The 133,686-nt window shown below is 46.8% G+C and overlaps 5 protein-coding genes across 7 annotated transcripts; 2 read left to right on the top strand and 3 right to left on the bottom strand.

Annotated features, from left to right (window-relative positions):
- Positions 1–13,826: 13,826 nt before the first annotated feature.
- LOC132584791 (uncharacterized) lies at positions 13,827–24,617 on the top strand. The gene is made up of 6 exons (XM_060256715.1): positions 13,827–13,971; positions 16,100–16,450; positions 17,090–17,222; positions 19,407–19,642; positions 19,752–20,273; positions 21,804–24,617. The coding sequence occupies exons 2-6, from the start codon at positions 16,424–16,426 to the stop codon at positions 22,266–22,268; spliced, it is 1,383 nt and encodes a 460-aa protein (XP_060112698.1). The 5' UTR covers positions 13,827–13,971; positions 16,100–16,423; the 3' UTR covers positions 22,269–24,617.
- Positions 23,350–29,842, bottom strand: RPL18 (ribosomal protein L18). The gene is made up of 7 exons (XM_060256716.1): positions 29,656–29,842; positions 27,439–27,525; positions 26,974–27,081; positions 25,649–25,747; positions 25,275–25,398; positions 25,112–25,181; positions 23,350–23,483 (listed from the first exon to the last, which is right to left on the bottom strand). Exons 1-7 carry the CDS (start codon positions 29,656–29,658, stop codon positions 23,408–23,410), a joined length of 567 nt encoding a protein of 188 aa, XP_060112699.1. The 5' UTR covers positions 29,659–29,842; the 3' UTR covers positions 23,350–23,407.
- A 2,099-nt stretch (positions 29,843–31,941) lies between these two features.
- SPHK2 (sphingosine kinase 2) lies at positions 31,942–56,968 on the top strand. Its single transcript, XM_060256714.1, has 5 exons — positions 31,942–33,814; positions 49,020–49,169; positions 50,736–50,830; positions 53,024–53,139; positions 54,557–56,968. Exons 1-5 carry the CDS (start codon positions 33,391–33,393, stop codon positions 55,572–55,574), a joined length of 1,803 nt encoding a protein of 600 aa, XP_060112697.1. The 5' UTR covers positions 31,942–33,390; the 3' UTR covers positions 55,575–56,968.
- A 10,596-nt stretch (positions 56,969–67,564) lies between these two features.
- On the bottom strand, positions 67,565–87,006 carry DBP (D-box binding PAR bZIP transcription factor). 2 transcript variants are annotated; one of them, XM_060255730.1, is made up of 4 exons: positions 86,737–87,006; positions 77,306–77,641; positions 71,849–72,069; positions 67,565–68,658 (listed from the first exon to the last, which is right to left on the bottom strand). In XM_060255730.1, exons 1-4 carry the CDS (start codon positions 86,897–86,899, stop codon positions 68,443–68,445), a joined length of 936 nt encoding a protein of 311 aa, XP_060111713.1. In that variant the 5' UTR covers positions 86,900–87,006; the 3' UTR covers positions 67,565–68,442. The 2 variants fall into 2 exon arrangements, with proteins under 2 accessions (XP_060111713.1, XP_060111714.1); XM_060255731.1 differs by lacking the exon at positions 86,737–87,006 and adding an exon at positions 84,457–84,712.
- A 4,987-nt stretch (positions 87,007–91,993) lies between these two features.
- ISOC2 (isochorismatase domain containing 2) lies at positions 91,994–131,888 on the bottom strand. 2 transcript variants are annotated; one of them, XM_060255292.1, is made up of 6 exons: positions 131,836–131,888; positions 102,968–103,124; positions 97,821–98,033; positions 96,923–96,993; positions 96,690–96,807; positions 91,994–92,588 (listed from the first exon to the last, which is right to left on the bottom strand). In XM_060255292.1, exons 2-6 carry the CDS (start codon positions 103,097–103,099, stop codon positions 92,511–92,513), a joined length of 612 nt encoding a protein of 203 aa, XP_060111275.1. In that variant the 5' UTR covers positions 103,100–103,124; positions 131,836–131,888; the 3' UTR covers positions 91,994–92,510. The 2 variants fall into 2 exon arrangements, with proteins under 2 accessions (XP_060111275.1, XP_060111277.1); XM_060255294.1 differs by having other exon boundaries at positions 131,841–131,874.
- Between the last annotated feature and the right edge of the window lie 1,798 nt (positions 131,889–133,686).

Below are 133,686 nucleotides of genomic sequence, written 5' to 3'. Positions count from 1 at the left end.
TACTTTCTATTCAGCAACCCCTAATTCCCGCTGTGTAGATCCATCCCCGATTCCTGATCAGTTTCGGGTCCTCCCCCATTCCCTCATTCGTCGCCATCGGAGTCTTCCTTGGAGTCTGCGAGAGGTAGTATCACCCTGTATGTTCATCCTTATATGTACCCCTATCGATCTATCTATATTTCTATAGACCTGTGTGAATGTGTGATTGTTTTGTATTTTTATCTTGTATGAAAGAACTATTATTTCAAATAAATTACAATTGATTTTATTAAATTAGAGTCCAGTTTATTGAGCATCACTCTCTGAATGGTTGAGCCTGGTATACATTGATAAAAAGATTCCTATTAAAGCCGGGTGTCCATCAAACTAATTCCCCAACCTCGTTTTGAGGGCATTTGGCCTAACAGTTCTGCATTGTGCAGGGGGTTGGACTAGATGATTTTCAAGGCCCCTTCCAACTCTATTAGTCTATGATAAGTCTTCTTCACCTGGAGGTTGGCAACCCTGGTTGCAGGTAATTAATAATGCCTTGGCCAAGGTGGGAAAGCTGGCATGACCCAATTCCCCTGCAGCTGTTAAAAGAATATTGCAAGCTTTCTGCTGATCCATGTTTTCACATGAATTATTTCTTTCATTAAAACATCGACATCTTGTTCCTGTTCAGGACTGTCCTTGAGACAGTTACAAAGCAATGAGAAAATTACATAGCAAGGTAGATTAAAACCAACTGCAAAAGGTCTAACTCTTTGGGAGAATAAAAACATCTTTGTGTCACCCCTAAAATAATGTAAACTTGGGGTGAGGCCAGAATCTGTGGGGAGGAAGTTCCTAAGTACCCACAGAGCTTTTTTTGAGCAGCAATACACAGGAACCCAGTTCCAGCTGGCTTGGTGTCAGGGTGTGTGGCCTAATACACAAATAAGATCTTGCTGGGCTTTTTCTGCAAAAAAGCCCCGTGTAAAACAATTGTGATGCCAGGGGGTGTGGCCTAATATGCAAATGAGTTCCTGCTGGGCTTTGTACATGTATAGGGTTGCTCACACCTGGAGATGGGGGTGGGGGAGAAGCCTGGGCAGGGTTTGGGGAGGGGAAGGACTTCTGCAGTGTATAATTCCATAGACTCCACCCTCCAAAACAGCCATTTTCTCCAGCTGAACTCATCTTGTTTGTATGGAGATAAGCAGGGGAACTCCAGGCAGGGTTGTCAGGTCTGTGTTGGAAAATACCTGGAGACTTTGGGGGTGGATACAAGAGAGGGCGGGGTTTAGGGAGGGGAGGAGCCTCAGCAGGGTACAATGCTATAGAGTCCCCCCTTCAAAGCAGCCATTTTCTCCAAGGGAGCTGATCTCTGCCAGCTGGAGGTTAGTTGTAAAAGCAGTAAAATCTCCAGGCTCCACCTAGAGGCTACATAAATGGACACAACTCAAAGGTTACAGTGACAAATTAACTAATATATTGTGACAAGTAACAATATAATAAACAATAAAGAGAAACAAGTCCCTAATAAAGTCCACACAGACTGTGTTAATCTCTTGTTCCCAAAGAGGACTCAATGAAGGTATCTTCCTCCTCATGCAAATTGTTCAATTCACACATGTAGAATAAAGAACTCCTTGGAATTCCCTGGACAGGTCGTCAACTTCTGCTACACCTGTTTCAAAGCCTTTGTCAACAAGGGATATTCCACAATGTTTCTAAAATTTAAAAAGATTTCCAGCTAACCAACAATACATATTGCATAATTGCCAGTCATAAAATACACATGATGCTTTACAAGAATACTTGCACAAATAGTCAATATTACAATTTTCAGACAAAACTCATAGGGATCCAAAGTCTCCAAAAGACAATTTCTCAATTACGGCTCACGCTCCAAAATGGCTCAAAGCAGCAACATGCTCTGAACCAAAGCATATAAAAAACCATAATTAAAAGCGCCTGTATTCTTTGTTAAAGGACCCATAGTGAATATACATAGCAGAAAGCACAAACATTAACATGTTTCAGAAAACACAACAAATCCATACAATTATTCAGACCATTAGGTGAAACAGTATTTAACATAAATCCACCAACATTCTTCCTGAAGTAATCTGATATGTAAATCCTCTGAGCTGCCCTGCATTTCATGTTTGTATAAAACCAAAAATTTAAAGCTGTCAAATGCATGCAATTCCCCCAAAAAATGGCTGATAAGAGGAGCATCAAAACTTTTATTCCTAATGCCACTGCAGTGCTCCAAAATCCTAATTCTGACCTGTCTGGTGGTACTTCCTATGTAACAGAGCCCACAATCACACCAGATCAAATACACGACATAGTGGGTGGCACATGAAGAGACATGATTAAGTTTGATACTAGGGCCATCAGGGTAAGGTCTGACTTCTGAAACTTCCATTGCCTGAGTGCATACTAAACAATGTTGACACACATGATGCCCAGTATGTGTATAATTCGACTGACCTGTTGAATGCATACCTGAATGCACTAAAATATCCTTAATAATCCGGGTTCTCCTGAATCCAACAAAAGGTGGTAGACTGCATCCTGGTGTATCACTCACCAGGTGCCAATGCTGTTTAATAATTCTCTGAATGTTAGTAGCTAACTATGTATTCAAAACCACATGCTAACCACTTATTAGCTGATACTTGTTGCTGCTGAAATAATGATTTTCTATCCACCCTTGCAGCTTTGCGCTTCGCTATTTCCACCACTTGTCCTGGGTAACCCCTCTTTAAAAAATCTCTGGACAATTCCTCACTATCTCTCCTAAAATTAAAATAATCAGTATTATTGCGGTGAAGCCTAAGAAACTGACCATATTGAAGATTCTCGCAAAGGTGGACCGGATGAAAAGATTTAATATAGATTTGTTGAGTATAGCTTGTGGTACTGGGAAAGTAGACTGGGTGAAAAGATTTTAGACTAGATATTTTGTCTAAATACTTCTCCATCACATTGCATGCCTCCTTCTGTGATATGCCTGTTTTAACAAACACTACAGCTGCTTTTAATTATGGTTTCTTATATGCTTTGGTTCAGCACGTGTTGCTGCTTTGAGCCGTTTTGGAGCGTGAGCCATAATTGAGAGATCATCTTTTGAAGACTTTGGGTCCCTATGAGTTTTGTCTGAGAATTGTAATATTGACTATTTGTGTAAGTATTCTTGTAAACCATCGTTTGTATTTTGTGATTGGCAATTATGCAATATGTGTTGTTGGTTAGCTGGAAATCTTTTTAAATTTTAGAAACATTGTGGAATATCCCTCGTTGACAAAGGCTTTGAAATAGGTGTAGCAAAAGTTAACGACTTGTCCAGGGAATTCCAAGGAGTTCTTTATTCTACATGTGTGAATTGAACAATTCTTTCAAAATCCACATGGACTCATGACCATCTCACACCCCAGGTCCTCTCTCACACCCCCAGAGACATCCACAGACAGGGTAGCCCAGGCCCTTTTAAATAGGGTTGCCATCCACCAGATGGGGTCTGGAGATTTCCCGCTTTACAACTGATCTCCAGCTGGCAGAGATCAGCTTCCCTGGAGAAAATGGCTGCTTTGAAGGGTGGACTCTATGGCCTTGTACCATGCTGAGGCCCCTCCCATCCCCAAACCCCACCCTCTCCCAGATCCACCCCCAAATCTCCAGGTATTTTCCAACAGCGACCTGGCAACCCTACTTTATAAGCAACCTCATTCACATAGAGCTATTGGAGTTCAGGCTCAAACACTGTTCCAATCCCTCGCTGCTGCTATTTGAGGTTTTAAGCAAGCTCTATAAGAGTCACTGGTATAATTGCTTTCCAGATTCTGAAGGGTATTGTTAGGGTTCCCAGCCTCTCGCTGAGGGAAGGGGTTCCCCGGTTTTGGGCCCCCCAATTCCGCTGGCATGGAGCTGGATGGCAGGGGGATCCCTGTCACCAAAGAGCTCTGTTGGCACCCGATGTTCCTGGAGCAATGTCATCATTGTGCTGGGCACTGGAAGTGATGTCATCATGCTGGGCATGTCATGCAGGGGACACTCTAGTATTTGGGTTAAAAACTTTATAGTACCATCTATCCCCCACTGGAACCCTAGGTATTGTTGACATCTCCAAGGGCCTTTGGCAGAAACCAGCTAGCATGGCTGCCACCAGTGTTCCCTCTAAGCTGAGTTAGTGTGAGCTTCTGGCTCACACATTTTTATCTTAACTTAGAAAGGATAACCCCAGACCAACTAATTTATGCAGTAGCCAAATTGCTCTCTCACAACTCTAATGCCAGTAGCTCACAAAGTAGAATTCTTGCTCACAAAACTCCACAGCTTAGAGGGAACCAGGGTTCATGACACAGGGGTTTTTTTTTCCAGTTCCAACTGGCTTGGCATCAGGGGTGTGGCCTAATATGCAAATGAGCTATACTGAGCTTTTTAATAGAAAAATAATGATGTGAAAGAATGGTGACACTGGGGTGTGGCCTAATATGCAAACGAGTTCTGCTGGGCTTTTTCTACAAAAATCCCAGGAGGGAACATCGGCTGCCACATTTTTAAAAGTAGAGAATTTACACAGAGGGTGTTTTCGCACTCACGTTTTACTGGCGCCACGACCCTCCTGACGCCGGCGAATCTGCATGGATTTCGCACCAGAAGCGCCGGCGCACCCAGAAGCGCTGGCTACTTCTGTCGCTAAGCCAGCGCAAACGTTTTCCTGCATCTTTGCGATTTCCGTTTGCGCTGGCTTAGCGACGGAAGTAGCCGGCGCTTCTGGGTGCGCCGGCGCTTCTGGTGCGAAATCCATGCAGATTCGCCGGCGTCAGGAGGGTCGTGGCGCCAGTAAAACGTGAGTGCGAAAACGGCCATAGTGTAACAGGAAGGTCATTCCTATTTATTTTGCCAGCCTCTGGCTTCATCCCTCACTGCCGAAGAGATGTAGGCAAAGAAAGCACTGTGCTGGTGCACATTCCTCTCCAGGATAGAAAGGTGCGAAAGACTGACGCATTTAATATAAAAGTCTGTTGCTCTCAACTTGCACATTGCCAACTATAGTGAAATTATGGGATGATACCAGTTGTGCCCCTTTCCTCTCCCTTCCCTTAGAAGCTCACTGATTCACAAATATTGTGTCCTTTATAAAGTTTTTATGTCCCCTACCCGGCATTACATTTTATGACACACATGGCTCAACCTGACAAGGTCTCATTTAGATCAGATCCGGCCCTCATAACAAATTGTGAGACACCCCTGGGGTGTTCTGTTTATCCATATTTGGAGGATTGGCTTGTGATGGCACCTTCTTGCAGGGAACTAGAGTCACAGGTTTCCCTCATTATATAAACTTGCCAAGAATTGGGTGTGGTAATTAACAGTAAAAAAATCACACCTCCAAGCTTCTCAGAAAGTTTCATTTACTGGAGCCCTTCTGGATGCCACAGTAGCCGCAGCTTTCCTATCTGTAGATAGAGCCTTACATATAAAGGAGCTAATTAGGTACTTGTCTAACAATAGGTTTGAGTCAGTCTTATTTTTTCAGAAGTTGTTAGGGCTGATGGCTTCACAACCTTGTATGCACACTTAAGAATGTGGTCTTTACAAAATTGGGTTTAAAGTAAATTTTGCTGTGCTGTGCATTCCCAGCATACTGGGTTCAAAGTTCCTAGATGCATGATATGACAGTTAAACTGGTGGTTGTGCGATAGTAACCTTCTTGTAACCTTGGAGGAAGGATGCCTCAGCTGTCTATCACCTCTGATGATTCCTTGCAGGGCTGGGGAGCCCATGGTAGGTCATTTTCCATTCAGGATGTGGGGTCACCTGAGGAAAGGGGTCTTCATATTAAGCTCTTAGAGTTACATGCAATATGTTACCCTTACCTTGTTTGCAGAGCTCACCAAGGGAAAAGACATTCAGGTTGTTATAAGTTCTGTAAGGGAAGATCTTGCCTCACTAACCTGTTACAGTTCTTTGATGTGGACAAAGGGGACCCAATAGATGTTGTTTACCTTGACTTCCAGAAAGCTTTTGATAAAGTTCCTCATCAAAGGCTCCTTAGTAAGCTCGAGAGTCATGGAGTAAAAGGACAGGTCCTCTTGTGGATCAAAAATTGGCTAATTAATAGGAAGCAGAGAGTGAGCATAAATGGGCAGTCTTCACAGTGGAGGATGGTAAGCAGTGGGGTGCCACAGGGCTCAGTACTGGGTCCCATGCTCTTTAACTTGTTCATTAATGATCTGGAGTTGGGAGTAAGCAGTGAAGTGGCCAAGTTTGCAGATGACACTAAATTGTTCAAGGTGGTGAGAACCAGAGAGGATTGTGAGGCACTCCAAAGGGATCTGTTGAGGCTGGGTGAGTGGACGTCAATGTGGCAGATGAGGTTCAATGTGGCCAAGTGCAAAGTAATGCACATTGGGGCCAAGAATTCCAGCTACAAATACAAGTTGATGGGTTGTGAACTGGCAGAGACTGACCAAGAGAGAGATCTTGGGGTCGTGGTAGATAACTCACTGAAAATGTCAAGACAGTGTGCGATTGCAATAAAAAAGGCCAATGCCATGCTGGGAATTATTAGGAAGGGAATTGAAAACAAATCAGCCAATATCATAATGCCCCTGTATAAATCGATGGTGCGGTCTCAGTTGGAATACTGTGTACAATTCTGGTCACCGCACCTCATAAAGGATATTATAGCATTGGAAAAAGTCCAGAAAAGGGCAACTAGAATGATTAAAGGTTTGGAACACTTTCTCAGTGAAGAAAGGTTAAAACACTTGGGGCTCTTTAGCTTGGAGAAACGTCGACTGTGGAGTGACATGATAGAAGTTTACAAGATTATGCATGGGATAGAGAAAGTAGAGAAAGAAGTACTTTTCTCCCTTTCTCACAATACAAGAACTCGTGAGCATTCAATGAAATTGCTGAGCAGTCATGTTAAAACGGATAAAAGGAAGTACTTCTTCACCCAAAGGGCGATTAACATGTGTAATTCACTGCCACAGGAGGTGGTGGTGGCTACAACCATAGCCAGCTTAAAGAGGGGATTGGATAAAAATATGGAGCAGAGGTCCATCAGTGGCTATTAGCCATATATATATATGTGTGTGTGTGTGTGCGTATGTTTGTGTGTGTATACACACACACACATATATTGGCCACTGTGTGACACAGTGTTGGACTGGATGGGCCATTGGCCTGACCCAACATGGCTTCTCTTATGTTCTTATGGTCTTACAATGCTACAAACGGTTTTCCAGCAGTGGGTTTTTCTGGGAGTAGACTTTTTTGCTACTTACACCAATGCAAAATCCCTGGCAGTTTGTTCCAAGGTGGGTATAGATCATCTCTCTCTAGAGTCTAGGGGGTGCATTTCAGATCTGCTGGACAGGCACCATTCCCATTCATTCACAAATTATTGACCAGGATCTGAGAGGACTCCTTTCTGGTCCAGACAAGTCTGGTTCCAGGTTCCTCCTAACATTATCTAAGGGAATCTACATACACCTCCCTTCATCTACAGACTTACTTCACAAGTCATATGGTCCACCAGCAGGTGAGCAGGTTCACATTGACAGCTTGGTTGCTGAACAATTCCAGTTTGGGTTCTTGGACTAAGTAGCCAAGGTCTTTCTTAATGCCCTTAGACCCTCTACTAAGAAGTTTTACAGAGGTTAATAGGTCTATTTTTCTAACTGGGCCAGGGCACAAGGAATTCATGGAGAAAACTGCCCCATTGTGTTACTACTCAAATATCTGTTGTCTCTCTTAAGAATTTGGCCTGGCAGTTTCTCCCCTTGAGGTACATTTACCGGCTATATCTGCCTATCCTGCCAAGATCCAGGACAGAATGCTGTTTTCTCACGCAGCATCCAAGAGGGTTTTTTTTTTCTTTTTGTGGTATCCTCTTTAGTATTGGTACATACAAAATATATTTCGGTAGAGACTTTGGTGTTATAGTTTGGTGCTATAGTTTTCCTCATGGCCAACTATAGCACCACAGCGGCCCTTGTCAGTTGTTCTCTCCCAGCTCAACCCCATTAGAACCACTAGGTAGGTTCCTGCAGCTTGTGACTCTTGTCTTTCAAGGACTTTTTTTGGTGGCAATCATGTCAGCCAGAAGAATAGGAGAATTGGCAGCTCAGAGGGCTGACCATCCATTTATCAAGATCCAGGCTAACCATGTAGTTTTGAGATTTATTTTACGCTGCCTCAGAGGCCAAGAAAACACTACACTCCTTAGATGTAAGAAGGTCTTTATTGTTCTACCTAGACAGAAAAAAGAGCTTCAGGTAGTCCCCATGCATTTTTGTCTGCTACTCTGGTAGCTCAAGGGAGAGGCCAGTTTTAACACAGACCATTTCCAGATGGATAGTCTTGGCTATTTGGTTGTGGTATGAATAGGCCAATCTACTGTGTCCTCTTGAACTTTGGCTGCAGGCAGCATCAATAGCATTTTGGAGAGGCACTCCCTTGGAGGACATCTGCTGTGCAGTGACATGGTCATCATCCGCCACCTTTATTAAGCACTATTCAGTAGACATGAATCCGAGAAGAGATTCAGCAGTTGGCAGAGCCTTCTTCCACTGACACCCACCCCAAGGTAAGCTGCTCTGTAGTCTCCCTATGGGGGACTGTACAGAAGAATGATGATGTTGTTCATCAAGTTGTCTTCTGTGCAGGCATCAAGAAAGCCTGGAGCTGTACATCCATTCTCAGCTCAAGCACTCAGTCAGCTTGAGCGGGTATTTGCCTTTGGATGATTATTGTAAGATCTTCTGGCTCTGAGGAGGGCTTCTTAAGGGAGGGCCTCCCTTCCAGGAGGACAGAAATGTCTCCCTTCTGCAACAAAGCATTTGCCCCTACCAAGACTCATCTGGGCAATCTGGCTAGCAGCTTACAAGCCAAGAAGAGCAAGGACCAAGCATAGATGCACTTCTGTAAGCAACTTGTCAATATCCCTGAGTTGCCAGAACTCAAATTAATTCACAGGAATCCGGATGGATGGATGGATGGATGGATGGATGGATGGATGGATGGATAGATGGATAGATGGATAGATGGATAGATGGATAGATGGATAGATGGATAGATGGATAGATGGATAGATGGATGATAGATGATAGATGATAGATGATAGATAGATAGATAGATAGATAGATAGATAGATAGATAGATAGATAGATAGATAGATAGATAGATAGATAGATAGATAATCACTGGGACCAACTTTAAAATCCCCCAAACCACTGGGACCAGCTCCACTGGCACTTTTGCTGGGATACAATGCTGGTAGAGAAGTGTAAATGCTTTGCTGCCACCAACACCACAGGTTTGGTCATATTCACTTTGTGGGATCATCTGTTTGTATTCTAGATATTTGCCTGGACGACCTTGGAGTTCATCTGTAAAGAAGGTGGCTATATAGGCTCAGCAGGAAGACAGAGGATGGCTGAGAGCAAGTGTGGTCAATTGCCCAGGCCAGACCATTTCCTCATTCCATCAATTGATCAGCAGAACAGACCCAGAAGTACCAACTATATTATCTAGACGCTCTCCAAAGGCGGACAGGAAATCACGTGCAGCCATCAGTTTACAAGGGTGAATTATCCTAATTGCTATCTCACTCCAGCAGAGGTAAACCTTATCAGGTAATGGTTGGTTCATGAACAAAAGTTGTTGGTCCATGACTAAGTAATCACTGCAATATCCTCCGTGGCCAAACCATATCTAGCTGGGTCAACAAGGAAAACCACATTTAGCATACAGTTAGCATATAACTATAATGTTCTGGGACATCCCTGTGACTATTATGAGGTTATGAAGTCCAGAAACAACCATGAAACACATGGGGTCAGCATGAATGTTGACATTTCCTAAAGTTAGCTATTTAATCAGCGATCCAAGGTGATTTCTAGAGCAGGGGTGGCCAAACTGTGGCTTGGGAGTTACATGTGGCTCTTTCACACATATTGTGTGGCTCTCAAAGCCCCCACTGCCCCGTCAGCCAGCTTGGAGAAGGCATCTGTCTCTTTGAATCACTTTTTCAAGCCAAGTCAGCCAGCAGCTTGAAGAATGCATTTAAAGTTGCTTTCTTTCCACCTCTCCCTCCCCTCCTTCCTTCCTTCCTTCCTTCCTTCCTTCCTTCCTTCCTTCCTTCCTTCCTTCCTTCCTTCCTTCCTTCCTTCCTTCCTTCCTTCCTTCCTTCCTTCCTTATCTGACGCTCATGACTTGCGGCTCTCAAACATCTTGCGTTCATGTGTTGTGGCTGTCAAACATCTGATGTTTATTCTATGTGACTCTTATGCTAAGCAAGTTTGGCCACCCCTGCTCTAGAAGCTCAAGTACAGAGATCGTTAGGCAGTGGGGTGAATGATACTCCAACAGAGGGTTAGGAAATACAGAAGGAAGGGGTGCTCAAGGTTGAAAGGAGAAGAGAATGAAAATAACTCCATGTTGGGACTCACAGATAGGGTTGCCAGATCCCTCCTGGGCACCAGCAAGGGATGAAGGGTGGAGCTGCCAGATCCATGCTGGGAAACTCCCAAAGATTTGGGGGTGGAGCCTGAGGACAGGGACCTCAGTGGGAAACAATGTCATAAAGTCAACCCTCCAAAGTAGCAGTTCCCAGCCTTTTTGGCACCAGGGATTGGTTTCCTGGAGAACAACTTTTCCAGGAACTGGGGGGCACTGCTGGGATGTCCCCCCATGAGGGTCTGTAAATGGGGAGGGGAAGAGCCTGGGGCTGCTTCTGCCACCACCCCGCTAGGTGGCAAGGGGCAGAAGCAGCCGATCTGCCTCCCCTCCCATTTAAAGACCCCTGCAGATCTTTAAATGAGGGATAGGGAAAGGTCACTGCCACATTGCCCCTTCCATCAGCCTGGAGTCGGGCAGACAAAACAGGCGGTGTGGCCTTGCTCTGAGGCTGGCTCCCCTGCAAGAGGAGGCAGCTTCGGTGTGAGGCCGCACCACCTTTTTCATTCACCTGGGTCCCAGGCAGACAAAAGGGGAGGTGTGGCCCGGTTGCTATCAGGTCACGGACCGGTACCAGTCCACAGCCTGGTGGTTGGGGACCTCTGGTCCAAAGCATAAGTTTTCTCCAGGGAAACTGATCTCTGTAATCTGAAGATGAGCTGTAATTCCAGAGAATCCCCAAGTTCATAATAATACAAAAAAAAATGAAAAATACTCATACGCTAGTAATGCTTGCAGGAAAAAGTCAAAACGTTATAACATGCACACTGTTGCCAATAATTACATTAATCTGAATAACAAAAAACAAACCACCAAGTTCCAATACAATTTCAGGCTTGTTTGAGTATTTTTCAGTATTTTTCATGTGTTTGTGTTATTGAGTACAGTGTTTTCATTATATAACAGATAAATTGTGGAACAGCATTGTGGGCTTGGAGATGAAATGAAAGACAATCAGTTAAGCGGCATTATTCCTGTGGAGTCTTCTAGAGTCCTGTGGTCCACTCATCAATGCCTTTGAGACTAGACCAGAAGCAGATCTAATACTTTTATATGTTAAGGGCAAATTAATGGATAAGTATAATTGCAGGAAAGAACTACAAGCAGATGAAGATGCTGAAAAACCAGAGACAGCTCCCAAGGTTAATGAGGCAATAAAGCAGATGAAAGAAACCAGGGTATGTTACTGCTGCAAAAAGGGCAGACATCTGAAAAAGAATTGTTCTATCTGGAGAGCTAAACAGAGAAAACAAGTCACAGAATCACCCGAAGAAAAGACTAAGAAAGCTGCAAGTGAATCTGTAGATGAAGAACGAGATGGGTGTCTAAATAGTATGCAGAATAACGCATCGATTCAGGCACCACTAGCCACAAGACACGACAAGCAATCAGGAATTCTTCACAGAGCTTGATCTCAGCTCAAAGGAGAAGATCTCCCTTGCAGATGCAAAATGCATCACTGCAGAAGGAATTGGGTGTGGAGAGAAGCCTTCTGTCTGTGAAGCGCCTCACCAGTAATGGTCTTACTATGAAATTTCAAAGAAGCCAATGGGAGATTAAGAAGAGGAAAGAGGTTAGAAGAATCATGAAGGAGCATCTGTATAAACTCACCCTACTGAGGAAGCTAGAATCACTACACAAGTTTTTCATGGCAACTGTGTCAACCTGTGGCACAGACGTTTAGAACACAGACACCCACAATCCATAAAAGAGCTTGAAAACTGAGGTTTAACCCAGGACGTGAAGATGATGTCATATGAAATATATATGAAGTGTATGTGCTGCATAAAAGCACACACGTGCCTCACTTCCTAAAGGCAGTGAAAGCAAACCTACACGCCCCCATAGTAACATCTGCAGACCCATGAAAACTGTTCCAGCAGGAGGAAACAATTACCTGATGACTTTCATCAGTGACTATTCCAGGTACAAAGTTTGAGTCCAGTGGCACCTTTAAGACCAATGAAGTTTTATTCAAGGTATGTTTACTGGACTCAAACTTTGTTCTGCTGCTTCAGACTAACACGGCTACCCACCTAACCTCTATTCCAAGTACAATGTCGTGTATCTTCTGAAACAAAAAAGTGAAATGCTTGGAAAACTCCAAGAGTTTGTGGCATCAGACAGCAATCAGTTCCAAAGGAAGCCACAAACACTCAGCACAGACAATTGGAGGGACGGGGGTGGAATATACATATTAAAAAGTGGAGTAGTACCTAAAAGATGGGGTGGCTGAGTTCCCCGTGGCCTCTGGCAGGGGACTTTTCCATGTGCGCATAGCGCGTGGGGTGCAATGACATCACTCTCAAGCGATGTCATCACGCTGGCGACATCGTGTGCAGGCCACTCTAGGATCTTCCAAGAAAACTCTATGTTTTTCCTAGATGCTCTAGCAATTTAGGAGGGAAACTATAGCCGCCCTAAGCCCACCAGGGGAAGGCGGGATATAAATTTGATTTTAAAAAAATGCTAGAGCAGCCGGGAAAATCATAGTTTTCCTGGAAGCTCCTAGAGCGTCTGACATGCGACATCACGATGATGTCACTTGTGAGTGATGTCATCATGCCAGTGACATCGGGAGGGGATCCCCCTGCCGGCCCAATGTGGGCCAGTGGGTTGGGGACCTCCCAAGCAGAGCTTGGCAGCCCTAGTAAAAGAACAGAGTAAAGAGTACCAGGAAACTGTGCCATACACACCTGAACAAAATGGAACAGCGGAAACGAAGAACCACACCTTAGCTCCAATGGCCAGATGTATGCTTCTGGATGCTGGATTGCCAAATAAGTACTGTGCCAAAGCAATTATGATGGCAACATGTCTATAAAATAGATTACCATCACAAGCAATTGACATCATATGGATTATGGCATGGATCAAAGCCAAGTGTCAATAGGGTTGCCAATCCCCAGGTGGGGGCAGGGGATCCCCCGGTTTGGAGGCCCTCCCCCCGCTTCAGGGTCATCAGAAAGCAAGGAGGGGGAAGGAAATGTCTGCTGGGCACAATGGAGACAGATTTCCATAGGGAATAATGGAGAATTGATCTGTGTGTGTCTAGGGTTCTGAGGAGGCTATTTTTTGAGGTAGAGACACCAAATTTTCAGCATAGCATCTGGTGCCTCGCCTCAAAATACCCGCCAGGTTTCAAAAAGAGCCCCCAAAGGTGCCCCTATCCTTCATTATTTCCAAAGGAGGGGAGGCATTTAAAAGGTATGCTCTCCCTTTAAATGTGATGGCCAGAACTCCCTCTGGAGTTCAGTTATGCTTGTCACAAGGTGTTCTTGGCTCCACCCCCAATGTCTCTTGGCTTCACTCCCAAAGTTTCCTGGCTCCACCCCCAAAGTCCCCTGATATTTCTTGAAGTGGACTTGGCAACCCAAAGTGTTAATCACATTGCAGTGTTTGGATGCAAAACCTGTACCTTCATTTCCAGCACTACATTCTCAAAGCTGGGCAATAGAGCTACAGAAAGAATATTAGTGGGTTACAGTCATCGCTGTAATGGATACAGAATATCCCAAAAGACAGGTAAGGTTGCAATAAGTGGTACAGGTATACTTTGATAAGACCTAAAGACTAACTCTGATGCAGCTCACAGTAGCTAGAGAAAACTCATCAATAAGGGAAGTAAAGGTGGAATTAAGCACAGACATGGCAGGATTTCAAGAGGAGAAGGAGAAGAAGAGGAGGAGGAGGAGGAGGAGGAGGAGATTGGATTTATACTCCGCCCTTCATTTTGTTTCTCTCTCTGCTGTGAGTAAGTATGTGTGAGTGCTTGTGCTCAGAAGGCCTTTCTGTTCTATCAATGGCCTGCAGTCCATTACTGTCTTTTTGCAAAAACCCTGTTGCCTTAAAGTCACTGGAAGTAAACTCCAAAGTCCCCAAAACTCCAAAATGCTGCCAAATACTCCCCAAGGTTCTGCCTTGTAGTAGAACCTGCTTTGGGTGCAAAATAGCTTTCTTGGGTCATTAGTAGAACAGACCCTTCAGAACCAGCTCACGAGCTTTATTTTTCACTCTCGCTGGCAAAGAATTAAGTTAATTCCACCAAAGGGGAGCAAGAGACCAAAACTATTCATTTGTACCGTTATCATACTGGGTTGCCACTTATTTATTTTTTACTGGCTTTGCTCCTGTGCTTTTCATGTCAGCCAGCTGTGCAGAAATGAGGGCAAACTTTTTTTCTGTCAAGGAGATAAGCATCAGTGGAGAAAATTTAACCAGCTAAAGAAACAAGAACAGGGAAGAAAAAAGGGGGAATGGCAGCCTCCCCCACAATCATATATTTAAGGAAAGTCATTTTGCGACTTCTCAGTCTCTCTGTGCTTTATCTTTGTGAGTCTCTGTGCGTGGGGGAAATGAGTGGTCTGAAAAAAACAAGAATCTCTCTCAGACAAAGTACCTTGGTTAACCTCCCCCCCCCCATTTTTTTTGTTTGCTGTCAAGTAACATCCGGCTTATAGCAACCCCATAAGCTTTTCAATGTTAAAATTGCCATTGACTGCCTCTGAGGAGCGCAGGGCTGGCCCTAGACTGTCCGGCACCCTAGGCAAGGCTAACTTCTAGCACACCCCCCCCCCAATTAATGCCACCAAGTCACATGGGGGCAACCAATTTGGTGTCCCCAGAAGGCCAGTGCCCTAGGCAATCACCTAGCTTGCCTAGTAGCAGAGCCGGCCCTGGCAGAGTGACCCTGGTATTTTTTGGCTTCCTATCTAAATACTAGCCAGGGCATAGCTTTTGAAATCTGGCAAGATCCAGGTCAGGGGTTGCTTAAAGGCACAGGAGTGATTAATTTCCTCTGGGCAATTGTGTATGACACCACTTCCCCACACAACACCCTTGCGAGATAAGCCGGGACTGGATGATAACAAATGTGTTAAGGTCACCAAGAGAGAGCAGTTCAACAAGGATTTGAATCCAGGTCGCCTCTGTCTGTATCATGTTAAGCTTTGGGTTAGGGTTGCCAATCCCCAGGCGGGGCAGGGGATCCCCCGGTTTGGAGAACCTCCCCCCGCTTCAGGGTCATCAGAAAGCGGGGGGGGGGGGGGAGGGGAGGGAAATGTCTGCTGGGAACTCTATTATTCCCTAAAGAGATTTATTCTCATAGAAAATAATGGAGAATTGATCCGCAGGTATCTGGGGCTTGGGGGGGCGGTTGTTTTTTGAGGTAGAGTCACCAGTTTTTCAGTACAGCATCTAGCGCCTCTCCCCAAAATATCCCCCAAGTTTCAAACCGATTGGACTAGGGGGTCCAATTCTATGAACCCCAAAAGAAGGTGCCCCTATCCTTCATTATTTCCTATGGAAGGAAGGCATTGAAAAGGTGTGCCGTCCCTTTAAATGTGATGGCCAGAACTCTCTTTGAAGTTCAATTATGCTTGTCATAGCCTTGATCCTGGCTCCACCCCCAAAGTCCCCAGATATTTCTTAAACTGGACTTGGCAACCCTACTTTGGGTACAGAAACTGCTCTGTAAGAAACCCCACCAACCAGCAGGCCCTTAGGTTGTTCATGAGCATCAGAAATGTAAAAAGTTAGAAACAAAACCCTCCCCCCCACACCCCCTGACCAACCAAAGGGACACAACGCTTTGCGTCAAACTGGTTGGCCCTAATACAAAGTATTATATGTTTTTTGTTTTCTTCTCCATCAGAAATTTGCCAGTGATGGGTCATGAACCACTATCTCGGCATCGATGGGGTGAAAACTGAGAAAGATGCTTCTTTCTGCCGCTGCTAAAAAGACCAGTTACTGTTTTGTAGCTCCCCTCCGCTCCGCCTGAATATTACTGTGTGAAGATGTAGCAACCGGGACCCAAGTACTGGCGAAATTTGATATTGTTTCCTTTTAACATCTCTCAAAGATAATACCGCCATCTTTGTTGAGGGAACCAAATCTGCGCCGAACTCCCCTTTCCAGAGATAGGGCAAGTTCATCGCAGCCGCCATTTTGAGACGGGAACGAGGTTGCAGAAGCGATGGAAATGAGCCGTGCTTCCTGCCAGGTAAAGAACAACAGAAGCGCATATCAAACCCCGTCTCTCTGCCTCACCCTTTACCCTCCTATTCAGACGACAATAACACTGCACGTTTGCATCTCCTTATGCTACTGCAGTTTAATCGGCGCCTATAGGGGGTGGGGAGCCGCTTTGGATCAGTATTCTTGGTTTCTAATTCCAGGAGCCCAGCTTTAAAAACACATAAAGCAATTTCATTTTAATGCCAACAATTTATCCCATTCTTCCTCCACGGAGCTGACGACTCATTTTATCCTGGAGTCACAACCACCCTGCGCGGTAGGCTCAAACCTGCTCCTCTAGGCTCCCAGCCCGACACTCTTGAAGCGCCGGGATGGGTCAATGAGTTTCAAAAATGGACTTTTAAAAAAGTTTTGTTGTTGTGTTTGGTTTTGAGACGTCACCACTCAGATACACAAAAGGGCCCTAACTGAATACCAGTTTTGAGCTGAACCTTTTTCGTGGGGGGGGGGGGGGTATGTGTGTGTCTCCCCTCCTACCCCCCGTACGATGCTGCAACATTGTTGGGTTTAAAGGTACCACTCGACTCCTACTTTGTTCTACCGCTTCAGCCCAACGTGGCTGCCCACTCGGATCGTGCTCCCTATTCTGTTATTCTCCCGCCAGGGATCCCATGAAGCGGAGCGGGGTTCTGCTGCCCACTGCGGGCCACAGTTGGAGGTGCCCACCAATCCGGCTCCGAACAGCGGCAGGAAGGAGCAGAGGAGACGGTGCTTGCAGCTGGCCCACGAAGCCCCTGGTAGAAGCTCCCCTCGGACTCACCGGCTTCTCTGGGAAGGAAGGGTCTGGGGGTGCCGCAGCCCTCCCGGAAGGGGGGGGGAGGTTGGAGATCTGGGGAACAGGGACTCCTTCCGATCTCTGGGAGAGGGAGGGGAGGATCTAGAGCTTATTGTTGCAACCCCCAACTTGGGATGCCAATCCCCAGCTGGGGGCAGGGGTCTCCTGGTTGGGAGCCCCCCTCCGCTTCAGGGTTGGCAGAAAGTGGGGGTGGGTTGTTGAATGTCCGCTGGGCACTCCATTATACCCTATGGAGGCTGGTCTCCATACGGTATACTGGAGAATCGATCTGTGGGTATCTAGGGGGCTGTTTTTTGAGGCAGAAGCACCAAAATTTCAGCGTCTGGTGCTTCTCCTCAAATCCCCACCTCCCCAGTTTCAAAAAGACTGGACTTGGGGATCTAGTTCTATGAGCCCCAAAAGAAGGTGCCCCCATTCTCCATTATTTCCAATGAAAGAAAGGCATTTAAAATGAGTGCCGTCCCTTTAAATGTGATGGCCAGAACTCCCTTTGGAGTTGAATTGTGCTTGCCACAGCCTTGTACCTGGCTCCACCCACAAAGTCCCCAGATATTTCCTGAGTCTGACCTGGCAACCCTGCAAACTGCATGCCGTAAGAAATAAATGAAGCAATTAACAGAGCAGCTCTGTAGTGTAGACTATTTCTCCTCTTGTGTCATAAGTTTTCACCAGCCACAGCTTGCTTCATTAGACACATTTGTTATCTTGGATGCCGCAGAAATAATCAGGGCCCAGCCTACATAGCCACTGCAGAGCCTGCCACCTGGTGGTATCTGCATCAAGGGTGATTGGAACATTCGATCTCTCTTGCTTCGAAGGAACAGCAGGATTAGGAGGCAGCCTGTTGCATCTCTGTGTGAGTCACTGCTCTGAGCTAGGCTTCCTTTCACTCAGGAGATATGCCCAGATCAAATACTCTTGTAGAAAAAGAATGAATGTGTTGGTCATTTAAGGAGGAATGACTCCTATTCACACAAGCCCTCTCATTCTCTTGCAGCATAGCTTCAGTTTTAAATTTACACAAATTGGTAGTGTTGGTAAACACCAGCACTAACTGAATGGAATCTGATTAGTTAAGGCACATTCATTAATGGGTTTTCCAGACTCCGTGTCTCCCCGTCCACCCTATACTACAGCTAGAGATGGCACAGCTTTAAGCTTGGCTCCTTCAGTGAAGTTTTGTTTTGTTTTAAAGAAGCTGTGCCAGATAAACTAGCTTGATTTATGCGCATGGAGCTGCTATATACTGACTCAGGTCCTTGGTCTATCAAAGCCGGTATTGTCTACTGAGACTGGACATGGTACTCAGGTGTATACATTTATACCCTGCCTTTCTCCCAGTGCAGATGCAAAAGCAGCTTACAATTGTTCTTCTCCCCCATGCTATCCCTATAACATCCTGTGGGGATGGGCTGAGAATATGTGACTGTCCCAGTCACCCAGCACATTTCATTGAACCTGGGCCTCCTGGATCCAGCACTCTACCACATCACCACACTGGCTTTTCCTGTCACCAGTGACTTGAGATGTTGGAAATTGAAGCAGGGACTTCTGCCTGCAAAGCAGATGTTCTGCTGCTAAGCCACAGTCTCCCCCCCTCCACCATCCCCTATAGGTATACCTTAGAGATGGAGCTGCACTGCAGGCTCATAACATTAGGAAGAACTTCCTGACAGAGCGGTTCTTCAATGGAACAGGCTTCCTCAGGAGGCCGTGGGCTCTCCTTCCTTGGAGGTTTTTAAACAGAGGCTAGATGTCTATCTGACAGCAATGCTGATTCTGTGAACTTAGGCAGATCATGAGAGAGAGGGCAGGAAGGGTTGCATCAGTGTTTAGTTCTTGTAGCCCTTCCTTACACGCTCAGGGAAATGCTGATTGCCACTTCAGGATCAGGCAACTATTTTCTTCAGGCCAGATTGGCCAGGGATCCTGGAGGTTTTTGCCATCTTCTGAGGTCACTGGTGATGTATGTGTGTGTGGGGGGGGCAGTATTTATGATGTTCCTGCATTGTGCAGGGATTGGACTAGATGACCGTGGAGGTCCCTTCCAACTCTATAATTCTATAAATGAAACCCAGACAACGAGCACTGCTGTGAAGTGCTCCTAACCCCATCTCTTCTCAAGCAGACACCCCCTCTGACCTTGTCCTGGCAGCAGGAAATCCCAGCCAGTCACCCGGCGAGGGCAGCTCTCTGTTGGCGGCGTTACATGACCACAATGCCTACTGTGTGCCTGAGGAAGCGGCCTCCTTGAAGAGGATTGTGATCCGATCCAAAGAGACGGTGCATCACCAGAGCGAGCTCCTCCATAGCCTGGAGGGGGAGCTAGAAGCCAGCCGGAAAGAGTGCCAAGCACTACAGGTGGGGAGAGAAAGGGGCTTGAATAGAGGATGCTGAGAGGCATGGAGCGGAATATCTGAGGGGAGAATAATTGCCTTGCATTGTTCCCCCCCACCCACCACCCACACAGAAGAAGGCAGCTGAGGAGAACTGGACCCTTCTTTCCAAGCTTGGAGAGCGCGTCTCCCAACTTGAAGCAGAGAACAGGAACCTGCGCTGTGAGCGGGACCAGTTGGAGTCCACAATGCAACGCTTCCGCAAGGAGTTGGACGCCAGTGGTGCCACAGTCCTCTCCCTGAGCAGGCAGCTGCGAGGGCAGCAGGAAGCTCAGGCCTACCATGGGGCCTTTTCCCTGGAGACGGTGAAGGGGAACAGCAAGTGGCTGAGGTTCTATACAGGCTTCGACAAATACTCACGCTTCGCGGCCTTCCTGGACTTCCTCCTGGATGGCAACGAACAAAGGCAGGAGGAGAGTCCGGAGCACAGGTGTCACAGCGCCCTCAGTCCCGACAACCAGGTCTTTCTGGTACTCGTCCGGCTGCGGCTGGGGCTGCTCCTCCAAGACCTGGCCTTCCGATTCCACATCTCTGAGTCCACAGCCTCCCGCTACTGGCTCAGCTGGACAGAATTCATGGAGCGGAAGCTGAAGCAGGTGAGTGGACTGAGCACGTGGTGTGTGTGTGTGTGTCTTCTCTCCCCTTTACAATCAAAGAGGTCATTGGGTTAATGGGCTCACCCCAAAAAACTTGGTCAAGAAACAGGAAAGGTGGGGGAGGCGCTAGATTTTATTTACTTTATTTAAACCCCCCCTTTCCTCCCAAGTGGTTAGCTCAAAATTGCTCACAATGTTCTTCTTTCTTTCATTTTTATCCTCACAACCTTGTGAAGCAGGTTAGGCTAAGTTGGTGAAATTAGCCCAGCAAGCTTCCATGGCAGAGTGGGGACTTGAACCTGGATCTTCCAGATCCTAGACAAACTACTACACCATGCTAGGTCTTACTCCTCTCTGCTCCTGGGACTGAGCAGCTGGTTAGCAAATGGTAGTTACTGACCAACAATTTGCAACTCATACTATGCACTGCCTCCTGTTAGTTCAGGTGCAGAAGTGCACTAGATTACACACATGGAATTTGTCTGCCGAGGACAGCATTGGAGTCTGTTGCAGTCCTTGCAAGGCTGAACTCGACTCTAGTCCAGGGGTGTCAAACATGTGGCCTGGGGAGGAACTGGCCCATCCAGGGCTTTTTTTATCAGTGGGTGACTGGCGAAAGGGAGGGAAGGCAGGAGGCTACTTGGGGAGGGGGGTGCACACTGTGTGTGTGTGTGTGGTCAGAGCTGTCAAAAAATGAAATGGATAGGTATGGTATCTCCCCTTGGGGGGAAAAACCTAGTCTTGCATATAGTTAAATACATTTATGGAGGCTTTTGAGGATTCCCCAGTAAAACAATTGCTTTCACTCCTAGGAATCAATTACTTTTGTTTGTATTTTGAGTAAAAAATAATACCGTTAACTGCGTTTGCCTGTCATTTACCTGGCATTACATTTTATGGTGGACATGGCCCAGCCTGGCAAAGTAATATGTCAGATCTGGCACCTCTGTAGTCCTTCCCAGTTCCAAATGTGTAGTTAGAAATGACATTTCGTTATGTCCTGTCCCCTTTCCTCCATTTTATCCTCACAACTGCCCCGTTAGGTAGGTTAGTCTAAATGTACCACTGGCCCAAGGTCAGTGAGCTTTCAAGCCAGAGGATTCAAACTAGGGTCTCCCAGATCCATCATCATGACAACTCTTTGTCACGCTGCCTTTCTACATGCAGGCTTATGGTCTTTCCCCAAGTTGAAACAAAACCGAGATGAGCTTTTATATCCCTTTCCCCAGTGCCAAACTCCACAGACCACTCAGCTTTTAGCCACCAGACCAGGGGTGGCCAAACTGTGGCTTGGGAGCCACGTGGCGCTTTCACACATATTGCGTGACTCTCAAAGCCCCCACATTGGCTGGCAACTTGGAGAATGCATTGAAGTTGCTCTCTTTCCACTGTTCCCTCCCCCCAATGTTTTCCTTCCTTCTCTCAAACATTTGATGTTTATTCTGTGTGGCTGTTATGTTAAGCAAGTTTGGCCACCCCTGCACCGGACTGCTGATTTATGACCAATGAATGTTTTCTTCCCACCTGCAGATTCCAGTGGCTTGTAGCCATCGCTACGTAGAGGCCTTCAAGCCCCAGAGGCCGATCTGCCATCGGGATGTGCCCTTGGTGGCCCTGGATTGTACCCAACTTTTGTTTGAGGCCCAGGGAAGGACGAGGAGGAAAGGAGATACCCACTGGGGTCCCAGGAGCCGCTACTCAATCCCTGGCTATGCTGTGGCTGCACCTAACAGCTATCTGACCTTCGGTTCAGGAGCTGAGGAGGAGCTGGCATCGCTGCCCGTGTTCCTGCAGGCAGGCTCCGTGGAGCTGTCAGCCCAGCAGGAGGCAGCCAAAAGGCAGGTGCTGAGCTTCCGCAGCCTGACAGACAAAGCCCTCAGCTTCCGCTTCCTGCGCGTCATTCACCCCCAGAACATGGAGGGCCAAGTGGGCAGGGCCTGGACCATTGCCTGCTACCTCGCCTGCCTGCTGCACGAGCCCATGGGGCTAGCCTAAGGCAAGGAGACCTGCTTCCCATGTGCAACTGCTTTCTGCTGAGTGTTGCTGAGATGGCCTCCTGCCATAATGAACCTCCTCACTGTTGTGACACCTTCTCATGCTGCTGCTTTTCTTGACGCATATGAACAGGAACCTGACAGCTCACCAGCAAACTCATGAAATCCCTTTGAGGATGCCCAGTGGGGCCATGCTTTCTTCTCTGCTCCTTACTGTGTAAGCCACTGGGGTCAGCATAAACAGGCCAGGAATGCTGGCTCCTTTCCTCAGAATAGCTGTATTCACCACCTCCTTTTGCCCTACAGCAGGCTTCTTTTCAGCCAGGCAGTGATACAAGAGTCATCTTTCACACTGTCTGTCCCTTGGCACTCTCTAAAACAGGGGTCCTCAAACTACGGCCCGCGGGCCAGATGCGGCCCGCTGAGGATGTTTATGCGGCCCGCCGGGTTATGGCAAAATCAGACCGGAAGTGACGTTCGACCTAAACTCGCGTTAGCAACGCACACTTCTGGCACTGGGCTGAGGCGGCGGAGACAGAGTGTGAGGTGATACCGAGGTGAGGTGAGTTCCCAGGCCGGGGTGTGTGGTGTGGGGAAGGGAGAGAGATGCAGAAGACGGAGAACTGACGGCCCGCAGCCTTGTACAGTAACGGCAGTCCGGCCCTCCAACAGTCTGAGGGACAGTGAACTGGCCCCCTATTTAAAAAGTTTGAGGACCCCTGCTCTAAAATCTGTGGCTGACAATCACTGCTCTCAAAAGATAGGAAGACTTCTCTGGGGTGAATTTCACCAGCTTTAGCATTTGCTTCCCCACTTAAGTACCAACATCTTTCCTTCCCTGTTTTTGCTCACAGCCCCTCCTCTGAGTTCCTACACTGAAAATTGACTCAGGATTTCTTACCCACCTTATGTTTCCTTTGGCTGTCAGCCCAGAGCTCTTTGGGCAAGATAAAGACAGTGGGTGGATGTGGGAGAGGCCTTCTCAGTAACTACCAAGTTCACACCAAATGCTCACACATGAACACCTGGGAACTGAACTTTGCTGACCCGCAACCTTCCTCTCAAATAACACAACAACAGGGTGTTAACAGTGGGATTTAATGTCACACAATATGCACCAAACTCCTTTGGAAAGTAGGGTTAGTTTTTGTAGCCTCGACTGGCACGGCGACCTCGAGCCCGTTCAAACTTGCGGCCCTTGGACTGAATGTATGGCCTGGAGAGATACAAACAAATGAGAACAGTCAGTGACACAAAGAGGGACCCTCCTGCGGAATGGAGGGGAAGAAGGAGAAGACAAGCAGAGACCTGTGCAGCAGCTCCCCTCCGTCCAAGAGAATCCAGAAGTACTTGGTTCCCTGCTAGTCTGACACTGAGAATTTTAGTACTTCTTAGAGCCAAGTGTTCAGATTTTGCTCCTCCCTCTTTTCCAAATCCCCAGCAATGAAACATCTGCTGTAGTCTGAAAACTTGCCAGGAGCGGTTATCAAAACCTAAACCCAGCTTGCAAATCCAGGCAACAGCAGTGGATGGTGGCCATGGCTACGGTAATTTTAGTCTGCCAAATCAAGACTCTTCATGAGGTGGGATGTGTGAGAAGTTCTAATCCGCAAAATGACACCAAACCACCCACTTTAGCTCTAGTCCTTTCTGTTAATGTTAAGCAGCTCACTCTCTTTATATAATAAAGAGACACAAAAGAAGAAAAGTTGATTTTATACCCGTCCTTTGCTGCCTGAAGGAGTTTCAGAGGGGCTTACAATCACCTTCCCTTCCTGGGGCTGAGAGAATTGACTGACCCAAGGTCACCCAGCTGGCTTCATGTGGGAGAGTGGGGAATCAAACCCGGTTCTCCAGATTAGAGTCCACTACAGCAACCTGGCTCTCAGAACAGATGTACAGGAACAACATACAGTTAGAACTCAAAAGTGTTTGTGTTATATCAAGAATTAGGTATTTCCTCTTCCGAATTGTAGCTGTGCATCCCTCACTCAGAAACAAAAAAAATATTTTTAATAAACTGAAAATACATAAGCATCCTTTCTGGAACAGTGTTAAAAGAAATATATACGCTTCAGGATTCAGAATCACCCACTTTCTACATTCCTTAGCTGCCACACCGTGGTTTTTTCCGTACGTACTGTGTGCCTTCCCTGCCTTAAACCAGATGGGTAATGCTGTTTAAATCCAACTCAAGTTTAAAGAAAATTTTTGTCTTTATTTGTCAATTTGCATTGTTTTAGTTAACTGATGGATTTTTATGATACCCTTTCCATCTTATATTTGCTGCTGGCCACCTTGGGCATTGTGAACCAATTTTTTTTCTAAATAAAATGTGATGAGATCATAATTTTATTTTGCATAGAGTGAATGCTTCTGCTGAAGCTGGGATCCCCTTTTGAGCTCCCTAAAAGGCTAGGCGGGGGTCATGAGACCTACATGTACAAAAACTGCAGGTGGGGAGGAGAGTCGTGATAGAGAATGGGTCAAAAAGTTGGTTGAATCCAAAGCAGGAAGGGCAGTGCTGTGGCTTGAATGCCCAGTGCAGACAAGGGAACCCCTAAGCTCCACTCGAAAGCTCACTGGTGACCCAATCAGACTGCCCAGGATGTTGTGAGACCTGACTCCTGGCGGGGTGGGACGCAATCAGACCCTGGGCTAAGGCAGTAACTGAGGCTACTACAGGAGAATGGGAATTGAGAAGTGCATATGCATACAGTCTAAGACAAGTTTTTAAAAAATATTTTAAACATACTGTCATTTTGAAGTTTGACATGGCTTTAAGTAAATGCAAGCAGATAGGGAAAGAGGAAGTGGGATCCCAAGTGATCAAGGAATACTTACTTGGTATGGCTGTGCGGGGTGCCAGGAGCCTTGCCAAAATGCCGATAAACTTCACGGGCTTTTCTGGGTCCTGCAAGCGGACGAGAGATGCTTCTGTCAATAATGGCAGCAGATTGAAGCCAATGAGATCCCCACAGTGGTTTTCAGCTCCCTCCCAACTCACCAGACAGCAGCACAGTGCCTTGGCCCTTCGGAGCAGCCATAGCTAACTGGTCGAAAGTCATGATTTGTCCGCCAGCTTTCAGGATACGTGTCCGAGCTCCCTTGGTTACTCTGAGAGCACAAATCTTGGAGAGGGAGGGAAAAACTGGTTGTAAAATTAAAGTGTCCACCAATCTCTCTGCAGCAGACCTTTTTTGAAGATGAATTTAAGCATTAACCATCTGCAGTGCCAACTAACTGGGAATACTATGCACAGCCAGCCATTCACCTACAGTCATACACACATCATGTTCTTCAGTATCTATCCCAGAAGTAGTTTATAAAGTCTAAGGTACTGAACCTCCCCCTCAGCTCTTCCACCGCTGGCCAGGTTACCTTCAGTTTGGGAATCTCCTGGATGCGAATGTCATCTGTCACCGTACCGACCACCACAGCGGTTTTGTTGTCCCGGCCTGGGAGCTTCATCTTACGAATCTGGAGAGGGAGGAGCAAGAAGAACATAAGAGAAGCCATGTTGGATCAGGCCAATGGCCCACCCAATCCAACATTCTGTGTCACACAGAGGCCAAAAAAGCCCCCAAGTGCCATCAGGAGGTTCACAAGTGGGACTAGAAGCCCTTCCACTTTGCCCCCTCCCCCATGCACCAAGAATACAGAGCATCACTGCCCCAGACAATTCCAACAATATCCTGTGGCTAATAGTCACTGATGGACCTCTGCTCCACATTTTTATCCAATCCCCTCTTGAAGCTGGCTATGCCTGTAGCCACCACCACCTCCTGTGGCAGTGAATTCCACATGTTAATCACCCTTTGGGTGAAGAAGTACTTCCTTTTATCCGTTCTAATCTGACTACTCAGCAATTTCTTTGAATGCCCACAAGTTCTTGTATTGTGAGAAAGGGAGAATATACATCCCATGCATAATCTTGTAAACCTCTATCATGTCACCCCGCAGTCGACGTTTCTCCAAGCTAAAAAGCCCCAAGCGTTTTAACCTTTCTTCATAGGGAAAGTGTTCCAAATCTTTAATCATTCTAGTTGCCCTTTTCTGGACTTTTTCCAATGCTATAATATCCTTTTTGATGTGCGGTGACCAGAATTGTACACAGTATTCCAAATGAGACCGCACCATCGATTTATACAGGGGCATTTTGATACTGAATGATCTGTTTTCAATTCCCTTCCTAATAATTCCCAGTAGGTCAATTAGTGCACCTGCATTGCTCAGCAGGAACGCTACTGCATTTATCCCTATAAGTTAGTGCCATTACGTTAATTTACACCAACTCAGGTGTTGTACATCAACTTGACAGGCCCAGTAGGAGAAAAAGGGGCTCCCCCCACCCCAAATTCAGACCCCTGCTATATGAGCAGGATGTCTACCTAGTTAATAAAAAAATTATTATTATTATTAGTTGCACAGTTGTGCTCCAGTGAAAATATTGTCAATCAAACAGAAGGTGGGGGCAGGGGAACGCTACTATTTCTTTGTCCTGCTCTCGGGTTGTCTCCTTTTCCATTCTTTCTGCTTCACCATTAAAGCCTTTTTGTGGTCTAAACCACCTCAGCTATACATTGAGAAGGCTCCAATTATTCTTGCATTAGGAAAGGGCCTGTTACCAATTGTTTAGATCAGCTGATTCCTGGAGCTCACAATATCCAAGGAGTGGGGAACAAAGAGTCAGTGTCAGCACTTACCAAGCGGGAGACGGCCAGTGGGGGCCGGTTGGTGCGGCTCATGAAGAGACGCTTGAGTATCACCTTGTTGAACTTCGCATTGGTCCGTCGAGCAAGAAATCTGTAGAGCTGAGGTGGCAGCACAAGATTTTAGTTTCCCTAGGAGCTCCTGCTGGCCAGCCCCTTCCCTAAGTCTACTAGACTGCCTTTGCTTCCCCGATAAGTCCACAGGCCAGCTTCTACGGCTTCCCAAATGCAATCTGCTAGTTCTTCTCTTTTTTTTGTCTGCTTCTCCCACTCTCCCTCCTCCCATTCAATAAAATTCATAGTTCTTTCAAGAGTTCCCACAGATCTCAGCTTGACTTCCTCCAAACATGAGAACAGCTGAAAGCAAGTTGGGGAGAAGGCAAAAGTTTTTCTTGGGAGGTCAACCAGGAATTGTGGCCAATTCTGAATCCTGACAGCTTCGATTGCTCTAGTTCTCACCTTGACCAGGAGACGAAGGTAAATATCTTGACTCTTGGGCTCCTTGCGCCGAACCTTTCGGTCCTTGTTGTGGCGAATGTCAACTCCCTGATGCCAAAAGGGAGAAAGTACCAATCATCTCTGGACATCGAGTATTTTATTATCTGATGCCATGAAAGCTTGTTGGGCTGAACACCTATCTTCACAGGGCTGTTATGAGGACAAAATGAAGGAAAGGAAAACAAAGCAAACCAGGGATCCCCAATATGGTGCCCCACCTTTCCTGCCGCATGCAGGGTGCTTTTAAAAAGTGAATGGGACTTTTGTCTATTGAGGCTTCTGATTGGCTGTGCAGATGTTTAAGGATATCTTAAACATCTATACCATAAGGATCTTCACTGCGTGCCTGAAGGTAAGCCACGGCAGCTGTTGTGTGGCTGGTTCCACATCTGTGATGGCCGTTTTGTGGGCTACATCCACCACACCACGTCAGAATTCCAAAGGGACTGCACGCTCCAAAAAGGTTGGGTACCCTTGGTCTGAACCATCCTGGGTTTCAAAAGGTATCCGTCTTTAAATCAAAGACGCCATTTGCCATACATGCCATATGTAACACATGCTGTTCCTGAAGAATACAGGAAAAGTGTGCTTCTTTACACCAGGGTGATGCCACACTATGCTGGCATGACAATGCCTCACATCAACATTGGAAGGGGTTAAAATGATAGGATTCTAACCAGATCCTCAGCATAATAATAATAATAATAATAACAACTTTTTATTTCTATCCCGCCCTCCCCGCCGGGGCAGGCTCAGGGCGGCTCACAACATAAAATACATTATACATCAATTTGCTTATAAAATCACAGTTAAAACAATTTACAAATTATTAAAATTAACAATAACAATATCAACATGGTGCTAAGCGTTAGATCTTCAGCAGAATTCAGTAGTTAAAAGCATTTTCAATGGCAGGTTTCAGCAACTGGGCACTCCAAAATCAGTGAATAAGCAGACACCAGATACCTAAACAAAATGATCATCAACATAAGTCCCCCAAACAGGCCATATCCCCCACGACATGGGAGAAAACTGAAGGCCACTCAGAGTTATTACCAATTAGAATACAAATGAGGGTTGTTCTGAGGCTAAAACAGCATGTTGTAAGCAAATTCTAACGACACTTATCTCTGGTGGGTTCCCCTTCTAGCTGATCTTGATTAAAAGCATCCCAAAATAACACTATGCATCAAACTTCACACACACCCTCCTCTTTTCTTTCCCTATGTGATGATGTGCTCAGTGTCAGATTGGGATCTGAGATGGTTACATTCAACTTCCCATACTACCATGAAAGCTTGCTGGGCCAAACACTGAGGCTAACCTACCTCACAGGGTTGTGATGAGGATAAAATGAAGGAAAGGAAAACAAAGCAAGCTGCTTTGAGTCCCCATTCAGGAGAATGGTGCCATATAAATGAAATAAATGAGCATGTACATTTCTGCTGCTATCCTGTCCTCATCACCCTATTCAGCACACACAAACCTCACAATCACACTTCTAGCATGCTTTTCTTGTTGATATGACAATCCCAACATTCTCACTATTCAAATTCACACGTATTCGCCTACCCTCCTTTCCCCCTTTATTTTTACTGACATCAGTCTTGCATATTTCCAGCCACAGTGGCATTTTACATCAAGGCAGCCTTTCTTATATGCAGAAGCCCCATTACTCAAACTAACTTTACAGCACAACCCTTGTGTAGAGTTCATTGTTAATCCAGTTCAAACCCGGTGACTTCAATGGGCTTAAACCACATTTAACTTTGCACGGGGTGAGGCTATTAACCTGCTGCATCTATCTCTTTATAATTACACCTACCGCTGCGATATACCAAATGCTTCTCGTTTATTAGCATCTTGCTGAGATTCTCATGTGTCTAACGGGGCAACGGAACCCTTCTTCAGCTTGCTTTACGAGGCTCCCTTTCCAATGATGCGCTCACCCCCAATCCAGTCCTACGAGGAGGCTAGGGCCAAACACCGGCCTTTCCGTAACAACCCCCATTCTCCAGGCCTTTCATGCCTTCCCAGTTTCAGGGCACAACCGCCCATTCCCGCCTCCGCGGGTTCTCCAGACCCTTCTCTGTATCGTCGCAGCCCCACGCCCGGTCTCTGCCACATCCCCGTGGAGGATTACACACGATTCTCACTCCACCACCCTCAAGGACTCACCATGGCGGCGTCGCAGCGCCTGGAAGGGAAAGAAAGAAAAAGGCCGCGGGCGCGCGGAGTTATGGGAAGAAAAAAGAAACGCGACGACCGGAAAAGAAAGGGCGGGACTTTTGCTCTCTATGGTAGCGGAGCGCCAGTAGCTTTGTGTGTTGACGGGCCTTCCGGATTTTTCGGTACTCCCCCCACCCCTTCATTGACGGGATAAAACTGGCAGCTTGTCATAGGAAATAATGGAGGAATTGAGGACTTTTGTTTTAGAAGCAAATGACAGGCGTGCATGCTTTTTCAACGCCGGTTTGTTTGTTGTTTTTTAAAGGCCCTAGGGTTCTAATATATCTGTCTATCAAAATGATATGTGTGACTGTCTGTTTCTGTCTCTAGAAAATAAAGTCACGTGTTTCGAAATTGGCAGTCAGCTTCGCCATTCAATCTTGTACAAAATCACTCCATTCCAGGGCTGCGATCAGACACTCTAAAAATGACTTTCAATCCACTTTCCAACGGGATTTTACTGTGTGAACTGGCAAAATCCAGTTTGAAAGTGCATTATTTAGTGCGTGTGGTCCAAATCTACCGAAATCGAATTATTCTGCTTAGCGAGATACAGTTACGTACATGGAATTCCTCAGCAGGTTGTTCTCAAGATGCAAATAGGTCATGCACAAGTTGATTAATAGTAGATACAAGATCTTTCAGCAAACCGAAATGCGAGAACAACCCCGCCCCCCGCCGCCAAGTGTTAAAATTACCTTCTTGACAACAGAATATGGGAAAAGACCCCCCCCCCCGCCCCCCCAGTAGAAAACATGCTTCAGGTGACGGCAAATATGACGACTCCAGGCGATGTTTGCTTGCTGGAAATCAAATCAGTAAGTGTGCAGAGGATAGGGGCTTGAGGCTAGTTCAGTTGGAACTATCAGCCATGCAGACCTAAAGTTGCTTCAGCTGAATGAAGACTTGTGGAGAGAAGTGCTCCTTCCTTTGTGTCTCTGTCCTGTATTCAGGTTGCAAGCAAGATTGACAGTGCTATCCAGGGCTTTTTTTTTTTTTTTGAGAAAAAGCCCAGTCATTTGCATATTAGGTCACACACCCTGGCATCACCATTGTTTCACACAGGTCTTTTTTTGTAGAAAGGCCCCAGCAGGAACTTATTTGCATATTAGGTCGCACCCCCTGATGTCACAATTGTTTCACATAGGGCTTTTTTTTGTAGAAAAGGCTCAGCAGAAACTCAGTTGCATGGTAGGCCACCCCCCTGACACGAAGCCATCCGGAACTGCGTTCCTGCTCAAAAAGCCCTGCTGCTATCCTAAAAGGAGTGACAGTTTCGAAGAACTTTGAAGCCACTGGGATTAGAATAGTGTCACTCTGTTTAGGATGGGAGAGAGTTAGTAAGCCGAACAGTGCTTTAGACGTTTCAAAACCGTAGAAATTAAAGGACAGCAATTGCACACAAGTACAGGTACCCTCTGTTAGCGCGTGCTGCCAACACTGCAAGTGATATTTTGGGATTACAAACGGCAAAAGCTCCCCGATTTGCCTGTGTCTGCTCACTCGGTTGCTGAGGGGGGAAGCAATTAGCCAACCAATAAGAGCCTGTATTCCCATAGCAAAGATGGCTAGTATATATACGAGGCGCCACGCTTCGACTATATCAAAAATGGCCGCAAAAACATGAGGCCGTTGCCAAGAGTCCCCTTCTAGGTTCCCTCACTTAAGATGGCTACCTCGTTCATTCCACTGAGAGTTCACCCGAGTTAAAAAGGGCTGCCTCACCCTCAATTCCCCTTTGATTTCTAGGGAGAGAGAGCTGACGTTCTTTTCTCTCACTAAAAATGGCCGCCGTTTGCTTATGAGAGGGAATGAAATCTCTGTCTGCTTTGACCTTGCCCACGCAGCCAATGATTCCTGATCCCTGTGGAGAAAACCTTCCTTTTAATTAAAAAAAAATCCCTTAAGCAAAGTACGTCTTATGTAGGTACGGGTCATTTCCTATACTACGACATGGCATGTTTACTGGAGAGCGGCTTCTCCCCCCCCTTAGTTAAGATGGCCGCCAGTTTGCTTCTTTACAACTCTGCCCTTACCAAAGATGACAGTCTCCCACATCAAGGTCTGATGCTGGTTTGGAAGGTGGAGAGGGATGAGATTTCTGATTGGTTCAGCTTAGGCGCTTGCGGCTTTGTGATAGGCTAACAGGAACCCGCGCCCGCCCCTTTGTGTCCTCCCCGTGCCTCCCCCTCCAGGTAGAAAATAGAACACTTCCTGGTTTGATATTAGAAAGAGTGTGGAGCGAACAGAGCTAGAGGGAAGGTGTGTGTGGGGGGGGGGGGGATTAAGCGAAAGGCCGGTAAGAGGGTGGAGTGCAGGAGGAGGAGGGATTGAGGCAGAAGGGAATGAGGCGTGCAGGGAGAAAAGGCGTCAATGCGGGGAGGTGCTGGGGAGAGATATTAAAGGAGAGCAGGTGTGCAGAGGTATTTTAAAACTCTGTTGGAAGTCCTGCTGGCTCCTTCTCCACCACCCCCTTCCCCTTTCCACTTCTCCTCAGTGAAGTCTTGTTTTGGACAAAAGGTGCCTGATGAGGGGGTGAGTTGGGTGTATTTTAAAATATATATATTTCAACCCTTTCCCCCTCTTCCAGCCTAACTGTTGTTTTCACAGCGACGGCCTCTCTCCCTTCCTGCGTTTTAATGTACAAAAAGTGGGGTGTGGACGACCCCTTTAATCCCTTGGGTTAGACGTGCAACCTCATGTGAGCATGAGGTAAAATCGAAACCGGGTGGGGGCTGCAGTTGAAGTGAACCACCCAAGTCAGCTGGCGGGGGTGGGGTCTGTTTCACTCTTTTCTTTAAACAAATCATTGATTTTCCATGTTAGTGGAGGACCTGTGCCTCAGATACCTCCCCTTTCTCATTTTTGCTTCTCTTTCGCTTTCCACTGCAGCATCACCTGAACTGATCACGCTGCTCTCTCAGTCAGCATCCTTCGTTCTATTTTGAGCTCAGATTTCATTTCCCCTTTTTCTGACTCCTGCGATAGGGGAAAGCATTTCTGTGAACTCTTGCATAGCCGATGGGGGGGCTGTGAGAAGTGGGGAGGTTCTGAGAGTTACTCAGTTTGATGGGAGTTCCCTACCCTGGAAAATTCCTTCTGCATATGCTTAAACCCTGTGCTGGAAGCTAAAATTAGTTTGCTCAGAACAAGATCTTCTGGCTGTAGATCCAAAGGGGCACCTGTCTTACTAAGCAGTTTGCAATTTGCCCTATGAAAGTTTTTCTCTCTTTCCTTTCTTCTGTTGCCTGTTGGATTGTACAGCGTACTCTTTTTTTCCTGACCCTCCTTCCGAAGATCCAGCAGGTTGGTTTTCATTCCTGTGGCCTTTAACCTGGCCAAATACCCCCCCTTCCCATAGTGAGAAGTTGGGAGCTTTGTTTCTTCTCTTGAAACTTGTTTGGTTTTCTGATACAAGGGCCCTTCCTGGATGAAGAAAAGGGAGAATGCTGAGGGATGTTTCTGCTGCAGAAAAAGGTTCTTAGTTAAACCACTGTGCCAGTCATTAAGTAGCTTAAGGAAACATACGTGGAAATGAAAAGATTTTAAGTCCTGTTCTTCACATCCAGAGCCCTAGGAGAAAGCTTAAGAGAGAGGATAGGTTGCGCTGGGCAGGAACCTGTTGTTTGAAGGCTGCTTTAGAGAGCAAACTACTAAACCACCAAGCTGGGTCTCCACGGCAAAATGAGTTTGGCTCTGGAGGCGTGCCGGGAGGGCTCTGAAACATTGCTGCATGGGGAATTTGGGACCTATCCCCCCAAAGGGACCCGGTATGCCCTCAGCCTCACATGGACAGAACTGCACATCCAACGCCTGGTGCCCAAGCCAGACTCCGATCACCGGACAGTGATGCGCCTGGTTGATGTGGCGGGGTGTCACACGCTGCGCAGTCATACACTCGCTGATCGGTCAGCTTACTTCTGCGTCTATGCCTACCCGCTGAAGAAACGGAAAGTGGCAGTGGGTGCTGGCCGGGCACGGCAACGAACTGCGAGGACCTTTCAGGTTGATGGTGCCGAGAGTTATGCGGACAACCAAGCGTTAGCGGAGAAGTGGGCGGCTGCCATCAAATGCCTGGTGCTGGGGATCCCCATCTCGAGTGAGACAGGTAAAGATGCCCAATCTAACACTTGGGTTCTTGGGCTCCTTGTGCAGTGAAGTGATGAGTCCTGGCTGCTCACACGCCATAGAGTCCTCCCTAGTCTCTTTTTCTTCAGAACGTGCGTTGTAGCATTTTTGACTGCTTCAATAGCTAAAGCCTTCCTGGCTGTAGTAGTCTACTAAATCAGACAGAAGGCTCTAGACTAGATCCCTCCTGGTGTGTTGGATTTCTAAATGCAGGGATCATTTTAGTGTCTTCCAAAATGTGATTGCCTTCCCTTTGCCCACCTGCTATCTATAGTGGTATGATGCTATCATACAATTTAGCTAGATGTGTAGATCTGCCCTAACCATTTGTAAAAGCCAAGGCACAATGGCTCTCTCTATTGCCTCTGCTGTAAGGAGCAAGCTCCTCGGCTTGATTAAGGCCCCTTAGCTCTCAAAACCTAAGCAGCGCCCTTGCCCAAAGGAGTGAAAAGATTCCGTCTGTCCTCTGGCCCCAGTCACATGACAGGCTGCACCCTGTTCTTCCTTTTATCTAGCTCTGACCTACTTGCCTTCCTGATAAGAATCTGTGGCGGGGGTGGGGGCGGGGGGGGGCAGCCATTACTGCTTCAGTCATCACTCTGTCTAGACTTCTATGATACTTCCTTCCGTTTTGCTTGGGTCTGGGGCGGGGTTGCAGGAGACCTACTTCCCTTTTCTTAACCGATAAGCCCAACAAAGTTTTATTGAGAATGTAAGCTTTTGTGTGCTAAAAGCACACTTCATCAGACAATGAAATGGGGTACAGTGAGCAGTGCTACATATAGCTTGTGGGTAGTGGTTAAAGTTAAGCACAGAAAATAGTATAAAGCTAGAATCCAAGGGCAAGATAATTAAATTAACAAAATTGAAAGAATAACAGTTTTGGCCTGGGTAGTATAAGTGGCGTGGGAAAACCGCAAAAGGTAATAAACTTGAGAACATCTAGTGAAAAAGATGTTCTCAGTTTAACTCATGTTTGAGGAGAAACAGTGTAATTAAAATGTACTGTCATTCACACTATCATTCTCCGATTCTAACAAGTGTATTTCCTTTTGCTGTTTTCCCAGACAACTTTCCCAGACCAAACTGTCCTCCTTGCAATTTGTTTATTTCGCTATCTTCCCATTGGAGTCTAACTTCATACTATTTTACATGCTTGACCACTACCCGCAAGCTATATGTAGCACTGCTCACCGTACCACATTTCATTGTCTGATGAAGTGTGCTTTTAGCACACAAAAACTTACATTCTAAATGAAACTTCATTGGGCTTAAAGGTGCTACTGGACTCCAACTTGATTCCATTGCTTTAGACCAACACAGCTGCCCACCTGGATTTAACCCATACGCCTCCTTCAAAGCTCCCAGAATTCTTGACTGTTCCCGCTTTCTCACCTCACTAAATGAGTTACTCATTTAAAGGAACTTGTCAGCTGTTTGGCAGTGGGGTTTGTAGAATGATACATTTAAAGACTAGCATGGAGAGTTTCCTATAATTTTGGCCCAAGTGCGTCTTTTGGCTTAGGGGAAAAGCTGTTCATGGTGTGAACTTTTATTACTGGAGTGGCCAGGTTCCTTCTGGAAGCATGCTTGGCATAGTCTTTTCAGACAAACCCTTGCATCTCTCAGGTCACGCTCACAGAAAACCAGTTCTACCAAGCTGTGGCAAAAACTGTTCATGCCATTAATTCCGAGCACTGGTAACGTCACAAAGTCTCCTTCCCATTTTAGCCATGCCCAGTGCGTTTACATTTGAAAATCAACTATGCACTTCAAAAAGGAAAAACAATACGACTAACCATCTAAATGAATAAATGTTGTGCTTCTTAAATTAAAAAAGAGAGGTGGAAGCCTTGCTTGAAGCCTGGGAGGAAGGGCATGGCTAATTAGGGAGCCCCTCTTTGATTCTTGGACACGTATTCTGTCATGGTCGCTGGGAGGAAGCCACCCCCTGGCGGAAGAATCCATGGCCACTCCTGTTTTGATGCTGTTTCGGTATGCATCTTAGATAGGCACAGGTTAGTGGTTGGACAGGATTTCCTGGCATGGAATTTGGGAGCCAGGGTGCCTGTATCTTCCATCTTGGAGTCCTAGATCTTGGGTTTTGCTTCTTCCTTAAAGGAACAAGCATCTCTTTCTCTTCCCTCCCCTCCTTTACAAGAATATGGTGCTTATCTTAAGTCTATGAGAGCTTTTCTGCTGAAGGCTGTGAGAGTATCTTGGCCCTTTCAGCTGCCTCTGCTGAGTCTGTGCCTCCTGCTGTCTGTTGTAGTCTCAGGTGACCAAGAAACAGAACCCCGGGGGCAGCACTGAGGGTGGTTCTCAGTGGCTCCCCTTGAGTTTTGTGGGTCAGGCTGCAATTGATGATGTGTTGGCCAGGAGGCAATATACGATGTTTCCCTCTCTGGGTAGCAAGACCAACAGGTATACGTGGTAGGTTTAACCCTCCCTTGACAAGTCGGCCTGTCATGCTGTGAGTTTCTCAAATGACTTTCCTGGCTTCCCCCCCTTCAAGTGAAAGGAAGATGCTTCACTGCATTACACTGGGCAGGGCAGGGAGTAGGAGAGGAGATGTACAGGAGTGGGGGTGAGAGAAGGGCCACCACTTTGCCTCATTCCGCAGCCCAGCCAACATGATGGGTGCTGTGCTTGTACGTAAATGGGTTCCTCCCAACAGCAATTGATTTTCTTTGCTGAGCAGGCAGATTTTAGCAAATTTTGTGTTGTGTTTCATCTCCAGTCTGAGTTGCTGTCTGATTTGTACCAGCTACAGTCTTCCTATGTTACAGGGTTGCAGGGGAGGGGGGCGGGATGGAGGTCAGGGTGGTAGAATGGCACCCTGAACTCTTTTGTGGAAAGGCAGGATAAACATGCAGCAGATAGATCATCCTGTGCTGTAGTTGCCTCTAATTCTAAAAGAAAAATCCATCCACACCCACTGAGAGACGAGTCCTCCATCAGCATCCCAGTCGCAAACAGTGATGGAGTGACGCAAACTTCCCTTGGTGGGAGAGGCATTCCTTGTCCTTGGTGCCCTCACTGAAAAGGCCCTGTTGCCACCCACCACACTTTTGATGGTGGTGGTGGGCCTTTGGGACAAGGTCTTTGAAGCTTGTCGGAATGTGGGGGGGGAGCTCGTATGGGTGTGGCTCCAGATCCCCAGGTTATCTTTCATCTTCATAAGGAACACAGCCCTGTCCAGAACTGGTAGAAACATCTAGTTCCTGGTAAGGAACCCAAGTTTTGCAGTACTTCTCAAATTTGGATTCAGGTGTTTTACTTAGCTACACCCAGGCTATCCCAAGCCCAAGGTGCTGGGCCAGCACCTCCGTCACTCCTCCAGAAACAAACCGGGGTAGGGGGGGAGGAGGGGGAGATCTTAGTAGCATATTGATGAGGATGGTGGTTGACAGTGCTGTCAAGCTTCAGCCAGCTCATTTGCAACCCTTTCACGGAATTTTCAAAGGCAAGAGATGTTCAGAGGTGATTTGCCATTGCCTCCTTCTATGTAGCAAGCCTGCACTTCCTTTGTGGTCTCCCCTCCAAGTACTAGCCAGGGCCGATCTAGTTCAGCTTCTGAGATCTGATGAGATTGCATCTTGTGATGGACTTTCAGAAATGTTGCGCAGCTGCTTCAAGGACATGGGGTCTTGTGGCATCCCATAATCTAAAGGGTGGTGGATCTAACACCACCTTTTGGATTCTCATGTAGTTCTTGGATAGCTAGGGCCAACCCTGCTTAGCTTCCAAGATTTGATGATGATGATATTGGATTTATATCCCGCCCTCCACTCTGAGTCTCAGAGCAGCTTACAATCTCCTTTACTTTCCTCCCCTACAACAGACACCCTGTGAGGTAGGTGGGGCTGAGAGAGCTCTCCCAGAAGCTGCCCTTTCTGCAAGAGCTATGACTGACCCATGAGCTATGCCTGACTTCCAGCAGCTGCAAGTGGAGGAGTGGGGAATCAAACCCGGTTCTCCCAGATAAGAGTCCGCGCACTTAACCACTACACCAAATTGGCTCTGATGAGATCAGGCTAGCCTGGGCTACCTGGGTCGGGGTTCTACTTCCATTTAAGGTCAGCCAGCCAGTATAGTTGTTCTCTGACCTCCTTCTGGCTCTGACTCCATTTGTTTTTCCCAACACACATCCATCTCATGCAAGGGCTGATTTTAGCAGTCTGAGAGCCAGCACTGAACATGATGTTCAGAACATCTTAGATGGAGATGTACTATGGAAACCAGTGCAAGCTGGTAACATTTTTAATGAGCAGATGCATCTTCCAGCTTGTCAGAAAAAGGCTTGGCTAAGGCTTGCTTCCCTGGCTTGTTTCTGAAGAGTCATATGATCATTTTGTCGGGTCAGTTAGGCTGAGAGAGAGAGGGACTAGTCCCAGACTACTTTGTGAGCTTCTCTCCCCCCCCTTCCCCCCCCCCAGAGGTCTTGAGTATAGTTGATCTATCCCAGCTAAGAATGGAAGGAAGAATTCAGGTCAGGGAGGACAAGCTATGCTACATTAGAGAAGGTGTCTTGTCACAAGCTGTCAAAACTCTCATAGCCTGAACAAGGAGTTTAGCTTTAAAAAGTGTATTTGCTAGCTTTGACCTGGATAGCCCAGGCAAGCCTGATCTCGTCAGATCTCTGGAAACTAAGCAGGACCAAGTACTTAGATGGGAGACCTCCCAGGAGTGCCAGAGCCAGAGGCAGGGGCAGGCTTTATTCGGCTACCTCTCTGAATATCCCCCATGCCCGCCGGAGGTTAGACACCAGAGGTCACTATGACTTATGTGCACACATGCACATTAAACATACCCCCCATAAAGTGTATTTGCTGGCCTAGGATCTGTTGCGCTTCCTACATCCAAGCAGAGATGTAAAAATTTTTGAAGCCAGTGGGGCTTTTGGGGGGGTGGGGGGAAAGAGTGTTTTATTCATGATCTATTTTTCTCCCAGGAAGAAAATGAAAATCCTGGCAGGGAGAACTGAACTCATGCAATACTTCCCCATCAAACCTAAAGTTATTTTGCTTCATTGATAATATCAAATGCATCGCATGAAGTAGAAGCCCCTTTTCAGGCTGAAAGACAGGCTGAGCAGGTGGCAGAACTTGGCACAGGGTGGAATGGTCTCACCTGGGACCCCCAGCAGTAGCTTTGGTAGGACCTGGTAGCCACCTTTTCCTTTTGAAGTCTTGCTGCACAGCTATGGCTTCCATTCTGTCTTTTATAGCACAGAAGACAACAAGCTGTACAGGGCCCATCTTCCCCATACCACTCGCTGTTTGTCAAACTGATCCAAGTAGTCAGCTGTGTTGGTCTGAAGTAGTAGAACAAAATAGGAGTCAAGTTGTACCTTAAGACCAACTTAGTTTTATTCAGAACATAAGCTTTCGCGTACTCTCTAAGCACACTTCATCAGATGAAGAATCTGATTACACTGAGCAAAGCCACACATAGCTGGTAGTCAGTGGCTCAGAATGCAAACTGGTACAAATTTAAGATCAAATGACAGTATAGTAAAATTATCTGGTAGGGAGTGGTTTAGAATGCGAATTTAAGATTCAATGACAGAATAGTAAAATTAACAAATTGAGCAAACCTTTGATCTGAGTAGCATGAGCATGCAAAAGCAATAAAACAGTAATATGTCAAAATGTGATAATGTCTATTAATGACTATATTAAGCCTGGGTCAAAAGGAAGGTATTTATATTTTGTCAAACTGTTACCTCCTTAATATGGTAGTGAGAAAAGGAAGCTCTCTGATGCCCACGACCCAGGGCTGCAGCCCTCAGCCAGTGCCTCTGGGACTAATCTCAGCTTCTGGCAATTCTTGGCATGGGCAAACAAATCCAAAGCCCTTTGAACTTCACAAAGCTTCTGGCTTCCTTGTTGCTGCTGGGAGGCAGGCAATCCCCAGTTGCTGCTCCTGGGTGAGAAGTGTTACCAAGGTGTACCTGGGATTGCTTCGTGCGGACTCTTGATCCTTCCAGCAAGCAAAAAGGAGCCTGCACAAATTGTAGCCTGCCTAAAGGTGTGGTGGCACCCTCTACCTGGAGATGGGGAAATGTAGAACTCAAGGCATTAGGTTTCATAGTGTTCGCTGCCCAGGCACAAGCACTTCCAGAGGGGAAGGCAGATCTCCCCGTAGACACACGCAACGCTCAGTGCCATGCACAGGTGAAACACGCGGTGTCAAGGTGAGGAGTCCTGGGACTGGTATTGGAGGAGGCACCGGGGATTGCTTACAAGGCAGCTCCAACACACTGTTGTGTGGGCTGGTTCCTTGTGTGGACGCTGCAATCATTTGCCTGCTTTGTAATTGGGGAACGATGCCCAGATCAGCGGTAGAGCGTTTCTCCTGGTATGCATCTCTTTAACTCCTAAGGTCATTCCAAAACAGGAAAATCACTGCCAAATAGAAACCAAAACAGAAAAAGAAACTGAGCAGGGCACAATCGAAAATTACTCGCCAAACTTCTACAAAATATGAATACAGTCAGACTAAATGTATTTGATACAAGTCATATTAAGTATGAATACTAATCTTCCATAGTCTCGCACACCCCTAAACAATAATCAATAATTAGACAGTAAACAGTAGTAGTATAAGCATTCTCTCTAAAGAATAAGGAAACCACCAGAGTCCACAGTTAACTGAAAAGCTGCTGATTATTGTTTAGGGGTGATTACTGATTATTGTTCAGGGATGTGTGAGACTGTAAAAGATTGGTATTGATGCCTGTTATGACTTATCAAATATATTTGTTCTGACTGTATTCATATTTTGTAGAAGAAGTTTGTTGAGTAATTTTGGATTCTGCCCCACTCACAGTTTCTTGTTTTGTTTTGATCTCTTCAACTCCTGGCATCTTGAGCTAAAACAAGCTCAGGTCACAAGCGCAGGGGGAAGAGGTTTCTCTGCCTGGACCAGAGATGCTGGTCAAAGCAGCTCTGGCGTAGAAGAGCCAGTGATCCTATTTACAGGACAGCTTCGGAAGTTTGCTATGAGATGTAAAAACAGTCTGCTGAGGTTGTGCCAATTCTGTGCCAGGGCAAACCATTTCCTGTATGAAATGATTAAAGCTGAGTTGCTGCTAATTGGCCCTATTAATTCATCAGCATTCTTCCTCTCTACCCCACCTTTCTTCCCAAAGCACTTACATCCTTCTCCCATCTTCCATTTTATCTTCACAACAACCCTTTGAGATAGGTTAGGCCAAGAGTGCGTGTTGGGTCCAAAGTCACCCAGGAAACTTCTGCTGCAACCACAGTTGTTGGGGTGCATGTTGGTGGAGGGGGAATGATGTAAAACTTGGGAGTAAAGGTAGTCCCCTGTGCAAGCACCAATCGTTTCTGGCTCTGGGGTAACATCGCATCACGTTTTCATGGCAGACTTTTTTAATGGGGTGGTTTGCCATTGCCTTCCCCAGTCATCTACGCTTTCCCCCCAGGAAGCTGGGTACTCATTTTACCAACCTCGGAAGGATGGAAGGCTGAGTCAACCTTAAGCCAGCTACCTGAACCCAGCTTTCGCTGGGATCGAACTCAGGTCGTGAGCAGAGAGTTCAGACTGCAGTACTGCAGCTTTACCACTCTGCGCTATGGGGCTCATACTAAACTTGGGGGGGGCGGGATATGTAAATACATCCCACTTAAAATGCTTTTGGTTGAGCCATTTTAGAGGCTCTGTGGTATAAAGCTACCGGTATTTCATGCATTTGTGAGATTTGCTGATTGCTTGCCATTCCTTGGACTTCCTCCTTTGCTGGCTGTTCCTTTTTTAGTTATTCTTTTTTAGCACTGGCTATAAAAGTGGAACCGAATGTCTTCAGAGTGTTATCTGGGGCACCAGCATAACCAAGAGTTTATGGAGCCTGTGAGCCTGCATTGTCGTCTTGGGTGGTTTACCTGTAGTTGCGGCTTACAATAAAAATTGCTGGTCTTTCTCTGCCCCTTTGCAATTACAGCAGGATGCCGAAACTCTGGCTGTGCCAGAAGTGTGGTGACAGAACCCCACCTTTCTCAGAAAACACCTTCCACCAAGATTGCTGCTGTTGTTGAGGTCAAGTCACAGCTGACTTAGCGCAACCCTGTGGTGGTTCCAAGGCCAGAGATGTTCAGAAGTGGTTTGCCATTGCCTGCCTCTGCATCATGAGATCGGGCTCTCCAGATCAGGGCTCTGCCAAGATGGGCTCCGCCAAAATCCCTTGGGCATTTCTGTTGCAGTGGAAAGTGCCGACAACTCACACCCAGCTTATGGCGACTCTTCGTGGGGTTTCTAAGCCATGAGATGGACAGAGGTGGTTTGCCGTTGCCTGTTTCTGCGTAGGGATGCTGGACTTCCTTGGATGTTTCCCATCCTGATCTGATGAGATCAGGCTAGCCCGACCTATCCAGGACAGGGCAGGCATATTTAGCAGCTCTTGAACCTGTGGAAGGATCCTTGGGGAGGGGACTGTGGGCTTTTTTTGTAGCAGGAACTCCTTTGCATTTTAGGCCACACGCCCCAATGTAGCAAATCCTCCAAGAGCTTACAGTAGGTTCTGTAAAAAGAGCACTGTAAGCTCATGAGGGATTGGCTACATCAAGGGGGTGTGGCCTAATATGCAAAGGAGTTCCTGCTACAAAAAAAGCCCTGTGTGAGAGTATTAAGGAGGCTGCAGTGAGTGTCATGGCTGGTTTTCCATCAGATCCATATTGTGCTAGTTCAAGGGTGAGGAACGTCAGGCCCAAGGACCGTTTGCGGCCCTCGAGATCACGGTCTAGCCCTTGGGGACTGCTGGGATGAGGCACGTAGTGGCGTCCCTGAGGCCCGGCTGGCTGGCCAGGATGATGCGGCCCAACTGCATTGTGCAGCAGTGAAGGACTGCTGCTGGGATATGTGGGTGCCTTTAAAGGTGGGAGCAGTTGCATTTTCCACATGAAGGGAGGGAGGGGTGGCAGCAGTGGGGGATGGGAGCCAGCTAGGACCAGTTCAATTTGCATTTGATTATCCCAGATAGTGTGACCTAATATGCTAATGAGTGTGTGACCTCATATGCTAATATTAGGGGATGTGGTCTAATATGCCTGGACCTAGGCATTTGCCTGGGGTGGCGGGCCGGGATGTGTGTGTGCTGAATTAGGCTCTTTCCACATGACTTCAAATAGAAAAAAAATTATTTGCATTAATTTTGCAGGCCTGACTAGTTCTCCCTTGGCTGAGCACTGTTTTTTAGGTTGATAATTTTGTATGGCCCGTGAATGATGTTATAAATATCCAAATGGCCCTTGGCAGAAAAAAGATTCCCCACCCCTGTGTTAGTTAATCAGGGGTTGGCACCGGTGGGGGCCTACAGTTTTATTGCTGCAGTGGGGGCTTGCATCAGATGCCCTTTGAGCCCCAGAGCAGCCCCCTTTTACAGAACAGATACATAGCTGAATTCAAGCCATATTTCTTCATTCCTGTGGCACTTCAGGGCATTTGGAATGTTGCCAGTCAAGTCTCTTTTCTCACTAGCAGCAAAAAGCTTTGGAAGAACCTATAAGAGAAGCAGTGCCCGCAGATGTGCTTTACCATGGAGGGTTTCCTCCACTCTTTCGAAATAAGAGTCAGTGTGGGGTAGGGGGGGAGTGTGGGCTGCCATCCGGGAGAACCAGATTCAGATCCCCACTTCCAGGGAAACTCACTGGGTGACCTTTGACTGGTGACTCTCACTCTGTCTCACTGACCTCCTAGGGTTGTGCGAGGATAAATGGAGGGGGCGGAATGATGTCGTAAGCCTCTTTGGTTCCCCACTGGAGAGAAAAGCAGCCTGGTTATTAACTTCATCTGTACCCAGCTTCCATCCTTTGTCCTCTTAGCAAGTCGAGATGCCTCCTCAGTTTTGCCAGTCAGCTTCCCAGGATTCCCTGCAGGGAAGCCATGACGGGTGAAGAGGATATGGGGAGTTTAAAACTGCTCCTGGTTCTTTCCCCCCAGGACTAACTGGGAGCTCTGGAGCAAATCGAGAAATACTTGTGGGTGCAGACCAACACTCCCTCTAAGCTGTGGAGTCTTGAGAGCAAAAATTCTATTTCATGAGCTGTTGGCATTAAGGGAGCCCCGTGGCGCAGAGTGGTAAGCTGCAGTACTGCAGTCTAAGCTCTGCTCATGACATGAGTTGGTTCCCGGCAGAAGCTGGGTTCAGGTAGCCGGCTGAAGGTTGACTCAGCCTTCCATCCTTCCGAGGTCTGTAAAATGAGTACTCAGCTTGCTGGGGGGAAAGCGTAGATGACTGGGGAAGGCAATGGCAAACCATCCCGTAACAAAAGTCTGCTGTGAAAACACCGTGATGCAACGTCACCTCAGAGTCGGAAACGACTGGTGCTTGCACAGGGGACTAGCTTTATCTTTTTACTGGCATTAAAGTTGTGAGCTATTGCATAAATTAGTTTGTTCTGGGGCCATTTTTCCTGAGCTAAGCGAAAAATGTGTGATCCAGAGGCTAAAAAACTGTGAGCTAGCTCACACTGACTCCCTCTTAGAAGGAGCATTGGGGCAGGCTAGCGCTTCCCTCTGTCCCCTCTAGCCCTGCTTTAAGGGAAAACGGTGGTCTACCTCAGTTGCTTTCTGGAAGGCAGCCTGTCTGAAGCTGCTGAATAGATAAACATCAGCTGAGCAGGGATGCTGCTGTGCATCCGATGAAGTGGGCTCTACACCAGGAACGCTTATTCTGGAATTAAAGCCCATTAGCCTGTCAGATTCTGCCAAGTCCCTGTTTTTATTTTGGCAGTAGCAGATTAATATGCCCAACCCTCTTGCTTTTTATGTTTTAGAAACCATTTGTTTAGTACCAGCGCCAAGCTAGGCCCTGTAAATAGAAGACGGGCGGACATCGCCAAGGAGCTTTCAGTCTCCATGCCGTGGCCCAAACCAGTTAAGCTCTCTGGCAGTGATCTTAAGCGGATTAGCCACTCTTGGTGACAAGAGGGCGCAGCTGTTTTGGCGCCTCAGGCCCCGGCTTCCTTTCCCTCGGTAGTAGCCCTTCCTTCCTGTGCGGTGGCTGCTCAGCCGTTTTTATCTTTTGCCCCTTGTACACGGAATGCCAGCAGGAAGGTTGTTGTGGAGGAGAACTCCAGTTTCCAGGCCACACGCCAGTGTGGTGAGCTGTCAACTTTTCTCAAGGCCTTGGGCTAAAAGAAGAATTTTCTGCTGTGAGTGTGGAGCTTAGTAGAGGGTCCCAGGCTCTGGCAGAGAAGCTCATGATCGCTCCAGGGCCTCTAAAAGGATGCAGAGAGAAGCTAGTTTGTTCAGTCCCTCACCCCATCCCTGAAAGTTGATGGTGGTATAATCTGTCATACCACCTTCATTTTCAGCCCAGTTGTATCAGTGGTGTAGTGGTTAAGAGCAGTGAACTCTAATCTGGAGAACCAAATTTGATTCTTCACTCCTCCATATGCAGCTGCTGGTGCAACCCTGGGTGAATCACAGTTCTCACAGAGTTGTTCTCTCAAGAGCGCTCTCAGCCCCTCCCACCTCCCAGGCAATGTTCCCTCTAAGCTGCAGAGTTTTGTGAGCAAAAATTCTACTTTGTGAGCTACTGGTGTTATAGTTGTGAGCTACTGGCATTAAAGTTCTGGAGCTGCTGCATAAATTAGTTTGCTCTGGTGTCATCCTTCCTGAGCTCAGACAAAAATGTGTGAGCTGGAGTCTAAAAGTCTGTGAGCTAGCTCATGCTAACTCAGCTTTGCTCAGCTAACTCAGCTTTGCTCAGCTAACTCAGAGGGAACACTGCTCACAGGGTGTCTGTCATGGGGAGAGGAAGGGAGGGCGATTGTAAGCTGCTATGAGACTTTGAGGGAAGGCCAGGGTATAAATCCAACTCTTCTTCTTCATTAGATATAGCTAGGGTCCCCAACTTTTTTGTCCCTGTGGGCTTCAATCTTTTGAACCCTGACATAGTGTGATGGCTGCCACACACACAAAATGGCTGCCACAAGAGAACTGCTGCAGAAGGCAGAACTGGCCATAAAATGGCTGCTGCAGCTGACCTTCAGTCCTATAGTGAAGTTTTTTGTGTCAAAGTAGCATTTTTAAAAATCTCTGCAAATCTCTAGGGCCCATCAGAAACCTTCCTGGGCAAAAGTCTCTCCTGAACCCACCCACTTTCTAAAAACATGTGGCAAGCACCAGGAAAAAAGGTTGCCAATCCCCAGGTGGGGGCAGGGGATCCCCTGGTTTGCAGGCCCTCCCCCCACTTCAGGGTCATCAGAAAGCGGGGAAGGGGGAGAGAAATGTCTGTACTCCATTATGCCCTATGGAGACAGATTCCCATAGGGTATAATGGGGAATTGATCCATGGGTATCTGGGGCTCTGGGGGCTATTTTTTGAGGTAGAGGCACCAAATCTGCAGCATATCATCTGGTGTCTCTCTTTAAAACACCCTCTTAAGTTTCAAAAAGATTGGACTAGAGGGTCCAATTCTATGAGCCCCAAAAGAAAGTGCCCCGATGCATTATTTCTAAAGAAGGGAAGGCATTTAGAAGGTGTGCGGCCCCTTTAAATGTGATGGGCAGAACTCCCTTTGGAGTTCAGTCGTGCTTGTCACAACCTGGCTCCTGGCTCCACCCCCAAAGTCTCCAGCTATTTTTTGAATACCAGGAAAGATGTTGGTGGGCACAATGCTGAAGACCCCTGGGTTACAGTGTCATGTATCTTGTGTCAGACCCTGTAATATTCTATCTGGTCAAACAGGGTTTACTGCCTTCACAGGCTGCAAGAAGTCAATTTTTTCATAACGTCTGTTGCAAAGTATACCTGCCCTTGGGATTTTTAAAAGGCCCTTTCAAATCATCAGGCAATATACTTCCAAAGCACATTACCTGAGTGTTTTGAAAAACATTCATTTACACCTACTACAGGCAGCAAGGATGGGCAAAACTGGTTGGACTATGAATTAGTAAACTAAACTTATTTCTGAGTAAACCTGCTGTTGGGATTTTGAAAAGGCCCCTTCATTTACACCAGCTACGTGGCCCACTTGGAAGAGGCATTCCACTTTCCCACACTCATGCAAGGAGGGAATGCCTGGGGGTGACAACTATATTATATATTCATCAGCTAGTAAAGAGAGTGTGGGCGTGTCTTCCAAATGAGGGTTTTGCTCATGTTGCAGATCTGATCACATAGTTTATTTCACTGAAGGGTCTTTAATAGGCAGCGCAGGGGCTAAGGGAGTGATGTTTCCTTGTTAGAATCAGGGCTGGATCTGGGGGGGGGGGGGGGGGCAGACGGGGCTCTTGCCCTGGGTGCTGCCGAAAGGGGGGGGGGTGCCAAATTGGGTATGGAGTCCATTCTATTTTGTGGGACCTTAAGATGTGAATGCTAAGTGCCCTTCACAAGGATTATTAACTGGGTGACAGTCCTGGTTTTTTAGACACTCTCCCCACCCCCGAAATGGTTGGGGCCTGTCAGCTTTTCTATGTAAAAATACCACAGGCAGCAAGCATGCCCCGGCTCCCTCCGGCTTATCTCCATGATGCCTGCAACTTTGTGTGGGAGCGCACAGAAACTGTTTTGCATGCAGGTAGTATGCAGAGTGCGCTTCTCTGGCAGCTGAAAGCCCAGAATAAAAAGCCCTGCTTCTTTCAGAGACTGGAGGGAGCCATGGCTCGGGTCAGTTTAGGTGCTTCACATATGCAGGCCTTATTTTGGCCAGGAGCTCACAGGAGCGGAGCTGCGGAACCTCTAAATTTTATTGTGCTCTTTCTTTCTTACCCCTCCCCCCCAATACTTACTTCTGGGTTCCATTGTTCAAACCCCCTGTGAGACTTGTGCTGAACTCCAAGACCGATTCCACATTAGCCTTTTTCCTGGTCTTGTTCTCGACTCTTGAGTTTGCATGGGGCAGGGAGCAAACAGGGAACATGTAGCCCTGCTCCAGAGATGCCAGTGCAGAATCCAGGAAAAAGATCGACCATGAGAGCTTCGCACAGAAGGGAGACAAGTGCTAAGTGCGGAATTGGTCTAAGATTTGACAAACTTTCTAATATCCCCCCCTCACGTAAAATGGGAAAATAACCAAAACATAGAATCATAGATTTGGAAGGGACCTCTAGGGTCATCTAGTCCAACCCCCTGCACAATGCAGGAAACTCACAAACACCTCCCCCTAAATTCACAGGATCGTCATTGCTGTCAGATGGCCATCTAGCCTCTGTTTAAAAACCTCCAAGGATGGAGAGCGCACCACCTCCTGAGGAAGCCTGTTCCACTGAGGAACCACTCTAATGGTCAGGAAGTTCTTCCTTATGTTGAGCCGGAAACTCTTTTGATTTAATTTCAACCTGTTGGTTCTGGTCCTACCTTCTGGGGCCACAGAAAACAACTCCACACCATCCTCTATATGACAGCCCTTCAAGTACTTGAAGATGGTGATCATATCACCTCTCAGCCGCCTCCTCTCCAGGCTAAACATCCCCAGCCCCTTCAACCTTTCAACATATCAAGCAGACAGATAGAAATCTTCATCATGCCACTGTAGCCACATAGGAGAAAATAATTTTAGAAGTATGATGGCAGTAAGGTTTTATTATGACAATTCGAATTCGAGAAGCATTTGAAGGTAGATGCTGCGCTGATATAATTTAGTACACCTTCCGGTGATGTCAGGGGTGTGTGGCATACGCAAATGAGTTATGCAGAGGAGTTGTGCTAATGAGCTCTGGCACCTCTTTTTCCACAAAATGACCTCTGCATGTACCTATGGTCTCTGATCAGATTCCCAGGATCTCCAGGGGAGAAAGTTAGAATCCCATGACACCTTTAAGACAAACACAATTTTATTCAGGGTGTGAACTTCCGTGTGCCAAGGACACGTAGCCTAACCATAGAACGAAATGGTCTGAAAGAAGTGTGTTTGGCACACGAGAGCTTATACCTTGAATAAACCTTTGTTGGCCTTAGAGGTGCCATTGGACTCTTTGTTCTGTTGCTTCTGACCAACACACCTGGATCTGGCTTCCAGGAAAGACATTTCTCTGCCCCGGAGAGCTGTTGCCAATTAGAGTGTCCCATGTTGGAGTGGGTGGGCTAATGGGTTCGAGGCAGCCTGAGGTGTCCAGGGGCAACTGAGTTTTGCACCAGGTGTGTGAGGGTTCAGGTGCCAGCTCTCTGCCCCTCCAGCAGCAGCCTCCCATTGCCTCTTTTCTGCTCCCTGCAGAGATTGCTCCCAGGCTCGTACCCCGCCCCCGCCGCCTGCTGCTTTTGCTCAACCCTTTCGGAGGCAAGGGGAACGGTCTGCAATGGTGCCAGACCCACATCCTACCCATGATCACAGAGGCCGACATCAGCTTCAACTTGATCCAGACAGGTGAGGCTTCTACCAGTAAAAACTGGCCAGGGGGGTGAAGGTGAAGAACACCTGGAGTGCTGGCGGAGGGCCTGAAAGTTCCCATCTGCCTCCAAGACATTGCTTAGTTAGTAAAATTGCTTAGCTGGCTTTTGAAGGAATTGAGTCAGATTCCAAGATGGTAAGTTTCAACAGTTGTTAGCACGATAACTAAATGACACCTCAGTTTCCAGAGGCAGTACCTGCAAGTGTCAGGTCAGGTGCACCGATACAAACAGCAGAATGCAAAGAAGGCATATAGCATGAATAAAATGATTATTAAAAAGAATCACATGAAAGACTGCAGTTTAAAATCTCAGGGCTGCCAGTAATTAAAATCTGAAGTTATTCAAATGCAGTCCTAAATAAAACTGGCTTCAACAGCCTCCTGAAGATTGAAGGTGCACCTCCCTGAGGAGGTTGTTCCAGAGTCATGGGGCCCCCCTCTTGCTTGCCCACCATTGGCCAGCAGGCTGCTGTACAAGGTGGTCCTTCAGCTTTATTGGCCGGGCTCTTCTTCCTTTCACAAGTGGAACTTCAGGCTGAAATTCAGAAATGTGAGCTTCCACTTAAAAAAAAAGTGGTTATGCAAGAGCTGGTGCCAAGTGGTCAGGAGGTCTCCATTTCAAATCCCCCCTCAATTTGCTAGCCACCTTGGCCAAATAAACGGTTATCTTTCCCTCCATTCCCTCTGCATACTGGGGGCAGGGATGCCAGCCTCCTGGAGGGACTTTGGGATCCTCTGGAATTACAGCTCATCTCCAGACTAGAGAGATCAGTTCCCCTGGAGAAAAAGGATGCTTTGCAGAGTGAAATGTTAATAAAATTCAGGGTGGGGATGGGGTGGGGCAGGATATCAAAGTTTTCCTTCCTCCCACATTTCCTAATGAGTCCATAGTAATATCTGCATGTGTGTAATATTTTATTAATAGGCTACCGCTGTTAATCGTCATCATATAAGTAAAGTATGGCCCCATCTGCGGATATCTAAATCTGCAGATTGAGGCAACACAGAAAATCAATAATTCTGAAAACTTGTGGGACACCCCCCCCCCTTCGGTTTGCAGAAGAATCTGGAATAAAAACATTGAGGGGTTTAAATCCCCTTAAAACTGTTGTCTGTGCATGTGCAGGGATAGCAAACTGGCGTGGGAAGAGGGAAACTGGGCTGGGGGAGAAAACAGAAAAGGTGAGGTGGGTTGAGACAGAAGAAGATGGGAGGAGCCGTCAGTAGAGGGAAAATGGAAGATGCAGGGGAAGGACAAAAGGTAGGCATGGACAGGGCTTTTTTTGAACAGGAACGCAGTTCCAGCTGGCTTCGCATCGGGGGTGTGGCTTAATATGTAAAAGAGTTCCTGTTGGGCTTTTTCTGTTTAAAAAAAACCCTGGGCAGGGGGAAGAGGGAAATGTTGCGGGGAGGTGGGATGAGATTCCCTGCATGCAGGTCCTCCGTGGCGTCCCCAGTTGTGTGTGTGTCCAGAGTGGAATTGTGAACTGGAGCTATAATACTCAACTGATTCCCACTCCCCTTCTTTCCTCTTTTTCCAGAGAGACAGAACCACGCCAGGGAGTTAGTGCAGAGCATCAGCTTAGCCGAATGGGACGGCATTGTGGCCCTTTCAGGAGACGGGCTTCTTTATGAGGTATCAGCCCCAGGATGCCAATTGAGACATGGCAGTCACTGCCTTTGAGACTCTTAACCCCCTCCCCTCCTGACTCTCATCACCAGCACCTACTTCCCATCTTCCTTATGTCTGGGCCAAATAGCATACATTTCCCTGGAATTGCTTGGCTGTGAAGGGTGTTATGCGAGTGAGAGAGGGAGGTCTCCACAGGATCCTATGAGAGTTATATTTTTGCAAAAAAGAAAGCATCTAGACCTCATGAGTCCAAAGACCTGCTTGAAATCAGATGCCAAAATAGAAAAAATTGGGAGCGGGGGTAGAAGCGAGTTGAGAATTTTCCTTCATTGCTAAGTAATTTTGTAGAGGTTGGGTCATTTTTTTTTAATGAACAAGACAAAATGAAGCAGAGAGAATAGCCTCTGTGTGCTCAGTGCTCAGGAGCGGGGTTTTCCATAGCTTTATGTCCAGGTGGCTGGTGGTTTTTAGGTTTGTTTGTTTGTTAGTTTTCTCTGACCTTTTGGGAACATTTCCCACATCAGCTAGTCTTCCTGGGTGCCCTTCAGATCTGCTATAGAAAAATCTGAGAAAAGGGGGAACACATATTTCCCATGAGTGTATTGAGCCATAGAATCATCTTATACAGGGCTTCTTTTGTAGCAGGAACCCTTTGCATATTAGGACACACCACCCTGATGTAGCCAATCCTCCAAGAGCTTACAGGGCTCTTAGCACAGGGCCTACTGTAAGCTCTTGGAGGATTGGCTACATGAGGGGTGTGTGGCCTAATATGCAAAGGGGTTCCTGCTACAAAAGCCCTGATCTTATACGAGCCGTGAACAAACCTGATTCAGTATCTGGTAGCTTTGTGTGCTCATGGCAGCCAGCGCTACATGTTTCTCGGGGAATCAGTTTTAGGAGCCCAGCTGCCTTTCAGAGAAACTGCTCAGCATTTTTGTGATCCTGTTCCTGGGAACAGAGACAGAAGGCCACTGTGCTGGCTGCCTTCTAGAGCAAAGGTCACCAACATGGAGCCTGTGGTGCTCGCCGACACTTTTCCTGGTGCCCTGACAAGTGTTTTTAGAACAGGCAGGATAAAATGGGGATTTTGCTTCTAATTCGCCATTGGAATTTGATTGGCATTACAGTTTGGTTTTTTTTAAAAAAAATACCTTACTTTAGCAGCAGCTGTCACCACAGCACAAGGATTTTTGCTGTGTGACTGAAGGGTGGCCATTTTGTGGCTGGCTGCACCTCCTGCAAGAGCTGTTTTGTGGCTGCGCCCACCACTAGGGTTTTCGGTCTCCAGTTGGAGCAGGGGATCCTCTGGTTTGGAGACCCTTCCCACACTTCAGGATTATCAGAAAGTGGGGTGGAAGGGGGAGGGAAATGTCTACTGGGCACTCCATTATATCCTATGGAGACTGATTCTTATAGGGTATAATGGAGAATTAGTCTGTGGGTATCTGGGGCTCGGGTGGACTGTTTTTTGAGGTAGAGGCACCAGATCTTCAGCTTAGCAGCCGGTGCCTCTCCTCGAAACACCCCCCAATTTTCAAAAAGATTGGACCTGGGGGTACATTTCTATGAGCCCCAAAAGAAGGTGCCCCTCTCCTTCATGATTTCCAAATGGAGGGAAGGCATTTAAAAGGCATGCAGTCCCTTTAAATGTGATGGCCAGAACAGAATTCACTCATGCTTGTCACACCCTTGCTCCTGGATCCAGCCCCAAGGTCTCCTGGTTCTACCCCCAAAGTCCCCAGATATTTCTTGAGTTGGACCAAGCAACCTTACCCACCTCACTGTGTCAGAAGTCCAAAGGTGCCCACAGGCTCAAAAAGGTTAGGGACCAGTGTTCCCTTTAAACTGAGTTAGCGTGAGCTGGCTCACAGATTTTTAGCCTTCTCATTTTTAGTTCCAGAATTCAGGTGGAGCCTGGAGAGCTCCCAGAATTACAAATGATTTACAAACTACAGAGATGGGTCGCCATTGTAGAAAATGGCTTCTTTGGAACACACTTTTGTCTTCGCTCAGGAAGGAGGACCCCAGAGCACACTGATGTACACAGTAGCTCAGACTTTTAATGCCAGGAGCTCACAAAGTAGAATTTTTTGCTCACAAGACTCTGCCGCTTAGAGGGAACATTGTTGGGGACCCCTGGTTTAGAATGAGCTCCTGAATCTTTGTCCATCTTCCTTCCTTCCTTCTCTCCAGGTGATTAATGGCTTGATGGAACGGCCAGACTGGGAGGAAGCCATTAAAATGCCAGTTGGGATTCTCCCCTGTGGGTCTGGAAATGCACTGGCTGGAGCCATTAACTGCTCTGCTGGGTAAGTGGGAGGCTGGGTGGAATGCTTCGTGCCTCTCTGGCCAGGAGGGGGTGGGAAGGAAGGTGTGCAGTGTTTAGCCAGAATTTAATTTTAGCTCAGCTTTGCTCCGACCCCACCCAGGACTTGTTTGTCAGTGCCAGGCCAGAGAGTGGCTCCAAGCGGCTTACCCTCTGGTGGGCTACAGAAGGGTGACTTGCAATATGTTTTTGGCCACTAGGGGGCAAACAGCTAAAAAACCTCACCCTCTGCCTTTCTAGGCCCTTGAGCAGGCATACCATATGAGCCTATAGCAACAGAAGGCCTTGATATGGTGGGTTGTCATTTCTGGAATGGGAAATTCTCATAGACTTAGGGGTGGAGCTTTCGGATAGTGGGGTTTTGGGAGGCAAGGGACCTCAGTGGGGTATAATGCCATAGAGTCCATATTCCAAAGAAGCCATTTTCTACAAGGGTGACTCATCTCTGTAGTCTGTAAATCATTTTTAATTCTGGGAGCTCTCCAGGCTCCCCCTGATTTCTGGAAACTTATGAATACATGAATAAGCATATATGTGCATGTGAGCATGCACACAGTGTGTATTTCCTCACCACGGAGTAATAACTAGTTCTCTTACCTTTGGAATGAATGGCTTCCAAGTTGGACAGTGTCCTCCAAAGCCGGGTTACATCACCACTGTTTCTCATGCTAGCAGTTTTCTTTGAAAGGTAGTTAAAAGACATTAAATCAGCAGTTCTTAGTCTGTGTTGTGCTGTGAGTCGGGCTGCCAAGCAGTGCCTCAGAATAAAAACTAAAAAGAAACAAGGCCGTGGCTACTTACTGGAACTTCTGACCATAGAGTTCCTGAAGTGACGTGACAAAGGTAGCTCTAGCAATTGGCAGAAACTGTATGGTAATATTACCATAGAGTTCCTGGCATTTGCTAGAGCTACCTTGTCACTTCTGGGTAGATCTAGGAATCATCACAAGCTCCATTGTCAGAACTTCCTGTAAGTGCTAGAGGCCTTGCTTTTTTTACTTTTTTCCCCCTAAGACGATTGTGGTCCACCCTTGGCCCCAGTTTCTGCCCAACGATCAGCTGAGCATTGGTGGGCAGGGGCTACAGTTGGCTGAAGGTGAACGAGAACCCTAGCTTTGAGGTGGTCAAGTCAGCCAATGTTCATCTGTCACCTTCTTCCAGGAGCCAAAGTTCCCTTTGCTATTTGTAAAGAGGGACTTGTATATTCTGGATGTGTATCGATATGTTGTTTATCTGCCAAGATGCTGTTAGCATTATCCTGTGCTTACCTTCTTCACGGATAGTGTCTCCTATTTCTTCCATTGTGCTGTGCAATGCCTTAGCTTAGTCTCTTGCACACACCCCTTGCTGTCTGGGTGGGAAAATCAGCACCTACAATTCTGATGCCTTTCTTAACCCAGGTTCGAGCAAGTCATGGGCCAGGAGCTGCTGACCAACTGCACACTTATGCTCTGCCATGGGGCCGTCACCCCCATGGACCTTGTGTCCATCACAACTTTGTCAGGCTCTCGTTCCTTCTCCTTTTTGTCCATGGCCTGGGGCTTCATCTCCGACGTGGACATTGAGAGCGAGAAGTACCGGCACATGGGTGCTGCCCGGTTTACCGTGGGAACAGTGGTCCGCCTAGCATCCCTCAACACGTACCGGGGCAGGCTGTCCTACTTGCCCGCTCCCGATGCTGTGGCTCACCGGCCCATCTTGCGTAGCATCACTATGTCGGCTAACGGGAGCATCCCCTTCCAGCGTATGCCCCTGCATCGCACCGTCTCTGACATAGGGCTCTGTGAGAAACGGCATGCCTTCTCCGTCCAGGGGGTCGAGCCCACTGATGAGCCTACCCCGTCACCCAACTCCCCACCTTCTTCCGGCTTCCAGCCTTCTAGCTTCGATTTTGAGGCCTTGCAGGAGCAGCTGATAGCCGATGGCAAGGGACCAAGACTGGCAGATCCAACAATGGTTGCACCAAATATGTCTTCAGCCCGGTGCGTGCACGGCCCCTCGGATCACTTCCTGGCCCCACTTGACCAGCCAGTGCCCAAGTCATGGGTGACAGTGGAAGATGATTTTGTGTTGGTCTTGGCCATCTACCAGACTCATTTGAGTGCCGATCTGCTCGCCATACCCTTCGCCTGCTTCAACGATGGCCTCATCCACCTCTGCTATGTCAAAGCAGGCATCTCCCGGGCTGCCCTCATTCGCCTCTTCTTGGCCATGGAGAAAGGCACTCAGTTTGAACAGGAATGCCCCTACCTCATCAATGTACCAGTCCGAGCCTTCCGCCTGGAACCCCTCACCCGCAAGGGCATTCTGACCGTCGATGGCGAGAGGGTGGAGTATGGCCCCATCCAAGGACAAGTCCACCACAGCATGGCCAACCTGATCACTGGCATCCACAAGACTAAGATTACGACCTTTTGACGCAGGTTCCCGCCACCTCAGTTTCATGGGCACACAACAAATCTGGGTTTTTTCCACTACATGGCTGCAGGGGGGAGAGGAGGGGAGGGAGAGAGGGTGGGTGGTAGGAGAGGTGGCAGTGGAGAGAAGAGCCTCCTAACGTGCAATACCCCCTTCAGGCACCAGAGGGAGAACTACTTATGGCCACTCACTGCCCTTCTAGGCCTTTGAGCATGCACCCCATGTATCTTCTTACTGAGCCTATGATAACAGGTCTTAACCCACCTGCCCCACCCCCTTTTCTCTCTTCTACAGTCCTCTACTGCTGTCCAAAGGATAATGTGATCTACCTGCCCGTCTTAGGTAGTATGATTAAGGCAAGCAAACAAGAGCCAATGCTTATACTGCACAGGATGACCTCACCTGTGTTGCATAGGTCTAATTTGGCAAGTCTGGGCTGCATCTCCCCTGAAAAGGGAGCAGTTTGGCTACAGGAGTGGGTTGGAGATGAAATGCCCTTCCCCCCTCTTTTCCCCACAAGTCGTGGCTCACCTGAGCTCCTGTGCTGCTTCTATGTACATTCCCTCTGCCAATACATTGTTCCGACTTTTCTAACATATTGTAGAACTTTAGCATGCTTACACTACCCTGGCTCACCAGTAGGGGAAACAGGTTTAAAACACTTCAGTCCCATTGCTGTCTCCCTAAGAACAGGGAGCTTCCAGGCCTGGAACAGCATGTGAGCTCCTGCCAGTGGGACCCGTAATCGGTCCTGCTCTTCTTCAAGCTTCCTCTTCTCTTCCCCGTGCTTGGAGGGTCACTGCTTACCATATAGCCTGCTCCTCTAGTGCAGAATGGGACCCCTAACCCTGGCCAGAAGGCTGCCCGCAAAGCCTGCATTTGTTCATGCTCGACAAAGGTGGGACCACAAGGCCAAGTGACATACCATCTAGGTTAACCTGCTGTTTGCCTCGGTGTGCCCCCCTCCATGAAGGATCAAGACTTGAACTGGACATATGAGATAACGCCCCCCTCCCCGTCCCACCCTCTGGAACTATCTACTCATTTGTCTCCCTTTTAAACTACTAACACTAGATCCCAAACCAAGGAGATGGACCTTCTCTCTGGAGTCGCATTGGTTCCTCTGCCATTCCTTCTGAAGCGGGGACAGGGACCAAGGGTATCTGGGGAAAAGATGGGGGCCATTTGGGTGGGGGGTTGCAGAAGGGGGATAAGGTTAACTACATCCATTCCTGACAGTGGTCTTTTCCCCCGCTCCCTGGGAATACACTGGATGAATGTAACTAGATTTATTTTGTGCGATGGGGTATGAAGGGTTTGATTTTAGTAGGTTGATTATTTTCCCCCCACCATGTGGGGATTAACAAGCAATTAAAATGACCCAATGTTGTTAACAGATGTGTGCGACTATGAAATGCTGCTCAGTGTACACATATTTGTCTTTTTAAGCCAGGAGAACAAAACTGGCCTGCCTCCATTATGAAGCATATACAGCCTGTGTGCTGCTAGTCAGCAGCTAGACAGGCTGGATGATTCGTATCAGATCCTGAGAGTACAAGGCCAAGCCGCCCTCCTTGTTATTCACGGTCTCCCATCCGTTTTGGTGAAGCACTAGAGTTGGTCCTCTGTGTTCGGTTTGTTTCAGAGGAGTGAAGAATTGATCCTCTAGCTCAGACCAAAGGCCGGTCCACAGTTTCCCCGCACTGACTTTCTGGCAGTTTCTTCTACTCGCTGTGCCCTAAGGCCAGAGAGACTATTCAAAAGTCAGAGGTTCCCAGGGGTGGAATTCTAGCAGGAGCTCCTTTGCATATTAGGCCACACCCCTTGGTATAGCCCATCCTCCAAGAGCTTACAAGGCCCTTTTTTGTAAGCTCTTGGAAGATTGGCTACAGCAGGGGTGTGTGGACTAATATGCAAAAGAGCTCCTGCTAGAATTCCACCCTTGGAGGTTCCATTCTACTGTGACTGTTTCAGAGGTACTGAACTCATTTGTTTGAACCAGATCTGACACTAATGTCAACTTTGTTGGGCTGGGTCAGGTGTACCATAAAATGTCATGTACTGGAAATATTTTACCACTGACTGTGACCCACGCCTCTCCTCCGCACCTAACAGCCCGTTGCTGGATGTGCACCAGAAGTTTTGCTCAGCATAGGAAGCTGTCCCCTGACAATCAGGGTGCAACAACCAAGTACTCTTGTGTCTCTTTAAAGCAGGGGTGGCCAGACTGTGTCTCTTTCACACACATTGTGTGACTCTTGAAGCCCTCGCCATCCCATTGGCGAGCTCGGAGACGGCATTTATCTCTTTAAATCACTTCTCCAAGCCAGTTGGTGGCCTGGAGAATGCATTTAAAGTTGCTTTCTTCCGACATCTGTCTGGTGTCTGTCTTCCCGCCTTCCCTCAAACGCCTGACATTCTGATCTCGCAGCTTTCAAACACCTGACATTTATTCTACGTGGCTCTTGTGTTAAGCAAGTTTTAAAGACAAACACCTTTTAGAAGATTTTGATGAGCTGGAGCATGAAGTGGTACGTTCTGCTGCTGCAGGTGCAGCAGCCAATGACAAGTGGCCAGGTGGCATCAACCAGGGAAACCCGACAAGCCCTGCCTTAAAGAGCCTGCTGCGATTAAGAGGAGGAAGGGGAAGGGAGGCAGGGAAGGGAGCTGCACGATCCTCCACCTCCCTCTGTCAAAGTTCCAAATTCAGCAATAAGCTTGCACCACAAAGGGACTTTGATGCTCCCAAGCGCCTGGAGCAATCTTTCAGTGTGGCCATTTTCCAAAGGTGCCAGCTCCATTTTAGTTGCCTTTTGCAGACACTTATTTCCTACCAGCTCCATGGCATTATCTAGTCACCCAAAGCAGGACTCCTCATGGGCAAGCGCACAGATGCACATCGTCAGCTTCACCTCTTATCCAGTCCTCCCTGCACTGCCGAGGGAGGGAGGCAGGAGAGGAGCCATGAACATTTTGGGTCAGCGGGTTAGCTGGCTCGGGCTCACCCAATTCAGTGGGCCTTCTCTGCCCCTGACTCTCGATGTTCTGCATGTGTTGTGCTTTTCTCTCGCCTCAGCTGCTGCTCAAAGCACACCTGGCCCAGCCAGTCACTCTGTTCACACACTTACATAGCTGGGTTAATTTGGCAAGCTGGCCAACAGCTTTCCGTAGGCACCTCTGCTCTTGGCTGCCTGGAAGTGGGAAGCTGCTGGGCTTGGGAAGGTGGGGCCAAAGAGATTCTGCCTACGGGAACAGCCAGCCGTCTTGCCAGCAGCACAGGCGGGAGCCCAACATTCTGGAGGTGGCAGGTGGTGCATCCCAGTCTCAGCCAAGGGCTGTAGGCAGGCTTCAGGGACTGGCTGTGCAGAGCTTGGGACTGAAGCAGCCCTCCTTGCCTCTTTTGGTTGCCAACTCCGGGCTGGGCAATCCCTGGAAATCTGAGGGAAAACCTGGTGAAGGGCCTTCATTTGGGAAGGGAGGGACCTCAGTAGAGGTAAAATATATAGGTCCTTCTAGTCCACGTTGGGACTGGCTCATCCCCCAGCTGCTTGTGGGCTAGATAAGAGCCCTGGATGAGCCGGTTCCACCCACCCTCTGGCATATGTTGAACAGGCCTGATATATATGCAGGGCTTTTTTTTTTTTTTAGCAGGACCACACAGGAATGCAGTTCTGGCTGGCTTGGCATCAGGGGTGTGGCTTAATATGCAAATAGGTTCCTACTGGGCTTTTTCTACAAAGAAGCCTTGTATATAGGAATAGCCAAGGAGAAGATTTGTCATTCATATTTGTTGTGCGTCTTTTAAACAATAATGGGCAAGTGGGACCAGAGCGGCTGATCTCCAACTTCAGGGCTCAAAGTCTACACCGTTTAGCCTGGAAAATTGTTAGAAGTCTGGCGAGGCCCCTGGAATCATGCCTGTGGGGCAGCGTCATGATCTGACCCACAAGCAATCATTTGCTACTTCCTGGCCTCACAAGGAGAGAAGGATTCCTGCCTGGAGTTGTAACCTCCGCAGAGCAGAATTTACACACTGCTGCGCAAAGGACAGCAGTTTTGTGAGGCTGCCGTGTCACAGTAAACTTTGGAGGCCGGGACATTGTTTGATAAGTGCCATTACAACACGAACGACATGATTGCACCGCCCTTTCTAGCCCTTGCCACGCTGCCTCTGTCTGCTACAGAATGGAGGATTGCTTTCCTGTCTAGGAAAGAATTCTCCACGGCAGTTGCAGTACAGTATCGGCCAGCGGGGCTTGGAAGGAATTATTGGGGGGGAGGGGGGAATGCCGCAGATTTCTGGGATCCATTGCCATTAATAATAATACTTTTTATTTACCGTATATTCCCGCCCTCCCTGCCAGGGCAGGCTCAGGACGGCTCACAATATATAACATGAGGCCAAAAATGCAGCTGTTCAAAGGAGAAGGTATGACTCCAATGCACTGTTTTTGTCTGAGCATTTGATGAAGCAAACTGCTTACATTCCCTCAACTCCAGCTCCCCACCCAGCCAGGAAAGGTAGTCCCCCACCCCCTTGGGGCACCTGATAAACCTGTTTTGGCAGGCAGAAATAGGGGTGAGGGCTGTTCAGCTCTCTGAAGGTCACAACCCACTGCTGGCAGGTCGCATCCCGCGTGAGGGAAGGGTGTCACTTGTTACAAATGCCCGCTTGGGATTTCACTTCCCACAGTCAGTGGGGAAGTTTCCAATCGGGCAGCCATGTTAGCCTGTAGCAGTGAAAGGAAACAGGCAGTGTCCAGACTAGGGTTGCCAATCCCCAGGTGGGGGCAGGGGATCCCCCGGTTTGGAAACCCTCCCCCCGCTTCAGGGTCGTCAGAAAGTGGGGGGAGAGGAGGGAAATATCTGCTGGGAACTCTATTATTCCCTATGGAGATTTATTCTCATAGAAAATCATGGAGAATTGATCTGTGGGGCTCTGGGAGGGCTGTTTTTTGGGGTAGAGGCACCAAATTTTCAGTATAGCATCTAATGCCTCTCCCCAAAATACCCCCCAAGTTTCAAAAAGATTGGACCGGGGGTCCAATTCTATGAGCCCCAAAAGAAGGTGCCCCTATCCTTCATTATTTCCTATGGAAGGAAGGAATTGCAAAGGTGTACTGTCCCTTTAAATGTGATGGCCAGAACTCCCTCAGAGTTCATTTATGCTTGTCACACCCTTGCTCCTGGCTCTGCCCCTAATGTCTCCTGGCTCCACCCCCAAAGTCCCCAGATAGTTCTTGAATTGGACTTGGCAAGCCTAGTGCAGGCAACGTGCGGTGGGTGGCCCTTTGGTCGAAGCTTCTGTGAGTCACCTCACTCCATCGGGTGCAAGAGGAAATGAGCCCTGACCACTGGGAGCTTAGGCTAAAATACAAGTTGCTTGACTGGAAGGTGCCATGGGAAAGCCCTGTTAAGGTTTGCTCTCAGCTCTTTTTCTCTGCTCCCTCTTTTAGGATGTACCCATTTGTGGCAAGTGTCAGGGGCGGCGTGTTAGGATTGTGGTTTTCAATCTTTTTACACTTGGGGACTGGTGAAAATAGAATTATTTCAGGGACCACTAAGGCAGAAATAAAAACCACAGAAAACAGCTGAAATGTTTAGAGAGCTCCTCACCCTTCACCAAGAGCCCTATGGCACAGAGTGTTAAAGCTGCAGTACTGCAGTCATATGAAGCTGCCTTATACTGAATCAGACCCTCGGTCCATCAAAGTCAGTATTGTCTACTCAGATTGGCAGCGGCTCTCCAGGATCTCAAGCTGAGGTTTTTCACGCTTATTTGCCTGGACCCTTTTTAGTTGGAGATGCCAGGGATTGAACCTGGGACCTTCTGTTTACCAAGCAGATGCTCTACTGCTGAGCCACCATCCCTCCAGTCCTAAGCTCTGCTCACGAGTCACGACCTGAGTTCGATCCCCGGTGGAAGCTGGGTTTTCATGTAGCCGGCTTGAGGTTGACTCAGCCTTCCATCCTTCCGACGTGGGTAAAATGAGTACCAACTTGCTGGGGGGAAAGCGTAGATGACTGGGGAAGGCAATGGCAAACCATCCTGTAAAAAGTCTGCCGTGAAAACATGAAAGCAACGTCACCCCAGAGTCGGAAACAACTGGTGCTTGCACAGGAGACCTTTCCTTTCCACCCATCGCCTCCTTTTTGCTGCTTGGGGTAGGAGCTCCCACCCCTAGATTGGACCCTGGGTGAGCCCATGGACGTGGAGGCTGCCCCGGCCCAGGACCAGGCAAGGCAGCTCCGCCTCCCTCCAGCTGGCCCATCCCAGTGGCTTCGGCAGGAGGGAGAGTGGACCAGCAGAAATTTCTGGCGGACCGGCGCCTGTCCATGGACCAGCAGTTGAAAGCCACTGTTAGGAAGAGCGATCGTTCTGCATTTGCTGTTTGCTGCACTTTAAAAAAAAAAAAGCAATAGCCATTTTTTGTGCTATTTCTAATATATTGTGCAAGACTAACTTGGGTGGCGGCAGCTTTAACCAGGGTTATCATAAACAAAAGCCTTTGTTTCCTCAGTGCAGAAAACCTCATTCCTCGTCTGAAGAAGTGTGCATGCACACGAAAGCTTACATTCTGAATAAACCTTCGTCAATCTTAAAGGTGGTACTGGACTCCTACATTGTTCTGTTGCTTCAGACCAACACAGCTGCCCACCTGGATCTAAAAGCTCTTGTTGCAGAACTGCCGTGAAAATCCAGCTAACTCTAGCTGAAGGTGATGCCTCTGATCCAGGGTCCTGGGGGAATAGCGGTTGGCCACTCTCCCCTTTCCCAGTGGAGCCTGTGTGTGTTTATTTATTTGGGAAGGGATCATGGCTCAGTGGAGGAGCATCTGTTTTGTGGGTGGAAGGTCCCAGGTTCAATCCCTAGTGGAAAATAAGACGTAATGTGAAAAGGCCCCTCAATCCAAAATCCTGGAGAGCCACAATAGATAATACTAACCTAGCACGACCAGGGCTACAAAAACAGCCCTGGGAAGTGTCACGATTCTGCATTTGCTGGTTTTTTGGATCCTGCTTGTTGGCATGCATGTGCCATAGCAGTGGGACGCTTGCATTTTGGGTGCTGGGTTCAGGGTCAGTTATGCTCCCATCCTCCAAGTATTCTTTGCATTGGCAGGAGGCAAGAATCAGAGTTGGAAGGGATCTCCAGCGTCCAACTTCTCAATGCAGGAAACTCACAAATACCTCCCAAGTTCATGCTCTCCCCAAAGCTGTGCCTAAGTTCACAGGATCAGCATGGCTGTCAGATGGCCATCTAGCCTCTGTTTTAAAACCTCCAAAGAAGGAGAGCCCACCACCTCCCAAGGAAGCCCGTTCCACTGAGGAACTGCTCTGTCAGGAAGTTCTTCCTAATGTTGAGCCGGAAACTCTTCTGATTTAATTTCAATCAATTGGTTCTGGTCTGGCACCATCCTCTAGATCAGGGGTGTCAAACATGCAGTTCGGGGGCCAAAATAGGCCCCTGAAGGGCTCCTATCAGGCCCCTGAGCAACTGGCTGTCGTCTACTTACTTCTCCCTCTCCCTTGCTTCCTTCTGCATAACAGTTTGCTTTGCAAGGCTTGCTCAGGAGCTACAGAGCAAAGCCTGTGTTTTCTCCATTGGCTGAGGCTCCTCCCCTGGGGAGGATGGGGGGAGGAATAGCATGCTTTCCCAGGCTCTCTCAATTGCACAGCAGAGCTACTGAGGCAAACCTCTCTTCATTCTATTGACTGAGGCTCCCCCCACCCCTCAGTCCCTGGGGAAGGAAGGAAAGAGCCAGAGTTTCCTTTATCCAGTTCCCTGGATCCCATGGGAGAAATACAAAGAAAGCACCTTTAAGACCAACAAGTGTTAACGTTTTCTTAATGTTTTAAATTTTTTTTAAAATACGTGTTTGTGTTCTTTATACAATTTATATCTCTGCTACCTATTCTTAAACAGGTACCATACATGGCCAAACCCAACATGGCCCAGCCCCTCAAGGTCTCATTCATGTCACATCTGGCCCTCATAACAAATGCGTTTGACACCCCTGCTCTAGATGACAGCCCTTCAAGGTCAGCGAGCAGAAATTCCGGCTTTATCACTGAACAGCAATTTCTAGAATGGGCGGGACGAATGGAAAATTTTGCCTTCGCTGCTTTGAAGATAATATGCATACAAAGCAACTAAGCTGCTAATTACTCTTACTTTATGCTGGAGCATGTAGAATTGCCGCTTGTAAAGCATCTTTTAGAAATGCCTATTCATCCCAGAAATGCCTCTGGTCTCCATCTTGGTCTTTTCATCTTTCCGATGGTTGTGGTGTGGTTAAGAAAAAAGGTTTGCCCAATCTAAAGAAGACCCACAGGCAAGGCTGTGTTAATCGGAGATCTGCTCATTTTGACTTGCTGAGAATTCCTGATTTCGGTTTGATTAAATAAACAAGACTTTTTTAAAGGCGTGCGCCCCCTGGTGTTAGTAAAGAAGGTCTGCAAGCGTTTGAAGCCATCACCCTGGCTGATGAAGCCAAATAGCCAGAACCACTGCAGTTCCGTGAAAGGCTTGTGGGCCTTACTGGAAAATCCTGCACCATTTCAAAAACTACAGCTTTTTTTCATTTGGTCTATGTTGCGGAAGCCATTATTCTTACAGTGTGTTTAAATGGACAGATTTGCCCTTGGTGACGCTTTCCAATATAGAAAGAGGGTGCTAAGTTGGCTTCTTAATCAGGACAACTGTTTTCATGCCCAGCATTGACGTCTGTTTGGCGTAGTGTTAAGTGCACTGACTCTTACCTGAGAGAACAGGGTTTGATTCCCCACTCCTCCACATGCAACTGCTGGAGTCACAAGTTCTCACAGAGCTGTTCTGTTCAACAGCAGTTCTGGGAAAGCTCTCTCAGCCCCACCTACCTCACGGGGTGTCTGTTGTGGGGAGTGAAGGGGAAAGGAAATTGTAAACCACTGAGACACCTTTGGGTAGGAAAGGGTGAGATATAAATCCAATCTCTTCTTCTTGCCTCTCAATCTTCTCACTTAAAAAAAAACAACCCAGGTTTTTTTTTGCATGCTGCACCCCTTCCAGGAACAGTACAAACCACAATTGGTAGTTAATAGTGCAATTAATGTGCCAGCAGTTGACAATGTTTGGAGAAATACAAATTGTTGCAGCTACTATGAAACAGACAGATGGATCACTGACCCGGAATGGAGGAATACCACATTTACAGGAATTGTACTGATCTTTTGAGCCCCCAATATGGGAATTATAGTTTTTGTGACATGGGGTGGGGTGGGGTGGCATAAGTTACCATCCATGGACTTTTAAAGCTGAATCCTTAGGCTGCCTTTAAATTGCATCTCTTCCTAAAAACAAAACAAAAAACATCCTAACTGAAAATCTAACCAAAAGTATAATTAAAATTTCTACTACTGAAAGTTGGGGTCCCCTTCTGTTTCATGCACAGCTCTGTGTAATCCAAAATCTTGCATATTTTTACCAAAAGACATTACTGTAAGATAGTTCTTGTTGCCTTCGTTATGCTGCTGGGAAAATACACAGGCATTGTGATTGTGTGTCGGGGGGGGGAGGGACTTCGGCACCCTGCACAGACTCCTGGCTCCTATATCTAGACTAGAACCTGCCCCAGACTTCCCTGTGAGCTTCAACCCTGGAATTCTGTCTCTTGTCACACCCCTCTGGCTCACTGAAGCTGTGGGCCTGCCCTCTTGTGCTGGTTCCCCTTTTCCAACCTGGAAGGGCTTCAGGAGCACCTCCAGCACCCCCTTGCCCTGTATGAACAGAGGGATGCAGGCAAATGCCATTTGGCATTTGACTGTCTCTGCAAAGTGTATTGTTTCACCCTCTTTGTCTGCCAACTCCTGTGCATTATCTAAGAGATTGTATTTAAAAAACAAACAACCCCCCCCCTCAAAACCTATGCATGGACTTCAGCTCTTCTCCTGCCCCCCATCTTCTACTGTGGAGCACTGGGTCAAATGAAGAGAGAACCTTCTCTAGCCACTGATCAGCTAACTGAAGCTATTTCCTCCACTGGGCTCCGAAGCTGGCTTTCATTTAGCCTTACTAGCCCATGATGATTAAAGGGGGCTAAGCCTTTAACCACCCTTCAAGCACTTTTAAATTTAAAAACATTCAATCACCTCCTGAAAGATTTTTTTTTAAAGAACTCTACTCATGCCCAACAGTGGATCATGATTTGGGGCAAAATGCTAATTTTCAAAAGCCCCAGCAGCCATATCAGGTGAGTTTTAAAATCAGGGGCTGGACACTTGATTGTGCAATACCAAGTTGGAAACACAAGGTGGCGGTGTTAGCATATTTCAACACATCCAAGAGTGGAAAATTGGGAGGGGTGGGTTTGATGCTGTTAGGCAATTGCAGAAACAAACAGCTTTTTGATTGTAGCACACACTTTCATGGACTACAAATCCACGAGAAGTTTAGGCTGGTCTTCAAGGTGTCAAAGAAGCCAGCTGTTCAAAGAGAGGAAGCAAAACTCTACATTGCATTTAAAGTGCAGCTGCAAAGGGCTACGAGAGCCCAAGACTGTGCTGTAGCCACCCCCCCACCCATCACAGAACTGTCCTTTAAAGCCAAGTTTTGGGCCATCCCCCCCCCCCGGCAAAAAGTATTTAATTTATACACACACACCCCCGCAGTAGCTTGGCCAGGCTGACTGCACTGATTCTATTATGGCATAATTGAACCCCTCCCTTCTGGACTGTGCTTTTTCAAAAAAAGTGTCTCTCAAAATGATCCACCCTCATCGTTTTGCTCGTGTTTTGCAAGACTTTCTGACATTTTCCAAGATCTTCAACAGAAAGGCCTGCACATACATGCCCCTCCCCCCACAGCTTTATCTCTGGGTACAACCCCAAAGTGCTTTTTTAAAAGGACCACCCAAAGGGCTCCAATCTAGGCTTGAAGCGTGTGCCTACCGCTGGTAGAAAGCGTCCTTGCAGGTGCAGGCTATAGGTGAGGAATCACCTTTTAATTTTTTTAAACAACCACCACCTTTGCAAGTACAAAACAAAGCACAGGAAATCGCTTCCTCCCTCCCTGCTGTTCTACTCTTTGCACCATGTTACCAAAGGAACATTCAGGGCAGAAGCCCAACGCCTGCAGGCTGATGTGCCCTGAGCCACCACTTTCTACCATCCTTGCTCTCCTGCATGCACAAACCAGGCATCAGATGCTAGAACTCACTGCAAACTGGCAGCGAGGTATACTCAAGTACACCCACTGGCACCACTGGACGAAAGGCACAAGATCTCCTGGCTGTTGCCTCTGCAGAGTCTCTCCCTCCCCGCAAATAGAGGAACATTCAGAACTGTTGAAGACACAAACCTTCATTCCCTCTACACAGCAGACACAAAACACAGAATTGTCCTGGTTTTGTTCATTCTTTTTTTTTTCCAAAATCCTGTCTTTATTTCACTTTGCTCGTAGTATACAATTGTAAACATCCTTTTGAAAAATCTCCCACTAAGCCCGTCAGTTGCCTCCCCTCCCCCATCAGCAACATTGTTAACGTGGACAAATTAAAAAGACCAGGAACCTCCCCAAAGGAGATAAAAAGACCAATCTCCCCTGCCCCCTTTCTGTACGAAAGAACCCTCCTTTTCCCCCATAGAAGAACATAGTTTTAATCTCTCAAGTCTCTCCTGGAGTCTATATATATTTATATTTTTTTACAAAAAAAGAAAACTTTATATATTTATATATATATTTATATATATATAGAATGTTCATATTTATGTAGGGTCATCATGAGGTTTTGTGTTTGTTGAAGTTTCTACATGTATGACTACATCAGACAGTGCTTGACACAAAATAGGAAGGGAGGAAGGAGAAAACGGAAACCGTTACTTGCCTTTTAACTAAAAAGTAGGTCTAATAAGATAATCATAATATTTCAACTAATACCTCTAACGCCTGCCCTCTGACACAAAAGCCCCTTCGATCCGATTGTGGAAAAAAATATATATGCGAGTGCAAACCCGTTTCTGTAGTTTTTAATTTGGCATTTTCGTAGGCAGAAGATTTTTTTTAAAAAAATAGTTGTTTGCTGCTGCCCAAAGGAAGAAAAATCCTCATGTATTCCTCCTTTCAGGGTGCCAGCCAGGATTCCTGGGTTCTCCCTCGTGAAGGGGGTGGGTTTAATGCCCGGTGAGGAAGAGACGCCCCAAGGACACTGAGGTTCCTACACCCACCTGGGCAGCCCGCTGCCCCTTCACATCCTGCCCCCGCACCCTCACCCAAGAGCCAGTGGGAGAAACAAGAAGGGGATGGTTAAAATCTTGTGCAAAATGGCCTGCTTGAAAAGATGCACCACCTGCTCCTGAGAACCGAGAACCCAGGCATCCTGATGCACCAGATGCCCCCCTGAGCCAATCGCATTCTCAAGCCCAATGCCACACGTGACAAGCGGAGGTGAGCCAACGTGGCAGCCTGGGATTGAATTCTGGCCTTCAGGCAGAAAAAAATCTACCCACGAACCAAACTTGTGTGTGTGTGTGTGTGTACACGCGCGCAATACGTCTTCCAGCGTGCTACGGAGCCCTTTGTGTGTTCAGTGTGTTCTGTGTGCCTGCAATGCCCAGTTCAACCTCTTGATGTCACCGCCCTTTTCTTGGCAAGGGCCGGCATGCGCCAACCCGGAAAGTCTTATCCCTTCTGTCGTGCACCCGGACGACGATAGTCCCCTGTACGTGGGAATCGCCCACCTCGGACCTTTCCCCTCATTCCAAACATCTGTTGTTTGATTATTTGTTTGCCCGGTTCGGGAAGACGGGGATCAGGGTTGAAAACCAGGGTTGGCCCCACCACCTGGGCGGCGGAGCAATGGAGAAGAGCACGGCATCCCAGCCGTGGGCTTTACAAGGTGCCGTGCTGTGATTCGTACTTGGAGAGGATGCTGCGGTAGCGGGTGAGTTCCTGGCGGATGTTGGCCACTTCCTGGCGCAGGACGGCGTTCTCCTTTTCCAGGAAGGCTGCTCGGACAGTGATCTGGTTCTCCTTGAGGCGGCGGGCGTCCCGTGAACGTTTCGCTGCCTCGTTGTTCTTGTAGCGCCGGTTCCAGTATTTCTCATCCTGGCCCAACAGAAAAGGGAGGCAGAGGGAAGGAAAATATACAGGGGATCAGAAGAGATGAGGCACTAAGGTGCACAAAAAACACTGACGCTGTCCCAGAAACTACTCAACACTTCTTGGGGTTCATTTGCTGAAACCCTGGAAACAAAAAGATTCCCAAGTGGGGTCCCATACAGACCTCCTTATTTAATGTCCATATGAATGCTGCACTGGCTAGTGGATTCTTTTTATGAGCTAGTAAAACTTTTGAAGACTTTCTTGCAGACTTTCCAAACCATTTATTTTTGTTTACTTCCAAGCAGGGAGCCAAAACCACTGACACCGTTCTCCTCTCCTTCATTTCATCCTCTCAACAACCTTGTAAGGTAGGTTACCCACCTGAACCTGTGAGCAGTGTTCCCTCTAAGCTGAGTTAGTGTGAATAAACTCACAGCTTTTTAGCCTCCAGTTCACACATTTTTGTCTTCGCTCAGGAACGATGGCCTCAGAGCAAACTAATTCATGCAGTACCTCACAACATTAATGCCAGTAGCTCTCCAAGTAGAATTTCTGCTCACAAGAATCCACCGCTTAAAAGGAGTATTGCCTGTGAGGTAGGTTAAGGCTGAGAGTCTGTGACTGGCCTAAGGTCACCCAGCAAACTTCCATCAGTGGGGAATTGAACCTGGGTCTCAAAGACTTTTGTTTGACTTTAAGTTATTGTTATGCTGATAAAGGTTTTTGGAATTGGACTGGACTTTCGTTTGACACAGTACCCCGCTGTATCACACTGGCTCTTAGTAGCTTAGCACTACTTCACCCAATCCATCATTGCTGGAACTGTTCTCCTACAGCCTAAGATTAGTGTGTCTCAGCATGTGCAGAATGCCCTTCCTTTGCTCTGCAGACATTCCTTTGTGTTCTTTAGACTCTGCTCTTTTGTTTTTTTAAAAATTAAGCACACCCCTGGAAGGCTCCTTCAAACCCTACTTCTGTATACTGGGAAAAAACAGTTTTGGAATTTGATCAGATGTAGATTCCTAAGGGCATGCAGATAATTCTTGAAGTGCACACGCGTGCACGCACATGCACGCCTATCTCCTTTCATGAAACCTGGTCACACACACCTCTTGTTCTTCCATCTCACTCTTCCTCAAAGATGCATGCAGTCTCGGAAACCATGCATAATAATCTCTGATGTGGAAACAGGTCCACACCCATTGGCACATTCCCCTACCAGGTGCGCCCTCCCACAGTTCTGTCAGGCTGCAAAACACACAGAGCACCACTCAACCCAACCAAACATTCACTACCTTCTGATGGTCACGCTGGTCACAAAATGCCCCTCAGACGCAATGACAGTTAGAAAGACAGGCCCTGGGCCCCCTGATCATGCAGGCAGACACACCAGCTTCCAAAAAAGGGGAGAAGGATTCGTACCAATTGTACCTACCAGTGCACAAGAACTTCACTCCCTCCACCACATGTGAAATCATTGTATGTATTTGCTAATTATACATTTCTGTGTTTTGTAATAAGGAAAATGGCAATGGCAGATAAGCTTTCTGGCCACTAAGGAATGTCTTTTGCAATTCGCAACCCACGGGATGTGCTGAGTGTGTTGCTCCGGCCACACAGGGTAATGGGAGGGTAATGCCAACACACAAGAGATCCAAAAGCGCTCCAAGCAAGGGTGGACTGCAATGCAGAATCTGGATCAGTATCTGTCTATAACAAAATTAATGGTCTCCTTGGCAAATTCAGTTGTTGAGGATTCCCCAGCAGGAAAACAATTTGCATCCTATTGTCCCCCTCAATGAAATTCAGTTCTTGCACCTGTAGAACTCACTGCCACGAGATGCAGTGGTGGTCACTAGTTCAGATGACTTCTGAAAAGGCGTCTGACAAATTTAGAGAGTCCACAGGGACCCTCCATGCTCACAGGCAATATATTTGGGGGGAGGGAGTAATAGAAGGGGAAGGGGCTTTGGTCCCTGGGCCCCTCTGATTTTGGGGAGGGGGAAATCTAATCGGCCACTGTGGGAAAGAGGCTGCTGAACTATAGATTATTGGTCTGAACTAGCAACAGCTTTATGTTCTTATTAAAAATGACCTCATTCATTGCCTGGTTAATATCTCTGCAATAAGCCAACTTGGACAGGTTGATTTCTTATCTACCTGAACCGGAACGTGTGTATTTCTCACAAGTATAGCCCTGTTGTACAGTTAGACTGTTTGCTGCCTAAGGAACAAAACCATATAAGGAGTTTTTTGGCCACAAAAAATTCCAGAACAAATAATCTGCTAACTAAATTTCCACGCACAGGAAATCCTGCTCTTCCAATAAGCTCAGAATTGTGTTTTAGTTTCACAGCAACACTCCAAGGTAGGCAGGTCAAGCATCAAGACTTCTTCAGGGCCCCAAAGCCCAGCAAGAATCCAAACACAGAGTTCCCCATGTCCAAGCACAGTGACAGGACACAGTGCGCACTTCCCAAGGGAAGAGCCAGCAATATGGCTCTGGTGATATTATACATGGATCACATACAGGCTAACCAAAGCCTGGTGGAAGAAAAACATGTGGCTGAATATGTTTCTCCCAACTGCCTGCTGTTCCTGCTCTGCAAACAACAGCTTTTAACAGGAACTCAAAAACTAACACAGCTGTAGCAGTGCCCCTTTTGAAGGACTGCCTTCCCAGTCAAAGAGGTTGTCCACCCACCAAGAAATCACAAACTCATGTTTAAACAGTGTGGGCAGAACAAAGATGGCAATCATGACCACACCCACTCATGCCAGCAAACTCTCAGTCATGTTGATCACTATCCTGTTTCATTAGGCAGGGCTGCAGCTGCTGCCAACACTATGTGGTCTCTGCTATCATTTTGTTATTCATTCCACCAGGTCTTTCTCCCCTTCCCCCAAATAAGGGGGCTTGCATTGCCTCAGAGGTGGGGTGGGGGCAAAGCATTCACACGTCCTGATCCTCAAATGATCACAGAATCATAGAGTTAGAAGGGACCTCCAGGGTCATCTAGTCCAACCCCCAATCAAGCACACATTCAACTGTCAGGAAGAGAGGATCAAGAGAGTGAGAAAGTCCTGGGGTTTTGGCTTGATTTCACACTGGGGAGGGAAGGGGGTCTTGGAACCAGGCCCCTCCTGCCAAGACAGTAGGGCTCTGGATAAATAACATGCATTCCAATCTCACCTTCTGTTCATCCGGCACCTGTATTTTCCGGGCCTTTTTCATGATGGGTTGCGGTTTCAGCTCCTCCTCAGAGAACCGATGCTTGCGGGGGTCAAAGGTCTCATGTCCCGGGATGCTGGAGAGCGCCAGGTCCGCGGGGTCAGGGTCAAAGTTCATGAGAACCTCCACAGCCTCGGGGTCCACAGGACTGGGCGTGCTTCGGGACACAGGTGTGACGGGACCTGAGGCAGGTGAAGAGGAAAAGAGAAATCCAGGTTTGAGTTTCACGCATGCACAAAATAGAGCCACAAGAGGGCAGCAGAGGCCAAGGCAGATATCTGCAGTGCAGGCCTGCCTCCTCAGATCGCCTCCTGCAGCCTTTCGCATGCGTGTGTACACACACACAAACACAAGAAATGCCTGTACATTCACCCCCACATCTCTTTGCTTCATGTCCATCTGCTGTAAAAGCTTTATTTTTACAAACTGTGTATCTTGTCCTTCAGCCCTCACAAGAGCCACCCAGGTGGCTTTAAAGGCCAAGGGGGGGTGGGGAGAAATAGGCTGCGTCCTAAGGTGTGGGGGGAGGGCACATGGCTTCACACTCCACAGCTGCATGCGCACAGGGAGAATAAAGGCCTGTTGTAATGCAAGCTGACAAATGGCTGAGAATCGAAAGTCTCCACACAATCCTCCCCCCCCTTTTTTTGGAGAGGCGCAACATACAGTAGGCAACAACACCCACCAGGCCACGTGGCTTGCGAAACGCCTAACAGATGGGGAGAGAAAGGATTCACACAACCCCCTAACCCCACGTGAGAGTTTTCGGTGGTTCTCACGTGCCACCCCGAGAAAATGAGGCACAGCTGCAGACCGGGAAGCAAAGGCTGCAGGCCTGTTCCCCTCCCGGTGGGTCGGGGCCTTGGTGTCCAAGCAGCAGAGAGAGGTGCCCAGCTCCCTGGACTTTTCACTTCCCCCTCTCCACAAATAAAGGTGCCATTTCCCAGCCTTCTATCCTTACCCCCACGCGGAAGCTTTGGGCACTCTTATACAAACCCCACCTTCTTGACCTAAAAGAAGTCCTCTATCTCCCCCCAACCAGCCCCTTCCCCATCTCTGCCAGGAAACCAAGTATTCCGGCCTTCCCCGCCCCCCCCCCCTCTGAATAACAAAAAGTCCAAGATTGAGTCGTCGTCTCCCCCCCACCGCCACAACCGCCTGGCATTCCTGTCGTCCTCCATCCCATGATCGTTCCAAATACCAAGATTCTCTCCATGCGCCCCGGCCCATCCCCGAATGCAGAAATCCCACCCACCCTCGAGGAACCCAGGCCTCCTGCCCCCCCCCTTTCTCATCCGAGAACCCAGGCCACTTCTGCCCCCCCCCACACACACACCCTCAGGCTCCCTTCTGCGTTCCTCCCTTCTCCCTTAAGAACCCGGGTCCCCCCTCCCCCTGCAGAAAACCCCGGAGTCCAGGCTTCCTCCTCCCTCCCTGGAGACCCCGGCCTTCGTCTTCCCTCTGCCCCCCACACTGGAGACCCCCAGGCGCCCGGGTCCCCTGCGGCTGCCCCCTCCCTAGTCCGCCGTCCTAACCTGCTGGCGCTGCGCTCCCGCGGCCCAGCTGGGACATCCAGGCAGCGCACTCCCTCCCCGGCCCAGCCCTGCGCGGCCTGCCTCACACCACAGCCCACGTGCCCGGCGGCCCCGCCCTGCGCCGAGGAAAGCGGCAGGCTGCCAGCTGGCCGCGGGAGGGAGGGAGCGGCGAGCCAGCCGAGCGACATGTGTTCGCAGAAGCAGGCCGAGGAACGTGAGCGGGAGCGGGTGGCTCCGTGCACAGACACGAGACTCTGCCTGCTCGCCCGGCCTTCCCAGGCAGCGCTCCCCTCGCCGCGCACAAACACGGGATTCCCCGCAGCCCGGTGGGGTGGGTGGCACGCCGAGGCCCCCCCTCCCCTGCCCGCAAGCCCCGGGGGTGGCTGAGGGGGGGCACACTGGTGGGGAATGACTGGGGTGTTTCTGGTAGTCCAAGACTCCTGAGCTTGCTAGCAGGAAAAGAGAGGCGTGTGGGGTAGGTAGCCAGAATTACTGGGGTCTTCTTGTGTGGGATCAAAGGGGGAGGGGTAGCGAAGAGTTCAGAATGGGGGAAGACCTAGTTCCTCGGAAGGCCTGAATTCTCTGTCAAGAGACTGACAGCCAGGATATTACAGGGGTGGGGAAAAGACCGAAATCCAGGTTGCTGAATATGGGAGGAGATGGATATAATTGGAAAACACCTTGTAAGGAATAAGTTGTAGGGTTGGGAACCAGGGCTCCAGGGTCATAGAATCCTATATGATTCAAGCCTAACCCCATTCATCTCAATTGGCTCAGGCTGGAGAAGCTGTGCACAGAATTGCACTGTCACCAGAGGTGAGTGAAGGGAAAGAAGGCATCTCTCCACTTGCATGTAGGCCATCCTTCTGGTTTAAGGAGCACCCAATCTGGGCACCCTGTATCAGTGGAGAACAACGCTCCTTTTTAATTGCACATTGTGAAACATCAGCAAGCTATATCTGTGTTGCCCACTGTTCACTTGAGGCGTTCCCAGTGGAACAACTGGGATATGCAGCCAGGAGCAGGTTCTCTGGCTGCTGTAAAATTAGCTTCTCCAGATGGGAGCATCCAGGCCAGGAATCCCTCAACAGCACAGAATCTTATAGGCTTCAAAATAATTCAGGACAGAGCCAAGTTGTTGACCCACCTTGTTTTGTCCAGTATTTTGTTCTGCATAACCACAAATACTATCCTCGCAAACTGGTGTCTCAAACAAAACCCAAATATCTCACAATTGCCCCCTTCCCCACTGGTGATTTATCAGACCCTACAACTCTGAACAAAAGATGGAGATAGGCATTTAAAAATGTACAGAGGTAGACCCTGTAAAAGCTGGGGGGAAGTACCCTGAGCCTTTCCATCATACATACAAAATCAATCATTTGTATGACCTTCAATCAAGCATACACAAGAATGTCAAGAATTTAAAACATGATTGCTGCAACCCGAAGTTGTCATTTGAGCTGCTGTGTCAGCTCTGAGGATCCTTGTAACGTTTTCAAGAAATAAAAAAGGGATATTAGAAGCATTTGGCACCTTCAAATTTGAAACCAAACCCCCTTTCAAAGAGCAGCGATATGATTTTGTCCAGTCATTTAAAAAATACAAGTCTCCTAAATTTAGGGGATTAAAACACTCAAATTACTGTGGAATTTACAAATGTTCTCTACAATGATTACAAATAGTTGGAAATCCCTCCTTCTGACCCTTAACATAGAACACAAGTTCCGCTGTACAGTACATTGGTCAGGCTGCACCTGGAGTACCGTGTGCAGTTCTGGAAGCTGCACTTCAAAAAGGATGTGGACAGAATGGAGCAGGTGCAGAGGAGAGCGACAAGAATGATCAGGTGGCCTGGAGACCAAGCCCTAGGAGGGAAGGCTGAGGGGCTTGGGAAGGTTCAGTCTGGAGACCAGTAGGAGGTTGAGGGAGGGATATGATTGCTGTCTTCTAAGTGTCTGAAGGGCTATCACTTAAGAGGAGGGCAGGGAGTTGTTCCTATTGGCAGCAGGAGAGGATTTGCAATAATGGGTTTAAATGAAGGGCGGGAAGGTACTGGTTAGATATTAGGAAATATCTTTTTAAAGTAATAGTTGATTAACAGTGGAATCAGCTACCTAGGTGGGTGTTGAGCTCCCCCTCCCTGGCAGTCTTTAAGCAGCGGCTGGACAAATGCTTGGTCAGGGATGCTCTAGGGGGTTGAGTGTACCAGATGGTCTATATGGCCCCTTCCAACTGTGTGATTCTATAAGGCCACTGGTGGGAGGTGTCTGAAATCCTAAATATTTGCACCTAGCTGAATGAGCAGGTATAAATTTACATCCCTGTCCAACAAACCTGGAGGAGATTAAAACTATACCTTCCTCTTGCATTCATAGGTTAAAAAAACCCCAGCTTTCCAGGAACTAGGAAGACAATTATTTCTGCAACCAATTGGAAGGGGGGCTATAAAACAGCCCTCACAGCCACCAGAACAAAATTGCCTATTCCTATTGCAACCAATGGCTGGTCCAACAACTATATTTATCCTTACAATTAGGGAGGAGATTAGAAACCACCCATTCTCTCTCAGGGCGAGATCTTGAAACTGCCCTTATTCTTTGCTACCACGGAGAGCACTAGAAATGACTTTCTCTTTGTGAGCTGGGTACTGAGTACTGATCTCCTAGTATCCAATGGTGATAAAGCATTTCTAGCACTTGGAGTAAGAAGAGCACGATTTGCATACTTTAGTACAATTCAAAATACTAGAACAAAAAAAAAATCAACGCTTTTTGCAGAAGCCTGGAAGATTATAAGGAAGAGTGAAGTATGTGATTGGCATATGGAGCAGGGGCGAGAGAGACAGAGCTGGAAAAAGAGATCTGTGGATAGGGCAGAGAAAATGCTTCTTTTGCTGTCCTATTTGACAGCCTGCAGTTTGTGAGATCCCGTCAGACAATATGGAAGCACCTGCTACCTTCCCTGGCCAGCCCTACGGACCAGGAGCTCCATCGTAACCATGATGCGTTTTGCACCAGATGCTGTCTTCTCTCTTATCTGCATGGATGCATACAGTTTGTAACCAGGCTGAGATTAAAAATTCTTCACTCTTTTTTGCAAGAAAGAGAATTAGCCAACAAGGGGGGGGGGGGGGGGGAACTAGACATTACATGCAAATGCGTGCAAGGAAGCTTGGATTTAAGAACAAGTGAAAACTAGCTTTGGACGGCTCTGGGTGGAGAACTGGTTGAAAGGAAGGAAAGGAAGGAAGTGGTGCTTAACCCTTTCCCTGCCACCTCAAATGCTCTTCCCAAGCAGATTTCCATCTCCATGGAGGGGCACTAGAGTCCCCTTGGGAAGACAACAATTCCAGGGACTGTGATTTTGAGCAACCAAGCAGGGAAATAATTAAGCACTTGCTTCCCTCTCACTCAAAATCTTTTTGTCTGTTTTTAACTATAAATTACAAAATAGTAATATAGAAATGGGCTTTGTTTCATGCATAAAACCTAAAAGTTTCCTCCTGGCTGTGTCAACCCAAAGGAATTACAATACAACTTTCCTCATTGCAACCACGAAGGGAATTAGGAACTGTTTCCTTGCATCTTTAGGGCTGCTTTGCACATGATACAGAGGTCAGCACTTGGCTTATACTCAATGGGGCATTGCAGCCAACAGCTGCTCCTTGAGAAGCACACCTAATGCCCATGTTTGTTAGGTTCCCCCTTTAGCATATTAAGTGTACTTAGACTTTAAAAAATATATGGGCATTTTCAATCATGTACTTTCAATCCACTTTTTGTGCACTTTACAGCTGGACTTTATCGTGTGGATCAAAACTGCATTATTTAGCAAGTGTGCCCTATGTTTCTCCCCCCCCCCCAGGGATGTCACAAGTTACCTGTCTTGCTGCAGTGATGGTCATAATCACTACCCACTAGGCCTTCACCAGACGAGGAGCAAATTGAAGATGATGAGGCGCATGAAGCTGGGCGACTAAGGTCCACCACGACCCCGCTGGAAGGTGATGCAGTGGGCTGGCTGCCTGGCGAGAAGGACTGATGGGCTGGACTTGGAGGCAAGCCATTTTCCAGCAAAAATTCATCCAAGTCAACATATTCAATCTCATTGTAGGGCAGTGTGCGCTCCCACAGGAGAGACCCGAGGTAAGCACAGTGCCCGGGGCGTGAGATGCTCAAGTCATCCTCCATCTTCCGTTCCTTTTCTTTGATCACACCTGAATTGGAACAGAAAAGTAGGGGTGGGATAGATGGAAAAAATACAGATTAAAGAAAAGGGTTGATTGGGTAAGGAACAGGAGATGGGATCTCTGGGGTAAGAATGGTGATCTAGTGGGGAAAAGAGAGCAAAGTACATTGGATCTAGGGAGCTAGAGCTAGGCCTGACACTTTCCCATACATTTTGAGATGTGATCGGTTTGAGATTTACGGGACAGAGAACAGTGGAGCGTCCCAAAAGATTTTAGCATAATTCACTGGTAATTTTTGTTCTTTGAGTCCCTCATCAATGTATGTTTAAAATATTTCACAGAATTTACGTCTACATCAGAACAAAGTAGGAGTTGAAGGCTTCTGTTTACTGCTTTTATTCACCATGCATTTTTATTCTTGTATATCATAAAAATCCAATCTTGTAAGCCATCTTAAACATTTAAATGAGAATAGTGGTGTATAAGTATACTAAATATGTACAGTAACATGTGCAAAAGGCAAAGGCCTTATAGCCCAAATTCCCAAAGTGAAGGACCTATCAATGATGGAAAGGTAGACCGAGGAGAGCTGAGAGAGCAAATATAATTAGTGCAGGATACAGCCGTGAAGGAGAACTAAGGGATCAAGCTCCCCTTCCCAAAGCTCAAATTTATCCCTCCAATAAAGGAAAAATTCACTCTAAACATAAAACTCCAGCCCAGTACCAATTATTTGCATCCCTCCAATAAAGGAAAAATTCACTCTAAACATAAAACTCCAGCCCAGTACCAATTATTTGCATCCCTCTAATCTGCATTTATGCTTCTGAAATAAAAAGAGTCAAAGAAGATTTGGCTGAGGTGAAAACAAAACCGGAGCTTTTGAGTGACACGTTTTCCTTGCCCCAAATCCATCCCGGGACTACTTAAGAGCAATGTGTGCCTGCCTGTGCTGGGATTACAGGAGCAGGCCCAGTTCCTGGGTTCTCTGCAGAAGGGTGCCTAGCAACAGGCAAGCATGAACTGCAGCCACTTAGCAATCTGTTTTGAAGCCTAAGAACTTGTGTTTGCACATTTAGCACAACAACAACACAACTGTCAAGAGAGGGAGAAGACTGAAATTATACAGCTGAGTTAGCTGGACACGTCTAGAGTAGTTACCCTCCAGGTGGGGCCTAGAAATCTCTCGCTTGACCTCCAAACGACAGAACTCAGTCCCTCTGGAGAAAATGGCTGCTCTGGAGAGTGAGCTCTATGGCTTTGTACCCTGCTGAGAACCCTTACGCTCCCCAGGCTCCACCCCCAAAATCTCCAGGTATTTCCTCACCCAAAGCAGGCAACCCTAGGCAAAAACTGATGTGGAGTTTTGAGAGTGATAGCTTTGGTTAGGACCACAGAGCTGGATGATGAGGGTTTCGCATGTGTGAAACACAGGGTTGCCAGGTCTGACTCAAGAAATATCAAGGGACTTTGAAGGTGGAGCCAGGAGCAAGGTTGTGACAAGCAGGAATGAACTCAGAAGGAAGTTCTGGCCATCACATTTAAAGGGGCTGTGCGCCTTTTAAATGCCTTCCTTCCATTTGGAAATAATGAAGGATAAGGGCACTTTCTTTGGGGGCTCATAGAATTGGACCCACTGGTCCAATCTTTTTAAAACTTGGGGGGTGTTTTCAGGAGAGGCACTGGATGCTTTGCTGAAAATTTGGTCCATCTACCCCAAAAAACAGCTTCCCCAGAGTCCCTGATACCCATAGATTGGTTCTTCATTATACCCTACGGCAGGGGTGGGGAACTCTGTCCCGAAGGCCTTATACAGCCTTCGAGGTCACTCGGTGTGGCCCTCAGGGATTGCTGGGCTGAACCGAGCCATGTGGCAGCCTCTCTGGGGCTTGGCTGCCCAGTGAGGATTGTGGGGCCCAGCCGCGCTGTGCAGCAGCCTCCCCAGGGCCAGGCAGGGATCACAGGGCCCAGATGTACTGTGCAGCAACCCCCCTGGGGCCTGGTTGGCTGGCCAGAATTGCTGCAGGGCCTGGAAAAGTTACTGTTCAGTTTGCACTTGATTATTCTAGATGGTGTGGCCTAATATGCTAATGAGTGTGTGACCTAATATGCTAATATTAGGGGATGTGGTCTAATATGCTATTGAGTTCCTGTTGGACTTTTTCTACAAAAAAGCTCTGGACCTATGCATTTGCCTACAGTGATGGGCCAGGGGTGTGTGTGTGTGTGCGTGCCAGATTAGGCTCCCCCCACATGACTTCAAATAGAAAAACAATTATTTGCATTAATTTTGCTGGTCTGAATCATTCTCCCTCAGCGAAGCACTGTTTTTTAAATTGATAATTGTTATGGCCCGCAAATGATGTTATAAATATCTATATGGCTCTTGGCAGAAAAAAGGTTCCCCACCCCTTCCCTATGGGGACTAGTCTCCGTAGCATATAATGGAGTGCACATTCAACTCCCCCTCCTGCTTTCTGATAACTCTGAAGCGGGGGGAGGGCCTCCAAACCAGGGAATCTCCTGCCCCCAACTGGGGATTGGCAACACTAATGAAACAGCAAGAGAGCAGCAGTCTATTGTATGAAGGGGGAAAGTGGTGATCAGAGGAGAGGAGGAGTGAGAGATCAGCAAGATTGTCTCTGCCCACATGTGGTTGTGTGCCTCTCACAAAACCTGCTCGGACACTGTTGGGTCCAGGGTTTCACGTGTCCTTGGACACTCTCTGTGGGCTGCCAAAAAGAAAGAAAGGACTCTTAATCAAAGAAACTGGGTTGCAGTTAGTGTTCCTCTAAGCTAAGTTAAGTGTGAGCTAGCTCACCATTTTTTAGCCACTGGCTCACACATTTTTACCTTATCTCAGGAAAAATGGCCCCAGAGCAAACTAATCTATGCAGTAGCTCACAACTGTAATGCCAGCAGCTCACAAAGTAGAATTTTTGCTCACAAGACTTCGCAGCTTAGAGCGAGTATTGGTCGCAGCACAGGTTCATGTGAAGTCATGAGCAGTTTTCACTGCTGGTTCATGGCATATTGTATACCACTGCAATCTGATCCAGTTTTGTCATACACATTGTATCATTTGCACACATTATATTGTTTTTGACCACTGTGAATTCGGGATCCAATTGTACTGCATGTTGGCTGTATGTATTATGGTGCTAAGTCTTACTGCATTGCTTTTAGCTGCATAATCCACCTTAAATCTCAGCGAGAAAGGCAGATTGTAAATCAAGGAAGTAAATAGGTAAATAAATCAAAATGCTTTGCATCCAAGAGGAAATGACAGTGTTGTTGGGGCGATGGGCCTCATCCGTTTTGGAAGCTACCAAGCTTTGCCAGTCTTTGAAGCCAGGCCTAACTCCAGGCAGGCAAAGCAAGAGAAGAGCACACCTTCCTTCTCTCCTCTCAATACTACCGGATTTCTTTTCTTTCATTTATACCTTGCCTTTTCCCCCAACAGGGACCCAAAGCAGCTGACAACATTCTCATCTCCTCCATTTTATCCCCCAAACAACCCTGTAAAGTAGCTTAGGCAGAGATTGTAGGGTCAGCTCAAGGTCACCCAGTGGGCTTCCATGTAGGGTGGGCATTCGATCTAGCCGGACACTCTTAACAACTGCAGGTCCTGACTTTCTGTTACCTGCACGAGCTCCACACTGTACTTTCTTTTTGCTTGACACATCTCTCTAGACTGGGTGCTGGCCAGTGTTCCCTCTAAGTTGAATTAGTGTAAGCTAGCTAACAGGTTTTTTTAGCCTCTGGCTCACTCATTTTTGTCTCAGCTCAGGAAGGATGGCCCCAGAGCAAATTAATTTATGTCGTAGTCAAATCGCTTGCTTACATCTTTAATTCTTTTCTCACACTATGATAATTTGTGGACATTCAATGAAACTGCTGAGCAGTCGGGTTACAGCTGATAAAAGAAAGTACTTCTTCACCCAAAGGGTGATTAACACATGGAATTCATTGCCACAAGAGGTGGTGGCGGCTGCAAGCATAGAGGGCTTCAAGAGGGGACTGAGTAAACATATGGAGCAGAGGTCCATCAGTGGCTATTAGCCACCGCATATTGCTGGAACTCTCTGTCTGGGGCAGTGATGCTCTGTATTCTTGGTGCTTGGGGGGACACAGTGGGAGGGCTCCTAGTGTCCTGGTCCCACTGATGGACCTCCTGATGGCACCTGGCATTTTTGGCCACTGTGTAACACCAAGTGATGACTGGATGGGCCATTGGTGGAGGGTTGACTGATCCAACATGGCTTCTCATGTTCTTATGTAATGCCTGTAGCTCACAAAGTAGAATATTTGCTCACAAGGCCCCACAGCTTAAAGGAAGCATTGGTGCTGGCTATATTTCTTAATCACCTATGCTGTCATAGCTCCAAGCCTTGAGGTAGGAAACAGAACTGGACGAAAATATAAATGCCTCATTTCACATTCTACGGGGATAGCGGAATGTGTCCATAGAAGGATGGATAAAAAGAGCAGACAGACAAGAAACAGACAGGTGGGTTAGACAGGTATGTAAGTGGCATGGGAGGGGGATGCCGATGAACCCCGCCAGGCCTCGTTCCTCTTTTCCCAATTCCTGCCACATTTGCCAGCAAAACGTGAGCAGCAGCCTCACCCCAGCTGACCCCTGTTCAGCCACGCTTGATTGGGCTCTCCCGCTGCTGCAGAGGCTTTTCAGCCCATCTGCCCCCAAGATCCCTCTGGCTCTCCGCCATACCTCTGCCCTGGTAGGGCAGCGGCTGCAGAGCAATAGAGGGGGGCATTCGCCACTCCTTAGGAGCAGTTCCAGGTGGCACACTCATTCCCTGCTAGCATTTACAAGGCGCCGATTTCTCCTCCAAGGTCAAGCTGAGGGTTGGCCTGGAAAAAGGAAACACCCAGGTATTCTGGCTCACCAGATTCTTTGGCCACTGTAACCCACATGCCTGAGCGCCTGTACCCAAGGTCCCAGGGAATGCCCTTGTCCACTAATTTCCCCTCTTTCCCCCCCCACTCCAGTAACCTCTGGCTGTAGCTCTTACGGAGCTGTCTCAGTTCTAGCCCTCTTGCCAGTGCTGTGACTTGGCCTCAGGTATAGCAAGAGCGAGAGGCCAGCATTCTCTCCTGATGCCCAACCCTCCACACGAGGCCCAGGCTGCTCTGGGAGTGGCACTCCATACCTGAGCCCTGACTGTGCCCGGACACGTGGGAGGGAAGTCCAGGCCCAGCTGACAGGCTGTGGCAACTCTAGCCTGGCGCCCCGAAACTGGGCGAGTCACCCACAATGCCCCACAGATTAAACCTGTCAATGGCTTTCAACCCCAAACTGCTTTCCAAGTCTGTTATCCCAGCCGTTTATACTCTCCCCCTCCTTTCTTTCAGTTCACCTCTACCAAAATGGCACAGTGGCTTGGAGAACAGAGCGTGTTGGGGGAACTGGCAGCTGTCAGATGCTGATTCAAGCCCTGGGCCAACCATTAGTTGCTATGGTAACCTCAGGGAAGTTCTCAAGCCTCAGTTTTCCCCTGTAAAATGGGAATAATAATGAACTACCTTGACAGTCTGCTTTGAGAATAAAGGACACAGTGGGAGGGGAAATTATTTAAGAGCATTAAGGATAGCAGAATCAGAATCCTGTTGAAAGTCTACGATAAGCATACATAAAATGACACAGCAAATAATACTTACTGAAAACAAACAATAAGTGTGTGTAAAATGATACAGTAAATAAAATTATAGCATTGCCCTCAATCTAGTTTCAACTTTTAACCTTATTGATTTTTCACAAGTCTGGCCCAAAGAGTTCATTTCCCCATTTCCAACTATGGCTCCATTCTAGCATGGCGGACAGAGTAGGATGTTGGAGTAGGATCTGGGAGACCCAGGTTCAAATCTTCACTCTGTCATGCAGGCTCGCCTGCACTTGAACCTTCTCTCTCTCAGCTTAGCCTCACAGGGTTGTGAGGATAAAATGGAGTAGGGAAGAATACTGTAAGCTACTCTGGCACTGGGAAGAAAACCAGAGTATAAACATCTAGTCTAAATAAAATAACCCAGCTTCATCTAGTGCAAATTAAGGGCTAGATTTAAACATGCAATACTTTTGCAAGATGCAGTCCTGGCCTAGCTTTGGCCCCCTTCCAAGAAACTGCTATGCTTCAAGCCTCAATTTTCTTCATCCGTGAAATGGAAACAAACAGCAAACGAGGTTCTGCAGTAACGTCCAGGCAGCAAAGCACTTTAATGAATGAAATAGCATTTTTGGCTCTCTGTCCATTGACTGATTGCCAACATCCAGCTGTAGTTTAAGGATGTCCAAGAAACAGAAGCAAGGTTCAAGTTAGTCAGGAAGAGTCTGAGCTCTTATTGGCTGGATTTGCCTCCTCCCTCTCTCAAGGTGCTGGAACCTAGACCCCTGAACTTTCACTCATACAGAAGAATCCTCCCCACTTGCTCCAATGGGGATGCTGCACTGAGGGAGGGCGCAGACACGCATCCCCTGACCCCATATAAATTCCACAGGGGCAGATGCATGCAAAGGACACATGTGAAACCTATGCCTGCCTGCTGATTGCATAGAGGTGCCCTCTATCCTAGCAGGGCCCCTTCCAAAACACAAGCCCTTCCTCCACAATCACCTTTGCCTGCTCAGTGGGATGCTAGCAACAGTTTTAAACAAATAAAAAACCGCACTGATCCCCCGCCCCACCACACTCCTCGCCTGCCCCGCTGCATTCTCAGTTTGCAGTCCCCCCCCCCTCTCTTTCTCCTGGTGCCCCTTAAGCAGTTTCTTCCTCTCCCCTGCCGCCTCCCCCGGCCAATCACAGTTGCACCTCCAAGGTACCAACCGTCGGCGCGTCCGCCTCCCATCCTGCTCGCCAACCGGAATGCCAATGTTAGCTCGTGGTGGGCGCTCCTGGCCGCGCTCTTCCTCCTCCCCCTCTCGACCCCGCGCGGCACCCGGGATGCCCCTGCCAGGAGACCAGCTGCAGCCGCCGCCTCCGCCTTGCCCTTCTTTGCTCCGCTCGCGCGAAAAAGACTTTGAGACTCTTCCCCGCTGCGGGCAAAGGCTCCGCGCCGGCGCGCCTGCACGTTTCGCTCCCTCCCGCCGCGTCCCGTGGCCGGGCTGTGTGCAGCTTTAAGGGATTTGCTGCCTGCCAGCCAGCCAGCCAGCAGATGTAGGAGGGTGTGCGCATGTACAAGAGACACCGCTCGGTGGATCACCCTGGAAAACCCTGGTGAGCTGGCAGCTAGCCAGCGCCGAGGACTCAGGGCTGGAGCCTGGCCTCTCGCACCTTTTCCCTCCGCCCTCCCGCCCTGAAAAGCAGGGCTTCCCCCAGGCCCAGCCCCTCCGCCGAAGGAACCGACTAGATCCAAACAGCACCCAGGAGTCAACTCTCCACTCCCCTCTAAGTCCATTACAGCCAAATCTTTCCTAAACCTTGATCCCCTCCCCCCCGCCCCAACTTAACCAGCTCTCCTAAAACAACAACAAAAAGTCGCCTGTGCTACCCAAACGATTGACGTGCCAGAACCAGCCGCGTATCATTAGAACAAATAACTCGCTTCTATAAAAATCCGGATTAAAAGCGCCATTGAACAGTAAAGTGCAATTCTCCCCAAGAGCCTGGAGGGGAAATAAACAGGCTTCTCCGTACCAAACCCCCCCGAACAATATATTCAGGAGATCTGGTTCTCTTCCCCCCATGCCCACGGGACCCCCTTCTTTTTCCAGGCAAACCAGGAGACCCACCACTCCACTACAACCTAACAGCGGAGTCCCATTAGTAACCGCCCCCCCCGCCGGCCCCCAGCTCCTTTCTGCACAAACAGACTACCGGGGGGGGGGGGTAGAATTTTTGCTCACAAGAATGCAGCTTGGTGTGTGTGTGTGTGGGGGGGCCACACACACACCAAGCTGCATTCTTGTGAGCAAAAATTCTACTTTGTGAGCTACTGGCATTAAAAGTTGTGAGCTACTGCACAAATTATTGTGCTCTAGGGTCCTCCTTCCTGAGCTAAGACAAAAATTGTGTGAGCTGGAGGCTCAAAATCTGTGAGCTAGCTCACACTAACTCAGCTTAGAGGAGACACTGCTCCCCACCCCCGGAACCCACAACATTCCTCATCAGTGAGAACTCTCCTGCCGTATGAACGTGCAAGCTAGGTATATAAACATCCCTGAAGATTTCCATGGGTTTTGTGGTGGGCCCTTGGAGATAGTTCAGAGGCTCCCACGGATTTGGAGGGGGCAGATCCAACGAGGCTGTTGCCCTGGAGGCCATGCCGGGTTCTGCTCCCTTTTCCGCCCCCCTCCCCCACGGAACAGGCAGAGGTTACAGCGAGTTCAGGATCCGAAGGCCATCTGGATAGGTGGGGAGGGCGGCTTAAATACGCTGGGTGTCAGCGACAGTTTAGGGCTGCGGTTTCATGATGCCAAGAGCAGGCCTTTGCAACCCACAGAAGGCGGGTTTGTTTAGCCCCCCCCCCCCCTTCCCAGAAGGGAGTGAGTGAATTTCTGATGGACGGATATGAATTTCAACGATCGTATGTAACCCTCTAGTTATGTAGCACAGGCTGGCATGCATGGGAAGGTGGGTAAGGGGTGGATATCACGCAAAGAGCGACAAGCACACTTTATGGGACACGGTGAGGGACATAAGAAGAGCCTCTGCTCGATTAGGCGACCCGTGGTCCATCTCGTCCAGCATCCTGTCCCATACAGAAGACACGGCAGGATTCATGAAATAAGACGGGGGAGGGGGAGAGCATGGATAGAAAGGGGTAAAGAACGGGCAAGCACCCATCTCATCCAAACCACAGGAGACAGATGGAGTCGAATTCCGCATCTGCCAAGCACATACGCGCAGCCTTGGGCATTTCACTCTGAAACGAGACTAAAGGCAACCTTGTTGTTTCAAGGGCAAAATGCAACGAACCCCCCAGCTAAAGTGCTTTGGAAAGGAAAACGCACCAGCGTTGGGGGGAAGGGGGGCTTATGGTAGGATCGAGCCGAGCAGACAGACCCCTATGGGGAGGGAGAGAAGGGCAGGAAAGGAAGTTGGGAACCAGGCAGGTGGATGAGGGGGAGGGATATTGGAGGGGGGGAGAGATGAGCTGTCACTCACATGCACTCAGGTCCTTCGGCCCCCGCCGTTCGGGACTCTTGACCGGTCCCTGCAGAAGGCTCTTGAGACTGACCATGGTGGAGCTGGGGCCGGCCAGACCCAGAGGAGGAGAGGCGAGCATGGGGCTCGGTGTGGGGCTAGCCTGGGCCGCAGGGCGGGCCATACCGAGAAGAGCAAAATCCAGGAGGCACCCACCAGCGAGATCTCTTCTCCTTCGGCGGTGTCGAGGCCGGGGGGGGGGGGGGGACCGAGGGGGAAGAAACCGAACTGAAACCAAAACCCCGTGGAAACAGCTGCAGAAACAATGATCCGGACTGGAGACTGAGCAGGAGCCACCTATTAGGTGCTCAGATGCGGGAGGGGGAGGGGAGAAAGGTTTGGAGGCTATTTTTTTTTTTTTTTTAAGAAAGGCGCGGGGTAGCGGAGACGGCTCTTCTCCCTCTAGCCTTTCAATAAGCCTCCAGGGGGCAGGCGATGGCCTCCCCTTCCCCCCCCCCTCACCGGCCGCTCCAAATTTAGCAACCAACCGGATCTCAGAGGGATCTCCCAGGAAGAAAAATTTCCTTGCAGGGCCGGTGGGGGGGGGGGGGGAGGCAAACCAGAAGCTCTCCTTAGATCCAAAGAGATTTCCCAGGAAGAGAGAACAGGAAAAAATATCCTAGAGCAAAATGCTTCCTTTCGCACGGCAAGTCATCGGTGAACCTAAGATCACCTTCCCCCAATACCGAGATAGGTTCCCCGTTTCAAGCGGGCGATCTTTCCCCCAAAGATCTAGCAGTCAAAGAAAAAACAGGCCGATCCCCGATCCTTAAACGGGATGCAAAAAAGATTTAAAAATAGGGTTCCCGTGCTCTGCTGGCATTGAGAGTTGGAGGGATCTAGTCCCCCCCCCCCCGTTTAAAATGAAACAGAAAACAGATCTTGATGCTCCCCCAAATTCGTTTTTTCCGGATTTCTCCAGCGGCTCCTTGCAGTCAATGCAGCTGTCTTTGAACAAATAAGTGGTTTAAAAAAAAAATCGCTCTCCTGTGCTCTAAGCACTTTACAACTATCTCCGGATTTCACCCCCCCTCCTTTTGCAACATTCGAACAGGGAGGGGCTAGGCGACACGGGTGGGCGTGACTTAGCAGAGCCCTCTCCACCAATTAAGACTCGCAAAGCGTGAGATTTGCAAACACCGCTCCCCCCGCCTTTCTCGTTCTGTCATGTGCGCCTGCCATGGGGCAGGTGGGGCTCTGACCTAGATTTGGCCAATGGCAGCGGAGGCGATGGGTGGAGCCTGACCCAGTTTTGGCCAATGGGGAGCCGACAGAAGGGGGAACGGGAGATTGTACAGGATTGAGAACACGTGGGCAGGCACGTGTTGCTGGTGTTGTGATGAGGGAGCGGGGGGGGGGGAGTTGGGTTTTAAAGGGGCCGCGGAAATAAATGCGGAAACTGTAGGCTGGATAGTGCAATAGGTGCCGTGCTAGCTCTCCCCGTGGGTGTGCGGAAAAACCGATAGATTAAATGCGGAGTCACTCCCGATTGTGTGGCAGAGGGCATCTTTTCTACTTTTCCCTCCCAGAGCAAATTCTCACCAAAACAATGCATAGAAATCCAAAGGATTAAACCCTATAGCCTTGTCTCACTATGAAAAGTCACATCATCAGCATATACAGAAGGTGCCTACAAGAAAGGGGCATATTCATTTCAGCAACATAACGGAGCAGCTACGCTCTCTTTGCCAGAAATGATTCCTGTGCTACTCCTTTCCTTTCCATTATATGGCTCTTTCGGATACAGCCTTCAGCCTGATCCCACATAGTACTACTCTTAACAGTAAAATGTTCAGAACCAATGCAGGCTCTTACTGAGCCTAATGTATGTGGTCACAGGGCTAGAAAGGGAACGCTCACCTGAAGCCCAAAAAGATAGCTGCCACTTTTGTCAGGCCATCAGGGTGACACAAGGTGGTGAGGGGGTGTTCTCCTCTCCTTACAATAATCCTTGGGAGCTAGTTAAGGCAAAGGGCTGGTCCAAGGTCACCCAGTAAGCCTCACGACAGAGTAAGGATTTGAATTCAGGTCTCCACAGCCCTGGTCTGGATTCTAACCATTGTACTGTACTAAGCCTCTCCTAGAATAATGCAGAATTGAAAGAAGTACATTCTTTTTCCAAATCTGTCCTCAGACTGGGGCTACTGGGTGCAGAGCTGTCTCTTGCGCACCACGTGGGAAGGGATTCTTCTGCCAAGGGCAGATTTCCCCCCATCTCCGTGCTGCAGTGGGAAAAGCTGCATACTCTGCAATTGTCCTTATTCCATACAGCTCTTAAAATAGTTCACAACCCCCCCCCTGAGAATTTAGGTCTAGCAATCCCAAAGGACCAGGGAGATGGGAGAAGGATGAAAACACAAAAGGGCCTGGTCTGCTCTCCCATCTTTAATGGCTGCATAACAGAAACTAACAGATGAAGGGGTTCACTTGCAGACTATTGGCCAGGTGAGAAAAAAAGAAATGACTTATGCAATTAACCTTATGGAACTCCTGGGCTGTGGTGAGGGGTGCAGGCTTAAATCGTTTTTAAAAAGAGGCTCAGTCCATCTGTGTTTCTTAGGAATAGCATCTGAGCATGTTCAAAGGCAGTATACCTCTTGAATGAAATTAGGGTTGCCAATCCCCAGTTGGGGGCAGGGGATCTCCTGGTTTGGAGGCCCTCCCCCACTTCAGGGCTATCAAAACGTGGGGTGGGGGTAGGAACAGCTGCTGGACGATCCATTATACCCTATGGACCAATCCCCATGGGGTATAATGGAAAATCGATCAATTGGTAGTCTCAGGAGGGCCTGTTTTTTGAGGTAGAGGCACCAAATTTTCAGTATAGCATCTGGTGCCTCTCAGAAAACTCCCCAAGTTTTAAAATAATTAGACCAGGAGATCCAATTCTATGAGGCCCCAAAGAAGGTGCCCCCATTCTCCATTACTTCCAATGGAGGGAAGGCATTTAAAAGGAACATGGTCTCTTCAAATGGAATGGCCAGAACTCACTTCAGCATTCAGTCATGCTTATCACAGCCAGGGCTTTTTTTTTTTTGAGAAGGAATGCAGAGGAACACAGTTCTGGCTGGCTTGATCTCAGAGAGTGTGGCCTAACATGCAAATGAGTTCCTGCTGGGATTTTCTATAAAAAGCCCTGCATCAAACAATGGTGGTGTCAGGGGGTGTGGCCTAATATGCAAATGAATTCCTGCTGGGATTTTTCTGCCAAAAAGGTCTTGATCACAACCATGCTCCTGGCTCTAAAGTCCCCAGATATTTCTTGAGTTGGACTTAGCAACCCTAATGAAATTGCTGAGGGAAAGGGGCAACAACAACATTGTATAATGGTTAGAGCAGGGGTGGCCAATCTTAATAAATGTCAGATGTTTGAGAGCTATAAGACATGAGCATCAGATGTTTGACAGTTGGAAGGAAGGAAATAGATGAGGAAGAAAGAAAGCAACTTTAACTTTAAATGCCTTCTCCAAGCTGCCTGCCAATAGGGCAGGGGGGGCTTCAAGAGCCACACAACATGTGCCAAAGAGCCACATGTGGTTCCTGAGCCACAGTCTGGCCAGACTCAGATTTGAGAAACCATGTTTGATTCCCTGGACTGCCTTGAAGCTTGCAGTCTAACTTGCCTCGCCGGGCTGTTGTGTGGGAATGGAGAAGGGGAGAATGCTTTAAGCTGCTCTGCATCCCACGAGGGAGAAGAGTGTGGTACAAATGAAAGAATTAAACAAAGAGGGAGAGCCTCTGGCCTTCGTGTCCCTGCAGTGTGGGTCTGCCGCAGCACACTCACGTGCCTTTAGGCCACACAGTGTGGAACAGGAAGAACATCAGTGCAGAAACTGGCTGATGTTCTGGAATCCTGAGGACTTAATAATATGTAACATTTGTCTGAATTCACTTTGTGTTCCAAGTGGTTCACATAAGACAACATACCATAGCTCTCACAACAAGCCTGTGAGATAACCCAGTACCATCTTGCTAGAGATGGGGGCAGGATGAGACCAAGAGAGAATGGCTTTCCTAAAACCCTAAAGTGCTTGTGGCAGGGGCAAGATTTATACCCTCTGGGCCACAACGTGTCCTCTCAGCTGCTATGCAACACCAGTTCCTTGCTCTCCCCCAAAACCAAATTGCTAACCCTCATGGCTGTGAGTCTAGTTAGGAATTCAGTAAAGAGTATTAGGTGGAAGCTTTTACAGGTCACAGTGGAGGACCTCTGGCCAGGTCCCTGTTGTTCCTTTGCCATGCTCAGTTCCTTCTTCTCAGCAACTCACACGCCTTCTTTCCTTCTAACCACCAACCTTTCAATGCTCTTTTCCTAAATCTGTAACCAAATGTGTGTGGGAAAAGGATTCTAATTCCTGAGCATCCAACCATAGCACTACCCAAGTGAACACAAAATGTAAACAAGCAGGGGTCATTTAGTAGAAAAAGAGGTGCTGGAGCTCATTAGCACAATTCACTTGCATATGCCATGCACCCCTGACATTTATTTTATCAAATTTATATCCCACCCTCCCCTGACATCACCGGAAGGTGTACTAAATTACACCAGATAGATCCAAGCAGGTAGCTGTGTTGGTCTGAAGCAGCTGAACAGAGCAGGAGTCAAGTTGCACCTTTAAGACCAACCAATTTTTATTTAGAACGTAAGCTTTCTTTCTATGTTGCATTCTGGGTCACTGCCTACCAGCTATGTATGGCTTTGCTCAGCTATGTATGGCTTTGCTCACTGTGCTGGATTCGTCTGATGACATGTGCTTAAGAGCACACGAAAGCTTACGTTCTAAATAAAAATTGGTTGGTCTTAAACATTTTAAGATAGATGCTGAGCTGATGTAATTTAACAAAGCGGGAGTCAAGTTCACCTTTGACTCCTGCTTTGTTAAATTACATCAGCTCAGCATCTATCTTAAAATGTTTCCTGAATTACAATAGTCATAATAAAACCTTACTCCCATCATACTTTTTAAATTACTTTCTCCTATGTGGCCATAGTGGCATGATGAAGATTTCCATCTGTCTGCTTTATATGTTTTATTTTCCCATTTTTTGTGGGAGGAAAATATAAGAAAGTTTGTCAAATCTTAAGAGTTCAGCAAAATTCTCACAGGGGATTTGGGTGGGGGGTTAAGAAAGAAAGAGCACGATAAAATTTAGAGGTTCTGGAGCTCCGCCTCCTGTGAGCTGCCCAAAATGAAGCCTGTAAAAAAGAAAGTGCCTGCCCAGTCAACCAAAATCATTTATTCTGATTGTGAAGTTTAGGTATTCTCTGGTTGAAGAATCTGGGAGCTGCTACAAAATCAAAACCCCTTTCCTCTACATACAGCTTCATGCCAGAGAAATGTACAAATTTGTCAGAAGACACCAATAATGTTCTTGATGGCATCTTCCCTTCTTTATAGAAAGCCTCCTTCCTCTCACATAAGGGTGAGACCTGGAGATACTTAAAAACAGCAGGTCACAGATAAGATCATGCAAAAAAAAAATCCTGACGGTATACAAAGCAATCCCTTACATTGAAACCCCACATAAAGGCCCCAGGTGACTGGAATTAGAAGGCAGGGTTTTCAGGCTGGCTTCGACTCCAGCATCTTCCTGTTCAAAAAATAAAACAACATGCACAGCTCCTACTCTCGATTCCTTCCCTTCCTACCCAAAAGGAGGCACTGGCTGGAGGAACCAAAGGATGAGGATGCTTTCAAGGAAGGGAGCCATCTTCCCAGAGCAGTTGACCTAGGTCAAAACTGGGGGCTTGGTGCTGTCAGGAAGGGAAGGAGGCCACTGTCTGGGACAGGGTCCATAATCAGTTTCTGGATCTGAAAAAGAGAGAGAGACGGCACAAGTTATCACACCAGGGTGAGGCCCAGGTTCAGATCCTCACTTTGCCGTGACTGGATGAACTTCAGCCAGTTGCTCTCTTAACATGATCTACCTTACAGGGTTGTTATGATGAGGATAAAAGGGGGTTGGAAAAATGCACATGCTACTCTGAGCTCCCTGGGCATCAGCTGCAATTTTTCCAGAAGTGAGCTTAAATAGCTGGCAGGTATTTACATGATCTGAAGTATCTGTTGTTCCTGAATTTGCCATGCACTACTGGAGAGGTTCATTGGAATGTCAGAATGTCTGAAACTCCATTTGCTCCCGTTCACCTCTTCCTTTAGCCTCAAATTCTGTCTTCCCCCACCTTAGGCTCAGGGATCTGTAACTGACTCTAAATACTTTCCATGGATTAAACAATCATAGTTGGAACAGATCTCCAGGGTCATCTAGTCCAGCCCCCTGCACAATGCAGGAAGCTCACAAGTACCTCACCACTACACATACCCCAGTGACCCCTGCTCCAAGCCCAGAAGATGGCAAACAACAATAACAAGAACCGGCCTGGAGAAAAATTGCTGCCTGACCTCAAAGTGGCAAACAGCATTTCCCTGGGTATGTAAGAAAGAGCCACGAGAACTAAGCACGGATGCAACCCTTCCTGCCCTCCTTCTCATGATCTGCCTAAGTTCACAGAATCAGCATTACTATCAGATGGCGATTTAGCCTCTGTTTAAAAACCACCCATTTCATCTGCATAGACTTGCACACAAAAAGTAGTACATCTGAGGGGGAAAGCTTATTTTCTTTGTTTTCAGATGATACCCACATTTACCATAGCAGGCACCTCTACGGAAGAAGAATTTGTTTGTGTGCGGAGATCAGAAGGGTGCCTCTTCTAAGAAAGCATCTGCTGCCCAGGGGTTTGCAATTGCCTACTTTAACAAGAAGCAAGATGGGTCCCCCCCACCCACACACACACATTTGTTTCCAGATTAAGCAGACAATTAAAAATTGTTTCACTAATTACTTGCAAAACTCGATCAACTTGTTCATGTACTAAAGGGGAGGTGTCAGGAATGCCTGATCTTGCGGGGGGTGTGTGTGTGTGTGTGTGCATTTTTCAGAACCCCCTTCAGCTTCCGAATCACTCCTCGCAGATGTTAACAAACCCTAGGAGCCCAGAGGAACACTTGCAAGTTCAGCCATAGCTCTCCCTAGAGCAGAGCAGACAGGCCTTCCCAGCTGTTATCTGCAATCTTTACCTTCTGTGTACAAAAAGCCTGGATGTTTCTGCCAAATCCCACTAATTACCACTGTGAGTCCTTCTCGGGTCACTGCAAGTTTGTGAGAGAATTCAGTCCATCACGAGAAGTGCCCGCCCTCAGTTTCATTATTTTATTGCCGCATTTAACAGTAAAGCAGCTGATCCACATGCCAAGCACAAGAGGAGGGGAGGACAGGCCTACCACAGAGACATAGGCCTTTTTACACAGTGGAGAGATTCCCTAAACGTGCAGAAAAAACATAACTTTTGTTGCCCCCACCCCACAAGCAAATGCTGGTGAGAAACGAGCAGGGATATAACCAGTTGAGAGCAGTGCCAGATTAAACCCTTTGGAGGCCCCTAGGCAGTTGAAATCTTGGGAGCCCCTCGCAAATTATCTCCTAATACGTTTTTAATTTTACCAACCAACAATTTTAATAAACCAGTTTTATTACACAAAACAAACAACAACAACCAGGGAAAACCAGGGCAGGAGGGAAAGCAAGCCCAGGACCCCTAAAGGCGTGAGGGCCCTTAGGCCGGTGCCTATCTGGCCTATTTGTTAATCCAGCCCTGGTTGAGAGTTATTTATTGGAGGGAGGAGATGGGGAAGTTGCTCTGCTCAAGCCCTGAGATCTTACGGAATCCCGGAGGAGGGGACCCGTTTCCAAACCCTGTCTCTCTCCCCCGTAATTCCTCACAACCTCCCAGCACATCGCTTTATCTAATACAATATCTAATAATAAGTGGGTGGAGTGTGCCAATCATAAAATCCCAAAACAGGCCCTCCACTGACAAGGCAGGTGTTTCTTCATACTCGGGGAACTCAAAGATGTGCAGAACAGTATGACTGTACCCCCATCCCCTCCCTGGACTAGGTAACAAGCCAACATGGAACACGGATGAAGGCTGAACATTTGGAAGGGCTACTAGCTTTCAGTTGGGGAATTCCCGGAGATTTTGGGGGTGGAGCCTGAGGACGGCAGGAATTGGGGAGGGTCTTCAGTGGAGAATAAAGCCACAGAGCCTACCCTCCAAAGTAGCCCTTTTCTCCAGAGGAACTGATATCTGTTATTGAGAAGTCTGCTGGAATAGTGAAGAAGACTGCAGATTTATACCCCGCCCTTCTCTCTGAATTAGAGATTCAAAGTGGCTTACAATCTCCTTTATCTTCTTCCCCCACAACAGACACCCCGTGAAGTGGGTGGGGCTGAGAGAGCTCTCACAGCAGCTGCTCTTTCAAGGACAACCTTTACCAGAACTATGGCTAACCCAAGGCCATTCCAGCAGCAGCAAGTGGAGGAGTGAGGAATCAAACCCGGTTCTCCTAGATAAGAGTCCGCACACTTAGCCACTACACCAAACTTAGTGTGAGATTGTCAGGCCCCACCTGGAGATTGGCATCCCTGAATGGCAGCAGGGGGGATGAAGCTGTAAACGTTAGTATCCGTAAGGCTAGCAGGGAGCAATTTCCCCAGTTATTTCTCCTCCCTGTGATCCTTCACAGATAGTGACCCCAAAGTGTTCTCTCTAGTAGCAAAGAAGAAGATGATGATATTGGATATATATCCCATCCTCCACTCCGAATCACAGAGTGACTCACAATCTCCTTTATCTTCCTCCCCCACAACAGACATCCTGTTGAGGTGGGTGGGGCTGAGAGAGCTCTTCCAAAAGCTGCCTTTTCAAGGACAACCTCTGCCAGAGCTATGGCTGACCCAAGGACATTCCAGCACGTACAAGTGGAGGAGTGGGGAATCAAACCCGGTGCTCCCAGATAAAAGTCCATCCACGCACTTAACCACTACACCAAACTGGCTCTCATAGTTGGTGGTTGAATGCAATTGGTGGGGTGAAACAGAGCCCCGTAATGACAACACAGAAGTTTCTGCCCATGGGGCAGGGAACTCCCTACCTGTACACAAAAACGTTACTTTGTCAGTAAGAAAAATTCTCCCTCTTCCCCCAAACTTCCAGTACCATGAGAAGAGAGTATGCTCACCCCCCTCTGGGGGGCATAACAAATTGAGGGGTTAGTCAAACGAAAGGGGGGGAGTGGGATGAGGTAATTAGTTTGCTCAAGCCTTTAAAAACTTTATAGTGTCCTGGAGGTTTGGGATCAGGTGAGATTTCCTCAATCATTTATTCTCCTCGTCCAAATTGTTATTTATTGGAGGGAGGAGATGGGGAAGTTGCCCTGCTCAAGCCCTGAGATCTTACAGAATCCCAGAGGAGGGGACCTCTCTCCCCCGTAATTCCTCACAACCTCCCAGCACATCGCTTTATCTAATACAATATCTAATAATAAGTGGGTGGAGTGTGCCAATCATAAAATCCCAAAACAGGCCCTCCACTGACAAGGCAGGTGTTTCTTCATACTCGGGGAACTCAAAATCATTGAGGAAATCTCACCTGAGAAGTGAGAAGTTCCAGTGTGTTAACAGGCCCCCAATTTGTAAGCTTGCTAGGATTAAAGTAAAAAGAAAGTAAAAATACTCCGATTTTACACTGTGGGCTCTTTCCCTTGTCCTCAACCCACAGCAATGAAAAGCAACCCAGATGCTCCCATGACACAAAGGAATGTTATCCTCAGGGCTTTTTTTGTAAAAAAAGCCTGGCAGGAACTAATTTGACTATTAGGCCACACCCCTGATGCAAAGCCAGCCAGAACTGCATCCCTGCTCAACCCCCCCCCCCCCCCCCGGTTATCTTGGGAAAAATGCTTGCAGAAGTCTGTATGTATGAGGCTGCCAGACTTTGCTACATGTTATAGAAAATTCGGAGGGTTTGGGGGGCAGACCCAGGTCTCCAAGGCAGACCAGAGAATTACCTCTCGGAAACAGGGGTGTGCCGAATCTCTGACAAGCTGCAGGATAAGGCCTTCGCTGGTCGTAAGGAAAGCCCCGCTCTGACGTAACCGAGACAAGGCCACAAGCCTGTCCACCTGGCTGCAATAAGGAGGCAGAGAGGGAAATGAAAGACAACATTGATGGACAGAAAGAAGGAAGAAAGGCAGCACTCCTGCAGCCCCAGACACTGAACCCTTTCTGCCCCACTAGTTACCTGCGAGAGGAGCAGGCGTCCACCACAACATGAACATCCAGTCCTCGTTCCATCACATCCAGCGCTGTGCTCTGTGTGCAGAGAAAGGAAGGGTTGTGTTGTGCCCAAAGAAGAAAGGAGCGGGACCCTGACTTTGCTCCTGCTGTGATCCACCCTCTGGCAGGAGTAGCGGCTGCCCAGACAAGCCAGGTCTCTCTCTCTCTTTCCACTCACAAGGGGCCTTTATGGCCACTCACCCCCTCCTGACTTCTGTGCATTTGGTGGCGCCCAGAGCGAGACATTTCCCACATCTTAAGGCCCAGGGGTGAATGCAATTACTGTGGCTTCCTTCCTCCTTTCCAGTCTGAGGGGACAACAAGAAGAAGTAAAATTGAAAGTGCCTTATTTTCTAGGTCAGGGGTGGCCAAACTGCAGTTTGGGAGCCACAGGTGGCTCTTTTACACATATTGTGTGGCTCTCAAAGCCCCCACTGCCCTGTCTTGGAGAAGGCATTTCTCTCTTTAAACCAGTTCTCCAAGCCAAGCCAGCTGGCGGTTTGGAAAATGCTTTTAAAGTTAAAGTTGCTTTCTTTCCACCTCTCTCCCCATCTATTTGCCTGACTGCCTTCCTTGTGGCTCCCAGACATCTGACAATCATTCTATGTGGCTCTTACGTTAAACAAGCTTAGCCACCCTTGTTCTAGGTTTTCAAGAATGTGGAAATATTGATCAAGCCCAGGGTGCCCATTAAGGCCTCCTACTGGCTTGGGGGGTGGGGAATGGGGACACTCAATAAAGGGCCAGAGCTGTGGGGCTTCTCTGCAGCTGACTCACCAGGCAAAGCCATGGGCCCATCTTCCCTGGCCTCAGGCCTTGTACCCCACCCCCCCAGTCCCAGTGGCAGGCCTCTCGGCCCCTACCATGATGCAGGCCTGTGTCTCAATGCCACACAGCAGCACAGACTTCAGGCTGGGGACAGCCGCCATCTCTTTCTCCACCTCAGGGATGAGCATGCTGAAACACGTCTTGGAGTATTTCCGAAGTCCTTCTGCACCCAGCTCCGGCACTGTTGGGCCTAGACCTTTGGGGTATTGTTCAGTCACCACCGTTGGGATTTCAAGAGCTTTGGCGACCTGCAAGAGGAGGAGAGAGCGAGACTTGTCTGAGAGGAAGCAGGATTCTTGACTTTCGGAGAGTGGGAAGCAGGCTTCATAGATAGCAGGAAGCATGTGTTATTTTCAGAAATCGATATTATACTGCCCCCCTGTGCCCAGCTGTGGTGCTGCTATGGGACGGCTAAGACTTGTAGGTCTTGGGGACACAGTTAGAGACAAGCAGCTTTCTAGAACTAGCAAGCGATATACCTGTCTATCTTCCATTCTGATCCCATCTCCAAAGAGCTGATGGTAGCACAGGATTCCTTCCCTTACCCATATCCACAGTCAGAGACACAATGGCCACACACCCCTGATGTAGCCAATCCTCCTGGATAGGGTTGCCAAGTCCAATTCAAGAAATATCTGGGGACTTTGGGGGTGGAGTCAGAAGCAAGGGTGTGACAAACATGATTGAACTACAAAGGGAGTTCTAGCCATCACATTTAAAGGGACCGTACATCATTTTAAGTGCCTTCCTTCCATTGGAAATAATGAAGGATAGGGACACCTTCTTTGGGGGCTCCTAGAATTAGACCCACCGGTCCAATCCTTTTGAAACCTGGAGGGTATTTTGGGGAGAGCCATCGGATGCTATGCTGCAAATGTGGTGCCTCTACCTCAAAAAACAGCCCTCCAGAGCCCCAGACACCCACAGATCCTTCTCCATTATACCCTATGGGAATCAGTCTCCATAGGGAATAATGAGTGGCCAGCAGACCTTTCCCTCCCCCCCCCCACTTTCTGATGACCCTGAAGCGGGGGGGGGGGTCCAAACCGGGGGATCCCCTGCCCCCACCTGGGGACTGGCAACCCAAAGGGGACAGGAGGTGCTGAAGGGGAGCCTCCCCACTGCTCACCCGCACACCCTTCACCACCGTCACGTTGTCGTTCTCGTCCGCCTCAAAGGTGACTCTCCGCGAAGCGCTACTGCCGCCTCCCATCGCCCCGAGGTCAGTCGGTCGGTCACCTGCAGCACCCGACTACGCTGCAAAGCAGCACGAGGCTCAAGGAGACTCGCGCTCCGCCCTTAAGGCCCCTGCCAAGCGTGCCATTGGCCCGTCGCGCTGCTCTTCGCGCCTTCCGCTCTGGAGAGCGCCTTTGCTATTGGTCGGCGCGTGGTTGCCCTTAGCAACTGCCTGGCCCGGCAAGTGACAGGAGTGTGGAAACTTTTCCTCCCTCATGGGCGACAGAAGAGAGAAACTTCGTCGGGAAGCGCAGAACTACGAGTCCCAGAATGCATCTAGGCAGGGGATAAGGGTGGGTTGGCACAAGGAAGGCTGGGGTGTGTGGTCCGAAGTGGATTACGACAGCGCAAGATAGACCGGCGTGCCTTAAAGTCACGCAGAATGCTGGAGTCTGTAGTTCATACTGGAGGATGAATTGCAGAGTGACTGGGGCCTGGTGGGACGGAGGGAGAGGAGACCCTCTGCTGCTCTTCTCAGGCAGCCTGTAGAAATGGCGGCTGCTGCCTGTGCCTGTGCCTGGGCCGGCGGCGCTGGTGGTGGCGGTGCTGGTGTTGCTGTGGCAGCAGGGCGCTGTGAGGGGGAAGCACCGTCCCCCCCCGCTTCCAGATTTTTGGAGAGCAGGGGAGAAGGCTGCAAATTCAGGGGTCCCCCACCAGGGCGGGGGGGTTGGAAAGCCTACCCCCTGAGCTTACAGTAGGCTCTTGGAGGATTGGTTACATCAGGGGTGTGTGGCCTAATATGCAAAGGAGTCCTGCTACAGCAGTTGAGGCCGGCCCACAAGGTACTCCAAAATGATCAGAGGGCTAGAGTGGCTGCCCTAAGAGGCCTACTAAAATGCTTTGGGCAATTAAGCTTAGAAAAAAGACGAGAAAGGGAGACATGATAGAAGTCCATAAAGTTATGCCTGGTGTGGGGAGAGCTGACAGGTGGGAGATTCAGGACAGAAAAAAGGAAGTGTTTCTTCACAGAGTGCACAGTTAAACTGTGGAACTCACCGCCACAGGGTATGGTCACAGCTGCCAACGTATAAGGCTTTAAAAGGGGAGTAGACAAATTCACAGAGGTCAGGGCTATCGATAGCTTTCAACTTTCTCCAGTACCAATGTCATTTTTCTTCAGTTCTAACCCTTCTCTTGTCAAATCATTTTGCCAGTTTTTGTAGCAAATGGTAAAAGCATCTGCTAGGCACCCAGACTGCCTTCCAGCACGGAAAATAATATGATTCTTACAGATGTGTATAGATTCTGATGCAACAATTGTAAGCAATGTTCCCTCTGAGTTAGCATGAGCTAGCTTACAGTTTTTTAGCCTCCAGTTCACACATTTTTCTTAGCACAGGAGGGATAGCCCCGGAGCAAACTAGTTTATGCAGTAGCTCACAACTTTAATGCCAGTAGCTCACAAAGTAGAATTTTTGCTCACAAGACTCCACTTACTATAGGCACCTGTTGGACAGCATCCATGCCAAATAAACCCCCCAATACATTGGAAGATGATTTTAATATTATAGTAATCAACTTTATTTATAGCCCACTTTTCTCCCTGAGAACTGAGGTGAATTACACAGAGGTCAATGCAATATAAAGGATGAGACATCGAATAAGAGATGTAATCAGGATGGGATGGCAGAAATCAGAACAAAGTGTTCTGACTGAGACCCAGCCTGCTGTCAGACTACGATTTGGAAGACCCAGGTTTGAATCCACACTCTAACCTGGATGCTTGCTGGGCAACTTTGGGCCAGTCACATGCTCTCAGCCTGACCTACTTCACAGGGTTATTGTTTACTTTATTTATTAGGTTCAATTTTTAGACCACCCTTCCCTGGGAAACAAGGCTCAAGGCGGCACACAGTAATACAAATATGCATACATAAATTAACAATAAAAATAGTAAAATCCAACAAAACACAACACCTAACAAGATGAAGTTAAGGTCACTGATGGAGCCACTGCCCTGTGGGTGGGAGGCAGAAAGATAGGAGCACCAGACTGATGGAAACCATCGCTGTCCTCAACCAAATGCCTGGTAGAACATCTCTGCCTTGCAGGTTCTGTAGAATTGCACTAGCTCCCACAGGGCACAGGTGTTAACTCGGCAGAGAGTTCCACCAGGGCAACTAAAGCCCTGTCTCTTGGGCCAGGGACCACCAGCAAGTTCTTCTTTACACCAGGAGAGGCAGTCCCAAATGTATGTTGGTCCTAGACCATTTAAGGCCTTAAAGGTTATCACCACTTTGAACCAGATCCAGTACTCGGTTGAAAGCCAGTGCAGCTTGTCCAGCACTTGTCGAATGCATGCCATTTGTAGGGTCCTGGTAAGGACCTGGCACTGCCGCATTGTGGACCAGTTGGAGTTTATGGGTCAGTCTCAAGAGTAGCCCTTCGTAGAGTGAGTTACAGCAGTCTAATCTGGAGGTGACAGTTGCATGGATTACTATGGCCAGGTCTGGGTGAGACGGGAAGGAGGGAAGAATGTTATAAGAGATTGTGGGTCCCCCTGGGGACAAAAACAGGGTAATATATAAATAACTATATGACATGACAGGTAATGAAGCAGTAAATGGCATTACGTAAACAGAAATACAGTGCCCTAAGAACAAGATAATGTATGCAGCAACAGATAACACATATCATACACAGAGGTAAAGTCCATAGACCTGTTGCCTTCTTTGAAACATCTCCTGAACCATTCTAACATAGCCCGACCACATTTACAAACATGTTCTCCTGAACATTTCTGTTTTATGTTGTTTACAGAATGCCTAAAGTGTGGAAGCCATCCTGACCTCCTTAGGCAGGTCATTCCACAGGGTGGGGGCCCCAACAGATAATCCACATGTTCAGTTGATGGCTGATCTTGCCCAGGGCTTTTTTTGTAGCAGGAACTCCTTTGCATATTAGGCCACATACCCCTGATGTAGCTAATCCTCCAAGAGCTTACAGTAGGCCCTGTAAGAAGAGCCCTGTAAACTCTTGGTAGGATTGGCTACATAAGAGGGGTGTGGCCTAATATGCAAAAGAGTTCCTGCTACAAAAAAAAGCCCTGATTCTGACAATTTACAGGGTGGTACCTGCAGAAGGTCCAGCTCAGATGAGCAAAGTTGTCACGGCAAAGCATAGGAAGAGAGGTGGTCCTGCAGATACGACAGTCCAAGACCACAAAGGACTTCATAGATGATGGCTAAAACCTTGAAGTGAACTGATGGGCAGCCAATGGAGTGACTCCAGAACAGGTGTAACTTGCATGCTTTAGCTTCTGATAATAACCAAGCTGTAACATTCTGCACCAACCTCTGAGTTGACTTCAAGGGGAGACCTATGTGGCATGCATTACAGTAGTCTAGTCTTGGTATTACTGTGGCATGGATCTAGGTGGCTTAACTAAGTTTGAAGAAAGCTTTTTTTTTTTTTGCAGTGGTTCTCCAGCAGTAACCCTGGGTCCAGTATAAGCTCATGGCTTTCAACCGTCACTGAATCCCACTGAAAGTGGGAAGCACAATATCCTTCAAGACTTCCATTTTCCAAACCAGAATTACCTCTGCTTTGTCAGGGTTCAGTTTCAGTTTGTTCTACTTAACCAGAGTAGTCAGGCAATTGGCTCTGCACCTCTACACAATTGCCAGGATGTTCCCTCTAAGCTGTGGAGTCTTGTGTGCAAAAATTCTACTTCATGAGCTACTGGCATTAAAGTTGTGAGCTACTGCATAAATTAGTTTGCTCTGGGGCCATTTTTCCTGAGCTATAAGAGCTGGAGGCTAAAAAACTGTGAACTACCTCACACTAACTCAGTTTAGAGGGAACACTGAGACACAAAATACCCCTGATTCAATTTTAATTAACTAATAATTCCTGTGAATGTCGTAACAGACTCTCTTCCCTCCAGTATTCTGGATCTGCCCTCCGCCCTATTCCCAAAAGCACAGCCCCCCTGCGTGTCTTATACCTTCAACATTCGAGCCGCGACAGATACAATCTGAGGGAAGTAGCTGATGTTTGGTCGGAATTTCTCCTGCATGTCACACAAGAACAGGATGCTTGTCTTGGGGATCACTTTTCCAAGCCGGCAGGCAGACATTTTTGTGAGGAGACGACACAATAAACTCTGAAAAGGAAGAAAAAAAAAGTCCTCATTCAGGGCTGATTCCCTCTGAAACAGCTCTACCTGGAGGGCAGATGGAAACCAGTTTGTGCCATAGCAATCTAAAAAATGATTCTGATTTCCCAGGAGGAGAAGAACCAATTGATCAGATCCAAGTTTCCTAATAATACATTGCATATTTTTTTTAACAAGGAAGCTTGTGAACTGGCAAAGTCAGCAACTAAAATGCATTTGTTTATATCTAAACAGGGCAAGCACGAGAGGAGATCCAAGGCAGTTAATAGTGCAATCCAGAGGGGGGGGGGAGTCTTTTGGGAGCAGACGAGCCGCTACTTGGGCGCAGGAAAGGTTTGCGCCGACTTACGACTGGCGCTGCCACAGCGGAGGGGAGTTCTGTGGGCAGGGAGCTGCCCGAAAACCACTCTGCCCAAGGGCAGCGGCACCTGAGGGCTGCGCCCGAGCGTGGGCGGAAGTGAGGCGGAGCGCGGCGTTCAGGCAGAGGAGGGGGTGGAGTTGGGGGCGTGGCCAGGCTTAGGCAGATTCCTGAGCAGTTTGGCCCATGACATGCCCCCCCCCCCCGAGAGGTGCAACTTTACCTCCGCAAAAACGGCGGTGTGCCCCATAGGGCACCAAAAACAAAGGTCGGCTCCGCCACTGCGAAAGCTTGGAAACCTGTTAGGGAGTGGCGTGATTGCCTCGCAAATCCCCTTGCAACTCGGGCTGATGAGCCCCCTCCCCAGCAGAGAGGTCTCTCCCCTGGGGCTAACTGCTCTTGTTTCCAGGTCTCCACAGGTTCCGGGCTCCCGGAGGCTCTACATGCGAGAACTGTCACCCATGGCTGGATAAGTTCCACTGTCTGGAACTGGATAAGTTCGACTGCTCAGTGTGCGAGCGTCTCTGGCATTTGAACTAGGCAGTGGGCTCCGGCAGGGGGCATCTGCTGACCTCGCTCCCCTGTGCTGCCACCTGCTCCCTTCCCCTGGTCTGTCCTCTGCCGCGTTCCCAACCCCTGGCGGGGCATGGGGCATGTGTGTGTGGCAGCTGCCCCATTGCAGGAAGGTGGGTCAGAGACTGTCGCTTTAAGAGAGTGCCCAACTGAAACGCAGCCTGCGCTTCCAGCCGCCGCGCCTGCAGGTGCTCTTGATCTGTCTCCATTTTGCAGGTGGGACTCCAACACAGAGGCTTCTTCATGTGCCGCTCCACCACCCCACAACTCCCTCAGCTGCTTCTGCCTGCTGCTCAGAGCGGAGCCCTGCCCACAGCGAGACTGCCCAGCACACACCAGGGAAATTGCTGCACTCTGTTCCAGAAAAATAAAGTCTGAGTTGTGCCCTCTGTTGTCTCTCCTGCTTGGCATATGCTGCACATTCCCAGGGCAACCCCCCCTCTGTCTGTGGCCTCTCCAAGGGAGTGCTTGGGAGGGTGGGCAGACTTGGTTCTTGGGGGCGGGGAATGGGCTATGAGCTGCCACGCTGCCCCCTGCATGGCTGGACAGGGGAGGGGGAGTGCCCGCCCCTCAGCCTGATCGGGCTGACGGCCTACTCGACCGCACAGGACTGCTGTGCGCTGGGCACTTGCGGGGGGGTTGCTGAAATGGATGCATGCCCAGCGGCTCGCACTTTGAGTTCTACGGCCCCCAAGGGAGGTGTTCCTTGCACATAGCAGGGGGCGGCAGCAGGGCAACATCAGGAGGGGGGGCTCCGGGTGGTGGTGGTGGTGTCTTCTGGACTTGGTCTGGCCGCTCCCAGACACACATTCCAGCCGCTGTCTAGGACAGGGAACTCCTGCACTTGGCACTTCCTGCTTGTCCGCACATACCCCTGGTCGCCAGCCTGCCATTGGCAGAGTCTCTGACAACAGGAGAGAGTGGGGGGATTGACTGCCTCTCAGATGCGGGCTTTCCGCCCCTTCGCCCGGTCATGTGCAATGGGCTGGCCAATCCCATGGTCCCGCCTGAACCTGTGCCTCCCCCACCCCCGCCTCAGCAGCGGTCCAATAGTGTGCGCCTAGGTGGAATCACCATGGCGACGGGTTCTCTCTTGCTCGTCAGGCCCCTCTTCCCTCTCCCAGCATGGCGTACCGTCTTCCCTTTGGAAGCCAACGAGCGGCGCCATAGATCCACCCACACCCGAGTGGCCACCCGCCACATATGTCTGGATTGGGCTGTAAAGCAATTAGTCTCAAATACCCACTCTCCTTCCTTTTCCCTTTTGTACCCTTAGATGCTCATTGATTCAAGAATCTCAGCAGCAGAAGACATTTATTTCTTATTTTGTTTTAATGCAAGGGCTAAAAGGACTGAGACAAATTTCACGATTGCTAGAGGAATTTTACGATCGTTATCACTGAGCAAAAGAGCCAGGGTTTCCAGGGGACGACTGGTTGAACAAAGGATTAATATAGTAATCCCTCATAATCTGAAAAAATCTGCATTCTAGATGTATCAATGCTGTTAAAGGCTACAAGGGTAGATTCTATCCATGTAGGACCTATTAAAAAACCTCCCTTGCAAAACCATTGTAGGTATACGATTCAGTCCTGCAAACAAAAAAGTTCTGCAATAACGCGGGATGGTAAAATAGCACACATTGGGGTGGGGTGGGGGTTAAAGATTTTGGGTTATAAAGACCAAAAAATAGGGGTGAGCATAATCTGCAGACTTTCAGGTTCAAACTACCATGGTTGATTTCGAAAACCTGTTTTTTGATCAGAGAAAATGCTTTGGCAAATGCCGATTCACTGGGGCACAGAGCCAGCCCCTTGGTCTAACCTCCATTGGAGGGGTGGCGGGGGCGGGGGGGGAGGGCTTCTGTTCCTTCTCTTGGAATCACACACGCCTGCTCTGCCCAATCTCAGCTTGCCTTGAAACACATTAAATTTGGTAGTTACAGACCCACCACATTTGGTTGCTGATGCCTCTGTTTCTTTGGTGACAGGAGTCTGGCACTTTTCAGAAGCAAAAGGTACTCCTTAGGAAGACAAACCGCTCTACCCAGTAGCTAAGACACAAGAGGAGAATGTCCTTGTCTGTTTACTCCAGAGGAGGTACCGGCAGTGAATGTAATTGCGTAAATAAGTATTCCCTTTGCTCCAACCTGTACATATTGCTGGTCACCTTCATTGGGTGGCCCCAAATTGAAGTAATAAGGAGGAGGGAGAAAATACCCCCTTTATACTCTTTTCCTGGTCCATGTGTAATTTTCAGGGCTTTTTTTGTAGCAGGAATCATTTGAAAATTAGGCCACACACCCCTGACGTAGCCAATTCTCCAAGAGCTTACAGGGTTCTTCTTATAGGGCCTACTGTAAGCTCTTGGAGGATTGGCTACATCAGGGGGTGTGGCCTAATATGCAAAGGAGTTCCTGCTACAAAAAAAAAACCCTGGTAATTTTACAAACCTCTATCACAGGGGTGTCAAACTGATTTGTTAGGGGGGACGGATCTGACATAAATGAGACTTTGTCGGGCCGGCCTGTGTTGGGTCAGACCATGTGTGTACCTATTTATGATTAGGTAGCAGAGATATAAACTTTTTAAAGGACACAAACATGACTAAAACTTTTTTTTTACTTAAAACATCCTTAAAACATTAGCACTTGGTCTGAAAGGTCCTTTCTTTGTATTTCTCCCATGGGATCCAGGGAACTGGGCAAAGGAAGCTTTCCCTCCCTCCTCAGGGGACCAGGAGGGGGAGGAGCCTCAACCAATGGAGAATATCGAAGTTTTGCTCTATAGCTCCTGTGCGACTGAGCAAGCCTTGTAAAGCAAGTTGTGATGCAGAAGGAAGCAAGAGAGAGGGGGAAGGAAGCAGACAAGAGCCAGTTGCTCAGGAGCCTGATTTGGCCCCCGGGCCGCATGTTTGACACCCCTGCTCTATCATGTCTGCCTTTAGCCATCTTTTTTCTAAGCTAAGAAGTCCCAGATGCTTTGACTCAGGAGTCCGCGACCATTTTAAACCTGCAGGCACCTCTGGAATTCTGACAAAGGGCAGTGGGCTCAATCACAAAATGGCTGCTGTAGGAGGCGGGGCCAGCCACAAAATGCCAAGGATCAAGGTTATATGCAACGCTTCAACATTTCAAGCAGAAGCTCTGCGTAACAGAGCACCTTTTAATCTGCACAGACAATCAGAAGCCCTGCTGGGGAAAAGCCCCACCCACTTTCTAAAAGCACTTGGAGGGCACCAAGAAAGATGTTGGTGGGTGCCCAGGTGCCCACTGGCACCACGCTGGAGAGCCCAGCTTTAGCCCCTTATCATTGGAAAGGTGCTCCAAACCACCAACCATTTGGGTTGCCCTCTTCTGTCATTTTTCCAGCTCTGCAATATCCTTTTTGAGATACAGCCAAACAAGGCCACACACCATCAGGGGCCTGGGAGACTAAGCTCTAGGAGGAAAGGCTGAGGGATTTGGGAATGTTCAGTCTGGAGAAGAGGAGGTTGAGGGGGGGACATGATGACTTTAAGCATTTGAAAGGCTGTCCCTTAGAGGATGGTAGGGAGCTGCTCTTGTTGGCAGCAGAGGAGAGGACTCACAAGAATGGGTTTAAGGGTGGAAAGGTACTGGCTGGATATTGGGAAAAACTTCTTTACCGTAAAAGTTGTTCAACAGTGGAATCAGGATGTAGAGGAGAAAGTTAAAGTGCATGATTCCACCTTGTTAAAGCTGCAAGAGAAGGTGACAATACATGACTGCAGACTGATGGAAACTCAAGTTCATCTGAGAGGAGTACCTGAAGGGGAGGGAACCGACTTAAAGGAATTTATGGTGAAAATAATTGCTGACTTTTTGGAGGAAGATCCTGAAGGGACTAGAAATATGTATGATAATATGTATAGAGTTAACTCATATGCCAAGAACAAAAATTTGCCAAGAGATATAGTTATAAAATTTATGACAAAAGACATGGCAGGGAAAGTTTTGAATAAAAATTTCCAAAAGACTCTGATAGTAGGAGGGAGCAGAGTCAGAATAATGAAAGAGTTGCCAAGACAAGTGATAAATGATAGGAAAACAAGAAACGGACAGAGAAATTGCGTGCTAATGAAATAAGATTTAGATGGATAATACCTGAAGGCTTGAGTTTTGAGCTACATGGAAGGAGGATTACAATTACAAATACACATGAGTTGTCTAGTTTTTATGAACAAAACAAAGACTTTGCACCATGATGGATTACAAATTATTATCTTGAAATGTAAAAGGATTAAATTCACCACAAAAAAGAAAAGCAACATTTTTCATTGGCAACATTTCATTGGATTAAAAAACAAAATTGTAACATAATTTGTTTACAGGAAGTTCATATACAACAAAAGGATTACAAATTTTTATGGAATAAACAATTAGGACTGGAATTTTTTTCACTGGCTGAACAAAAGAAAAAGGGCGTGGTTTTTTATATTAATCAACAATTAGAGCCAAAATTGGAATTTAAAGACAAAAATGGAAGATATATAGCAGTAGAGATAATGATTAATGGGGAAAAAACGTTGTTATTAGAACTGTATGCACCAAATGGTGCAAAAGATGCTTTTTAAAAAGACATTATCAGATGGCTGGATGAAGTGATTTATGACCAGATCTTGATGATGGAAGATTTTAATGGAACAATACAGAATAAAATAGATAGATCTGGCCAAAAAAGTAATAAGGAAGGAAAATTGCCAAAATCGTTTTTTGAATTGGTTAAACAAGAAAATTTGGAAGATATTTGGAGAAAATTTAACCCTGAAGTAAGAGACTATACTTTCTTTTCAGCAAGACACAATACTTCTTCCAGAATTGACATGTTATGGGGTACTAAGGATTTGGGCCTCATAACTAAAAAAGTAGAGATTCTTCCAAAGATAAGTGCGGATCATAATCCAATATTATGGGCTACAAAATTGCAAAGAAAAACAAGAAGATGGAGATTTGCTACAAGATAAAGAAATTGTAACATTTTTAGAAAATGAAACTAAAGCTTTTTTCCAAATAAATGACAAAGATGGTATGGGACGCTTACAAAGCTGTAATGAGAGGAATATTGATTACATTAAACAATAAGGATAAAAGAGCGAAAGAAAAACAGAGATTGGACATTCAAAATGAGATAAAGAAAAAAGAAGGGGAACTGAGAAAAAGACCAGGGAAAAAGAAAATTATAAGGGAGATTACTATATTACAAACCCAAATGAGACATTTGTTGAATAAAGAAGTAGAATGGAATCTGAAAAAAACTGCAACAGAAATCTTTTGAGGGTGCGAATAAACCTGGAAAGTATTTAGCCTGGCAAATGAAGAAAAAGAGAGAAAGTAAAATTATTAATAAAATTGTGGCTGATGGAAAAAAGACAGTAGATTAAGAAGGAATAAAAAGACAATTTTTAAGTATTATGCTAATTTATTTAAGGGTGTGAAGATAAAAAAAGGAAAGATTGAAGCGTATTTGCAAAATATTAAAATAGCACCCTTAACTGAATATATGAAGAAAACTTTGAATGATCCAAATTGAAAAAATTGTCAAGCATTAGATCTCAAAGTAACCAGTCCTTGAATTTTGAAACAAAGTTTGGTTTATTGATAATCCATGTGGCTCAGACGAGCTAGGAATTGGAACTGATACAGTGTAACAGTAAAATGCATACTTAAAGATGGCACATCAAAGGTTCTATCAACAATTCTACATTCTCTAAACAGTTCTACATTCACGTGTGAAATTTCTCATTGTAACTTCCTTATCTCTACTGCGGTCAGCTCATCCTGGGTTCCAGCCTTGCTGGCATGGGAATTAGTCCCAGGAGGTTTTATCTTCAAAGAGTACATTCCTGAATTTGTTAGTAAAAGCGAAAGGAACAAAAAGGGGGTTCTTTACTTTGATGTGCATAGACTCAATTCATGGTTAATAACATTTCTATACTTTGGTAACTATAATAATAAAGAAATAGACAATGCTTGACATACTGCCCCCCCTAAGCTCTTGCTCGGGGTTTGACTGGGTGCAGTAGGTAAAATCTTTTCAGAAGGAGGGGGGCTCGGAGATCGGATGATTTCACACATTCATCACAACTGGGGGGGAAATACTTTCAACGAACTAGATAATACAACACCCCTCTTTTTTCTTTAACATCCAGTATCTCCTGAACATCATGGTGACTCTGACCCTTTACCTGAATAGGTTTGGGCTCTGGTGGGCGGGGGTGCCAGCTCGTAGCCCCCGGATCTCGCAGAAGAAGGCTGCAATGGAAAACAGGGTGAATTTTACTAAACAATTTTGGTAACTCTAACTCCACTGTCACCTTGTTTATTACCCTTTTGATTTTGAATGGCCCGAGGTATTTATAAGCAAGCTTCCTGGAGGTTTGTGGTAAGGGTAAGTTTTTGGTAGACAAGAACACAGTTTCTCCTACTTTAAAGTCCCACTCGGGGGGGGGGGTGTTTTTTTGTCATATTGAGCTTTATAGTCCCGGTTGGCTGCTTCTAGGTTCTCCTGGATGATGGCCCACCCTTTTCCCAAAGTTTCCCACCACTGTTGACAAGAGGTAGGTGGATTGGTTCCCTTGCTACTGGGTAGTAGGGGAAACGGCTTTCCTTCATAGCCGTTCACAATCTTGAAAGGGGTTGCTTTAGTTGAGCTATGGAGGCTATTGTTGTACCCATACTCCGCAAACGGCAGTAGCTCCACCCAGTTGGTCTGCTGATAGTTCACAAAGCACAGCAAGTACTATTCCAGAAGTGTGTTTACACGTTCCGTCTGCCCGGCCGTCTGCAGGTGATAGGCGGAGCTTAATCCTTGCTCCATACCTGTTAGTTTACAGAGCTCCCATCAGAAGTTGGCAATGAACTGTGGGCCGCGGCTGCTAATTACCTTATCCGGGAAGGAGTGGACTTTAACCACATGTTGGAAAAACAAGAAGGCTAGCTTCTTTGCTGTAGGCAATTTCTTGCAAGGAATGAAATGCGCCTGTTTTGAGAAAGTATCTACTGTCACCAATATTACGGTTCAACCTTGGGAGGCCGGCAACTACACTATAAAATCCATAGAGACTACAGACCAAGGGTGTTCCGCTGTAGGGGTGGGCTGGAGAAGACCAGGGGGTTTCCCACCTTGTTTCTTTGCCATTATACACACTGGGCAAGTACTCACAAACTCGGAAATGTCCTTTTTCATTTGCAGCCACCAAAATTGTCTGTTGACTAGGTGCAGTGTTTTCAAGTACCCGAAGTGTCCAGATAATTTATTACAGTGACAATGTTGTAACACTTCTTGCCTCAGGGTCTTTGGAACATACAATTTTTCATCATGGTACCAAAACCCCCCGGCCCTCTTTATCAGTCCTTCGGGCCTTCCTTCTCCCTCCCATTCAGTTTCCTCAATCAGTCTTTTGCCCCCCCCCCCCACGGTTCCAGCATTTCTTTTTTCCTCCCCAAGCGGGTGGTCACTGCGCCCGCTAGGGCACTGGGAGGGATGATAGAATCCACTACCTCCTCCTTTTGGCTCTCGTGTTGGGGCAATCGAGATAGAGCATTGGCCAAGAAATTCTTCGACCCGGGGATGTGCCTCAGGGTGAAGTCGAATTTTGCAAAGAACCCTGCCCACCAGATTTGCTTTTCTGTTAGTTTCCTACGCCCCATCAGTGCCTCTAAATTTTTGTGATCTGTCCAAATTTCAAATGGCACTCTCGCCCCCTTCAGCCAAGACCTCCATGTCTTTAGTGCGAAAGTCACTGCAAACGCCTCTTTGTCCCACACCGACCAGTTGTGCCGTTCCTGGGAAAAATTTTTGGAAATGTAAGCACACGGCCATAACCTCCCTTCCGAGTCTCTCTGCATTAATATTGCTCCGACGGCCACATCGGAGGCGTCGCACTGGACCACAAAAGGCTTAAGCTCATCTGGATGGGTTAACACTGGTTCGCTTGTAAACAACCGCTTGAGCTTTTCAAACGCTTTTTGACAGGCAGGAGTCCAAATTAGTTTCGCCCCCGGTTTTTTCGCTTCGGGACCCTTCCCCCTAGTCTTAAGTAAGTCTGTCAGGGGTAACATCACCTGGGCAAACCCCTGAATGAAGTTTCTGTAGAAATTTGCGAACCCGAGGAAAGACTGTAGCTGTCTACGTGTCCTTAGGGGTTCCAAGTCTAGCACTGCTTGTATTTTGGCTGGGTCTACGGCCAGCCCCTTCATGGACACTCTGAACCCCAAATAGTCCAACTCTGTTTGATGGAATTCGCATTTGGACAGTTTGGCATACAACTTGTTTTTGTACAGGGTAGTGAGCACCTTCCTCACTAATTGCACATGGGACACCATGTCTTTTGAGTAAATAATGATGTAATCCAGGTACACTACCACCCCCTTGTACAAGTACTCTCTCAGGACTTCATTTATAAAGTTCATAAACACCCCTGGAGCCCCTTGTAATCCAAACGGCATCACCAGGTATTCAAACTGCCCCATTGGAGTGTTGAAGGCAGTCTTCCACTCATCCCCCTCTTTAATCCGTATTCTAAAGTACACATACCTCAGATCCAACTTAATGAAAATGGATCCCTCGGACACTGTACTTAACAGATCTTTGATCAGGGGAATGGGATAGGCGTTGGACATGGAAATCCCATTTATCCCACGAAAGTCAGTGCAAAGCCTGAGGCTCCCGTCCTTCTTTTTCCAAAACAGTACTGGAGCCGCATGCGGGGAAGTGGCCAGTCTAATGAAGCCTCTCCTGAGGTTTTTGTCTATGAATTTTCTCAGCTCGGCTTTCTCGGCCCACCCCATGGAGTATAGTTTAGCTTTAGGCAGCTCCTGTCCGCGGATCAGCTCGATAGCGCAATCGGTGCTTCGATACAGGGGAAGCTCATTCGCCTCCTCCTCGCTGAACACCCCCCTCAGGTCTCTATATTCTCTGGGGATCGTTTGGACCTCCTCTACGGATACACACATCTTTTCATTTCTGGGAGGAGGGTTCGGTCCTCATTCCTCTAGCCAATGATGATGTTTGCACCTTCTGTCGTTAAAGTCTATGGTTTGATCCCCCCATTGTATGTCCGGTTGATGCTTGGCTAACCATCCGACTCCCAACACTACGTCGAAGGAGGAGGAGGGGGCGATCACGAACATATCTAAGTCTCAATGGTTTTCTATCCCCACCGGTACTCCCTGAGCTTCCTCCACACACGGTTCCCCTCTCATTTCCGACCCGTCCATTTGCTCAACTTGGATCGGGTGGGGAAGGAGTTTTCACACTAGTCCCAATGCACCCACTAATTTTGGGGTGATAATTTCCTGCGTGCACCCTGAGTCTATTAGGGCCCGGGCATGAATAAAGCGTTTGAGCTTATGGTTCAACAAAGTCAATGGTACAAAAAACAAAGATCCAGTTATTCTCACCCGCAATGGTGCAGTTAGATCCACGACCTGCCTCCCGGCACCTCTCAGTGCAGGTCGCTCTCATTTCCCGCCGACTCCATCTCCCACGACTCTTCACTCAAGTCATCTAGAATTATAGTATCCTCGTCTAGCACCATCGAGGTTGCGGTGCTTCCCTGAACCGACTCCTTGGGTTTGGTCGAAGTCTTCTTGGGGCCCGTCCCGGTCGGCTTTGGAGACAGGGGAGGGGCTCGAGGTTTCTCGGGGCAATTGGCTGCCAGGTGATTTGGGTCAACACAGCGGAAGCATTTGCGCACCGGAGGGGTCTTGGTGGCTCCCCCCTGGGTCGCTCCCTTCTTCCCATCTGCTTTAGCCCCCGACTGAGCCTCTCATCCCCCCTTACCTCCCTGATGCAGTTGGCGTTGTAGGGCCACTTGTTTCATGTTGGTCTCTACCTCCCCTGCCAGCTGTACCAAGCCCACGAGAGTGGTGGGGTGGGCTTGCTGCAGGGCCCGATTCAATAGACTCGCATTCAGCCCTCTTTGGAATGCCTCAATCTTCATCATCTTGCTCCAACCCCGAACTTTGGAGGATTGTGCCCTGAAGTCGGCCACGTATTCTCTCACCGATTTTGCCCCCTGTTGCATGTCGCGCAAGGCCGTGATGGCTCTAGTCTCTTGAAGGGGGTCTTCGTACTGTGTCAATAGGGCTTGCAGGAACCCAGCTACGGTGTCGAGCTCTGGCCCCCTTGTCTCGTATAGACTCACATACCATCTTTTGGCTGCTCCCTTCAGCTTGGACCCGAGGTAATCCACCCGGCTGAAGTCATCAGGGAAGGTGTTCCCCAAGTAATGCATGTAGCTATTCGCTTGGATGGTGAAGTACTCCACTTCCTCGGGATCCCCATCGAAAGTGGCATCCAGTTCTCTGCCCCTCCCGTAGTCCCGTAGTCCCAGGAGTGGGGGTCGCGGGGCTGGCGGCCCCGCTGGTGCTGGTGCCGCTGGTGGCACTTGCAGGGCTGGTACTGCGGATGGAGCCGGAGGAGCTCTCTCGAAGTCCTGCATCAGCAGTCGTTCAATCTGCCTCTGCATCTCTCGCGCCATGAAGGTGGCGTTCACTTGGATTTCATCCCTTAGTTCCCTTACCATGGTGGTCATCTCGCCCCTCACTGTCTTTAGGATGTCTGTCTCTTTTGGGGGGCTCTCATCTTCTCCCTCCAACTCAGACCCACCAGCACGATCGTCATCAGGCCGTGGGCCACCCCGTTCATCCTCATCTCGACAAGGGCTCTCCTCCCTTCTATCACCGGGGTTTCCGCCGCCTTTATCACCTCGCCCGGGTCTCGTAAGGATGATTTCATGGCATGCTGGTGCCTCGTCCATCAGGGTGGTAGACATACGTGGCTCCCACTTCCAAGGGGTGATGAACAACTGTTGTACCCCCCCCAGTTCTCCGAGCCCCAACAATGTGCCGGAGGGGGGCGGTCTTCACCTCTACTCCTTCGAATGGATCAATAGGTTCTCTGTTATCCGGCCCTTTTTCAGTCATCCAGCTTAAAAGTTGCCAGAGCTGATAAACTCTTAATAAAGGTTCAGTTCCAAAATGTCAAGCATTAGATCTCAAAGTAACCAGTCCTTGAATTTTGAAACAAAGTTTGGTTTATTGATAATCCATGTGGCTCAGATGAGCTAGGAATTGGAACTGATACAGTGTAACAGTAAAATGCATACTTAAAGATGGCACATCAAAGGTTCTATCAACAATTCTACATTCTCTAAACAGTTCTACATTCACGTGTGAAATTTCTCACTGTAACTTCCTTATCTCTACTGCAGTCAGCTCATCCTGGGTTCCAGCCTTGCTGGCATGGGAATTAGTCCCAGGAGGTTTTATCTTCAAAGAGTACATTCCTGAATTTGTTAGTAAAAGCAAAAGGAACAAAAAGGGGGCTCTTTACTTTGATGTACATAGACTCAATTCATGGTTAATAACATTTCTATACTTTGGTAACTATAATAATAAAGAAATAGACAATGCTTGACAAAAATTGAAATTGAAGCAGCAATTAATGCAATGAAAATGGGAAAGGCACCTGGGCCAGATGGATATACGGCTAAATTTTTCAAAACCTTTAAAGTAGAATTAGTACCAACACTGCAAAAATTGATGAATATGATAAGAATAAAAGGAAAAATACCAAACACTTGGAAAGAAGCTGTAATTTCGTTGACCCCCAAGGAAGATAGAGATGTTACGAACGTACAGAACTACAGACCAATTTCATTATTAAATAATGATTATAAGATATATACAAGAATCTTGGCAGAACGACTTAAACAATATTTGATTAACTTCATAAAGGAAGATCAAGCAGGATTTCTCCCTAAAAGGCAAACAAGAGACAATATAAGAACAGCTGTAAATATTATAGAATACTATGAAAAACATCCAGAAAAGGAAGTCACATTATTTTTTGCGGATGCAGAGAAAGCATCTGATAATTTGAACTGGGACTTTATGTTTGCAGTAATGGAAAAGATAGAACTTGGAGAACACTTCATAAGAATGATAAAAGCAATATATATGGAACAGCGAGCAAAGTTGTGTATAAATGCAGACCTCACAGAGGATATGATGATCAGTAAAGGTACAAGACAAGGTTGTCCGCTTTCACCATTGTTGTTTATAACAACTCTTGAAATTTTGCTGATGCAAATATTAGATGATAAAAAAATAGAAGGGCTGAAAATTAGAGGATTTACTTATAAATATAGAGCGTTTGATGATATAATGTTTATAGCTGAAAATCCTATACAAGTAATACCTTTGCTGTTAGCCAAGATACAAGAATATGGAGAGCTGGCAGGACTTTATGTTAATAAAGAAAAATCGAAATTTTTATGTAAAAACATGCAAGTAAATAAACGAAAGGAATTGCAGAGACTGACGGGATGTGAAGTTACTTCTAAAGTAAAGTATTTGGGCTTGGAGATAACAATGAGGAATATTGATTTGTTCAAAAATAACTATGAAAAGCTATGGCATAAGATGGATGAAGATATGGTGAAATGGAATAAACTTAATCTGTCATTGCTGGGCAGAATAGCTGCAATTAAGATGAATATTCTGCCAAGAATAATGTATTTGTTTCAAACCATTCCGATTGTGAAAGACAGCAAACAATTTAATAAATGGCAAAGGAAGATTTCAGAATTTGTATGGGCTGGGAAGAAACCAAGGATTAAAATGAAAATTTTAACAGATGCTAAAAAGAGAGGAGGATTCCAGCTACCAGATTTAAGACTATATCATGATGCAGTTTGCTTAGTATAGATAAAAGACTGGATGACGCTGTTAAATAAAAAACTTTTAATGTTGGAAGCTCATGGAAATAAATTTGGCTGGCATGCTTATATGTACTATGGGAAGAAAAAGATGGATGGTTTTTTTCTCACCATTATATCAGAAATAATTTGTTAAATACATGGATGAAGTATAAGAAATATGGTGATGAGAGAAAGCCATTATGGATAGTGCCAGCAGAAGTAATAAAAATAACAGCTGAAACCAGTGAAGAGAGAGGGTTGTCATACAATCAATTACTAAAAATACAAAGTGGCAAAATAGAATTGAAAACTGCTGAGGAGTTGAATAAAAAATATGATTGGGGGGGCGGGGCGTCGCTTGACAATGGCGGACGCATACTTTTGAGCGGGCTCCCACTTTCCCAGCATTAAATCAAACTGCCATAGATCGGACCGAGAGAGATGAATAAAAACAAACACAGGAAATCAGCAGTTAAAAAGAACGCCAGAAACTTACGACCAACAACAGTTAAAGAATTCTTTTGGCCTGAGGAGCAGGGAAAATCTCAATCCCCCTCTACACAAGAGCAGTTAAAAATGGCGCCAACCATTAATGAAGGAAACGACAGAGATAAAGAGCAAACAATGCAAGACTCCAATACCCTTACAAAACAAGATCTTAAGGAGCTTAAGGAGGACCTGCGTTTGCACATAAAAGCAGCAGTCGATGACGTCCTGCAACCAGTTAAACTGGATATAGATCACTTAAAAGCTGAAATGCATGAAACAAACCAAATGGCAGAGCATGCAACGGAAATCAGCCAAGCAGCAGCATCCCAAGTGCAAGCACTTCAAAGGTCAGGAAAAAATCTTGCAGACAGACTTTTAATTGTGGAGAACAGATGGAGATCGTGTAACCTTAAACTAAGAGGGGTGGAGGAGGACGTGGATCATAAAGGAGATTTAGCAAGCTATGTGTCTGTGTGGCTTGGAAAGGCGATTGGTGCGGAAGACAGGGTAGCTCCAGCCATTGTCAAAGCCTATAGACTGGGGGCCTTAGCTAGAGCGAAAAGGAATAGGCCTCGGGATATTTTGGTGCAATTCTTATACCCAAGAGCAAGAGATAAGATCTTAAAAGAGGCCAGGAGAACCGGAGGTCTTTTACATGAGGGAAGGAAGATACAGGTCTTACTGGATCTCCCCCCAGAAGCAATTCAGAAACGTAAAACTCTTAACTTCTTTGCTAATAAGCTTTTTACATCCAATGTGAGATTCAGATGGAGTGCGTCTTCAGATATATACGTCTTTCGCAATGACTCTCTCATGGAGGCTTCGGATGTCGCTTCAGGAAGAAAGCTATTGAAAGACCTGGGGATTGTACTCACGCCAGAAGAAGAAGGGAAGATACCCCAAAACGTCCCAGAGGATAAGTGAGAAGTGAAACACTGACAACTTTCTTTTAATAACAATGAGACTGTACTTAATGTGATGTCTGCAACATGGCTATATATTTTGTTTAAAGTATTTTATGTTACCACCTACAGACTTTAGATATGACTTTCAATAATATTAGACTTTGGGGGAAAAAAAAAAACTTCTACTGATGATGATACTTCTGCAGCTGGAACACTAATGAAATGAACAGAGTGTATAGGATGGGAAGATACATAAGAAGAAGCTTTCCTTCTCATGTTTTTATTTTTATTTTATTATTATTATTATTTTACTTATAGGGTGACATACTACAACTCATAGAAGCAACTGTTAAAGATATGATGATGTTAAAAATGAAGATATCTTATAGTATAAATATCCGACTAGTTTAAGTGCCTGATGTGTGTGGATGTATATATGTATGTGTAGGAGTATGAATGTGTATGTGTGTGTATATATATATGGGTGTGTGTGTGTGTATATACATATATCGTGTGTGGGTGTATATACATATATGGTGTGTGGGTGTATAAACCAGTAATGAATTAATTGGATAACTACAAAATTAAACTAAAAAAGAAATGAATTGATATAAATTAATGATAAAAGGTTTTATCCCCCTCCCCATTTCTCCCCCCTTTTTTATTTCCTTTTCACGCCTCATTTCTTTTACATAGGTTTCTCCCTTTCCCTCCCTCCTTTTTTAACTCCTTCCCCCTCCCCTTTCTTTTTTCTTCCTTCTCTCTCAGCCAACCCTCTCTAAAGGCATATGTGAATGGATAATAATAAATAAGAGTGAACATATGAACATATGAAGCTGCCTAGTGCAATGAGAGGGCTGGGTGGTGTGAATATTTATAGAAATAGATCCATATAAAGACGCATAAAACTCATAAGGATAACTGGTACAGATATTATATGGAGTTATTGGACATTATAATTATCTGACTAAAGTGTTTTAGATATATTCAAATTAGAAATGAATTAAGTAGGTAATTAAATACTTTGTGCTAAATTGGAATGAATTATCACAAATTAATGATGAATTATGTTTATTCTCTCCCCTAACTCTTTCTGTTTCATATTTTCATTTTTACTTTATTTGGCCTATGGACTTGATCTTTGATATTTTTGATACCTATTTATTTATTTATTTATTTTATCTCTTATTGCTTTCCATCAGTCCCTTTCTATGGAAAGATACGTAATTGATTAGTTAATTGAATTTCGATGGGAAGGTTGGTGTTTATATCATTAAGAATAAAAACATGCATGGAAATATAAGTAAAGGCAGAATGTATAGAAAGGAAAATATAGGTATGATAGATTATTGTTATTCAAGTATTACAGTTGCTAAATATAATTATAGATGTAGGTGGGAACGAAAGTTTAAATATGCATATAAGGTTTAAAGGACATTAAATGTAATGTAAATGTGTAGGTTTTATTAAAATGTTTTATAGGGTCTTATATAGTATTGGTATATTTAAGAGGTTATTGGAAAATTTATGAAAGTTTTACAAAATTCTTAAAATTCTTAGAAGGTTGACATAGGCAGTAATAATACTTCTGTAAGAGCAAGGGAAGGTAGAGGACTTAACAAAGCAACTGGTTTATTTGTTTTTTATATACATAACTAAATTAAATTGCTTGAAATAAGCCCCCCTGTAGGGTAGGGTAGGTTAGGTTAGGTGAGATATTCTTTTCAGACAAGGAAGTTTTTTACTAGCTTCCTTTCTCTCCCCTTTATATAGGGAAGGAATTCTGAGAAGTATCCCTATTTAGGGGAACCACGTTTGAAGTTTTCGTGTTAAGTTGTGTTAGGTTATAATACAGTTGAGTACTCTTAAGCCACATTAAAGATGGCACATATGTACAAACTTCTTAGTTGGAACTGTAGAGGTCTTAATAACATTGTAAAACGCAAAAGGCTTCTTAACTCTATGCAAAAGGAAAAGGCAAACATTGTATGTCTTCAGGAGACACATCTAAAAAATGCTAATGAAAAACTGTTATCCTCCAATTGGTTTACTCAAAGTTATTTGGCTGCAGGGACTTCAAAATCCAGAGGTGTAGCAATTCTGTTCTCAAAATCAGTACCTTTTCATTGCCAAAAAATAAAGTCGGATCCTAAGGGTCATTATATTTTTGTCAGAGGGGAAATAGAAGGTCAGCCACTTACAGTAGCATCCCTATATGCCCCAAACGTAAACAAGAAAAAATTCATAAAGGCCACTCTTAATCTCCTAGCAGAATTTCAAATTGGTGAAACCATTATTGGGGCAGATCTAAATTATATAATGGACCCTACAATGGACAAAACACACAAAACAGGAAAAAAAGCAACAAAAAGCACTGAATTATCAAATATGATTGAGTCATTTAATTTGGTAGACATATGGCGTTTATTGAACCCGGAAGTTAAACAATACACTTACTATTCTAGTTTACATAAAATTCATACCAGAATTGACTATCTTCTTATAACTAAAAGGCTAGCCAATCAGATACAAGAGGCAGACATTGGCCCCCGCATAATCTCAGACCATTCGTGGGTAACATGTACACTTTCCACTCAAAATGATGACACGCAAGGATATCATTGGAAATTGAATAAATTGTTATTGCAAGATGAAGGGATATGTGAAAAAATAACAGCTTCAATACAGGAATACTTTAAATTTAATTCAACCAACGATGTATCGCAGGAGACATGGGACGCATTCAAAGCTGTTATAAGAGGGCAGTTAATAGCAATCGCATCCACCTATAAAAAAGAGAGACAAGCACTACTATCTGAAATAACCAGTAATATCAGGCAGTTGGAACTACAATATGCTAAAAAAGGAGGTAAAAAATTGTTAAGAAAGCTAGAGCAGGAGCGTAGAAAACTAGAACTATTAGAGACTTCTCAAATACAAAAAAATTTAATGATACTCAATCAGAAATATTTTACTAAAACACCAAGGTTCATTAGGTTACTTAGGCAGAGGACCATCCAAAAAAAGGTATCTCATCTTATTTATAATATGCGTAATCCTCAAGGACAACTTGTTAATAAATCTAAAGAGATAATTCAGATTTTTTATAATTATTACCAACAGCTGTATAAATCAGAGGAACCGGATCGAGCCAACATTAAAGAATACCTTAATGCTATAAACTACAATGTCAAAATAACACCTGAACATCTTTCATTTCTAGAGCAAGAAATAACACAATTTGAGCTGGATTAAACTTTAAAGCACATCAAAAACAATAAGGCACCAGGTAGAGATGGTATACCCATTGAATTCTATAAGAAATTCAAATCTGTGTTATTAGCTCCCTTAGTACAAACTTGTAATTCAGTAATGGTTAATGGAACTATACCTACTACATGGACAGAAGCTAGAATCACAGTGATACCCAAACCAGGGAAGGATAAACAATACCCTGCTTCCTATAGACCCATTTCTGTCTTAAATAATGACTTTAAAATATTCTCAGCTGTAATGGCTAACAGATTAAATAAAATAATTGCATACTACATTCATAGTGACCAATCGGGTTTTATTCCCACTAGAACTCTTACAGACAATTTCCGTAAAACTTTAGATTTAATCTTTGTAGGAAAGCAAAAAAAAGTGGAATCAGTTCTGTTGGCCATCGATGCGGAAAAGGCCTTTGACAAAGTGGAGGTCCCATATCTACTTACTCTATTACAACATATGGGCTTTGGACCAAAATTCATGACCTCTATTGAATCCCTGTATGCTAAACCAAAAGCACAAATCTATATTAATAACTATAGATCAGAGGATTTTAATCTACATAGAGGCACAAGACAGGGTTGCCCCTTATCCCCCAACTTATTTGCCCTCTCAATAGAACCATTAGCGTTTGCTATAAGAAACGATAAATTAATCAGTGGTATTCAAGTAGGAGAAGAGGAACATAAATTAAGTCTTTTTGCGGACGATGCAATTTTCTATTTAACTAAACCCTTTCAGTCAATTAGCTCATTACTCCATCAAATCAAAAAGTTCAGTGTGGTATCCGGATTTACTATAAATTATACAAAATCTGAATTGTACCCTATAGTTCTGTTGCCAACCTCCAGACGGAAATTAACAAACGCTTTTCCTTTTAAATGGGTACAAAAGTCTTTTAGACACTTGGGAATTCAGATACCATTGAATTTACAAGACCTTTATTCTGTAAATTATAAGCCTCTTGATAGCTCTATAAAATCAAACATGGAACAATGGGGTAAAATTAATCTAACCTTGCTGGAAAAAATAGATATGATTAAAACCTTTGTACTTCCTAGATATTTATTCCTATTCTATAACTTACCATGTTATATCCCTTCTAAAGAATTCAAGGATAAACAAAACCTTATTTCTAAATTTTTATGGTCACATAAAAAACCTAGATTTCAATTTAAGTTAATGACTAGACCAACAAAACAGGGTGGGTTAGGCTTGCCTAATTTAGAGGCTTACTATTTGGCCGCTAACTTAAAAAATATATTATGGTATGCAATGAAGGACTGTGATAAAGCTTGGGTGAATATTGAAGCATCCTATTTATTAGGGGACCAACTGTGGGAAGCCATCTGGAATACTCCAAATGATAGGCACTTCATTTCCAAGGACAATCCTTATTTAACCCTAACATTAAAGATATGGGACAAATACAAAAAAACTCTAATACCATCTATTTCACCGATGGCAAGCTTCCTAGGACAATCCTGGTTTAAACCAGGTCAGGGTACATATGATTTTAAAATCTGGAGGGAGGCTGGTATACATCAGTTTCAAGACATTATTAAAAACAAACAAATGTTGACTAAAACGCAACTAGAAACCCAATATAACATAAATATACCATGGTTTCAATATCAGCAACTTCATTATGTCCTACACAATCCTAGGATCATAGATATAATAGATAGACCGTTAACACCATATGAAAACCTGTTAAAAAGAAGTCCCAAACAGGCTAGAACTTTAACTTCAACTATTTATAATCTTCTTAATTTTAAAAGTTGGTCCGAAATTACTAGTCAACAAAAGGCTTGGGAAAAGGATTGTGGTATACCATTTACTTTAGAACAATGGCAGACTATATGGGAATCCCCTCTCTATAATACTTACTCTTTAAAATTAAAACTTCAGAATTATAAACTCTTCTCAAGGTGGTATCTGACGCCTAAGAAGCTATTTCTGTCACATATAAAACCCAACCCTGAATGCTGGAAACACTGTAGGCAGGAAGGGTCCTTTTTACATTGCTGGTGGCTGTGCCCGGAAATTAATAATTTTTGGAAGGAGATTAAAAAAACAGTAGACAATATTGTTGAGGGTAATATTCCTTTTACCCCAGAGTCAATCCTTCTGAACTACTGGCCAAATTTAAAACTTTCTTCAGTAAAGAAGGAGTTGGCAGCTTTATTACTCATGGCGGCCAAGCTTTTGATAGCGCAACATTGGAAGAGTGATGTGTCTCCTAATAAACAACAATGGATGTCCAAAGTATGGGAAATAGCAGCATTAGATAAACTAGCTATACAGATAAGGGTGAATGATTTACCACAGAAAGACAACAATTTTATTGAAAAATGGTTCCCGTTTTTAAATTATATTAGCTTGGATGATGAATTTGAAAAATGCATTCAAAAAAAATACATAACCTTCTCATACTACTAAATTTCTTCTCAATTTGGAAAAAAAGATAGGATACATTGTGAAATAATATACTTGAAACATGGATGGTAAATGCTTAGATATGTATTAACAGAAGACTGTAAGAGTACTCTTTATGTTGTTTTAGTATTTATCTGTGTTATTGTTTATTATGTTTAATGTCTATGAATATTTTGTTTAGAAAAATTAATAAAAATTTAAGTGTGAAAAAAAAAATATGATTGGTTTCAAATTCAACAAATAAAAAGCCTGGTGGAGAATGATATCAAAACTGAAGGAATAAGACGTGAGCAAACAGAAATTGAAAAAGGTCTGCTTGGAGATAATGAAAAATTAATTTAAAAAAATATATAAGTTACTGTTAAAATGGTCTACAGAAGATGAGATAGTAAAAACTCAAATGATTAAGTGGGCAATCAATGTAAATAAAGAAATACAGATGGATACATGGGAGTATCTTTGGAAGAACTCTATGAAATTATCAATATTTTAAGACTAATGTTGATTTTAAAAGTTTGTATAACTATTGTATGGATATGTTGTTAGCCGCCCTGAGCCTGCCTAGGCGGGGAGGGAGGAATATAAATAAAATCTATTATTATTATTATTATTATTATGAAACATGTCAGAGTATAAAAGAAAATTGTTTTAAAATAATGTATAGGTGGTATATGACCCCTAAAAAATTGGCAAAGATGAATAAAAAGATGCCAGACAGATGTTGGAAATGTAGAAGACATGAAGGTTCTTTTTACCATATGTGGTGGACTTGTGAAAGAGCGAAAAAGTATTGGCAGATGATTCAACAAGAAATTTCAAGGATTTGGGGATATGAATTCAAGAAAGTAGCAGAGACTTTTTTATTGGGATTACAAATGGAAAAATTTCCAAAAGAAGATAGAACTTTGATCTGGTACTTGCTTTCAGCGGCTAGGACATTGTATGCGCAGTTATGGAAGCAAGAAAAAATACCAGAAAAATGGGATTGGATTGTAAAAGTTATAACATGGAGTGAGATGGACAAACTAACAAGAATCTTAAGAGACTATGATTTGGAAGTGTATGAAAAGGAGTGGAAAAAGTTTAGATGTTATGTAGAAGAAGAATGGAATATAAAAGGATATTGGACAATTTTTTAATAATGATCAAGTACTAGAAAAAAGTAGAATATGAATATAGGTTCTTATGGTTTAAGGGTACCTTTAAATGTTAGTATTTTAAGTATATAACTTCGGCGGGAGTCAAGTAACCGGGGAGGGGGGATTAGAAAATCGCATATGGGATAGATAAAAAGAAGGTATTAATGGATATGGTTACCATATGTTATCAATAAAATTGCGTTTTCAAAAAAAAACACAGTGGAATCAGGGAGGTGGTGAGCTCCCCCTCATTGGCAGCCTTTAAGCAATGGCTGGACAAACACTTGTCAGTGATGCCGTAGGGTGGTCCTGCTTTGAGCAGGGGGTTGGACTAGATGGCCTTTATGGCTCCTTCCAACTCTGTGATTCTATGAGGCTCTATACAAGGGCATTAGGATATATGCCACTTTATTCCTAAAAATCGCCAGCATAGAGTTTGACTTCTTTGCTGCTGCGCCAGACTGGGTCGATATTTTCATTGAGTTGTCCACTATGACCCCAAGATCCCTTCCAGTCTCAGTCGCAGTTAAAACCCCATCAACATAACCATTTTTGTTTCCAACATGCATTGCCTTAAAACACTGCATTGCATACTAAATACAAAAAAAATAACTGTGATGAGGTCTTTTTCTGAACAGGAACACAGTTCTGGCTGGCTTGGTGTCAGCGGGGTGGCTTAATAAGCAAATAAGTTCCAGCTGGGCTTTTTCTACAAAAAAGCCCTAGTTGTGATATATGAACTACTATACTTTATTTAATGAAACTACTTATGAATTTCAGAAATATCATTTACATAGAGAATTAATAGTAAGAACCATAAAATAATGTTATATAACCATTTTCAACACAGTCCATTCTTGTGCTATAATAGTTGTGAACTCATTTTGTGTTACAACTTCATCAGAAGTTGGGCAGCCCAATCCAGACATAAGTGGCGGCCAGACATGGCTTAGCTGCCACGCCGCTAGTAGACTTCCTGAGGACTTCGGCATGCTGGAGCGTGGGGAGGGGAGAGGCGTAGCTTGCCGTGAGGGAGACGGTCGCCATGGCAATGCCGCTGGCAGAGGCAGGGAAGGGAGGCAGAGGCAGCCGGAGGGAAGGGCCAGCCCACCCCTCCCATTGGCCAGTCCTGGCGCATGCACCACAGCTCATGACAGTCAGGGATGGGGAGAGGCAGCCCCAAGAGGCTGATAGCCATCCCCAACCCGCCCCCAAACAGAGAACGGAGCCAATGATGGGCAGACCATCACAGGCAAAGGAGAGATGTCCCACCAACACGGGGAGGAAACAGGAGTGAGGCTGGGCATGTGCGCACGAGAAGTCTGGCTTGGTGGCGAGGTGGGGGTGGGGGCGAGACAGGTCCACATGGGACCACGGAGAAGCCATCAATCCCCTCACACCCTCCCACTGTCAGAGACTCTGCCAATGGCACGCAGACAAGCAGGAAGTACCAAGTGCAGGAGTTTGCTGTCATAGACAGCGGCTGGAATGTGTGTCTGGGAGTGAGCAGCCCAGCAGCAGATACCTCCCCACCCAGAGACCCTCCTGTGTTGCCCTGACGCCCCCTGCCATGTGCACGGAACACCTCCCCCAGGGGCCGCAGAACTCAGAGTGCGAGTGCATCAGCCGCAGAACTCTGAGTCCACTTCATCAGCCCACCCCTTAGTGCCCTGCACACAATAGCCCTGTGGGGTTGGGTAGGCTGTCAGCCCGGGCAGGCCAAGGGGCGGCACTCCCCTGCCCAGCCACACAGGGGGCAGCGTGGCAGCTCATAGATTGTTCCCCCCCCCCCACAAAACCAAGTCTGCCTACCCTCCCAGGCATTCCCTCAGAGAGGCCACTGACAGGTGCCAGCAATAAAAGAAAAGGCTTTGTTCCTGGCTAAAAAATGAAGAATGGTGTGCTCTTTATATAAAAATTACAAAAATATTTTCCTTCATGAGGACTCAGTGCTTGTAGCTTTGGAGACTGTTATGCCAGCTATTGACGTGCTCCTTATATAAAAGTGAATTACATCGATGGGTGCTTCCTTCATGAAGTCTCAGTGCTTGTTGCTTTGGAGAGTGTTGAAAATGCTCTTACAACACAAGAACGAACTCTGTTGAAAATGGTTATATAACATTGTGTCTATGGTTGTTATCGTTAATTTTCTATGCAAATGATATCTGTGAAATTCATAAGTAGTTTTATTAAAGTATAGTTATTTTTATTTATTTATATATCAGTTATTTTTTTAATTTAGTATGATATTCACACTGTGATCCCATTTAATCGTTTTCTGCCTAAAACACTCCATGTAGATAGATCCCAGTAGGCAGCCGTGTTGGTCTGAAGCAATAAAACAAAGCAGTAGACAAGTTGGTCTTAAAGGTGCACTTGTCTACTGCTTTGCTTAAAACACTGAATGGCATTTTCCACACTGTAGTTGTTACACATAGCATTTTATATTTTAAAGGCCCAGATCGGATTTCCTTGATCCCCCTCTCATTTTATCTTCGCAAAAGACTGGTGATGTAGTTTAAGTCAAGAGAAAGCAGATCTTTCATAAATCAGCTGAGTCCAAAGCCAAGAAGGGACAACAAGCAGCAGCTGGGACCAGAAGAAAGAGAAGTGGTGCCCTCTGCTGGTGAACAACTCTGCTAGTTACATATTCTGTGATGACCTTTAGTTTCTGCAGCTTTGAGGATGGGGGACAGGTTGCTTGGAGAGATGCAGCTTATCACTCCATGCTCAACCCTTTCTTCCAGTGAACCAGAAGGATTTGACAAGTTTGAGTCCAGGGAACAGTTATTGACAAGGCTGGTCAAATGTTTTTTGGCACCCTAGGAAAATGAGAGCCCTGACCTGGCTAGCCTTTTCTTTTCAGATCTTGAAAGCTAAGCAGGGTCGGCCCTGGCTAGTATTGAGATGGGAGAGCCTCAAGGAATGCCAAGGTCATGATGAAGAGCCAGGCCTCAGAACGTCTCTTGCCTTGAAAACCGCACAAGGGGTCACTGTAGGTCAGCTGTGACTTCACGGCCCTTTCCACCACTACCAGTCCAATAATGACTTTGCCTCCCTCCCCTTTCAATATAGAGAAAAATAGAAAGAACTACTTTTGTTTATAAGAGATAACATCAGTTTTGTTTCAGATAAAGAAAATAAATTACCTTCCTTCCAATTTGGTGCCTCATAGCACCTGACACCCTAGATGCCACCTAAGTTTGACTGTATGGTCAGCTGCTAGTAACTGCTTAACTCATTGAAGGGCCCATTAATGGAATGTTGCTGAAATCCTTCTTACAGAAGACTTCCTTGGACCCCCAGAGGATTTACATAACTACAGAGCAATCACACACATTCCCTTTCGGGGGCAAGATGGCTGAGCAGGTGGTGCCAGTTCAGGTCCAGGTTATTCTGGATGAGACCAATAATCAACACCCATTTCAGTCTGCGTTTAGGCCTGGTTTTGGGACGGGCACTGCCTTCGTCATGCTGTGGATGACCTTCACCAGGATACTTTCAACAGAGCAACAATTCCCTATAGTTTTCTCTTTGCTACTGGGGCTGCCAGTTCCATGCAGATGCTACAGGGATTTCATGAAAACAATAGGTCTCTAGCCCCTTTTGTTGTGGAGATAGAAGGGAAAAGGTGGGTCTCAGCAATGAAAAGGCCTAGAAGTTTTAAAAAAATTAAGCTGGGAATCCAGAGGACCTAATAGAGAAACTGCTGTAACGTAACAGAAATCTAGCTATTAAAAAAAGGTAGTTGCCTGTGCAAGCCCCAGTCGTTTCCGACTCGGGGGTGACGTTGCATCACAATGTTTTCACGGCAAAATTTTTACAGGGTGGTTTGCCATTGCCTTCCGCAGTCATCTACACTTTCCCCCTAGCAAGCTGGGTATTCATTTTGCTCACCTCTGAAGAATGGAAGGTTGAGTCAACCTTGAGCCGTCTGCCTGAATCCAGCTTCTGCCGGGATTGAACTCAGGTCATGAGCTGAGAGCTTGGACTGCAGTACTGCAGCTTTACCACTCTGCGCCACGGGGCTCCAATCTAGCTATTGCAAACCTTAAAAAAAAAACCAGTGTCAATGGAGAGGGTATAACGGCTGTAGGGGAACACAGCAGAGAAAATGGAACAGAAACGGACAGCACCTTTTGAAGCACAGGATACCTCTGCAGAAAGCAAGCATGCTTTGGCTGCATGGCTGCAGGAAACACTGGACTAGAGGTGATTTGAAAAAGGACAGAGGAACCACAGAAAGACAATGAGTGGTAGGGATGGCAGCTATTACATCTCCAGATGACAAAGATCATCATTTCCCCTGGAGAAAAGGCTGCTTGCAGAGTGAACTCTATGGCCTTGCACCATGCTGAGGTCCTGCCCCCCCTCCAAAATCTTCAGGCATTTCCCAACCCAGAGCTGGCAACCCAAATGGATGAGTAAGGTTCCTTTGTGAAAGTGCAAAAATATTCTGCCACAATTGCGGACTCAAACTGGAGCAAAAAGCACAAGTAGAAGTCATGCAGGAGCGACATGGGAGAATTGAGACTGGCCACTGTAGAAAACAAGAGGCTGGACTAGATCAGTCTGATCCAACAAGGCTCTTCTTATGCCATGTACTGCACTCAAGTGTGCCATTTTTCCTGTGCCACTCCTGGTGCATTGCATGGTTCTCTAGGGCAGGGTTCCCCAACCACCAGGCTGTGGACCGGTCCGGGTCCATGGCCTGCTAGCAACTGGGCCACGGAGGGAGGCAGAGGTGCTGCACTGCCTCCGCCTGCCAGGGACCCAGATAGATGAAAGAGGCAACGAAAGAGACAAAACATTTAATGGCATACCTTAATACAACAGCTAGAATATTGTTTGTGCAAAACTGGAAACTTCAGCAAGTGCCTACAAACCAAGAACTGATTGGGAAAATATCAGAGACAGTTGAGATGGACTATCTCTCCTTATTACTGGGCGGCAAATCTAAGGAAGAAGCAAGAAAATATTGGGAGCTGTTATACGTTTGGTTGGACACTTGAAGCCGATTTTCTGATTAAGACTATTGATGTGAAACACAACTATTTACTAGTGTATATATATTGAATATATGATCCAATTTAGATAAGTTTAAGCGAGAACTCACATTTACATAATAACAATAATTGAGATTTTATTTTAAATATATGGAAATATCTTACAGCCTTTTCATGGTGAATGATATAATGATATGCAGAATGTACTACTTTTCCGTTTGTCTATTTATTGTTTACTTTCTGTATCCATCTTTTCCCCTCCCCCTTATTCTTGTTCTTATGGAAATTTAATAAAATTTTAAACATAAAGAAAGAGGCAATGTGCTCTTTTGTAATAAATAATTCTGCAAGGAGGCAGCCTCAGAGAGAGGTAGAGCAGCCCCACTGCTCCTTCTGCCCGCCCAGGACCCAATCAGCTGATCGATGGGGGTCTTTAAATGGGAGGGAGAGGCAGATTGGCCTTCTGCTGCCTGCCCACTTAGTGGGGAGGTGGCAGAAACAGCCCCAGTCTCCCTCTTCCCATTTAAAGACCCCCATGTGAGGCAGGGATGGGGCATGGGGGGCAGCAAAACCCCCAGCACCGCCCTTGCCTCCCCCACCCACCAGTCCATGGAAAAATTGTCTTCCACAAAACCGCTCCCTGGTGCCAAAAAGGTTGGAAGTCACTACTCTAGGGGCAATAACTTTAACATGATTTACACAATTGCTACTGACCCCCTAGGATACAAGAGCCCTTCATTCTGTCAGGGCTGCTCACTGAATTTGCTTTACTCTTTGACCCACTGCAACCAGACCAAAGACTATGGAGAAGTCTGTGATACAGCTGCCAACATCTGGTAGGACCTGGAGATCTGCAATTTGGTACAAAGATCAGTTCCCGTGAAGGAAGCAGCTGCTCTGGAAGGTGGGCCATATGACATTATTCTCTTCCGAAGTCCCTCCCCTCCCCAAACCCTGCCATCCTCAAGTTCCACCCCAAAATCTCCAAGAATGTCCCAACCCAGAGTTGGCAACTGGAAACATATCCTCACATGCCAGGAAGAGAAGGTGCAGGGTAGCAGCTTGAAAGTGCAACAGGCTGGAAATGTAAACGAGGCAGACTGGACTACTATGACTTCTCATAGAGCTGAGAAAAACGGCATTTTTTAAAACAGTGAAAGACAAGCAAGAATGGTATCCGAAGGCGCGGGCGTGCACATGAAAGCTTACCCCCAAAATTAAACTTTATTGGTCTTAAATGTGCCACCGGACTCAAATTTTGTTCCAAAGTAATACATTGTGTGGTCTTGGCGGTTTTAGGAATTTATCTTTTTGCGTGTTATTTCTAAATAGTGTGTGTGTGTGGGGGGGATCACTATCACTTTCTGTACCCAAAAAAGGGAGAGAGAAGTAGACAGAGCATCTTGAACGCTTTGGAGGAAGGCTGTGTTGACCCGTGTGAAAAAAGCGAGGTTGCAATCTGACATCCAAGCTTAAGCGGAGGTAAACGAGTCAGACCTCTCCCCCCGCCGCCACTAGCGGGAGCAGCTTCTGTTCCCTTCTCCCCACTTAAAAAAATCAACAGAGGTCAACGAGGAGTACGAAGGAAGATGCTAGGTTGTTCAAGTAGTTTACACCAGAAAGGGATTGGGATGATTTGGGGGAGCGCAATGCATGCGCCCGATCCTACGTATACACAGGTAGAAGCATTAAATAGGAGTCCAATAGCATTTTAAAGATTAACAAAACGATCCCAACCCCCCAGAATTATTTATTACAAAAGATGTCGAGGTGCAGATGACACCGGGGGTACCTGACCGTTCACACAAACGCCGACTCCAAGAGAGTTGCGGATTCGCCCTCCTCCAATATCACTCACGTGACCACTTCTAATTCCTGATTAGTTTCCCTCTTCTTCCCACCACTTTCCACAGGAACTCACCTTTCATCCCTAGTCTTCGCCGTTTGATTCGCTAACCAATCAGGAGCTGGAGCAACGCCTACAGAACCTTCGGCCGCCCAATAAACTGACACAAAAACCAAGGGTTGGTGTCATGGAACTCACCCCTCACTTTCAGCCAATGACGTCCCTCCTTCTCGCGTTCGACGCAGAGCCGAAAGGCAACACCGCGTTCCTAAAGTGCCCGAGCCGAAAACGTTTAAAGGGGCTCCTCATTTCCCCTCTACAAAGCCTGCGGCCTGGCGGATGGATGGCTAGTCAGAAGGTGTTTTGCATGGTTAGATGTTCACTTCACTCGACCCCTGACTTTTAATTAACTCGGGAAGGAGGTCACAATTTAGTGCAAAGACGGACCGATCCTATCTATGTTCATTTGGTGGTAGGTTTCACCCAAGTGTGTGGGCTCGAGTGGTAGCTCTAGATGGAATCAAGCACCCTGATTGCGCTGATGCACTTTAGAATGGAAACAAAAATCAAGGTCTGCATTCTCTCGGGTTGCCTAAAAAGGGATACCTAGAGGGAAGAGGTGACCGTCTGGAATGAAAAAAGAACGCTGTCTTCTGAAAGGGACTGCCTGCTCCACTGTGTCACACTAGATGTTTACATGATGAAAATCTACACATTCCTCTGTAGAGTATAAAATTCTGCATAGGTCACAGGCAACAGTATCATGCTATTGCTAGAAATAACGGACACTGGTATTGGGTATAAAAGGTACTCGTGTAGGATATGACTGATTTTACAGGTTTGAAATGGTGTGTTGGTAACTAAACACAAAATCATCCAAGAATATAATCTAGTCCACACTGGAATCTCTCGTTATTTAACAGATGCAGGATGACATAGTTAAAGTGTTTCCCCAGGTTCTTGAACAAATCCTTCTCACACACAAATCACAGCAGGGCGGCGACTAGACTACTCCCTCCACTTTTGTGAGAAAGAATACTGTATATTGCTGAAAGCTTGCCTGCTAGTTTAAATCATTGCAGAGAACACCCACCCACCCCAGCTCAACTAAACCAGACAGCCAATGGAATCATACAGGGTGGTTTTGAGAACAGAGAGGCCTGAGACTGATCATTACTTGCATCCATTGTGCCCTCTAAGATGTGAGTGGACCCACATTAACACAGCCCATTGCCCATTTTAAGATTACAGCAGTTATATTCTGCTCAGAATGTGAACTACTCCACTCAGTAGGGAACAAAATTAGAAAGAACATCGCAAATTGATCCCCCCTCCCTTTGTCAATACCATTTTTTCTGTTAGGAAAACACAGATAAACTTAGCATTAAAGATCTGTATTTGACAGTGTAATTTCAAAAATGAGTTAGTGTAAACAAGTATGGGGAGTGTCAACACATGGAGCTTAGCAGCAGAGTAAGAGGCTAGTTGCTGGGGAGCTTGGAAGGATTTTCTGGGCTCTTACTGCCTTTATAAAGGCTATGTATATCAAGATGCAGCCTGTAGTCAGGTTAGTGCACTGTCCAGTTTGTTGAATCTGAATCCTTTTGAGAGAGATGCATGAGAAGAATCCTTAGAGGGATTTGAGAAGTGAGCCTTAACCAGCTCAGAGACTACCTGTTGCAGTTTCCTCCTTGCTGCAGTATTTATGCATCAGCGGAATCTGTTTTGTTGCCTTGTTTTGTATGGCGGAAAAGCTTTCAGGAATATTCATTTTAAAATCAATGCATCTTGCAAGTC

The sequence above is a fragment of the Heteronotia binoei genome, chromosome 15 (assembly GCF_032191835.1).
Source record: "Heteronotia binoei isolate CCM8104 ecotype False Entrance Well chromosome 15, APGP_CSIRO_Hbin_v1, whole genome shotgun sequence".
In the NCBI taxonomy this organism is placed as follows: Eukaryota; Metazoa; Chordata; class Lepidosauria; order Squamata; family Gekkonidae; genus Heteronotia; species Heteronotia binoei.
The sequence above is the reverse complement of the archived record's forward strand: the minus strand, read 5'-3'. Positions and strand labels throughout refer to the sequence as shown.

Coding starts and splice junctions, on each gene's coding strand:
- LOC132584791 (XM_060256715.1), top strand. CDS start 16,424: ATGGAAATGAGCCGTGCTTCCTGCCAG. Junction 16,451..17,089: donor TGAGCCGTGCTTCCTGCCAG/GTAAAGAACAAC, acceptor TTCTCCCGCCAG/GGATCCCATGAAGCGGAGCG. Junction 17,223..19,406: donor GCTGGCCCACGAAGCCCCTG/GTAGAAGCTCCC, acceptor TCTCTTCTCAAG/CAGACACCCCCTCTGACCTT.
- RPL18 (XM_060256716.1), bottom strand. Junction 25,182..25,274: donor AGGCACTGTGCTGCTGTCTG/GTGAGTTGGGAG, acceptor GTCCGCTTGCAG/GACCCAGAAAAGCCCGTGAA. Junction 23,484..25,111: donor ACCCCGCACAGCCATACCAA/GTAAGTATTCCT, acceptor GTATCTCTCCAG/GCCATACATTCAGTCCAAGG.
- SPHK2 (XM_060256714.1), top strand. CDS start 33,391: ATGAGTTTGGCTCTGGAGGCGTGCCGGGAGGGCTCTGAAACATTGCTG. Junction 49,170..50,735: donor CTTCAACTTGATCCAGACAG/GTGAGGCTTCTA, acceptor CTCTTTTTCCAG/AGAGACAGAACCACGCCAGG. Junction 53,140..54,556: donor GCCATTAACTGCTCTGCTGG/GTAAGTGGGAGG, acceptor TTCTTAACCCAG/GTTCGAGCAAGTCATGGGCC.
- DBP (XM_060255730.1), bottom strand. CDS start 86,899: ATGGCCCGCCCTGCGGCCCAGGCTAGCCCCACACCGAGCCCCATGCTC. Junction 72,070..77,305: donor CCATCACTGCAGCAAGACAG/GTAACTTGTGAC, acceptor CACCTGCCTCAG/GTCCCGTCACACCTGTGTCC. Junction 68,659..71,848: donor AGGTGCCGGATGAACAGAAG/GTGAGATTGGAA, acceptor CTGTTGGGCCAG/GATGAGAAATACTGGAACCG.
- ISOC2 (XM_060255292.1), bottom strand. CDS start 103,099: ATGTCTGCCTGCCGGCTTGGAAAAGTGATCCCCAAGACAAGCATCCTG. Junction 96,994..97,820: donor AGACACAGGCCTGCATCATG/GTAGGGGCCGAG, acceptor CTCTGCACACAG/AGCACAGCGCTGGATGTGAT. Junction 92,589..96,689: donor CACACCCCTGTTTCCGAGAG/GTAATTCTCTGG, acceptor TCTCTTTTTCAG/ATCCAGAAACTGATTATGGA.